At 38.5% G+C, this 144,179-nt stretch overlaps 3 protein-coding genes across 3 annotated transcripts; 2 read left to right on the forward strand and 1 right to left on the reverse strand.

Moving 5' to 3' along the window:
• The first annotated feature begins 3,181 nt into the window (after nt 1-3,181).
• Nucleotides 3,182-73,638, forward strand: LOC139719949 (DNA repair protein RAD50-like). The gene is made up of 42 exons (XM_071631328.1): nt 3,182-3,270; nt 6,565-6,739; nt 10,794-10,877; nt 12,501-12,602; nt 14,689-14,751; nt 16,142-16,183; nt 20,950-21,023; nt 26,199-26,258; nt 27,630-27,675; nt 28,301-28,369; nt 29,546-29,635; nt 30,125-30,185; nt 31,066-31,143; nt 32,313-32,389; nt 33,647-33,748; nt 34,390-34,563; nt 35,083-35,187; nt 36,646-36,747; nt 37,905-38,017; nt 38,546-38,644; nt 39,055-39,141; nt 39,636-39,728; nt 42,160-42,285; nt 42,966-43,101; nt 43,877-43,990; nt 45,685-45,777; nt 46,498-46,645; nt 48,294-48,351; nt 49,256-49,457; nt 50,629-50,658; nt 51,423-51,503; nt 52,006-52,064; nt 52,775-52,922; nt 54,321-54,494; nt 62,240-62,365; nt 62,766-62,818; nt 63,367-63,452; nt 65,122-65,198; nt 67,664-67,726; nt 71,407-71,540; nt 72,298-72,426; nt 73,163-73,638. The coding sequence occupies exons 2-42, from the start codon at nt 6,611-6,613 to the stop codon at nt 73,218-73,220; spliced, it is 3,945 nt and encodes a 1,314-aa protein (XP_071487429.1). The 5' UTR covers nt 3,182-3,270; nt 6,565-6,610; the 3' UTR covers nt 73,221-73,638.
• Nucleotides 73,639-77,430: 3,792 nt separating this feature from the next.
• On the reverse strand, nt 77,431-114,054 carry LOC139719931 (syntaxin-binding protein 4-like). Its single transcript, XM_071631314.1, is given in 23 exon segments — nt 77,431-77,853; nt 78,593-78,650; nt 83,462-83,607; nt 85,073-85,116; nt 85,755-85,880; nt 87,294-87,482; nt 88,104-88,169; nt 88,973-89,080; nt 89,736-89,878; nt 91,315-91,411; nt 92,251-92,453; nt 93,435-93,533; nt 94,013-94,518; nt 96,182-96,288; nt 97,929-98,058; nt 100,434-100,539; nt 101,306-101,415; nt 102,383-102,457; nt 103,336-103,405; nt 104,414-104,512; nt 106,619-106,710; nt 107,637-107,681; nt 114,021-114,054. Coding segments are annotated over 22 exon segments (2,712 nt in total). The 5' UTR covers nt 107,675-107,681; nt 114,021-114,054; the 3' UTR covers nt 77,431-77,753.
• Nucleotides 114,055-141,773: 27,719 nt separating this feature from the next.
• LOC139719948 (neuromedin-U receptor 2-like) lies at nt 141,774-143,099 on the forward strand. Its single transcript, XM_071631326.1, has one exon. The coding sequence runs from the start codon at nt 141,774-141,776 to the stop codon at nt 143,022-143,024; it is 1,251 nt and encodes a 416-aa protein (XP_071487427.1). The 3' UTR covers nt 143,025-143,099.
• Nucleotides 143,100-144,179: the final 1,080 nt, after the last annotated feature.

Here is a 144,179-nt window from a genome sequence, read left to right on the forward strand (position 1 = left end):
AATAATAAATGTACTTGCTAAACATGCTAATCATGTTCTTAATGTGTATGTCTAAAATGACGCAATGAATTAAATGATTACTTACTGGGTGAAAAGCTTTTTAATGTCTCCCAAGCCTGTGCTGGATTTTTTTTTTCCTGTTTATGTTTTTGCATAATATTTTTTCGTTAATTTTCTTACATCTCCTGCTTTGTTGTTTGTATAATCTCCTCTATTGACCAATAAACTTACTATCTTTTTCTTTCCAAGTCATTTTCTAAAGCTTATATTGTTATCTCATGACTGTATGATTATAACCATGAGTTCATTCAAGGTGAAAAATCACGCATTGGTTTCTCGGTCGTTTGCTTCTTTTGGGAGGCATGGGATGTTTAGGCCGAGTTTACATCAACAATATTATATTCCCATAAATTTACACACTGCATCATCAGTCTAAGCTGGAACAATCTTCACAGCTTGCCAACTTTTGAAGATCATGTTTGAACTTGTTCATATCAATTTTGCTTATATTTCGATATTCTTCACCTTGAGCATGTTGAGGATCAGATTTCACTTTCCATAATGTATAAATCGTTGTGTGAGTACTCACACCTGTATTTAATACACCAAAATAACTTTATATTCCTGTTGTCATTATCGTTCCAATGAATATGATCTATCAAAGTAGCTAATTTGTTTGTAGTTCTTTCGGTTCACTTGTATATATATATCTGCTTCCATAATACGCATTACTCATGCTGGTATAAGTACGCATTATTCATGCAGTATATTTAGCGCTAACAGAGTAATCTACCAATTTTTAAAGCATTATCGCAATTAACGCCACTCATAGTTATGACTATGATGGCAGCTTCAAAGTTGTCAACAAAATGAATTTAATTTTTATACTAATCACACACTTCTGTTCAACTTGGCCTTCGGTTGCTTTACATCTATCGACAAAATGTATAGGCTTTGATCTGGTAAGGCATTATTTGATACAAGTGTAACTCCAAATTGAGATAATTGCGTGATGAGCCTACACATTGTGCACTCGATAACATTTCGGTGTTTATGCTAAAATCAAACCTGCGATATTCCCACCGTATCGTCACAGACCATTTTTTTTTAAAAATCAAACATAGGGCCTACTGATGCCCCGCTTCCAAGCCTGAGTTCATGAGGAGGTTGGAAAGAAATTACCTCCCTGGAGAAAAACAATATCATGACTTTTAACCTAAAAAGGCCCCCCCCCCCCCCTTAAAGGTTTTTCTGCCGTCACTTCCGAACTGCGGAAAAAAAAAAAAAAAAAACGCGCTTTAGCCGTCCATGACTTCGAGCCCAGAATCTCGCGCACATGTTGATAAAAGTTATTGCGCCAGTGGCATTTTACAGTCGTGCGCGCGTGGAACAATTATATTTCCCTCATATTTGTAACACATGAACTGGCATGGAAAGATATATAGGAACATGCATTTTCACTTTTCAAATATTACTCATTTACTTTGCTTAATTTACATGCTTTCCTGTTATATGCTTGAATGAAGAGGAATGCAAAAATCAAATCAAATCAACTCAAATAAGATCTAATCCAATAATATCAAATCAAATCAAATCAAATCAAATCAAATCGAATCAAAATTATTAATTGCCTTGTTGTGTTCGTAAATTTGTTATTCATTTAAAGGGACTGTAAAGTAGGCCCTACTGGTTGAGGTGAAGGATTCAGGTTTATAACATTTTTTTTTTTTTTTGGGGGGGGGGGGGGGTTGTGAGATAATGAGAAACTCTTATGAAGTATGAAAGAGAATTTAATTTCAAGAAGTTTATTTGATGAAAATTGGTCTTGAAATGGCTGAGATATCCTAAAAAGTGATCCCAATAAAACTGACAGGCCACGACTTCTATTAGGATCTCTTTGTTTTACATTGTTTTTAGATATCTCAGTCATTTCAAAACCTATTTTCATCAAATAAACTTTTGATTATGCTCTAACATTTCATAGAGTGGTTCCTAAATATCTCGCAAAACGTTACAAGCTGAATCCTCACCTCAACCAGTACTGCACAGTCCCTTTAAATCATGTATTATCCATGCCTGTTAGTGCTCATTGTCAAGGGCAGATGGTCAAAATCAAAGTATGTAGGCTTACACTATTTTGTTTGTCTTTGCTTATACTCAAAATAAAGAGACCATACGTGAGAAATTACAAAGACGATAAGTACAAAAGAATTTATTTGAGTGGAGCCCAGTTCACAATGAAGGCCTACAATTTCAGACCTTTAATTCTTGTAATAGATTGTCTGTTTGTTTTTAAACAAAGGAAAAATTCCATGGCTTGCATGAGGTCTACATGACCATTTAAGGCCCAAATACCAATTCCTTGCATGAATTTCATAATCAATGAATTAATAACGATAAAGCTTGACTCATTAGTCGAGATCGTGGTAGTCGGGTTGACTAATCCACCCTCTCATATTATGCCCCCCCCCCCCCCCCAAATAAAATAAAAAAACATAGCCCGCCATGATTAATGATTCACGTAGTTTTGACATTACACATAGTGACTATAGGTCAGAAGTGTGAGATTACTTTTAGAACTATACTAGTAATAATGTTTATTTGATTCTAAGTGTTTGTTTTTTAATTTGCTTCGGTGTGCAATTTTCAAAGGTACACATCATCGAATCATCCTAAGCTCAAGATACAAATCAAATTCATGTAGCCCTACACTGTACTACTATACTCTGACGGCGCAGCACATGTTGCTTCGTCTTTTGTCAGAAAAGTTACCCCATGCAGGGAGGTGTAGACCATAGGAAGAGACCTGCCCCATGCGTATCATGCTCACTAATCCACGATTTGTTGTACGGTGTTCTGGGGAATCCCCGACGCGAGTGTGCAGCGCGGAACGATTACACTGCAGACTACAATGTACGTGTTGTGCGGTATGTGCAGTGTGTGGTGCACGTACGTTGAGGGCACTAGAGGTCAGTTGTTGAGGGCAGGTCAAGGCACGTTGCCGCGCGAAACAAATCGGGTTTGCATGCACGTTGCGTCAATCAACACGCAGGGCCGAGCAGGTAGCCATATGTATGTGTCGGTGTACGTGTGTCCGTACGATCGACAGCACATCACCAGTACACGGCCGGGGTTCGGGGGTATCGATATATTGACGACGATGCCTGCTGCTTTCGGTCACTAAATTTGAAGCCCCAGATCAACAAAGCCCCTGATTTAGCCACTGACTTCTGCGCGGGTATATCTTACATTGCCCATTTCGATTGTCACGTAAGTTATCACAAACACCAGTACGCTGATACTGTAGTAGATCTATACAACACCCACACAACGACAAGGTGGCCTGTACTTTATTGAAAGAAGAAGAAGAAGAAACATCATGTAATTTATTCTGTAGCTGGCTATAAGTATAGACACTATCTGTCAGTATGTAAATTTATTCACCTATCTATCTTGATCTTGTCGGGCCTCTGGGCTTTGCCTTTGGAATGACAAATGGTCTCGTTAACGTGCGATGCAGATGATGTGCCCTTTGGCTTTTTTAAGGTTTATAATTAGACTTCTAAATGGTAAAATGTGAGGATTCAGCATCAATACTCTGATACCAGTTTTAGTGCGGCAATTTGAAGAAGAGGCCACCTGGCCACATTTTGTTACTTTGCCTTTGGCTTCTCTTGACCCTTGTGTTTGTGGAGTGTGGGTCTCTCTATCCATTCCCAGATCAGATGGATTCTTTGTCGACTTTGATATAGTGATACTTCGTTGAAATCAAACCATGCAAACTATTTGCATTCTCTTGTCTAGAAATGACCACATAGAACTCTCTAGTTGTTGATGGTATCAAACATGAATGATTATTTGAGTTTATTATGTATGTGTACAGAGACTCCAACTCTCCCGCTTTCAACAGGAGATCTCCCACCGAAAGCCAGCCCATTTTTGCAAAATCTCCTGTTCTCCTGCTTGAGATTTAATTTCTCCCGCCCTGTGGCTCTGTGTCTCCCGCTTGAAATGATTTCTTACTGAGTGTCATCTTCTTCTTCTTTGTTCGAATTCCTCCAGTCAGGAGAACTGCTAAAGTTGCAGAGTGAGGTCAAGAATGAATATAGTCACAAGGTCACAGGATAACAACAGGCTAACAACAGGATAACAGTAATAGAACTACATAGCTTTACGTTTGTTATGTATGTCGAAAAGAAAGCTCAGAGATGCGTTATGAAACAGAGAGGGGTTTTTCTAGTCAGAGAGGGAGATAGTGGAGTTGCAGCAGGATCCAAGAAGAGTGAGTCTGGTGAAGCATTCGGGTGGTGTTGCAGTTTTGGTGAGGTGTGTTTTCCATCGCTTTGGCCACTTGGTGAGGAAGCTGTCTCTAAGGGATTTGCTACAGTGAGCATTTGCCCACCAGGTGGGTCACTGTTTCATTAGTGTAGCCACAAAGGCATCCTGGGCTTGTTTTCCTTCTTAATATGGTGTGAAGGCGAGAGTTGGTTGGGTATACCCCGCTGAGCAGTTGGACTTTGATTGGTATTACAGGTCGGAGATGTGAGGGAATGAGATTGTGTTCATGACTCAGGACAGTAGAGAGTAGGTGTAGTGATGGCTTTGTGCTGACTGCCTTCCTGGTGATGTCTGTGCGGTGCTCTTCTACGGCACCTCTCACCATTGATTTCCAGGTGTGTGGAGGAGGTGGTGAAGTGATCGTACATTGAAAAATAAGCATGAGATGACACGAGAGAGAGCACATGAAACCCTCGAGCGGGACTCCAGCCACCGAGGAACTTCGTGCTTTGTGCTTGTGATGTACGCCTTGCGCACATCGAAGTTGGATCATGATCGATCTCCCGTTTGCTAGGGGTTTCAGGCGGGAGAATCTCAAGATCAGAAGGTGCTTGGGGTTGGAGTCTCAGTGTGTAGACTGCTGAGTCTGGGATACTGTCTGACTGTTAAACTGCGACCAGCTCAAACGAAGGAGCGCCTCGGGGTTACTGTCTGACCTGCTGTAACGTTAGTGCTGGACCTTCGGGGACGATGCTGTTCATACGGCTTGCGGGCCTGCAATAGATTGCCAAACAATTGCCGAGTTTCCCTCACATAAAAATTGTAGACAGTCCTCATATCTCAGCTGGTCCTGAAAACATTGAATGCCATAAAGTCAATGTTCCTCTGCTTGTCTTTTGGAACTCTGTCCTTGACATTCACCAATTCCTGTCTCAAGGTGATGTGAGGCGTGAAGAAGGTGCTGGTGATGTCATGCTTCTGGTATGATCTCTTGATTTTGTCCGAGAGACGATACTACCTGTAGGCTGTACAGGACATGGTACGCCCTGATGGTTATATTTTCTGTTTCTGTACTGGTACACCGCATGATTGATTTACTTGCCTTCTTGCTAGGCTGTGTCGACTTAAATTGAAAACTCCCAGTCAGGATCAGGATACTCGTATCTGGCCAGTCGAGGCGTTTTTCTGAATTTGATCCATGTCTATTTTCTCTTTTTGTTACCTTCGAAGGACAATGAACTGTCATGTCTTCTGTGGAAAAGAGTCCTTCGAGGATGCTGGCAAGTTTATGAACTAGGCGATGATGTCATTGAAAGTTTAGTGGCTGGTCAATGTTATCAAACTTAGTTTGTTTCCTGTAATACGAAGCAGAGAGGGTACCATGTAGATGCCTCAACATGGCCATGGGCTTCCACATCTAAGAATGCAAGTTTTTTTTGTCTTCACACATTTCTTTTGTGGAGGAAATGTGTGTGTCTAAGGAGTGACGTTTTTGAAGAAGGAAGTACTTTCTTCTTCCTGGAGGATGACAAATCGATGTATCATCTACATAACAGAACCATGCACGTGGCTTAATACGTCCTGTGTATGGACCTAGAGCTGTCATCTCAAACTCTTGCATAGTGTATGTTTGCAACTAATTGGCTGTGGGAGAAACTGGTGACGCTGGTGTAGCACACCAATGTTGTTCAATTTAACATATTTTCTCATTTCTGGCAAAATGAAAGAGCACTTGACTTGCCCTTTTCAGACAGGACCTGGGAAGAATATTTTCCACCAAACAAATGTACATAATTAATATGCCAGTGACTAGTAAGTGGAGAAAAGGAATGTGTAGTTGTTATATATTTCTTTTAGCAATCCTCTGCTTCTATGGCATTGTTCTGCAGTGATACCACAAACTGTTTTCCTCTGAACTCATCCAGCAATGGCTTCACTGAAACTTATAACTTTTGAATGGATCATCCAGTTTCCTCAAACTTTCACTGATGTGTTCTACCAGTATTGCTGCAGTCATTCAATCCACACAAGTTGAGTGCACATGTTCTTGACCTGTTGGGGACGAGTCCCATGTATACTTGGGCTAGCATCTATAGACTGTTGGAATGTGCGTGTACTGGTATAGCAAAATCAGCCCGTCCTCAATTGGTTAAGTGCATTCTGATTATGACCAAGTCCAGATGTCACACAGCTAGTACTCTCTCTTAATTTCAGCGTATCCATAAATACAAACAGGACCAGTCTAGTGTAAAGTCGTACAGATTTAATTTCCCTTCCTCCATATAGGTATTGTATCATCTAGGAAAAGGTACCACCCACACAGCCCATCAAAATGGCTTCCGTGGAGAAAATGAGCATCCAAGGAATCCGCAGCTTTGGACCAGAAGACTCGGACAAACAGGTCATCCAGTTCTTCCACCCCCTCACACTTATCGTGGGTCAGAATGGAGCAGGAAAAACGGTTAGTAGAATTGTGCACAGATACATTGTACAGTACTCTCCGCATAATCGGGTAGGCTCGAGCAGAGCGTTTCTTACCCGATTAAGCAGAGTACCCGATTAACAGAAGAACACGTCTCATTCACAGTTGACACACACAATGTGTATGTACATGCATTGTACGCTGCACCAAACACCTACACTGAATGCTTAACACGCGTGCTTGCACGGCACATTATGCATCAGAGTCACGAGCAGTAATATACTCTCGTTTTATGGACAAATATATCTTCAGAAAACTTTGTTGTTTGACTGTAGACTCCTCGCTAACACAAAGGCGTTTTCTGAAATGAGCATGTCTCTTTGCATGCACTAGTCACGTAGAACGTCGGGTTACTTTTCGAGAAGTGACTGGGGAAAAGCAAAATTACGGAGCTCTGCTGCATGGCCTGATTTTCGTTGCAAACTTCTCGTATTGTGAATGTTTTGTGGAACAAGGAAGGGGCGCGGGTGTGTTCAACTCCTGTCGGTCTATGATGCAATTGTGAGTGCCAGCTACATGTGTAAAGTTCATTTACGTGTGGCAATATGTCGGTACTGGTACATTGTATTTTCATGTGTAAATCACTCCCCAAATGATCGGTCTTCATTGCAAATTAAGCAGAGAATGCGATTAGCCGTGAAAATTTTAACATTCATGATTTCTTAAAGTGCTATACAATTGTATCTGCTATAAAATGTGGGTAGAAATTAAATTAGAAGAAAATTATTTACCCATTTATGCGGAGAGGCAACCCGATTATCAGGTAATTTTAATGTGCATTGGAACTGATTTTGACATTACTACCCAATTAAAAGGAGTACCCGTTTAAGCGATACCCAATTACGCGGAGAGTGCTGTATTACTAATTTTAGCTAAGATGGGAACTCGTACAGCTTGCAGTTGATGATTATTATGATGGCACTGGCGGGATGCTTCAAACCTATACACACGCACTCCAAGAACAACTAAAGATCACTTTTGGGCAAGCAAATTAAGTGGGCACTAGGCACTTGCCCAAATGCCCTTTTGCAATTTTCACAATTTTACTTTATACAATGTATGATGAATGCAAAATATTGGGCATGATGTGGTGTTCAGCAAGATGAAGTTGAGTTTAATAACAGAGCATCCCATCTTTCACCTCATAAAATTTTGTACAGTTAAACTTGTGACCATACTATTTTTATACCATCACACTCCTCTGTACAGGAGTATTTTATACATGCCCGGTAATTGTAGCAACCATGCACAAGTGTACATCACTCCGTAGGCTTTATATCAAAGCATCAAGTTTTCAACAAATTTACAGAAGCCTTGCCCGAAGAAAGGGTTGTTTTTGCAATATGGACATGACTTGGGCAGCACCTGTTGAATGTCCAAGATATAAAATCAATAATGAATGTTTACTGATTTGTGCAATGGAACCGGACTGACAAAGACTCAGTTCGGCCTGTGTTGTATATTCAATATTGAGTAGAGAGAGTCTCACATTACACTTTGAGCAAAATATTGCATCAGCTCACTTATCCCCATTCATTGTATGAATGATATTTGCAGGAAATGAATATCACTGGGTATTGTCAGCAAGGAATGATCTCATTTCAACTGCCAATAATTATGCCAATAGCATACAGGGTATTACTTTCCTGATCTTTTAGCAACATTTACTATTCCATGAATATCTTGTTAAAACACTGTACCTGGTACTATTATATTTTGCAATGTACATGTGCTGAGATATGTGTAAATACTTGTAGAGTTTAGTGTTACAGTTAGTTTGTTTAAATGCACCAGATTAGGTTTAAGTTTTACAGCAAAATATCAGTGCAACATTCTTAACATTCAACTACACATGTGTACAATTATAACTGTCTTTTTTTAATGTCCTACAATAGTGAACTTTTGCCATCATGTTGTATTAGATATCCTTTTTATTCAAGTGAACTTAACCATACAGTGGCATGGCATATTAAGTTCTGGAGAAGGGTGTTTTGAATGGATGGTGTTTAAGAGTCATACCAATTATAAGCAGCCACCCAAATTTGAGATTATACCTGAAATACCCTGCAAGTTTAAAGGGATCGTACAGTTCTGGTTGAGACCTAATTTCAGGTTTCTAACATTTTTAGGTGAGATAATGAGAAATCTCATATGAAATATGAAAGAGCATGCAATTTTATGAGGAACTCAATGTTTATTTGATAAAAAATGGTTTTGAAATAGCTGAGATATCCAAAAAAGAATGATTCTAATAAAGTGTGGGACCCACACTTTGTAACGATCGCTTTGTTTTACTTTGTTTTTGGATGTTTCAGTTATTCCAAACCCGATTTTCATCAAATAAACTTTGAATTCCTCTTAAAATGGTATGCTCTGTGCTATATCATAAGTGTTTTCTTGGTATCTTGCAAAAATTCGAAAGCCTATTTCTCATCTCAACCAAAACTGTACTATCCCTTTAAAAGACACTTTATGTTGAAAAAAGTACAAAATCTGGTTGTCTCTGGATTAGAAATAGATCTGATTGTACCATTGTTAAAGGTCATGTTTACCTTTTGGAGCAGTGATTTTAAAGATGTTCAAGATATATCACATTTGATGCATATGGATGTGCAGACTGTCAGTTGTATCACAAAACATCCTACCATATGAAATTTTTGCAATAAAGCCCAAAATATAAGGAGATATCACTATTTTTCTCATTAAACCATAACTGTAGACGGTTTAGTCTGGAAACATTTTTATTACAAATCTTGCGTCGCGAACTCCTCCCACAGTTTTTGATCAATTTTTATGAAATTAGGTACAGATGTTCATCTGAATATGTTAATGTGCAAGACACATATTTCCGCAGTAGCAAAAAGTGCGTTGCCATGGTAACGGCATGTTATTGGTAAAATATAGGGCAAAATGCTTCATGGCAAAACTGCTTCATCAGTGTTCTTCCAATTCTCATGGAATTCATATTGAATGTTTGTCTTAGGATATAGGTCAGCATGACACATTTCTTGACAGTGACAAAAAGTATGTTGCCATGGTAACAGCTCACATATTATGAGCCAAAATGATGGAAAATTTTGTGTTGCAAACTACTTCCTCAGTTTTTGCCTAATTTCCATGAAACTTGGTACAGATGTGTGCCTTTGGTTGTAGATGTGCAAGACGCATTTTTTGACAGTACCCGAAAGTACGTTGCCATGGTAACGGCATATGAATGGCAGAAGATCAAGGAAAGATCTTGCGGATTTAACTACTTCCTCAGTTTTTTGACCAAAGCTTATGAAATGTGGCACACACCTTGATCTTGGTGGGAAGATGTGGAAGACATATTTTTCGGACGTGTCGGAAGCTGCGTTGCCATGGTAACGGCATATAAATGGCAGAAGATCAAGGAAAGATCTTGCGGATTTAACTACTTCCTCTGTATTTGACTGAAGCTCATGAAATGTGGCACACACATTGGTCTTGGTGGGAAGATGTGCAAGACATATTTTTTGGACATGTCAGAAGCTGCGTTGCCATGGTAACGGCATATTAATGGTGGAAGATCAAGGAAAGATCTTGTGGATTGAACTACTTCCTCAGTTTTTGACAAAAGCTTATGAAATGTGGCACACACAATAGCCTTGGTGGGAAGATGTGCAAGACATATTTTTTGGACGTGTCGGAAGCTGCGTTCCCATGGTAACGGCATTTAAATGGCAGAAGATCAAGGAAAGATCATTCCTTGGGTAAGACTGTCGTCTTATTATAACAATTGTTCACATTTTGTATATTTAGCAATGCTTAACATCGATTATACTGGTTCAAATTTTTACATCAATCCGTGTTGGTTGTTTCTATCTCTAACTTATTTAAACTAAAGTTAGAACTATTTTGAAGCACTAATGCTGGGTTTTTGTTTCATCTGCAAATGGTAAATTATATGTGTGAAGCATGCAGAGATAGATTCTGTGGTTTTAAGTTTCATTGTTATTAGTATCACTAGTTAGTTTGTCTTTCTGTTTCTCATGTTTTTCTTTTTTATTTACAGACTATCATCGAGTGTCTCAAATACATCTGCTCAGGGGATTTCCCACCAGGCAGCAAGGGTGCTGCCTTCATTCATGACCCCAAAGTAAGCATTCCCTTCACTGTGTCATTCATTCATTTGCTATTAGTACACCGCACCAGGCCACAGAAATTTGTTTTCCTTTGACTTGAGGGCTGATATGTGCAGATGCATGATGCTCAGTACAGCTGATCTAATAAGTTCCACAAGGAAGTCCCTGGGCTCTGCACAATCCAGTTTTGTAATTACGTGACCTTTTGTATGAAACTAGTGTGCTGCAAAAATGACTGTACTGTAAAAGTGGAAATTTTTGCTGTGTTGAATTTTTCGCGCAACCAAAAACTAGTGAGAAAAAAAAAACATCCTTATAACTAATATTTTTGCTTGACATATGTTCCAGTGGTTAATGTCTTGATTCTGTGGAATTAAAAACATTAAAGTTTTCTTCCCCAGCTGAGCGTGAAAAATTAGTTACATGAAAATATCCACTTTTACAGTATCTTTAATAGTCCTGCTGTTTGAGGTTGCATGTTAATTTTTGTAAAATTTTCTGGAAATTATCTGGAATGTTCATTTGAAAATTGAGGTTCCATTTGAAATTCATTTGTTTTGAATATAACCCACAGTGCTTTGGATATGTTACCCCAGCAAGCCTATTCAATGAAATTGCATTATTTCCATGACATATTCTTTGAAATTATGTGGAATATTTTCTTCGAGTTTGAGGCTCACTGCATGATTGTTTAAATTTTCTCAGAAGATATCAGAAATTCCTTGAATAGAGTTTGGAATTGTTCAAGGATGACTTTGGCAGTTTAATTGCATGTATTGCAATTTTGGCAGATTATAATTACAGTTATATTGGGAATCTCAGTGAAAATTCAGGCATCATAGAATTTCTCTCTTTAACATTGCTATTAGTGTTTATAAATGTTCATGTAGATAAAGAAAAGTACTGTTAACACTTATTTGTATTGAAATACCCTATTTCTGTAATCCCTTGTAAAGACTTTCAACCCTGTGAAGGAATAAATTCTAGAGTAAGACATCAACCTTGAAAAACTACCAAGGTAATTGACCAATAGTGGTTGGTTTAGAAGATGAAGGAAGCAAGGAAGGTAGTTTCAACAGTTAACATGAACTCATCTTGAACTCTCAAAAGGTGCGGTCAGACTGGCAAAGATGGAGAAGTTAAAGATTGCGAAGTCTTCGCAATCTTTTGTCATGCGGTCACACTGGCAACCAAACTTCTCGATCTTTGATTGAGAAGTTTGTGTCATTGGTGGGCACGCGCAAGAAAGAAGAAAGAGCGCGCCTTCTGATGGCTAGTGATTGTGATGTACATGTAACAATGCACGCCTGTACATGACAAAGGCCTTGCGCTTCGGAGACACTGCCCGCAAGCAGGTGGTGGACTGGTCACATGACAAAGATTGCGAAGTTTCAGTTTCTCGCAGTCACACCTGCAAAAGATCGAGAAGTTTGGAGGGGGTGGGGGAAAATCCCTAGTTGATGTGGGTAGTTTCGCGAGAAGTTTCGCGTGAGTTTGCGGTCACACTGGCAAAACTTCAAGATCTTAAAGATCACGATCTCAAACTTCGAGATCTTTCTCCAGTCCGACCGCACCTACTGATTTGAAAAGTCTAGCCTTGTTGACTTTCTGTAACATCATTTCTTTTCATACCTAAGGTTGCCCATGAAACAGAGGTCAAAGCACAGGTCAAGCTGCGTTTCATGGACAAGGCGGGAAAAGATGTTGTGGTGACAAGAAATCTTGTGGCAACTCAGAAGGTTTGTTTGAAACCCCCATGATTTTTTTTTTCTTGGGGGGGGGGGATAATTTTAAAGCACGATGAAATGTTTCAACGTCGCCTTTCATGCCTTTTGAGCTGCATTCTGTCTCTTATTATTTAAATGGACCGTACAGTACTGGTTGAGGTGAGGATTCAGGATTATGATATTTTACAGTGGGATAATGAGAAACCCCTTATGGATTATAAGAATTCATCGTTTATTTGATGAAAATTGGCCTTGAAATGGCTGAGATACCAAAAAAAGTGTTCCTAATAAAATTGATAGGCCACCACTTTTATTTGGATCTCTTTGTTTTACCTTGTTTTTGTATATCTCAGTCGTTTAAAAACCAATTTTCATCAAATAAACTTTTGATTCCCCTTGAAATTATATGCTCTTTAACATTTCATAGAGTGGTTTCTAAATATCTCGCAAACCGTTACAAGCTGAATCCTCACCTCAACCAGTGCTGTATAGTCCCTTTAACACTGACACTGTATTGTCTGGCTGTAACGACATTTTGATATTTGGAAAGAAAACTCTCAGTCCCCAGGACTTTGTTGTAATGAGAGTCGCCTGTAGTTCTTTTTTATGCCTTTCGTAGTTTCATGAGAAATTGGTGCGAGAGTTCAACCTTTTCAAAAGTTGCAGTATCCTTTTGCCTCTGTTGTTGAAGAGTCATAAACTGCCTTCCATTTAAAGCAAAGAAACTGCTTTTGTATGACAAAACTTTTTCATCAAATATAACAATGCCTCTTTGGGACATGGGATTTCAGTTTCAGAACTTCCTCAATGTACTTAATATTAATGAAAGCATTTCAGTAGGTATATTAAAAAGGAGCCCTGTATTCAGAGCTCACTTGATTTATACTGAATTGTCTTTATCATAGACAGAGATTACCATCAGAGAGTTAAATGTATGTGTCAGAGAAAATGCCTATTCCTTCTGAAGTATCTGCAAACTTCAGCGTGTGCTTATGGATGAAATATCAGTGCTGTCCAGCACAGGCCTAACACTTTTTGGCAACCCAGAGATTGACAAGTAAATAACAACACTGATTTTGATTGCATTTTGATTATGAAAAGCATGTATCATATCTTGAAACACTTGAATTTGATTTGAAATCCAACAATACTTAACTGTTATATTATCAATGCAATAATGTAGATATGTTTGATTTTTTAATTAAGTTATTGTAAGACCTCACTGACTGTCAAATGATGTCAACTGCAGTTAGTTCAACACACTTTGGTATTTCTGTAGGTGCCTCATAGTCTCAAACATCAACTCTCATTAGAGATAGTGTGGTACACTGTATACATGTGCAGACCCTTTTGCAACTGTAGTCCCTTCCACAAGATGTGCCCTCACTGCATTGAATGTTGTTGTTGTTTTAAAGAAAGAAAGAAGAGAAAATTGGGGCCCTATACATGTACAAATAATTTGCCCCGGACAATACTACCATAAAACAAACATTATAAATTTTAGAGATATTAAACAAAAATATCAAATATAACATGTCTCCACGAGGGAGTACGTATCGCCCACCTGTGACAAAGTCAACACCTCTTCCAGCTCAGTATGCTACTGTACTTCTTTTGTCGTTAGAGGGCATTGCCGTTGATATTCTGGGAAGCAAAATAGGCAGATGGTCTGGAAACCAGACTAATGAGAGATCTGCTTTGGGTACCAGTATTCCAGAGAAATTCTTTTGAAATTTTGTTGGTTGCTTTATAATACAATGCACATAGAGGTCAACCCCCAAGTTACACATTACTGAAGTGAACTTGTAAAATTTAGATATTATTAGCATACCAAATATCTTGTGTAAATCCCGACCCACATCACTACTTCAACCTCTATCACATACAAATGTACACTATAGCAACTTACAATAACACTACAAGATCCTAAATTTGTATTAGCAGTGATTGAAATACAGAACTGTAGAATGAATTATCGTTCTATATTATAACTGCAACATCAATAAACCCTTGAAAATTGACATTGTAATTGTTACCATTTAAGCAATCTGTAATTTGTGATACATGTATCTTTTTTTTTTTTTGCTTGTCTCTGCAGAGAAAAAAGATAGAGTTCAAGTCCCTTGAAGCAACCATTCTGAGAGAAGACAACTTTGGAGAGGTCTGATGAGTATTGTTGGGGGAATTTCTCCTCAAACATGTGGATTTAGTAAACAAAGAATGCAGAAATGTAGAGAATCAAACAATCCATTCAAAAGTTTGCTATTTTTACCACAATAGTGCAATAACAAAGGAAATACCGATCAATAGGTGTATCCTGTCACCATAACTTTCAATTTTTCTAGCAGAATGTAAAAGGTCATGACTTCTATACCTCTATCAGAATTGAGGATTAGTAGTATAACCCTTAACCCGTTGAGGACAAGTCCTGAGTATACTCGGGCAAGTGTCTTGGGAAATACTCGTTGTAGCGATATTAGCCCGTCCTCAACAGGTTAACATACTATGCCAGTAATAAGTCAAGAGAATGTGTCCTTTTCATTCAAAAAAGAATAGGCATTTGTGGAATTCTTTTTATACACTGTATTTTCTTTTTACTGTTATTCTGATGTGACATCACATATTGCTGTAGATTTCGTATCCAGAGATAACAGCAAATATATTGAACTGTTGAAAACTTCATTTAATCATAAAATTCATAGTCTTGAATGGCCTGTCCAAATTTCATCAAATTTATCTGATGTATTCTATTGATTTTATTATTTATTTATTATTGTTTGTTTGTTTTTTCCTCTTGGAAAATCTGCATATGATTTATTTAGAGTAGATTGCCCTCAAGGCATCCCAGTCATTAGTGAATTTGTTTGTGTGAAGGTCTAAATTACTTTTGACTAAGCTGCATGTCATAGAAGATAACCATTGGCTGCTCTGCCCCGTGACTTTTTGACATTCCCTTGTGATGCCATTCACACAGATGTGATTAATTGTAACTACAGTGGATGATAATGTTGTCCAGATCTCTCCATGGCTTTCTCAGTGGCTGTGCATCAGAATTTTCAATATTTTCTGCTTTTGCAGGTTGCAAGTAACATACCTGCAGTCATGAGATGTTTTTCCCTTCCTTTTTTATTCTGTTGTAAATGTGCAAAGGAAATATTTCTTTCTTTTTTTTTTTTTGCAGCAGTAAGGCTTTGAAATTTTCCATTGCCCAAGGTGGTACTTCCCCCAATTCTGGAATGAAATATTAGGATAAAGTGGGATGTGCCTGCTTGTACTTTAGAATGTGCCTTACAATGGGAGGGACAGAAAGGGAATATATAAACTTTTGAAGAATGTTTTAGTTTTGATATATTATTGGAATGCTGTGCCAATCTCCTTTCCATTATTTTCTTCTTTAATTCAAATTGGAAGAACTTTTTGTAGGACCTTTAAAAATTTAGAAATTGATCATTTTATGTGGTATGATACTTTTCATACCATACAGCATAAATAGAAAATATGTGTAGAAAACAGAGAGCTAACGTTTTTGACTTTTTCATGTTTTATTACAGAAGCACAGTATCAGTTCCAGATGTGCAGAAATTGATCGAGAAGTAAGTACATATCTAAGTTTGTGCTTGAAATGAACAAGCAAGGACAGTACAGCTTGTTCAGTGACTTTTGGCTGCATTCGGCAGACCGATGGTTGTTCTGAATAAGATGTCTTTGAAGTTATCATCCCTAATGTCTATGAGATGGGCTGAAGGGGTTGCCCTTTGCACTGACCACTTTATGGGTGGTCCCATTTCTTTATTTATTTTTATAACATGGACTGGCAGGGTGTAAAGATACATAGCTTGCTGGCAGTAGCTGTTTCATTTTTCTCTCATTAGCTGTCCAAAATATTTGGGTCAGTCAGCAGTGCATCTGTCTCCCAATCCATATAGTCAAGGCGCTAATTCCTGTAAGGGGCTTAATTAAGGAGTTCGTTCAACCCACCCCGCAGAAAAGGTTTGACCAGACAGGGTGGTAGATGGGACCTCCATGAACATCCCCAGGTAGTATGTGGTTCCAAATTGTGGTATCAGTAGAATTTTACAGGCCACTTTTCATCATTATTTGTTGGAAGAAACGTGAAAGTTTATGCGCACGCTAAGACTACTACACGCACCAATAGCACTGCTACAGCCGCCAGTGCTAGTGGTGCGTGTAGTAGTCTTAGCAAACGCAGACTTTTTCTTCGACAAACAAGGGTTTTTGCCTGCAAACTAACCTTTCATGCCAAGCTGGGGTCGGTGTAGTGTAGTTTCTAGCCGTTTTTATTTCGTCTTTATTTCTCCGAGTTGAAGCAAGCCGAGTGAGAGCGCATACCCAGTGATTGCGACACCCAAACCGTTTTTTTGTCGCAATCACTGGGTATGTGCCCTCACTCGGCTTAGCGCAATACAGCGGGCTTCTGCACAATACACAAACTGCAACTCAGAGAAATCAAGACGAAATAAAAACGGCCAGAAATTAGACTAGGGTCGGTGACGCTTGTCACTATTGGGGCACTGAAAATGACAAAATTATCACAGTTTTTACATTTATTTCATGACGAATTCATCAAAACTCCATAAAACTATATATGTACATGTTGCTAGAGATGTCAGCAATACACTGGGATACATTGTAATATTGTGCATGGTTACCATGGTAACCGGATGCCTACAGGTGATTGGTAACCCCCAAAATGCCTCCTACTGCTGCAAACTTCGATATTTTTTATTTCATTTTATAGATGCAATAAAAAAAAACATTTTTATTGATTATCGTTAAAAAAAGTTTTCTCTCGTTGCCATGGCAAGCAGTATTATCCAGTCAGGATTCAGCTGTCAATAACTTAAAAACTAAAGCCCATAATTTCAAAATTTCAAATTTGTAAACAAAGGCATAATAAACGGCCATTGAAAGAAAGATATCATTTTCGAATAGTAAAATACATGAAAAAGTTGCATCCGTCGTACTTTCAACACAAATTTGACTTCAAAGTATAGGCAAATGTAGTTTTTAGTAATGTATGGACACAAATTTCCCTTAAAAGTACAGGTGAATACAGAGAGCAAAGCCAATTATATTCTAATGTTAGCTCTTTTGAGTATTTACAGAGCGATGGTTATTCGAAACAATCCTGGAAAAGAGCAGAGGAAAGCAATTGATTGTTCATGTTCTCAAAGGAAGTTTATTGAAGAATGCAGATAAATTCCTTTCTAAAGAAGGAATATACAAGTACGCTGTATTATCCATCAAAGAATTAAGCGTACTTTTGTGTTTGTTAGCTATTGTATAAAAAAAAAATAGAATAAAATGAAAAATCATGATATGTTAATTTGTATCAAAACGTGCAGTAATAAATTAATGCTAAGGAGAGAATGAGGGAAAAATCTTGGGCGTCCTTTCCCTTTTATCCAGGCTAATTTTATAGTGTTGAGGTAGGTACTTTAAGATCCGATCTACAATGGGTGATGTGCACGAAAGGCAAAAGAAACAAATCTGTCTAGATTCCATATGTTTTTTTTTTTGTTTTGTTTTTGTTTTGTTTTGTTTTGTTTGTTTTTTGCAGGGGGGGTTACCAATCACCTGTAGGCATCCCGTTACCATGGTAACCATGCACAATATTATACCTTACAATGTATCCCTTTGTATTGCTGACATCTCTAGCAACATGTACATATATAGTTTTATGGAGTTTTGATGAATTCTTCATGAAATAAATGTAAAAACTGTGATAATTTTGTCATTTTCAGTGCCCCAATAGTGACAAGCGTCAACGACCCTAGTCTAATTTCTAGCCGTTTTTATTCCGTCTTTATTTCTCTGAGTTGCAGCTTGTGTATTGTGCAGAAGCCCGCTGTATTGCGCTAAGCCGAGTGAGGGCGCATACCCAGTGATTGCGACAAAAACGGTTCGGGCGTCGCAGTCACTGGGTATGCGCTCTCACTCGTCTTGCTTCAACTCGGAGAAATAAAGACGAAATAAAAACGGCTAGAAACTACACTACATCGACCCCAGCTTGGCATGAAAAGTTAGTTTGCAGGCAAAAACCATTGTTTGTCGAAGAAAAAGTCTGCGTTTGCTAAAACTACTACACGCACCACTGGCACTGGCGGCTGTAGCAGTGCCAGTGGTGCGTGTAGTAGTCTTAGCGCGTGCAGACTCTTTTCATGCCTCCGCCACGAAGTGGTGCCGGAGGCATTATGTTTTCGGGTTGTCCGTCCGTCCGTCCTTCCGTCCGTAATGAATTTTGTGGACAGCGTAACTAAAAAACCTTTTGAGGTATCCTAATGAAACTTGGCATGTATGTGTATTAGGGGGTGAAGTTGTGCCTATCAACTTTTGGGTGCACATGCTCAAGGTCAAAAGGTCAAGGTCAAATACATAAAATTTCACTATTTTCACCATATCTATGCAATGCCTGAAGATATTTTCTTAACCCTAATCAGGCTGGGCTTTTTTGGCTATGCTATATGGGGGGGGGGGGGGGATTCCGCCCCCCTTCAGATCTCGCCTATGGAACGCGCGATCGCGCCGAAAATGGGCACACGCGACGCCCGCGATGTATTCTATCAAAGTGTATTGTTGCTTTCTCCGAAAAATTTTTCTTATATTTCATATTAATTAATTATTGTAATTTATGCATAAAATCAGTTTTGGGCTCTAAATCACTTATTAATGCTCCAATTAAGCTAATTTCTTTTTTAAAATGTTTCTTGTATCATTCTTCTGAGACAAAGGATAAAAAAAAATCTGTATCGAATTTAATTTCTTATGTATTTTATTGTTTTGAATTTCTTATGTATTTCTTTGTTTTTTGACCTTTTGTTTTTGTTTGTTTTTTGGCCAAAATTTGTCACAGACATTTTTTTAAGCATTATTATGCTAAAATAAATTAATTTCATCCATTGCAAGTGAAGATATGAATTTTTATGTGAATTAATTGAAAAAACACAATTTGCATTGGATTTGTACACAAAATCACGTTTTGGAGCAATTTTGGGGTTGACAAATTTTTTTCGAACGGGCGTCGCGTCAAAACGGTACGCGCTGGCGCAACAATTTGGGTCTCAAAAGTTGTGCGATACTTGAAAGAAAAAAGTCATGAAACATCGCGGCGGGAGCTTATTGCATTGCGAAGATATCCCCCCCCCCCCCCCAGCCTGATTAGGGTTAAAACTTAATGTATACATGTATTACCCAATTAAGATTCTCTGGTGAAAGTTTGGGGTCATGAGGTCAAAGGTCAAAAGGTCAAGTAACAATATCAAAACTTCACTTTTTGCTCCCTAACTTGGAAATTGTTCAAGGTATCTTCATGGAACATAGTATATATACATGAACTGACTAGCAGTGATTATCTAGAGAATTTAGGGTTCATGGGGTCAAAGGTCAAGGGCAACACTTCAACATTTTACTATTTCCCTCATATTTATGCAATGCCAGCAGGATTATTATTTTTTTTTTTTAACACTTGGTGTATGCATGTATAACCTAAAAGAGATTCTCTGGAAACTTTTTTTTTTTTGCCTCAAAGGTCAAAAGGTTAAAGATCAAGGGAAAGTGCTGAACTAACTCTTTCTCCATATCTCAGAAGTGGCTCAAGTTATCTTGAAACTTTCTACATATTTATGCATGTTCTGCCTGACAGTGATTATCCTATGAATTTTAGAGTCAAAGGCCAGATGAAAATTGTAACAATGTACTTTTCAATACAGAAATTGCACTTTTTCTCCATACCTTGAAAATTACTCAATGCATAAACTTATGAATGGGCAAAGTCATGTTAAAGTCCTTATATCCCCAAATACATGCTCTCCTATTCATCCAATTAAACCTAGGTCAAGGAAGGTGAACATTCAACACATTTGTGACAAACATGTCATTTTAATATTTTGCCAATTTTGTGAAAATATGTCGGGACCGGCACTCATCCGAATAAGCGAATTGGCCGGATATGGGAGACACAATATTAATGTATATAGCTGCCGTCCAAGCTGCCGTCCCAGTGCACTGGCAGCTACGTAGGTAGCGTACCTCGCAACGGTGGTGATGACTGCTTACTTTTACGATGATATTGTGGTGTGAATTTATGTTCGTTCTGTCGGGAATATTGTAGGTAAATCATGTGAGTTTTGTAGAAATTTTTATTGAGTTTAAAGTCACTTTTTTTTCTCAATTTTTGAAAGGAAAAAAAAGTCCTTCACTGCGTGAATGCGTCCGGATAATAGAGATTTCCGGATAAAAGGAGGCTGGATAATCGAGGTCGAACTGTAGGATTTTGCCATGATCATCATCATCATTGTTTTAAATGATATCTGATTGTCTTTGTCTTTGTGATCTATAGATGGTAGAGTGCCTGGGAGTGTCCAAGCCTGTCCTCAACAATGTCATCTTCTGCCATCAGGAGGATGCAAACTGGTAAGAGCGTAGTCACCATAGCAACCAGAATGCTGTATTATCTATTTATTTATTTATTTATGTATTTGCTTATTTATTTATTTATTTTTTTATTTATTTATTTATTTATGTACTTACTTGTTTATTTATTTATTTATTTATTTATTTATTTATTTATTTATTATTTCTTTTTTTATTATTAGTTGGGGGGAGAGTCTTTGGAACAGAGTATTACAATTAAAAGAATAATAATAATCACATCCTTAACGTTTGTAGCATTATTCATTTCATCCAGTTTTTGTAACACTTCTCTTTCTTCATTCATCTGATTTTCACCTGACATGGTTTAGAGATGCACCTGATAGATTAGATTATTCTGCTACGGTTATATTGAGTTCATTATGACTTTCATTATTCCTTAAGTGTATAATGTCTGTTTCATTGGAATACATTGCAATTGTCTTTATCATCATTGTCATTCAATTATCACCAGTATTGTTCCGCCTCTGTTCTTCTCCTCTTCACTGTCATTCTTTTTCTCTCCTTCCCTCTCTTATCTATCCTCCTCCAACTCCCATTGATTATTATGTTTAAGTGCCTCCTCCTCCTCCTCCTCCTCCTCCTCATCCTTCTCCCTCCTCCTCCTCCTCCTACTCCTCCCCCTCCTCCTCCTCCTCCTACTCCTCCCCCTCCTCCTCCTCCTCCTCCTCCTCCTCCTCCTCCTCCTCCTCTTCCTCCTCCTCCTCCTCCTCCTCCTCCTCACACCAACCTCCATGTCTACTCCCTCTGTTGTAAGTCTCATTCTATGTAACAGATACAATTCTTCTTTCTCTTTCTTCTCCTTCTCTTTATTCTGCTACCCAAGTGTACATTTTTATCTACATGTGTAGTGCATGCCAAACAAACCAAATGTGACACCAGTGTACATTTGTGCTGTGTACAGATGCTTATACACCAAACACAAAACATCCTGTATTAGCTCAGCATAATGTTTTGTTGCCCTTTAAGAAAATTGGATTACTATTAACATGGAATAGATATATTATGAGAAGAAATTAATGAAGAGATCTATTTGATGAGACATGAGGAGAGACTGCTGGAACTTGTCTGAAAGAAAGTACAGTGCTCACCCGTTCATCGGGAACCGCTTTTAATAGCGGGAACCCCGTTTAAGTGCAACAAAACCTGATGCAACAAAATTTTTACGTGTTATTTCCACCGCTTTATCGGAACCATGAACCGCTTTATCGGGAAAAATCTGGCTGAAATCTTGCTGAAACACTTCCATTGTCCGTGTATTAATGTATAAAAATAATTAAGTTAATTCTTAGACAAAATTGCATGGATTTAATTTCCTTACCAGAAGGATTATTTTCTCACCAGTTCCCAATAGATTATGTCGACTGCAGTCTAAACATTTGCCACTAACCGTCATCTTATCGGGCGTCTACTCGTGCACTTTCACTAATCAAGTCCACTGATCTCACCAGCTGGCCAGCTGCAGACGTACAGTTGTAGCTATCTGAGAGACTGAGCTCTCTTCCCTCTTAGCCCTCCTGCCAACTTATGTGTGACTGTGTGTGCCCCACAAATGCGCCACACCGTGTGCGTGCCAATACATGCAGTGCACTGTGCGAAACTTCAGCTTTGAGATTACATCAATTGCCCCTTTCCCAGGGCCCCATCCATGCAATCTACAAGGGTGCGTAGGCAGATTCCTTTCAGCCTGGCCAGGTGGCTGGCATGCTTGTTAGGTGTCAGATTGTCAGTTTCCCTCATTATCATCGGGTTTTGTTTTTTGTTTTTCTTATTCTTTATCCACATGGCTGCTAGCAAGTGGTTTGTTGTTTAATCATCGCAGTGTTTTTGTTTTTCTTATTCTTTATCCACACGGCTGCTAGCAAGTGGTTTGTTGTTTAATCATTGCAGGGTTTTTATTTTTCTCTGTCATTCATGGGATCGGGCCAGGGCGAGGGATATCAAATAAGAAAGTCTGCTCAAGCCAAGTTGCCTCTTGCACCATCCCATCAAAGTGTCATTATGATCACTAATGATTTTTTTTTTAAGTCGCAAAGTCGGGTTGCGTCTTATACACGGGTACGTCTATACACGGAACTTTATATGTATTTTCAACTCTAAAAATACAAAAAAGGGTTATTTTGTGGATCATATGAATGGATCACAGGTTTGTTCCGATAATGCATTTGCCAAAAATCATAAGACTGCCGTGTCCTTTCTTATCGGCGTTATGGGTCTGCGGGTGGTAGCGTGCATGTATTTGTTGCTGTGGTTATCGTCGGGTTTGATAACTGTGCATGGTTTAATGTAATGCCCACATACTGGGCTTCTTCTTGTGAGATTTGCACGGGCCAATAGCGGCCATGGCTTAAGCGGGAGTACCGCTTAAACAGGAGAAAAACTTGTCTCCCGACCCCTTGCGATTAAGCGGTGAGCCCTGTACCTTTGATATGAAAAGAAGGACTGGAATTATTAGCCATTTATCATGGGTTTTTTTTTTAGTACAGTTGAACCTCTCGTATCCGGACAAATCGGGACTGGGGCTCATCCGGATAAGGGATTTGGCCGGATACGGGAGACTCAATGCTGTATACATGTACACATACACATGTACTGATGTAGCCCATTGTAGTACCACATGACATTGTATAGTAATGTGTATACTGCAACCTTTTCATTGTTACACTCAGTAACAGACCCCAAAATAGAGGTTTGTGTTTGCAAGAATGAAATCATTTTTTTAAAATAAATTCTTGGGATGATTTACCTAAATAATTATTAAGAAATGTATCAAGTAGATCTTGAAAATAAACAGTATGAGTCGACGAAACTACGCTTCAAAATTTTGAGTGTTCAATATCATTCGCTGCTCAGCCAATGACTCGAAACAATGCTTGTCTATCTAGTCATATCCACGGCTGTGTATGGACCTATATGTGGCAATGCGATATGAGAGGACTCGAGCGCATAATCTGTCCATGTTCTTGTGATGATTTGGGGATGTCTGGGGATGTTAAAATGTCTGAAGGTAAGCAATTTGGAAGGAAATTTGATGTAATGTATGTTAATCATGTTGGAGGTAATATGTAATTTATGTGTGTTTGTGTAGGAGTTCTCAAGGAGTTGGGAATCCCCCTTTCCTCCCGTAATTATTAAAAAAAAAAGAAAAAAAATCACGGCGAGATTGCGTCTGTATAATAGAGAGATCCGGATAAAGGGTGCCCGGATAAGAGAGGTTCAACTGTATTTAAAAAAAATGGGTGTCTGGAAAATGAAAAAGAGGTATCACTTTGTCAACAAATGAAAATTTAAGGAAAGACAACAAACATTGATTATGAATATGATGTGTCAAAATGAGTCATGTAATTAGTCAAGTTTTTAGATGAGCAACAAGGGTAATTAGATTCAAGATACAGTTGTATTTCCCTTGTAGGTATGAATTTGAAAACTAACGAATATAGATGGAAAAATGAGATGCAACTTATGTTGGCCACATTGAGGTGATTGGGAGATGTACAATGTATAACCTTGTGCAGCAAGAACTAAAAGTCTTGAAATTAGGGGCAACAGGGAAGTTAAACATTAAAAGTGGCTGGTTACCCTACAAGAGGATATTGTTTGTACAGTGCATGTGAGAAAATAAACCAGGCGGTAGAGATCATACTGGTTGTGTAATATGGCAGTAGCCAAAGGCTGATTCACATGGCTTTATGAACAATTGTGGTTTTTATGACTTCGAAAGTGCTACCATGTGAAAGTGTGAAAGTGTCATTTGCATATATTGAGCTTTTGAAATTGATTTCAATAGCAGTGTAGAGAAACCATAGCCTTGCCAAGGCACCATAAATAGACCTGGGAATTGGATATGTTTGATCGGTCATGTTGATGTTAAAAAAAATTATTTATGACGAACAGATGTGGCAACAGTATATTAACTTGTTTGTTTGTTTCTTTGAGGGATCAATATATATTTGAAAGGCATAATCTGTGTGGTTCTTGGCAAGGTAACTGATACCTTGAATTACTCTGCCTCATGTATAGCCATGATACTACTTTCTTCTTCTTTTTTTTTGTTTACCCTGTATTTTTTCAGAATCATACTGCTACACATATTAGAAAGGGCAACCTAATCAAATTTCCTCTTTAAAATGGAAAATGAATTTCTCATATCCCTGCTGAACTGTCAATTTTTGCTCTAAAATGCACATGTGTTTAAGTAGAAATGTGTGAAATAACAACTGTACTAATAGTAAAAACACAATTTTAGTTTGGTAACAACAAAAATGCAAAATATTAGCCATAAAGGTTTGCCGGAAGTATTACAGTTGTAATCATACCTGATCATGATTGCTGCATATTTTTTTTATAATCAATTGATCAATCATTGATAGTCAAATTTGGCCACAGCAGTATCCACTGAATGATCTTCCCTGCTAGAATGAATTGCGTGGAGCTTATTGGAAAATACCATTGCTAGGGTATGATCAATCATCACTTGACGTTCTGCCTACCCACTACAAAACACGAAGGGTTCTTTCTTTTACACTTTGATCTCAGACTGCTCCAAAACAACTCATTGTTTCGGCAAATTTTGTCAGCCAGCCAAGTTTCTTTGTAAGAGCCTTTTCATATATACATGTATTGCAGGCAAATTCCAAATGGTGAAAGATGATTTTTGAGCCTTTCTGAGAACTACATGTACACATTGTATGTTTTGGCTTTAACAGGAGAGTGCATATCACCCCAAAGGAGGCCTGAAAACCACATTCCTGTGGCTTTCAGCTGTGTCCTTTGTATCATGACATTTACCATTCATTCCTGGTGTTTCACATGGTATAGTTTTGAAAAACAAATCTAACTTTTGTGTCCTTTGTTGTCCAGCCATGATTTGTTTCAGTTTCAGCATGTTTGAAAGCCTGTAAGTTGATCAGTCTATAACTAATTGACACACTAAATAGAAGATTTAGCTTCCTGGTTCTTTCTCAAATTGGCAAGAGTTTGTGAGATTTTTATTGAGTCTGTGCAGATTTAAAGAATGTAACCACTTCCCTCTAATCCTTTTCCCATGTAAGATATTCAGTGAAATTCAGAGGTGCCAATTTAATGATCACCCTTATTAAAGAATGTAACATTTTTCTTCTTTATTTTTCTGCTTCCACATTATGTTCCTTTTGATAGGCCTCTAAGTGATGGTAAGACACTGAAGACTAAGTTTGATGAGATATTCGCTGCCACAAGGTAAGTACATGTAGTGCCATCTCATTATAAGCGTGGCAGAAATGGAGTCTGCTGCATCTGTTGACACCAAATTTGCGATGCAGGCGCGCATTTACCAAGTTACGCATAAATATGTACATGTATGCAGCCATGACATTTTCAAATTTCATGAAAGCATTATATTTTCTTATATTTGATTAAAATCAATTAATGATATAGCTTTATGCTCAAAAATTTTTATCAAAAAACCCCCCAAAAGTCTAAAAACAAAGAAATAGACAAATAATTAAAAAATATTAAAAGTACTTTATAAGAATCTGTAAGGATGGTACAATTTGTTTCACTCACATACTGTAAAAGTGGAAATTTTCGCGGTGTTGAAATTTTCGCGCATTTCGCGCAACTAGAAAGAACGGCAAAAATAAAAGCACGCAAATATTTTTGCTTGCCATAATGTTCCTGTGCGTGATGTATTGATTCCGCGGAATTATAAACACGAGAAACCCTTCTCACCTTGCCAAGCGCGAAAAATTAGTCGTGCGAAAATATCGACTTTTACCATATGTTGAAGGAAACCCAACTGATATAAACACCATTTTTTTTTTAATGTAGTGTTAATAAATAGTCTGATTTCATGCATACATTATGCCCAAATTAGCATAAAGTAGCATAAATGACGATTTTTTTTTGTAAATCAACTCTCACAGTTCTGTAGATTATGATGCAGGCAATGTATGTGCTGACTTTTCAGCATGATTACGCGGTCGATGGTTGAGATCGGGGGGGGGGGGGGCCTTCACTTGATGTCATTAAATCTAGTTGATAAAAGAGATTTTGATAATTAGAGAACAATGTAGGAAAGATTGCTAATTTTTAAATCTTTGATGCTACAGGCAATGCTTGCTTTTTCCCCCCTTTTTTTATTCCTCACCTGAACCAAAGAAAGCAAATGCTTTGAGTAATATATTTAGTGAGTGTATTTTCAAGTTTGCTTGTAAATGGCAGATACAGGGGTGGACCTCTTTGGGGTAGTACAAATTTGGAGGCCAGTTTTCACATTAATCTTATTTTTGAAAATGCATGGTAACATTTTCAGCAGAATTGGTAGGTATTATTACCAGTGTTGAAAGAATATACAAAATGGACACCGTGCTGCCCCCTGGAGGTTCCTCAAATCCCCCCCCCCCCAAAAAAAAAAAAAAAAAAAAAAAGTTGTCATGTTCTTTTTGAGAAATAGTTTGAATGGGTGAATGAGTGGAAGGTGAACTTGTGAATGTCAAATGAGCAAGAGACCCACAGGGCTTTTGTGAGTCAGAAGAGAACTCTTCATTATTTGACCTTTTACTAAAAAATAAATAAGGAAATAAATAGATAAATCATTTTTTTTTCCAGATACATCAAGGCTCTGGAGGCTATAAGAAAGCTGAGGGCAGGACAGGTAAATATCTCACATCTTTTATTAGTGCTTATTACATTGAAATGGAGAAATAAACTCATAGATGCATGAATATAATAGTTTTTTCCGTTTACTCTTCCTGTATATGCATGTGTCTTTCGTTTTGAAATTCATACAGCTGGGTAGTTATTGATCCATCCAAGAAGTAAAGAAACCATACATTTGCAGATTATAATTGCTATGGAGATCATGCTAACAAATTATCATTTATCATTGTGCTATCAGAATTTCATTACTAAAGTCTTTCTAATATGTATTCTTTAATGAAGCAGGAAATATTATTCACTAAATTATTGATAAACATTGATAAAGCAATTCTTGATCACTACATTTACAACATTTCCTGAAAAAAAAAGCAGATTCTTTGTTGTGTTTAATATGTAATTCATTTGCTGTTTGACAAGAAGAATGATTATACATCTATTTGCTGGTTTGTTTCACTGTAGCTGACAAACTGCAGTGTATATATTATACATAAATTTTGAATGAATAAGTATGTGTTATACAGTGAACTTGTCATGTGTACATTTGTAAAATATCATTAACATTAATTTCTACTTTATTAATTTTTTTTTTGTTTAACTTACTCCTCCCCCTTTTATTTCAGGCTGGGGATATTAGAGAATATGCGATAGAAACCAGAAACCTCAAAGAATGGAAAGAAAAAGCCAAGCAGGTAAAAGATGTCATCTTATCAAACTTAACATCAACTACTGTACACTATATTAAAACATAAATGTGTTTAAAAGTCACTAGTATGTACCAGAGTATCAGTTTGTTTCAATAATTTATGAAGAAAGGAAAAAATTCAATTAGTCAGTTACGTCTGGCAAGTTCTAACTTCTGTGGAATTGTTGGATTCACACCTCCCTGCAGTACTAACGGCAAACCTCACAGATATTCATAGGTGGGACTGTGCTGAAAGTGATGACATGGCATAGTTAAAACATTTGTGCATGTGTTCTAGTCAGTAAAGTGACAAGATGGGTCAGTCCCAGTCAACAACCCTGACTATAGCAATGACATTACTAGAACAAACGGGTGATTGAACGAACAAATAAAGGTCCCAATATGCTTGATAGCAATATTGCAAGAAGGTGAGTATTTCATCATGTGTTCAACATATTGATGGTGCAATGTTGTGGTCTTTATTAGGCAGAAATTCTTTACCCACCCACCTTAACCCGTCAAGGACAATTCCCAAGTGTATACTCGGGCAAGTGTCTATGGGAAATGCATGTTGTAGCAAAATCAGCCCATCCTCAATGGGTTAGAGTGTATGCATTAGAGGGCTATGAATCTATGAATTGTACATGTAGTTTGGCTATGTTCAGCTCTTTCGATAGACATGATCCAATGCAGACCATGGATACCATTTCAATTTCATTTATCTTGTATGATGACTGTTATTAGTTTTAATAAAGGTTAAGTGTCCTATGCCCATAATAGTTGATACTCGCAGACTAAAGCTGTTCATAATGGTACATCTGTAACTTCTGTGAAAAAAAACAACAACTACAGCAATTATCTGGTGTGAGTTTCTTCAATTTGTCTCCCTCTACAAATTAAATTTGTTAAGATGGCAACTGCTGATCTGTAAATTAACAAACATAACAGAAAAAAAAAGGAACTGGTGGTAGTGTCGCTGCCCGGAAAGCAGTAGATGGCAGGTTTGAGTCCCACTGGTTCCTTTTTTCAGACATGTTTGTTAATTTACAGGTCAGCAGTTGCGATCTTAACAAATTTAATTTGTAGATCGAAGAGGGAGACAAATTAAAGAAACCCACACCTAAACCTTCACACCTCTGAAATAGTATCTTTCTTTCAACAACAATTATCTTTGCCACTTCAGCTCTCGCAAGACCTGGATGAAAAGAAGACAAGATTAGCAGCAGATGAGGCATCTGTGAGAAAGATTGAAGAAAAGCTGGAACCAGTAGAGGTAGGTCATTTCAAACTTCACCGTGGCTTTCCTCTTTTCTTCGACTAATCATTTATTAGGGTAATAAGAATCCATTGCCTCTACAGTCAGAATGAGTTTAATGAATCTCGATATATCTTTTTCTTTACATCCAATCATGATTTCAATGAATTTCACAATTTTCACAATGTATTCTTTCTCTGATAGTATACATATGAATGACAAATAGTGAACTACAAACAGTATTTTATTTCTGCCAATATTATCCTTTCATTTTACTGTATTAATATCCGCACCTTTGTTTGCCATTTTGATCGTAATAATGCTCTGATATTTTTGTAGAACACAGTTCAACACAGAGTAGGTTCTCAAGATGCTTTACAGAGGATGTACAGAGGGGAGAATCGCAACATTTTTTTTGACCTGATTAGAAAAGAAAGATGCATGAATGTTGTCACAGCAACCACTGGTCTCAGTGTAATATTGTTGGGTTGATTTGTCTATGTGCAGGCACAGTATGAAGAGCTTGTCAAGAAGACACACAACATCACCAAGTTGGCCAATGAAGTTGGTAAGTTTATCCTTGTGCCAGCATAACTCCATCATATGTACAATGTAAAAGACAGTGTGTATTTGGAGTCACAGATTGTTTGAGATGATGTGGGTTTTTTTCCCAAGAGAGGTGAATGAGGTTGTAAGGTTAAGCAATCAGAAACATTAAATCTTTACCCCTTTTTCTCCCCTGGGAACCAGTGGCATGCACCTAGAATCACCACAATCTTTATATCACATAATATGATTTTCTGTTTGTGTTCAATGCCCGCTTGTATTCAAATAAATAAATAATAATGATAATAATGTACCAGTATTCACTTCAGAGAAGAGTGGTGGTACAAAGCTTCAAGGTGATAAAGAGCATATCATGGGAGTAAATGTACAATAGGGATGATTGAACAATGCAGTATATATTGAAAAAGAAAAATTCTCAACAGTGACAACATACTATCACCTTTATAAGTAAATGTCACGCAATGAGCAGTGGACCAATCAGATCACAAGAATTATGTACATGCTTGTAGGTGTCGTATTTAAACTTACTCTTTCTTCCTCCTGTGTCTGTCGATATGCCTGTCTTTCTCCTTTTTTTTTTTTTCTCTCCCTGTGTAGACACCATGCTGTATGTATGCCTCTCTCTATCATTCCCACTCACTGTTTTCATGCTTCGGCCACGAAGTGTCGGTGCAGGCATTATGTTTTTGGCTCATCCACTGCCTGTCTGTCAGTAATCATTCTTATGGATGACAGAAATTAAGAACCATGTGAGGTACACGTACATACATCCAAATGAAACTGGCGTATGTTTTCTTTTTTTTTTTGCGTTGAATGTCTCTGGTACTCTCTTTAATTTCTGCATATCTGGCTCGCTTCCTGTTTCCGTGGCAACATTTCAGCCAAGCTCCAGGGGCAGAAAGACCAGTTGGTACGAAGCATGCAGAGCATAGAGAACAAACTGGAGAACATCTTCCAAGGTGAGGTGGCTTGCAGAGAGTAAATTGTACCTTGGGGGCCTCTTACGTATTAACCCATTGAGTCCCATGGTGGTTGCACTTCAGAAGTTTAGATATGTCACCCTGCATCACATAACCACCAAAAATCGCCAGGAATACATTTTTAGTTACGGGTAATATCATTCCCCCTGCTTTCTGGAAGAGGTACTTCAAGCACTCCTTCATTATGCTAGAAAAGTGCAAATAATGTTGAGTTTTCTTTATGTTTTTGTCGAGCCCACCGGAGGTGTGGGAAGACTAAGAGATCGCCTGCGGCATCTGTCCGTCCATCGTCCGTCCGTCGTCCGTTCGCCCGTCGTCTGTCGGTAATGTTACAAAAACTTAAATAACTCTCTACTGAGTATTTCAATTTCAATCAAACTTGGAGGGAAGAGTGGTTATGCAAAGTTACACATTTTACCAAACATGAAGGGCACCTCAAGGTCAAAGGTTACAGGCAGAGGTCAATGAACTCGAGCCCAATGTTAAGTTTTTAGGGCACGTTTTGTTTATGGCTCGTAACTTTTGATGTATCTGTCTGTTTGTGACCAAACTTAGATGGTAGATGTACCATGGGAAGTTGAAGGTTACCGCAAGGTCAAAGGTCACAGACAGGGGTCAACAAACTTTTAGGGCCCGATTTTAAGTTTTTATGGCGTGTTTTGATAATGGCTCATAACTTTTGATCCCTTTGTCCGTTTGTGACCAAACTTGGATGGTAGATGTCCCTTGGGGAGGTGAAGGTCATCACAAGGTCAAAGGTCACAGACAGGGGTCAACAAACTTTTAGGGCCCAATGTTTACTTTTTGTGGCACGTTTCGATTGTGGCTCATAACTTTTGATCCCTATGTCCGTTTGTGACCAAACTTGGATGGTTAATGTCCCTTGTGGAGTTGAAGATCAAAGGTCATAGGCGGGTCAATGAACTTCTGGGAGTTAGAAAAATAATAATTTCTTGTACGCGAATGGGCAAGACATAATTTGGCGCTTGCCTTGTTTTTTATATTGTTGTCCAAAGTGATATCATGAAGTGGAGGGGTCTCCATATCCAGTGATGACGGCACCGAATTTTAAAAGTTCATAACTTCTGAATCAATTGTCTGATTTTTTTCTTTCATTGTGTGTGTGTGATTCCTATGAATTATATCAGGGTCAGTTGAAGACTTGAAGCAGATCCATGCAGACCACCAGAGGCAAGTGAAGGAGAAGGAGCGTTCCTTACAAGAGGTACAGAGCCTAATTGGTTTCATAATGTCTAATGAATTATGCAATTTCATCTCAAAAGTGATCAAGGCTATTGTACAAAGTTGTAGATCCACATCTTCAAAAAACAACAACAAAGTATCAGAGACAAATGGCTTGATTTGTGACTTTAATACCCTGAAATCAAGTGTAGAGAAAGATAGTACATTTCTTACATCAACACTCTACACACACATTTTAAGCACTGCTTGCTGCACCCAAGCTGAGATTATCCAAACTCCATCCAACTTTTTTCTCATTCATGTTTGATTTCATTTCATTATTACTTGTATTTGGTTATCCAAAGAAGTACTCGAGTAGTCATGATATTTATTTCCTCACAATGTGGTTACTATATTAATTAATTTGGGTACTGCTATGACTACACAGTGCTTCACTTCTTGCCTTCTGTGTGTTTACATACTTGTCAATGCCTACATCTACCTGTTATTTGAGGATGGATGTATAATCATCATGATAACATATATGTGTATGTGTTATAATCACACCTTACAACAAATTCTGCTACTGACTACGGGATATATTTGCCCAGATTTTGCCTGTTTGTGCAAACTAAACTCCAGATACTCAAAAATGTAATCAGTGGGAACAGGAATCCAAAAACAAGACAAGATGAAACAAAACAGTGACTAACCTAAATCTACCAATTTTATGTGTATTGCTATTATGAAACAGTGCACTCCCATTACAACGAACACGGTTATAACGAAATTTCGTAACAACAAAGTCTTTTCTGAGCACCACTGACAAAAAAAAGAGAAAGAAATGTGCTCCGTTATAACGAACTGAGGATCGCTTTCGAAAATACGTAGCAGAACAAGCATTTGTAACGTCTCCGCATGGGCGAATGCGTCACATCACTCTGCGTTCGCTTGTTGTGTCACGCACAGTTTCCAAGTTGAACTTGCATTAATACAATAATCTGAAATTGAATAACTATTTGTTCTATTGTTCACATAGCTTTCCAGTGTATGACGAGTATTCAACAAACAGAATATCATATATACTTGGCTTCCTTGTTTTCGTTATATATTGTATTTGTTCGGTTATAACAAAATTTAGTCATAACAAAGAAAACTGCCGGTCCCGAGCATTTCGTTATAACGGGAGTGCACTGTACCAAACTTCATTGCTGTATTCCGACAATCATTTCCAGCATTTATTCTCAGTGTAATCTTGACTGATACGTAGCAACTCGTACATTTCTCTTCCTTTTGTCAGTGTGAAAGGAAGAAACAGAGAACACAGATGTTTGCCCAGACAAAGACCAATGAGAGGTCCAAGCTATTGGTCAGCGAGGGTGTACTGAAGCAAGAAGCAAAGGTTAGAATGACCTCTTGATTGCTACTATTTTTATCCACTGGTTATTATGCGAGATTGTCCTATGGGGTCCAACAAAGGCTATTTTTTATTATTATAATTTTTTTTACTTGGCTGTGGTTTGTGTGTTTATTTTAATTTGGCTATGGTTTGTGTGTTTGTTTTAATGTATCAAGCCTCATAATCATAAGTCTTGAACGGCATGAATATAAGGGCTTATGTCAGTGTATCAATGCACAATTTAATGAAATGTGTGTTATATTTTCATAGAATTTGATAATACACTCTATCTAAAGTGGAGACTGACAATTTGCTCTGTAATGTGTGTTTCAAATGCATGTGTTGCAAATGCTGACTGCTTTCTTTATGATATTATCCTTTGGTGTGACAAAATTTGCAGAACTTTAGGAATTCAATGAATCATACATTGTCTTTTTGAATAATGTATTTCAAACTGACATTTTTTAAGCTGCACTGACACAAATTTTCAGTGCTGAATATACACCTCAAATCTTATGTCTTAACCTGTTGTTGAGGACGAGTCCCGAGTATACTTGGGCAAGCGTCTTTGGGAAATGTGTGTTGTAGCAAAATCAACAAACCATCCTCAACGGGTAAAACATTGCAATCCATTTTACTTACAGCAACATCAAGAAACCATCACAAAGCGAGACCGTTACATCCAGGTGCTTGCATCCAAGCTCCTTCTGGGTGGCTACAGCAGGGCTGGAGAGATCACTGCCACCAGAGCCGGCGAGTTCATGGAGGAGGTGAACCGCTGGACAGAGATCCAGAGAGGGGAGGCAGAGCAGATCAAGGTAGGAATGTTGTCATGGTAACAAGAAACTTGCTGCATCATCAGGGATGATAAGTTCAGAATTATTATGATATTGGCGGTGAAGTTATAATGATACCATGTGGTGATTGTAGTGATGATAATAATGGACATACACATAATGTTGTTGATGACAATAAGAGATGAATGTTAATGACATAAAATTCCTGTTCCTGTTAGAACATTTCATTACTATCATTGTTATAATTATGCTCCTCTTCTTCTTCTTCCTATTATTTTTATTTTTATTATCATTTTTTTGTGGTTGTTGTTGTTGTTTTTGTTGTTGTTACCAGTATTAGTAGGTAGTAGTAATAGTAGTAGTAGTAGCAGCAGCAGTAGTAATTGTAACTATTGTCATAGTCATTATTAATCATTATTAGTATAGTCATGAGCAGCAGGAAACGAAAGTCAAAAAGGAAAGTGAGAAGATTTATACCACATACAAGGATGACCAATCAGGCTAAGATTGTGTTTTTCTGTGTTTGCACTTGACGTTCAGTGGCAGTATGAGGAAAAAGAGCAGACAGTGGAAAAGCAATGCCAGGATTTGAGAGACACCAACACACGCCTTGAGACCACCATCAAGAGCAAGCAGAATACCATAGTGGGTACCGCCCGTTGTGTGCTTGTTACCATTGGAACCACATTGTGCAGTCATTTTGAGCACCATCATTCTTAGCCCTGTTACCAATGGTAGCGCAGATTGTTTGAATTGTTGTGGATACTCCTGGTCTCATACTAGATTTTCGAGGCACCATGTACTCATAATAATTGTGTGTGCAACACAGCCTGTCTTTGACCAGGTACCGGTGGCACCACAAATACTTTAAAGGGTTTGTATAGTTTTGATTGAGACCTAACTTAAAGGGACATTCCAGACGATTTTCATAATTTCACATCGTGTAGTACATAAATCGACAACTCCATGTATTGGTTTGTGGAATTCATTGCGGTTCTTGAGCAGAGAAACAATACTTTGAAAAATCTTAAACAAATTACACTGAACAAGGATGATGACATAGGAGGTTCACATATTTCAGAAATGTAGCAGTGTAATTTCATTACAATACCGCTTGCTTGTGAGTTCACCTGTGGTATAATCTATGCATGCCTTCTTCTTTTGTTCTGCTTCCTTGAGCCCCAACTCTGCATTCTTATGGTGACTCTGCCATGTCATCATCCTTGTTCATTGCAATATGTGTTAGATTTTGAAAATGTTCTTATTCTTCATCCCAATTATCACAAATTCTGAAACTCTGTCCTCAGTATAACTAAATTATAGTTGATGGGGCCCAGCTTTTATTGGGATGGCTTTGTTTTACTTTGTTTTTGGATGTCTCAGCCATTCCAAAACTGATTTTCATCTAATAAAACTTTGAATTCAATGTCATGCTCTGTATTATTTCATAAGTGGTTTCTTGGTATCTTGCAAAAAGTTAATAGCTCAATCTTCACCTCCACTAATACTATACCATCCCTTTAAATTGCTGGGCGCACAACTGGTCTAGTTCCAGGTCTTAGAGCCACCATGTACCCTTAAGAATGAACTGTTTCCATATCAAATGTTTCTTTTCCTACAGATTAAAAAAGGAAAGCAATTAATTTGTCTCTTCCCTCCCATGGAGTTCATTAGGCAGGAATTTGTTTACCTGTTGCTTGGTAGGGCAAGCTTTGTGGTTGTTAAGAGCAACTTTGTGAACAAAACCCTCATAAGATTTGATTACATCGTATGATTCCAAAACAGATGATGTAATTGTCTAATTCTATTCTATGTACAACATTGTCCTGTCTTTGGCTAGGTACATTGTACCAATGGCACCATACATATCGTTAGTCACCAAGTACCATTTGCGGCAAATGCCAGTGGTACCATATGTATGATTTGTGCAATCTGTGTAGAAAAATTGTATGAAGTATTTGACTGCTAGAGGGTCAGAAATGATTTTACTGATGCATAATGTATTCTACGAAATGGTATTCATGCAATTCATGCATGTCTTGTACACAGACAGAGTAACATCGGCAATTTTCATTCCTTCAACCCTTCCATTCCAAATGACAGGGAGAGAATTCCGCAAAACTTCGCTACATCAAAGCGGAGCTCGGCACCATGGATGCCAGTTCGCAGAGGATGAAGGAGCTTGAAGGGGATCAAAAGAGGGCGGTATGTCATGAGAAAATATGACAGTTTGGGGCTTCTTTTGTTTTTGTTTTTTGTTTTTTTTGTTTTTTGTTTTTTTAGCCCCGCCCAAATAATTGATAGGAGCATCATGGTTTGTTATGATGTAGGAAAATCTCTTCAGTAGATTTCAGGATTGCAACTTGACTTACATATGCCATACATGGTCAAGAGTCAAAAGTCAAAAGTTAATACAAAATGTTCGTCTCCAGCTGTGAATTCAGTTTAAAATGCCCAAAGGAAAAACATAATGATGTATTGCAAGTTTTGAGGATATGGAAATATGAAAATTAAAAAGAAAAATCAATCAATAGTCTTTGTACATTAGTTTTGCAGTGGTGAGACCTATTTTTCATATCATTTCAAAGACTGCATGGTGAATCATGTACTTTTTGTATTTATAAGACAGTTATATCTGCCTTTTCTGCCAAATTAGTATAAGAAAAAAAAGGTTCATTATGCATACTAACAATTCGTTTTTAATTCTGTTATTTCTTTGATTTATGATTACTGTGGTACACTGTTACTCCGTACGCAAATTAACATGACTGAGTGACCAAAAATGTCTTTAATGGATGTTAAACATTGTCAAGCAGTGCATACATGTAGTTTTCATTTCAGGAGAAGAAATTTTTTTTTAAAGATTTGAAGAAAAAATAGAAGTATATTTCATACACAAATGGGTGATTAAAGATATTGGTCCGAATTCACGAAGGTGGTACAAATGAAACCATCGTTTAAACCATGGACAAAAACCATGGAATATTTCATTAAGAAATCAGTCATTTCGTCGATGAAATAATTATTTTGTAACATAATGACAACATTTTGTAACTAAATGAACATTTCGTCCATGAAATTATAATTTAGATAACGAAACGGTCATTTTGTCTGACCAATTTCGTAACGAAATATTCAGTGCAACACTTGGTGCTCCATGGTTTTTGTCCGTGGTTTAAACCATGGTTTCATTTGTACCACCTTCTTGAATTCGGGCCATTATGTCTGCAGAGATTTGCACATAAGGATTCTTAGGGCGTGAGTAACTAAAAACCACCACGTCACATCCTAAACAAAATTGTTATCTCCTCCATTTTTGTTCTCTATTCTGGAAGTAATTATTTGGTCTACCTCACATGCAGGAGAGTGAGTTGCAGCAGCTGGAAAGGAGTATGGATGAGGTTGAAGTAAGGAGAGAGATTGACTCACTGGCCAGGGATACTAGTCAGCTGGAGAAGAGAAAGAGTGAACTCACGTGAGTTGCAAAGAAATGTCTTGTAGCCATTTTCCCCCAAGTTGAAAATGTAGGATTTAATCCATAGTGTGCTGCTTGTACCAGTGTATACATACCACAGTAGATCCCACGTTTGAAGATGTTTTGTAGTTTGTGTTCAAAAGAAAATTTTCTTATGTTACTTCGTCAAATGGGATAATGCTTACTGGTATTTTTTGTTTAATCACTGTGATTCTATGTAGCAAATTTGGCCACCCATGATAAGGTGTTGTGAGTCTAGCTTTGGGGAATGGATTAATACAATGATTTCAGGTGCTTCTCCATCTCAAATTTATCAACCGTGAAACCGTCCCACAAGTCCAGATATGGCTTTTGTGATGGTTTCAGGAATATCTGTGACAACTGGCCAAGATTTAGAAAACACACCAGCAAATTCACTCGGCAGGCAAAGCACTTAAAGTGACTTACACTAAGACTAACCAGTTCAAGATCCATGAGGATTGCCATCTTAACACTATCTGATACTATCTTGTTTTCTCCTATGATTAGCAATGAGCTTACAACAATCTCATCCCAGTCACAAGCCAGGGTGAAGATGGAGATGCTGCAGAAAGACAAGAATGCCAAGGAGGATCAAATCAGAAGAGTGTAAGTTTGCTCCTGCTTTGACACCACTTTTTTAACCCTACACCAATTCCTTCCCATCACCCCATCCCCATGTCTCCTACTGGACCTACACTACCCCACCCCTGTGATTTCCCATACGATTGAACTTCCACTTCACTCCCTAAGAGCTAGGTGCAACCAGGTAAAGTTGTCCGTCTCAAGTACACACATGAAAAATGGGTGAGAGAGCTGACCACTCATGGTCTGCCCCAGGTGACTAGCAACAGTCAGCAAATGGTGTCAACCAAACACATAGTGCCCTGTGAGAAGAAAAACCTGTGTTCCTTGTTTCAGTTGATATTAACGAATTTTAGATCTCAATATCATGTTCTTGGACTGAGTTTATGAGCTCTGAACCCTTTTTATTCTTATCATGCGTTTCTCTCTTTCAGGAGAAACAAACGAGAAGATGACATGCTTCATCTCCTTGGCCACTTCCCCTCAGAGAATGTACGAGGCAAGCTGCGTGACTACTTGATGTAAGTTAGCCAAGACCGAATTCCTTCTTCTAGCTGTGACATGATATGCATAAGAATATTTTAATACCAAAATGTTATTTTGATTTGTCTGTGGGGGAAAATTTGATCTTATGCCGTGCAGTAGCCTTGATTGCCTTTTAAGACAGTCATTATGTTACGTGATGAAATCAGTTGTTGTTTCTTTACCAGATAAAAAAGGTATCAAATTAGATATTTGTGTACAATGTCATAATTGATTATGTTCTTCTTCTTCTTCTTTCAGTAAAGGGTCCTGGGATTCGGAGATAGAATTATGTTGGATGGGATGTCTACTTGAGAGCTCATGTTCTTTTATGAATCTGCAAAAGGCATATTATAGTCAAGTGATTAATTTTCTGTTTTACCACCTTAAAGTTTCCTCAGTAAAAAGAGCTATTTGTCAGAGGGAGACATGATAATGCAATGAACTTCAAACTTCTTACCTGTTACCTTCCACCATCTTTCATGTTTTGCAGTCAAAAGTCAGAGGAAGTGAAGAGCTGTGCTAATAAGTTACATGGGGCCAAAGTACAACTGGGTGCCAAGGAAGCAAGTAGAGACTCTCTAAGGTGAGATTTAGGACAGCTATGAGGGTAGCTCAGTCGTTAGAATGCCTTCTTTGCCATCAAGCAGACCCTGGTTTTGAGGTCCACCAAGACCAACTAAACCGGTCCTGTGTGCAAGTGTAACTTGTTCCTTACAGGAACTGGTATATCAGATTCCAAAAATGTAAATGAGGCTATGCGCATTTGTGATCTGAATTCATATTTATTTGTGTTCTGCTGCCCAGAAAATGACTTTGATTGAAAGACTAGAGTTTCTTCTATTAATATCTATTATCTTTCTGTTTCATAACTGCATGTATTTTGTTCAATTTACTTTTTTATGCCTCCGCCACAAAGTGGTGCCGGAGGCATTATGTTTTCGGTTGTCCGTCTGTCCATCCGTCCGCCCGTCCGCCCGTCCGCCCGTCCGTCCATCCGTCCGTCCGTCCGTCCGTCCGTAATGAATTTTGTGGACAGATTAACTATCAAAGCCTTTTGAGGTATCCTAATGAAACTTGGCATGTATGTGTATTAGGGGGTGACTATCAACTTTTGGGTGCACATGCTCAAGGTCAAAGGTCAAAAGGTCAAGGTCAAATACATAAAATCTTACTATTTCCACCATATCAACGCAATGCCTAAAAATATTTTCTTGAAACTTAGTGTATACATGTATTACCCAATTAAGATTCTCTTGGGAAAGTTGGGTCATGAGGTCAAAGGTCAAAGGTCAAAAGTTCAAGTGAAAATATTAAAACTTTACCTTTTTCTCTGTACCTTGGAAATTGTTCAAGATATCTTCATGGAACATAGTATATATACATGTACTGACTGGCAGTGATTATCTAGAGAATTAAGATTTCATGGGGTCAAAGGTCAGGGGTGAAAGCTCAATGGCAACACTTCAAAATTTTACTATATCCCTCATGTTTATGCAATGCCAGCAGGATTTTTTTTTTACACTTGGTGTATGCATGTATAACCTAATAGAGATTCTCTAGAAAGTTTTTTTTTCTTTTGTTTTTGCCTCAAAGGTCAAAAGGTCAAAGATCATCAAGTGAAAGTGCTGAACTAATTTTTTCCTCCATATCTTGGAAGTGGCTCAAGTTATCTTGAACGTACTACATTATGCCATATTTATGCATGTTTTGCCTGACAGTGATTATCTTATGAATTTTAGGGTCAAAGGCCAGGTGAAAATGATAACAATCTACCATTCAATACAGAAACTGCACTTTTTCTCCATACCTAGAATATTGCTCAATGCATAAACATATGAATGGGTCAAAGTCAAGTTAAAGTCCTTAAATCCCAAATACATGCTCTCCTATTCATCCAATTAAACCTAGGTCAAGGAAGGTGAACATTTAACACATTTGTGACAAACTTGACATATTAATATTTTGCCAATTTTGTGAAAATGTAATCACACATTGTCCACATGTACTATCTAGACCTATTAGGAGAATCATGCATTATGGCGGAGGCATACCAGTCGCCATAGCGACATTTCTAGTTTCCAACCTAGTAGTAAGTGCACTTGCTACTAGGGACCGGCAGTTTTCTTTCGTTATATCAAAATTTCATTATAACTGAATAAATAAACAACAAAAATGCATAGAGTGTATAATGTTGCGGTCTGATTTTTTACTTTGTTGTAACCGGAATTTCAATTTATCAGTGTTCATTATAACGGGAGTGCACTGTATGTTCATGTCGCAAAACTGGTAATTCTCTTGGTTTGAAGCGATAAAGGTTAAAGGACAAGTTCACCTTCATAAACATAAGGATTGAGAGAATGTAGCAATATTAGTAGAACACATCATTGAAAGTTTGAGGAAAATCAGACAATCCGTTCAAAAGTTATGAATTTTTGAAGTTTTTGTGCAGTACCCGCTGGATGAGAAGACTACTGCTATGTATGAATAACTTAGATGTCACATGCGTACAACAATATAAGGAAAATATAAAGAGAATTTCACAAAATTCCATCTTTTGAAAAAAGTACACATTCCCCTGACTCCTTACCGACACATGTTATGGGTAATATTATTCCCCCTGCCTTTAGAAAGAGGCAAGTCAAGTGCTCTTTTATTATGCGAAAAAAGTGAAAATATGTTGAATTTCCTTTTACATTTTCTTTATACTGTTGTACGCATATGACTCACAAGCTGTCGTAGTCTCCTCATCCAGCGGTTCCAACACAAAAATTTTAAAAATTCATAACTTTTGCATCGATTGTCCAATTTTCCTCAAACTTTCACTGATGTGTTCTACTAATATTGTTGCATTTTCTCAATCCTTATGTTTATGAAGGTGAACTTGTCCTTTAATACCAAGAAGCCAGCCCGTTATCTCAGCATTGTAAATCAGGTTGTAAACTTTGTAATCAAGTTGTTAAGTCTGTAGGCATCATGCAAGTGCTCTGTACTGACCCCTTTTGTCCGTCGTCTAGGAACCAACTGAGGAAAAAAGAGGATGAACTCCGAGAGAACAAGGAGAAGCTGATGTCAGCGTGTGGAAGCCAAGACATTGATGAGACTTTGGAGGAGCTGCAGCAATCAATCAACAACCTCCAGAAGTGAGCAACATTGTTTTCCTCACATATGTTTTTTTTTTCTACTATTGAGCAACAAAATTGTCATCCCTTATAATGTTTTGCTCACAAAGAGCTCTGAAAGTTTTGTTTGTACTGCACAGAAATGAAAGAAATTATAGACATGAAATAATTCTTGGTATCTACACATGTTCACAAAGAAGTAAATGTACAATGTATTACACTCAGTCGTGTTTTCAAATTCTGTCATCTGAATTAGACTATGGCATCCCCACACACTTTGCTGCTGTCCTTACTAACAAAGCTTCATAAAAACTTCCATTTTAGGGCTGATTTTTAAAGACGACGTGATATCTGTCACATCAAATTGTTCTCCTTTCATTCTCTATGTAAAAACAACAACAACAAATGGAACTAGAGAGGGACAGTGTATTTGTATGTTTGTATGCATCGATCTATGCTGAACAAGAAATGTGTTATGATGCAAAATATTCCAGCATAGTTTTGTATTGCAACCATCATTCAAGCATGAAATTTGATATGTGCAAATATCTTGGACATTTGATATCCATATTAATAGCTTACGCTGTTATGAGTAGCATATAGAGACCTGAAAGTCATCTTACTCCACTAATTGCAACAAAAGAAAAGGAATTTCAGAAAGATTAACACTATTTTCCCTAAAATCGGTTGCCTTGACACAGTGAGCGAGGCGCACTGACAGGCAGCACTCACTTGTTCCAGCGTTACATTGATTCCTTGAAGAGATCAGAAGCTCTGTGTCCTCTCTGTCACCGTGGCTTTGATTCGGGGGAAGAAGTTCAGGAACTTGTTCAAGAAGTGAGTTATTAAATATCCCTCGGTACCTCATCTGTGGGATGTTGTTATTATTTTGTCTTCACGGCTGCCTTGCTTTTGTTCTTTAGTTTTGTTTTGTTTTTGAGCTTACTAGATGGATGTGATATAGTTTGGAATCACTCTTCTTGTGTTGGAAAAACGTGTTCAACTCCTTGTGTCGTATCCACTAGTCCACCAAGCTTCTGCCCAACAACCACTGCTGGTTCTAATCCTTTTAAGGATGTGAAAGATGCCTGTCAGGTTACCAGGAGGTCAAACGGTTGCGATAAAAACAACTTATGCAAGATTTGATTAATTTGAATAGGCAGAATGCTGTAGTCTTGCTTGTAGACTGTTCCAGCCTCTCTTTTTTTCTTCTTCTTTTTTGAAGGGGGGGGGGGGGAGGTCAACTAAATGAATTCTGTCCTATTGTACTTGTTAAATGCATAATTTTATGTACAACTCCTGCAAGACAAAGCTCATACAACTTTTGTGAAAGTTCACTGTTAACGACCAGAAGTACCCACTACTGATTACCAACCATACATCAACAAAAGGAGACATACTTTTCTCTGTCTTTCATATGCTTGATAGAATGGATGGTATATCGATACTGCTCACATTGTGTATCTGTATACTGTTTCCATGAACACATTTATTTTCTTTCCCTTTTTTTTTCATTTAATATGTTTACTCTGTCTTGCACCTTTTATGAGTGAGTGACATGCTTGTGGTAGTTACTATTAAAGCCCAAAATTCATGATCTTGTTTGATGCAGCTTCAAGACAAGCTTCGACTGGCACCCAGTAAGATGAAGGAAAAGGAGCGTACCATTGACAAGCAGAGGAACAAGTACCAACACCTTATAGGCCTGAAACCAATCAAGCAAACCGTGAGTATTCAATACTTTAGGACTAGCAGCATCCAGTATTATGACTAATCCTATCACAGCTAAGATAAGACAGTCATAGTAGCACTGGTGTTCTTTGGCAGTGGTCGTGACAGAATTAACCTCATATGTGACCGTGCACCTCAAAACGAACATAAAGTCGCACACACTGATTTTGCGTGAGGACTGAAAATGAGTGAAATGGGTCAACCTAGCCGAACTTGACTTTTTCATATTTTCTGAAAGAGCGGGTCTTCTTTTAAATCAAGCTAAAATTTGGTATCATAAAACGGGCAGGAAAGTGTGTTTTTTTAGCAGTTTATCTTAAACATTTTTGGTAGGTGTGTCTTTAGAATCCCTTTTTCATTTCTGAAAAAACCTTGTCCACACTCTTCATTTTCAACTCTAATAACTTTTGAATGGATAGTGCTACTGCTTTGAAAGTGGGCATTAGTTATGGACAGAATGTCTCAATGAGGCATGCTTGATTTCAGTTTAATCTGATAATCTCTTCGTTGTTGTTACTCTGGTGGTTTACTTCCTGTTTTTTGTCCCATTCATCGCACAGCCAGCATGGTTTGGTAACGATTAAGTGCTTGAATAGACACTCTACTTCAGAGCCTCTTTTCTCAGTTCACACTTTTCCTGAGTTTGTGCTTTCTTTTTAATATTTAGATAGGTTAGGAGAGTCCATTTGATTTGAGTTATACATCATTTTAAAGCTAAAAGTCTGCTCTTTCAGAATATGGTCTTAACTGAAAATTCATGTCTGGCGACTTTTTGTTTGTTTTGAGGAGTCACGTATAGCCAGACACTACTGTTAAACAGTCATAGCTAAGAAAATTACAATGAGTGTGAAAATTTGACCCAAAAAATAAGAAGTTTAATGTTTATTTTAAAAAATAAGGCTTGGAGAACTTTCAAACTCATTCTTTTATTTTCTATTCAGAAACCATTTTACTATTGTTCTTTGAAACGACCTATTGTGTATTGTGTTTAATTGCTTGAATATCTGAATATCAATGCAATTTTTTTTAATCCAATGTTTACCTGGTAGTCAAGCTTTCTTCCCTTTTGTGTGGTATGTACAATAGGTCTGTAGGAAATAAACCACAGACTGTGGATCATGTGTCATGAAAGACGCATGAGAATGTGGGGAAAAAATGCTGAAATCATGTGCTTTAAAGGAAATGTCATCAGACTTTCTTGGTGATAGGTGACATATACATGTACTTTGATATTGCATTCAGGAGTTGTTTCGTGGCTACATTCCCTGCACAGTCTCCCTGTTTGTTTTATTTTTCTATTCAAGTTTGAGTCAAGAATCGTGGTTAAGATGGGCATAATCACAGTCATAGTTTAGATACACTGACATCTAGGATGACAACGGTACTGTAATTGTTAAGATCAGTACATTTAGGAGGACGATGGCTAACATAGACGTGATTTGCAGCAAACAATGACAGTCATGGTAATAAGTAGTGTGATAATAATAATGTTAATAATCTGAGTGACAGAAAGTAATATAATTATTATTTTAAAATTGCTATTGTCTCTATATGTATTGTTATTTGTATTATATCAATGTTAAGGGCAATACTTTGATGCTGATTCAGTATCAACAATTATAGAATATTATGAACTTTTGCAAGTCATTTTTTATTTATGTCATAATACTGATTTTGATTATGCTACAGGCAACAAAGTTGTCACAAGAAATTCCGGACTTGAATACCCAACTGGCATCGGTGAACGCTGAAATTGAGAAACTCAGGAGGACTATTGAAGAGGTAAGGAGAGACATCCTCCATATTACAGTGAAGTAGAGAAAAGGTCCATTACATTATTAACATTTTTCATTAAGTTTGATGAGATACTATATTGTCATCGAAATAATTATTATCTAATTTACAAAATTAAGTTCTTTATAATGATAGGAAATCATCACAGCTTCACGGTAGTTTTTCTCTATTAAAAGAAAAATGATGGCAATGTCGCATTATTCATTAAATTGTGGTCACAACCTGGTTTTAATTTTCTAACTGCATTTTTCTGACAAATCTGGGCAGAGACAGTACTTATCCACAGATGAGGACATACAAAAATGCATAACACATATAATATTCCGAAAACAGGTCCGAAGAACATATTTCTCTGAAGAAAAATTTAAATAATCTTAGTGAAACCTTGTGTACACACAGAATAGAGAGATGCTCAGCACCTACATTGTAAGTAACACAGACCAACCAGTTTGTTTTTGCTCTCCATACTTCCACAGGTCATAACTTCTTATTTTCTGTGACTTTTCTGACATTTTCAGTGAGATACTTCTCTGATTTTTCTGTTTTCATATTAAGTAACATGATGAGGATAGACTGTCCCTTTAACCCATTGAGGACAAGTCCCAAGTATACTTGGGCAAAGGTCTGTGGGAAATGCGTGTAGTAGCAGAATCAGCCCATCTTCAACTGGGTACAGAATTAGTGTGTTGCATGTTTGCTTCTCTATAGGGTGAGGAAGATTTGGCAATCCTTCAGACGGACGAGGCGATGGCCAGAGATGTGCAGCCAGACATCCAGGTGCTGGAGAAGACTCTCAGTGAGCTGCGGGATCTGGAGAGGAAGATTGGGGAGCAGTCCAAACACCTGTCTGGCTCGGGTCAAAATTCATTTCTTCAACTCATTGGCCCGAATTCACGAAGGCAGTACAATTTTTGTGAATTCGGGCCATTGAGTCCTGACAGAATCTATTACTTTCATTCCAGCCTGTTTTTATTCTTGCATTATTGTTGCTTTCACCTGTAGAATTTTCAAATGTCTCATATTTGCTAAATTCATTCTTGATCTGTGAAACTGGTATCATACTTAACCCTAATCAGGCTGGGCTTTTTTGGCTATGCTATATCTGGGGGGGCGGATTCCGCCCCCCCTTCAGATCTCGCCTATGGAAAGCGTGATCGCGCCGAAAATCTGCACACGTGACGCCCGCGACGTATACTATCAAAATGTATGGTTGCTTTCTCCGAAAATTTTTCCTTATATTTTATATTAATTAATTATTGTAATTTATGCATAAAATCAGTTTTGAGCTCTAAATCACTTATTAATGTTCTAATTAAGCTAATTTCTTTTTAAAAATGTTTCTTGTATCATTCTCCTGAGACATAGGATTAAAAAAAATTTGTATCGAAATTAATTTCTTATGTATTTGATTGTTTTTTGAATTTCTTATGTATTTCCTTGTTTTTTTCGACCTTTTGTTTTTGTTTGTTTTTTGGCCAAAATTTTTCACAGACATTTTTCGAAGCTTTATTATGCTAAAATAAATTAATTTCGTCCATTCTAAGTCAAGATATGAATTTTTATGTGAATTAATTGAAAAAAACACAATTTGCATTGGATTTGTACACAAAATCATGTTTTGGAGCAATTTTGGGGTTGACAAAATTTTTTTCGAACGGGCATCGCGTCAAAACGGTACGCGCGGGCGCAACAATTTTGGTCTCAAAAGTTGCGCGATACTTGAAAGAAAAAAGTCATGAAACATCGCTGCAGGAGCTTATCGCGCTGCGAAGATATTGCACGAAACGTCAAGGGGGGGGGGCGGATTCCCCCCCCCCCCCCTGCTTGATTAGGGTTAAAGCTGATCAAATTTGTTTCTGTCATTTGTAAATTTTGGTAAATTTCATCCTGATTTTTATTCAGATTTACGCTTAATCAGGGTCATCTGATCTTTCTCAAACCAGAAATGTATTAGAGATATGCACTGAAATTCTGAGGTGCTAAATTAATGTTGACATAATGATAAATCTCTTTAGCAAAGTTTTTGTTGTTGTTTTTTTCTTGTTCCTTTTGAAGAATTGAAGATGAATAGTGAAAATTAGAAGTTAAACAAAATACAGCACCAAACCATGAAAGTAATTGATGGTTTCTTATGTTGGACTTACTATATTACTGCTATGTGGGACTTGCTGTCTGTTAAAGTTTATTCCCTCTTCATTCGAAGCTTTATGTATTTTTCTTGCAAATAGGCAGTATTCAGAACATATCGGCTTGTGCTTGGTTGTGCATCTGAGCAAAATATGCGAAGTTTGCAAGACATTGACTGAGTAGAGCATGCTAATGTGGCATACAAAGAGTTTAATACTTCAGAGCCTCCTATTGTATGTCTTGAGATTTTTGCTGCTTGCTCTAAGGCTACACTCCATTCCTGCTACAATGTACACCTCCAGCTTCTGTTGCAATTTCCAAATGTGAATATAAGTAGCTGGGGTTTCATGTGAATCTTGAAATTTCTTCACTCCCAGATGCCACTAGAACACTGCAGCAGGTGAAATCTGAGATGGACGATGTTGAGATCAAATTGTAAGTGAAATAACTCACACTAGGTTGCATTTGTCATTTTATATTTATTCAAAATGTAATCTATATTTACATCAAAATGTGATATATTGCTACTTTTCCCACATGTAACCAGAGGAGACCGAGTTCAGTGACTTTCCTTGTGTGTGTGTGTGTGTGTGTGTGTGTGTGTGTGTGTGTGTGTGTGTGCACTAACAAATGCGTAGATAATGTTTTTTCAATATGCAAGGCTTCATAAAGATGTGCACCAATACCAATAAATGATTTTATTTTGTTTGATTTGCTTTCATTCCTGAAACGTATCATTTTGAGCCTCAACATTAGTGCCTATATTAGTTCCACAGTCCCAGGTGATTTGATGTATAATGTGGTGTAATTGTTGGGTTTTTTTTCACTGATTGGTACAGATTATGTGAAAAGTGTTGAAGTTTCGCAGTGTTGAAATTTTCGCGCACTTCGTGCAACCAGAAAGTAGCACAAAACTAAAAGCATGCAAACATTTTGCTTGATGTATGTTCCAGTAGTTAATGTCTTGATTCTCGGAATTAAAAACACGCATTATTGTCCGGCCAATTGCGAAAAAATTAGTCGCTCGAAAATATCCACTTTTTTACGGTATCTGGAAACTGTCGTCAATACTTAGAGATTGATAGGCAATTCCCTTTAAAAATCCTTATTGTGTCGCCATGGCTGTCTTGTTGGACTGAGGAACATTGCCATCCCTGAGTGTGCTTCATAATCTTCATCCAGTCTTTGTTGTTTAAGAGTTTGGACAAATTTATACTGACAGCTGACAAAAACTAAGTAATTCTTGCCTTGTGAACTCTTACGTGTGCCTACTATTGTTCTGATTTGCGATCACTCTGGATAAGGGAAACTGAATGCAAAATGATAAATTTCTGACCAGGAACACACTGAAGCACACCCTAAACACCAAGCAGCGGCAGCGCCAAGAACATGTGGACAGCGTAAACCTGATGAGGGTGAACATCAACAGCATCACCAGCGAGGTGCTCCGCCTCTCGGCCAAGCTCCAGAAACGGGAGAAGCTGGAGGGAGAGGCCACCGAGCTCAGCTCCACCAACATCACCTTCAAGAGGGAGATTGAGGTGAGGGATGCAAGGGGATGCGGTTGCTGTGGCAACTCAAAGAGTGTTGTAGTATTAGAAGTTTCAGCTTTGGGGAGACTTCCTAATACTGGGGAATATTGCCTGAAGAAGGCAAAGTGAGTAAGTGGAACTTCACAGTCAAAACATTGAAAATTTATGGGGCAGCAGTGATTGCAGAAAGTAGGTTATTGAAACATAGCAAGTGATTTTCATTGTCAAATTAAGAAGTACACGCGCATATCCCCTGTTTAGAGTTTATGTATGTAGTTTACGACCTCCTCTTGGTGCATTATTGGACAGTCACAGTAAGGCCCATACAATGCCAGTACAATGTTTTTATGTCATCCCATGGTGTGTGTGTGTTATGTTTGTTATTACATTTGAACATGAATAATGATATGTGACCCGCTACAACAAAAGGATCCGAAAGTCGGGGAAGGACAATTTTTTAATTTTTCGTTGCTAGGGGTGGAGTCTAGCTGCAGCGCTAAATCCAAATCTTCAGACACGTATCTATTACATTGAAAGTCGGAAAATCATGGCCCAGAAAAACGCTGATTTCTTGCCTTTCCTTTTATCATTTAGCTTCGAAATTTCGGCAGATGATAGACAAAACATTAGACTACAAATTATGCACAAAAACAGAAATCCGATTGTTTTGACAAATTTTGATGATATGACTTCAAACTCGGTTTTCTCGGCTCAGCCGTCAGCGACTTTAGGAACTTTTGTTGTAGTGGGTCACATATTATCTTAAAGTTAGATGTATTTTGAAAATGAAAAATTCATAAGATATAAGATACATGTATGAATTCTACCACAAGACTGATTTCTTTTTTCAAGTTAACAAAATATCAGTGAATAGGAGATTAAAGTGATTGCACTTTGTCATACATTCTCTTCACAAAAACAAGAAGACAAGAGAACCTGTACTAAAACATGATCACTCACTGACTTGCAAAATGATGATTGTTGATATCATTTAGAGAGTTTGGAACGCTATGAAAAAGTGATGCTTTGGGTTGATCATGATGCTATAGGTTATTTTGATCGTGAAGAAATTACCAAAATAAGGCATTGACTTTGTCAGTGAAAATATCTTTCATTCCTTAAATTGTTAACTTCGAATTCTTTCTTTCTTTCTTTTTTATGTCGTTTTATGCAATAACAGGATGCGAGAGAAGAACAGAGGCCAATTCAGGTAAACCAAGATCCCTCCTCGATGAAGTATCTTTACACTTTGTCAAGAGCTGCCAAGTCTCCCTGATTCTGCAGGAGTCTCCCTGAAAATGTCAAAATCTGTTCATGTCTGAATAAGAGAATATTAAAATCTCCCTGATTTTGGAATTATTTTCACTCATTGAAATGCATGTAACACACAGATATCTCCCTGACTGCTGTGTGGAATCTCCCTGATTTGGATGTGGGAATGTGGGCAGACCTTTATGTCAGTCAAAAGTTTTACACACTTTTATAATTGTATTGTCTCGAAAGCAGGTCCAAGAATTCATTGAATCTTATTTCTATCTACACCTTTCTGGTACTATCATCTTTCATTCTCTGAGAACTCTCTTGAGTGAGTGTAAAATTTGTGCCTTTTATAGACAGGCATTTCAAAAATGATATTCTGTGATATATATTCTGCGATATGTGCCTGACAGGTATCTTACAGGTGTGGAAGAAAAATGACAGAAAAAAAGGGGAGAACTATTTTATAATACATTCTAGGATGGCAGTGTAGGATGGTAAAACTTGCCCCAGATCACCTAACTGCAGTTTGCTCACTGATGTAGCTCAAAAGAATTACCAAAGTGCTCCTTTCTTCAGCTGTAGCAAGTGATCTGATCATAATTTTGGTATGAGCAATATGCCAATTAATGATGAATGCAATCTATATTTTACGAGGGTCATTTCTTTAATGAGCAATATGTTGATTGAGAATGAATACAATCCATATTTACCCAGGACAAGTTGAAAAGCTTGGATCAGGAGAAAAGGGCAATCATCAAGAAGAAAGAAGAGGAAATCAAGGTCGTTTTGGAACAGGTAAGCAGCGAGGCGTCCAAATTGAACACATATCCAACATGTTTTTTCTTTCTGTACCATAGCGTCTGCTTCAACTTGTATTTATGCCGCATTCTCTGACTTTTATTCTGTGATTCTTCTATTCCCCAGTGTTTTTTTTTCTCCTCTTTATAAAGTTGCCCACTTGTCTTGATAGCCATTCATGCATAAATATTTCTTTTTCCAGTGATATCTCACAAAAAAAAAATGAAGGTATTACTTTCAGATGTTGTACAATTTGTGTGTTTGTGTGTATGTGCGTGTTATATTGAATTAACCCGTTGAGGACGGACTGATTTTGCTACAACATGCATTTCCCATAGACACTTGCTCGAGTTTACACGGGACTCATCCTCAACGGGTTTATATACATGTACCTAGGCTTTGTTACAAGTGGATTAAATATTGTTCAAAGCCAAACTGTCATTTAAGAATGAAAAAAGGAAGACGAGTTTAATTATCAATCTTTATATTTTCTTCACAGATTGACAAAGTGAACTCCCAGCTGCGAGACATTCGCATTTGTACCAGGAACATTGCAAGGTACGTATGGTTGTAAGTCTCCTTTTTTCATCATCTTTGTAAGAGGTCATTTCAAGGAAGCCGGTCAACATTACCATGTGCATCGCAGCATAGCCTCCTTCTTTCCTCTCGAAAACTAACATAGCTATTGGGTTATGTAACAGAATATAGAAGGAAAAGGTTTGAATATAGTGACATAGATGATGATATAATGTGAAGTACTGTGAGCATAATTGCTTGATATAACCTCAATTCAATCATGTTAAACTCAAAGCATTCATTAAATGCAGAAAAGCAAGTATCAGGATCAAGTTAATGGTTTTGTTTTCCTATCTTTTGGTCTGTTTTGTAATAATAAAGTGAATGTTTTTTGAAAAATCTATTTATGGTATTTTTGAAAAAGCTAAAGGCTTGAAATGGACGAAAACGTCTTTTACAACATATTAAAATTTCTTCATTTTGTTACTGACCGTAAGACAAAAACCCTACATAAAAGCAGCCTTGTCAGACAATACTGCGAGAGTGGTAGGAAATGGAGAGAATACTCAGATACTCCACAACACGTTGTACTAATGTACATTGTGTACGTGAGGGATATTGTAAAACATTTTCCTCAGTCTTAACCCATTTTGTATGAGATTCTCAGATACCCATAGACTATGTGCCGAGCTCACTAGATTCTGATATACAAGTTTCGTGATTTCAAGTGACATGCTCTCTCTTTCCATCAGCTATGAGACGGAAGGAAAAGGAGAACAGCTTCAACAAGTTCAAGAGAAACTTGTAGACCTAGCTCAAAACCTGGAGCAACTGGGCAAAGAATTAAAGGATCTTCAGACCAACATTGACCAGCTCAAAGATGACATCAGTAACCAAAGGGTATGACCTTTAACCTCTGTGCATACTGTAAATGAGGAATAATGATGTGGACATTCTTGTAGACTTTAAATAATCTGTAGCAACCCTGCCTTTGAGATATCATGATAGCCACTAGTTCTCTCTTCTGCAAACTTATCTAAAAGCAGCATTTTACTGAAATATGAAATGCAATCATTCGAAATCATTGTTATAGTGCAATGTACATCATGTCTCCTTTGAATTACACCATTATGATTTGAAGAGGTCAACTATTAGAACTTAAAGCTGTAGGAATCAGAGGTGTACACAAAATATTTGAATCAGGTCTGTAACAGATGATATGGTAACTGCAGGCCTCCCTCTACTAACAGAAGTCATCATTACAACATTTTTATGTGAGTACAAGACTATAACCCTTTTGTGTGAAGGACAAAACTTACTTGATTTTACTTTCATGCAGAAAGAGGGAAATTTACTACAGGATTAGTGTATGTACAGGACTACAGAAGATTTGTGAGGTGATGGCATTATGACCCCCATGAATTCGCATATTTTCTTGTGACTAATAATATTGTGTTTCTCTATTTATACATTTGAAACTGAAAAATTTCATGATTTGCTTTTTTTAGGTCAAATTGTGATAAAACCTGCTACATTGTGTTTTGGTTTCTCTTTTTTTCCTTTCCGCCAACATGAAAATGATTTACTTGAAAATAATGTAGAATTGCTGTATATTTTGGAATGGATGCATTTCCGGATCTATTGCTGTACTCCATGATTGCAAATTTTACCCCCAAAAAGGAAGGACTGAATAAAGATAAGCTTGCTTGATATACAATGTATGTAGTCCCACAGCAAACTACATAAGGGTTTCTTTGGACTGACTGGTTAACTCCTGATGTGCCATGGTGTAAGCCCCCTGTGTGCCACATTATTCTGAGACACTAACGTAGTCATGCTTTGAGATAACATTCTCTTTTTCAAGTCTGTGTAACTTTTATAGATTTCTGTTCAGCTGGACAAATAGTGAGTAAAGTTGTGGAGAAAATACCAAGCTTTGGTTTGATGTATAATTTTATGACAAATCTATGACTGTTTTTCTTTCACATTAGCAGTTGCTACATTACTGTTAAAAGCATGACTTTTGCACACAAAACAGTGACAAAAACTTACAATTTACACGCATATCCAGTACAGAATACTGCTTAATAGTCAATTACCACATAAAATGCAAGCTATATGAGAGAGGAATGGAATCAGGAGAAACACTTTAATTGTACTGTGGCATTTTGCAATTTATCGATTAGTTTGGGCGGGTTTGTGCGTTTGAGCAGAATATGCAAAGTTGGCACACCGTCGACTGAGCCCGACGTGCGAACATGGCACATAAAGAGTTAAGATTTCCCACTTCTCCCTCAGGTGAAGGAGATTGAGCTGGAGGACAACATGCAGCTCTTTGTGTATCGTCAGGACGTGGAGAAGAAGGCTACGGAGATGAGACAACTCCAAGAGAGACTAGGTGGATACAACCAGGTCACTATCGAGAGGGAGAAGACTCTTCTGGAGGATAAAAAGACACAGCTAAACAGAGAGGTACAAATCTTAAAGGAAGTGAGAAACTTTGATTTAAAAGGAAACCAAAAACCAAAGAGAAATGTGGATTGTGAGTGAAAGCAGCAACATTAGTAGAACACATTATAGAAAGTTTGAGAAAAATCGGACAATCAGTGCAAAAGTTATGAATTCTTATGCCTCCGCCAACGAAGGGGCCGGAGGCATTATGTTTTCGGGTCGTCCGTCCGTCCGTACGTGTGTCCGTATGTCCGTACGTCCGTCCGTCCCGTTTTGTTTTTGTCGATATCTCAAGAACCGTGAGGTGGTTTTGCATCAAACTTGGTATGAGGGTATATCCTGGGGGGATAATACTTTGTTTGGATTTTAGGGTCACGGGGTCAAAGGTCAAAGGTCACAGGTTATTTTGTGAAAAAAAGGTTGAAATTTCATGTTTTTCTCCATATCTCGCAAATGGTTCAAGGTATCTTCATGGAACTTAGTATATATGCATGTACCGATGGGCAGTGATTATCTAGGGAAGTTGGGGGTCATGGGTCAAAGGTCAAGGTAAACTCCTCAAAATATCACTACTTTCCTTATATTTATGCAATGCCTGAAGGATTTTTTTTTAACTTGATGTATGCATGTATAACCTAATATATATTCTGTGGGAAGTTTCTTGTCAAAGGTCAAAAGGTCAAAGGTCAAGTGAAAGTGCTAAATTGCACTTCTTCCTCCATATCTCAAAAGTAACTCAAGGTATTATCATGAAAGTTACATATTTATGCATGTTCTACCTAACAGTGATTCTCTTTGGAACTGTGGGGTCAAAGGTCAAAGGCCAGGTTTAGATAGTACTATTTTACCATTTGATACTGAAATTATACTTTTTCTCAATACCATGAAAATTACTCAATGCATAAACTTATAAAAGGGGCAAAAGTCAAGTAAAAATCATCAGTTCCCCCAAATACCTGCACTCTGACGTTTTAATCATTCATCCAATTGAACCTAGTTCTAGGAAAGTGAACATTCAGCACATTTGTGGCAAACCTGTCATTTTAATATTTTGCCAATTGTGTGAAACTGTCATCACACATTGTCAAGACATTGTACTATAGACCTATTAGGAGAACCATGCATTATGGCGGAGGCATACACCAGTCGCCGTAGCGACATTTCTAGTTTAAGTTTTGGTGTTTGAACTACTGGAATAGGAGTCTACTTGAGCTTATGACATCATGTGTGGACAATAATATAAAGAAAATATAAAGAAAAGATAAAGAAAATTCAACATGCTTTCACTGTCCGTGCATAATGAAAGAGCACTTGACTAACCGCTTTCAAAAAGCAGGGGAGAATAATAACTACCCTCAACATATAGTCCGTATCAAGTTGATGGAATGTGTAATTTCTCTGTGGATTTCTCTTTATATTTTCTTTATATTGCTGTCCACATATGATGTCATGAACTCTAGTAGTCTCCTTATCCATGTAGTACGGTCTGCTATGTCGAAATATTGGATCCCGTGAGATTTTCGTGCCAAAATTGATTTTTTTAGCTAACTTGGTCAATTTGGGGGTGCTGATTCCAAAAAACTTTGGTTCCATTTTTTTCGACCACGTCTTCAGCCGCCATTTTGAATTTCAAAATGGCCGCCATAGCAAACTGTATTTTGACCCAGATCTCATAATGTGCGCATCATGGAAGGTTCAAATTTGATGCAAAAAGCATGTTTATAACGTCAGACATTGTGATACACCATTTCCTGATATTGTAGATTGTTTTCCCCGCCGAACGAGTTCGAGCAGGGGACTATGAAACGGGCTCCGTACGTGTGTGTGTCCGTGTGTCCGTGTATCCGTCTGTCCGTCCGTGCGTCCGTGTGTGATCAAAATGTTCAAAATGCTACTCCTTCGCCATTTCTAACCCGATTTTGATTCTGTTTGCTTTATATGATAGCACTACATGGGAGCTTTGAAACTTCTATACAGAATTTCAGTTGTGACCTTTGACCTTGACCTTTGACCTATATTGTACATTTTGCTTCAAAATGCTACTCCTTCGCTATTTCTAACCCGATTTTGATTCCGTTTGCTTTATATCATGGCACTAGGTGAGGGCTTCAAAACTTCTACACAGAATTTTGACCTTTGACTTCTTTGACCTTTGACCTTGATTTTTGACCTATATTGTACATTGCCTACAAAATGCTACTCCTTCGCCATTTCTAACCCGATTTTGATTCCGTTTGCTTTATGTGATGGCACTAGGTGAGGGCTTCAAAACTTCTACACAGAATTTTGACCTTTGACCTTTGACCTTGATTTTTGACCTATATTGTACATTTTGCTACAAAATGCTACTCCTTCGCCATTTTTAACCCGATTTCAATTCCGTTTGCTTTAAGTGATGGCACTAGGTGAGGGCTTCAAAACTTCTACACAGAATTTTGACCTTTGACTTCTTTGACCTTTGACCTTGATTTTTGACCTTGATTTTTGACCTGTATTGTACATTTTGCTACCAAATGCTACTCCTTCGCCATTTCTAACCCGATTTCGATTCCGTTTCCTTTATGTGATGGCACTAGGTGAGGGTTTAAAACTTCTACACAGAATTTTGACCTTTGACTTCTTTGACCTTGATTTTTGACCTATATTTTACATTTTGCTACAAAATGCTACTCCTTCGCCATTTGTTACCCGATTTCAATTCCGTTTGCTTTAAGTGATGGCACTAAGTGAGGGCTTCAAAATTTCTACACAGAATTTTGACCTTTGACTTCTTTGACCTTTGACCTTGATTTTTGACCTGTATTGTACATTTTGCTACCAAATGCTACTCCTTCGCCATTTCTAACCCGATTTCGATTCCGTTTGCTTTATGTGATGGCACTAGGTGAGGGCTTCAAAACTTCTACACAGAATTTTGACCTTTGACTTCTTTGACCTTTGACCTTGATTTTTTTTACCTATATTGTACATTGGCTACAAAATGCTACTCCTTCGCCATTTCTAACCCGATTTCGATTCCGTTTGCTTTATGTGATGGCACTAGGTGAGGGCTTCAAAACTTCTACATAGAATTTTGACCCTTGACTTCTTTCACCTTTGACCTTGGTCTTTTTACCTATATTGTACATTTTGCTACTAAATGCTACTTCCGGCGGGGACATATTTTACGCACCGCGTAATTTCTACTTTTCCTTGTTACCTGTATCTCAGGTTGTAAGCATTATGGAAAGTATAAATTTGGGCCAAAAAGAATGCTTATGATGTAAGATATGCTAATATATACATATTTGTTTTAAATGATGGATAATTTTGGTTGGCGGCCATCTTGAAATTCAAAATGGCCACCATAGCAAATGTAATTGGGCCTGTATCTCATATTGTACGCATTGTGTAAGGTTCTAACTTGGGGCAAAGAGCATGCGTTTGCTATCATACATTCTGAAACATCTTTATCTGAAATGATGGTCCATTTTGATATCATAGGTGGCCATCTTGAAATTCAAAATGGCCGCCATACCAGAATGTATATTTTGACCCGCATTTCATGCTGTAAACAATACAGAAAGTTCACATTTCGGGCATAATCGGGCTCATGATGTTGAACATTCAGATGTACTTTGATCCCCTCCCTAGAATTGCAGATCATTTTTGAGGCTGCCATTTTATCACTCAAAATGGCTGCTTTTCAGCTAATATCTGTGGTCGACAAGCAACTTTTAGGCATATCAATGTTTATGGTGGTGTACATTGTACATTATTTTACAAACACAGACACACACACATAATCATAATTATACATTCTGTAATAATGGATTATTCGCATTGGCTGCCACTCATGAAATTCAAGATGATTTCGACCCATATCTGGTACTGTAAGATCTTTACCCTGCAAACTCAAGCATGCTGGAGCACTTTCATGTAGGACCTATGTGTAAGTCAATCACTTCAATAAATAGTGTTATCATTGCATAGGAGGGACTGCTTCCTGTAGGTACACTGCCATGTTGAAATGCAAAATGGCTGCCATGGTAAACATTCCTTTAAGAGCATTGCATTTGGGTAAAACTTGTGAATGGGAAATCATGTGATTCTGGTGTCAAAGCAAATGACTTTCAAAAGTGCCTCAATAACTGTGTCTGGGTGACTAAATGCCCCCATTTAGACGATTTGGTTGTAGAGTTTAAATAAACAATATTAGCCGTGTACTAGAAAATTTATTGGAAATTTACTTTAGTTAATGTCTTCTAGGCTCATTCCCTGCACGTGTTCTTAAAGTCACAGCACTCGTATATAGGGCTGTACACGGGGAGAATTGGTTCTAAATTCTTCCAGAAACAATGACTTTTGCATTTCTTGTCATTATTATGAACATGATAATGAATTATGTGGCTACCGTTGGTGTAGGAAGCTCAAAGCATTTAATTGCACAGTTTATGTATATCCGCTGGAAATAACTACAATGTACCATATTAAATTCCCCTGAATAGTAGAGGCACAAATTAGGTTTTGAAGGTTTACAAGGTTTGTTCTCTGGATGTGTTGTATCAAGACTCTACGAAAGCAAAGCGGGAGATTGTCCAGGTTGAAGTCATCCACGCCCAACTTCTGGAAGGCATGGACTGTGTCATTGGACATTCTGCATGATTCAAGGCTTAGAGAATTCTTGATCCATCTACTCTTTGAGACATCCTCAAATTTTCAACTTCATCCTGTGCCATGAAAGGCATGACCAAGCAGACCTTTGTTTTTCGCAACAATTTGCAGAACATAATCTGTCAACATTGTCAATTGTACTTAATCATCTCCCCTTTTCCAGTGATGGAGCAGACAACATGCGATGCAGTATTAAAAGTAAAGCAAAGATCCATTAGGAGAATGAAAATGTCAGTGTCTATACGTAATAATCATCAATATCTCTGAAATTCCCTGTTGCTCTTGAAGTAGCATTTAATACATGCAACGGAATGAGGATATCTGCTTCCTCATTGTGACGGGTGACAGCTCCCATGGCATCTTTGATGAACCTTTTGTTTCTTTTTTCCCCGTTCTGTGTCAGATGGAATTGACTGATCAGTATTTCAACTTTCAGGCTGATTATTTGGCTCAGTTTTGTGGGTTAAGGCATGGGTATGAAAAATGAACCTTTGTTAGTCAGAATGAGGAGAAGGCCATAAATTGTGAGATGAAGAGTGATTGTGGAATTACTTGATAGAACAGTAGAACTTATAACTTCCGATAATTGTATCCTTCCGTAATGACTGGATAATGACAGGTCTATCAGACTGTTGTACCGGTAGAAGTGTTATAAGAAGGTAGTGGTCTTCTTAAGCTTAGTGACTTTTTATCCAATCTTACATGGTGTATTTCAATTGCAAGAGCTGAATGACTGGCCTTTCTCATATTATCCCAGACAGATTTTTTTTTTTAATTCTTTCAGATACAAATTCTTAGTACAGAACATGAAAACATCCATTTTCATCTCTTTCTAGAATATCCTCCTTGAATGTTTCCGATACCTGATTGCCAAACACCACGTTCATCAGTTTCAATGCAGTGATAATTTTTGAGATTACCCTCGTGTGATGGAGTTCCAAATTGTTGAGGAATTCTGATGCATCCAAAGTGCCACAGAACTGAGCTATTATTGCTCCTTGGTAGTTTTAGAGTCATTGGCGGTACAGCAGTAAGCATCTTGGAAGTCTTGATAATTGAGGATGACCCACACAAGGGCAATCAGGAAAAACCTACTCATTGGCATTCCTTATTCATTCTGTGTTATTCCAGAAATACATCCAGCAATTATGAGCTCCCTGATGAGTTGTTTTATTTTGTGGTCCACAAACAAGCTTGTGGATGGGATGCCTGGTAGGGTGACGATGGCATTTCTTGACATTGCGAGACTTTTCCGTGTTTGTCTTCATTCTCTCAAGGCAGCATCAAGTTTTTGAAGATCACCTTTAATCGTATCAATGCTTACTTTTGTACAAATATTTAATAACTGGGATTGAATGTAACTATTGACGAGGTTCCACGACACCAAATAATGTTTTGCCTGAGAGGCAAAAACAAATCACGTGTAAGCGAATCACATACCCGCTTGGCGCTATTATGGGACGTGGGATGTAACGCTTACACGCTTGCCCACACTTATGGGAAATGGCATGGGACCCCTCCCCTCTCCCCCCCCCCCCCCCCCCCCCCACACACACAGTTTTTGCCCCTCAGGATGGCTTGATGATGTCATTGGAACCTCGTCCTTACAGTCTGAATTTATGGCGGCCATTTTGAATTAAGAGATGGCTGTCGTTTGTGCGTGACCTGAAAGTGAATTCGGTCTAACTAAGACAATTTTGGCAAATTTATCTAGGGCGCTTACCACAGTATCATATGTTTTTCTATGGCCACCATCTTGAATTTCAAGATGGTGGCCTATCTAATGATCGACAATAGGAAACAGCTGTATTGGAACATTGGACACCACTAGCATGTCTATTACTGAGAATTTGATGCTCCTACAATAATTGCAACATGAGATATGGGTAAAAACGCTATGGCGGCCATTTTGAATTTCAAGATGGCAGCCTATAAATTGTATCAAAACAAGCCACAATAACAGAAAATGATATATCACAGTGGCTGACATCACAACCATGCATTTTGCGCCAAATTTGAAGCTTCTACAATGCTTACTGCATGAGATATGGTTCAAAATACTGTTTGCTATGGCGGCCATTTTGAAATTCAAGATGGCAGCCTACAAATTGTATCAAAACAATCCACAATATCAGAAAAAGATATACCAGAGTGTCTGACATCACAACCATGCACTTTGCACCAAATTTGAAGCTTCTATAATACTCACTTAATGAGATATGGATAAAATTACAGTTTACTATGGCGGCCATTTTGGAATTCTAAATGGCGGCTGAAGACGTGGTCGGAAAAAATGGAACCAAACTTTTTTGGATTCAGCACCCCCAAATTGACAAAGTTAGCCAAAAAAATCAATTTTGGCACAAAAATCTCACGGGATTACATAGTAGCCTCTACTAATGGGTTCAAACACCAAAACTTATAAAAATTCATAACTTTTGCATCGATTCTAATGGTTTATTGTACTGGTGTCTTTCATGTGGCATAATGCTTAACATGTGATACAATCAAGTTTTACCCCTTCAGAATATGTAATGCACATGATTGCCCTTTGAAAATTATTGAAACACCATAGCTTCCCTCACGTGTGTGTGTTGATTGGTGGGTTGGTCATTGCTGTGTATTAAAAAATAGATATTTCTTTATTGGTTGATACTGTATGTGACCCGCTCCAACGAAAGGATCCGAAAGTAGAGGGGGATCGATTTCTGAAATTGACATGACATTATTTCCTTACTCTTCCGCTCTACACTTATGTAATTTCATACATAACTCGACTCATAAACTTACTCGGTTGCGGAGATATTGATGATTTATATGAGACCATGTCGAGTGGTGTAGGAAATCAGCATTTTGAGAAAACTGCCTTCAAAGTTTCCTTTCCTGCTCAATCGTGATCACGGGGAGGTAAAACGTTCGATTCCAACATTATGCCAAAAACAGAAATTCTATGATTTTGACCGATTTTCGGATCCTTTTGTCGTGGCTGGTCACATATATCATATCGATATCACTCAGCAATCTTTATCTTCTATAGTAATGTGGAATTCTTTTCCTCCCTATGCTTTGTACACTTTGTGTGTGCTGGTAAACATTTCATATTGCCATTGCAGAAGAACCTGCTGCATGGACGCTGCGCTGAGCTGAAGAAGGAGGTTCAGAAACAAGATAGGGAGCTACAGCAGGACATCTATCGCAATGCTGAGACCAACTACAACAACATGATGATCAAGTGTCGGGTGAGTGGGCTCGTCTTTTGGTAGAGAAAACAGCAGTACAGGAGCAGAATTTGTAATTTAATATATTTGTGTTAGTACATGAAGGTGTTTTGCATGGCAAGATGGTGCAATCCATTCCATTGTTTGCGATCTTTTGATGTTACTTTCAGAATGACAGCATACGCATGGTAGCCCACCAAAAAATGTTTTGTTTTGATGATCTTCACACTCTGACCAAAACATACGTAGGCTGGTTTTACTTTCTCTCTTGCTCTCTAAAATTTCTCTGATATTTTTCTGTTATTGTATAATAAATGTGTTCTCTCTCTATAGATAGTGAATATTCTGTAACAGTGAGTGAAAACAATGTTTTGATGATGTTTTTGTGGAGTCTTGTTTTTGTGCTTTTTCCACAATGCAGACTACCGAGATTGCAAACAAAGACTTAGAGAAATACTACAATGCTATGAACAGGTAAGAATTGCTTATAATTAATGCACAAGAAATGTACAAGAAATTTTAAATCTGTCTGCTACAGCAGAGGAGCCATTATGCAAGTAATATCCCATTTATGGACATGTGGGCACCTGCTATAGTGATTAAAGAATAGAGAGAAAATGCATACACTGTAGACCATGTACACGTGCAGTTCCCCAAAACTCATCAAACATCAAAATGATTCTCTCCCCAAATTATTCTCACATACCGTATCCAAGTTTGTATTGCTTCATGATTCCTGAGGAATTTTGTTGTTTTGAATCAAGTTTTGGACTTCCTTTTTATAAGGACAGAGAGTTCCAGAATTTTAGCTCCTTTTGCATTACTGTAACAGCTGTTATATTCGCCAGGGTTTAATTTTTGTGAATTTCACAAATCATTGATATGCCACAAATCTAACAACACACAGAAATATCGAGAAGAGACAAAGCCTCATGCATGTGAAAATTTCTGGTTTTACAGCAGTCGCATTAAACACACAACTTCAGAATAAAAGTCAAAATATTTCTTTGTTTGCGCCACAGTGCCATCAACACCTATCACAGCCAGAAGATGGCTGAGATCAACAAAATCATCCGAGATTATTGGCGTGTGACATACAAGGGCAGTGGTGAGTAATACACGTAGCAGCTATTTCTTCTCTTTGCACAGTTTCTAAGGCCTGATACTAGGTATGCAGATGCGTTTTGTGAAAAGCATTTTCTGCTTCATTTCAGACTTAAAGCTTTGGGCGCAAAGATATTGATACTAATTTTCCTTTTATTTGTTTGAGGTGTTTTGCATGGCAGGGTAGGTGTATATTTAGAGTTTGTATGTTCCTTTTGCAACCCTGAAAAGTAGAATCCTTTTGGAAGGTGATATATTGTAGAGGTATTAAGTAATTCAGATCTTTCTTCAGAATAATAACAACTGGAAACTTCTTCATGATGGAGGGGGATACAGTGCTATAGATTTCCAGTGAATTTTATTCAGACCTCAAATAAAAATTGCAACCATTATTCTCAGTACAAAAGGGAAATATATTCTCAACTTACATGGGGTTGGTCTTTCGTTTCTTTTCCTTTTTTTTTATTCTGAAGTGTACACACATGTAAACCGTAAGATTTTATTTACAATGTTGGGAGACATTACGCTGTATTCTTCAACCATGCAAAATTCTGTGATGCTTGCAAAAGGGATATACATTGTATATGTGACCGTGAAGTCTTACAAAGAGCTGATTAGCAGTTTGAAGAGGCCATTCCAACTCTCTTCCTGTTTAGCCGTAGAACCATCCTCATGCACTCATAGTCTCTCTTCCTTCTTACTGTACCTCTCACTGAATTAGCCATTTTTTAGTGATTCCCCAACATTTTCTTTTCACTGATATACTGACAAATGCAATCACAATATGCAAACTTTCATTTCTGTCATTCATGTTTGTTCTCAATGTTTGTCTGAAAAGAAATTATCTGTAACTATGGGTATTGCCTAAATTTATTTTTGTTCCATTTTGTCAAAAACACCTCATTTGCAGCTTTCCTGGTTCTTGTGTTTGCTAATTTATCAGGTTAATTTGGTGACATGTATGTATGCACAATCTGGCCATCAATATCCAAAGTAATCATACAAGAGAAAGGTAGATATCTACCCTGGATTGTTCTTCTTGAAATGCACTGTATAATCCTGTAGTCATTTTGGCTTGTTGTAGACAACTTACATATTGAGCGTATGACTGTTGTCTATCATTTTAGCCCTCAATAGTATTTGAAGTCAAAGCAATTGCATGTTGGTTATACCCTTTGTCCCCCCCCCCCCCCCAAAAAAAAAAAAAAAAAAAAATTATAATGGGACCCTCCACAATGGTAACTTTAGAAATAGTGAATCAATCCAAATGCAATTTCAGGGTGTAAAACTATTACTTATTACCCACATCTTACTGAAAATCCCATCCAATTTGCTTCAGTGGTCAAAGAGAACTGAGGAATTTTGTAGAGCATGTCAGGAATCCCTTCCCTCCAAGTTCTGTCCATTGTGTTCACACACTAATGTGCAGTTCCAAGAGCATCCAAGTGCTGAACTTTGAAGAATCACATCCACAACATGCTTCACAACAATTCGCATTTACTTGTGACCACGTAACCAAACTAAATTGGGTGTTTTGCAAAATATGATAGGTGAGATGTTATATTTTTATACCCTGAAATAGTATTCAGACAGTTAAATCATATTGGAAATTATCAATGCAAAAATCTGATTGTAATTTTTTGAGGGACAAACTGTATTCCAATCTCTCACAGACATTGACTACATTGAGATTTGTGCTGATGATGAGACTGGTGCAGCCTCCACTACCAGAAGGACTTACAACTACAGAGTGAGCAAGCAATTTGTTTTCCTATTTTGTCCATCATTTTGTTGGCAGTGTATACTTTCCTGTAAGTTTTTGTGTCTGATCTCCTCAGTGAACACACACTTGTCATCTTCCTTCATGTGGTCAAAACTCATTCACCATGTCCCCAGTTCCCACCAGATATAATCCACCAGTGTATTCTCCTCTCATGCTCCTGGACTCTGGAACAATCTTCAGCCCAAACAGCTGACATCCATAGAATTGTTTTAAAATGACCCAGTGTGACTTGTTAATTACATTTTTAATGATAAATCAACTTTCTTTTTCAATATTCATAGGAACATATGAAGAGTTTGATCGCAAATGAGTTTCGAACTGCATTCTTTTCAATTTGAGATATTTGCAATTAAACCTGTTAAAGGTGTAATTTACCATTTGCAGATGAAACAAAAACCCAGCATGAGAGCTTTGAAATAGTTCTCTAATGTGAGTGAGGGATAGAAACAACCAATGTAGACATTTGAATCCGTATAATCAATGTTAAGTATTGTTAAATACACAAAATGTGAACAATAGTTTAAATAAAAATGTTCCCAGACTAAACCATCTACAGTTATGGTTTATTCAGAAAAATACTGATATTTCCTTATATTTCAGGCTTTATTGCGAGAATTTTAAATGATAGGATGTGTTGTGATACAACAGACCTACACATATGCATCAAGTGTGATACAACTGTATCTGGAAAAATTTAAAAATCCACTGCTCCCAAAGGTAAACAGGACCTTTAATTATATTAATGATAAATCAACATTCTTTCTAATATTTATAGGAACATATGAAGAGTTTGAACATAAAGCGAGTGAACTTCATTCCTTTCAATTTTAGATATAATGCAAATAAAACTGCTAAAGAAAGCAATATGAGAATATTGTACATTTATAATTATAACTTCCAGAATAGCCTGTTTCATGCAACAAGAAAGTTGTCATTGGAAGGGAGGTTTTTTGGGGTTTTTATGCCTCCGCCACGAAGTGGTGCCGGAGGCATTATGTTTTCGGGTTGTCCGTCCGTCCGTACGTCCGTACGTCTGTACGTACGTCCGTCCGCTTTCGTTTACGCGATAACTTGAGTAATATTTACTGGAATTTTACCAAACTTGGTCCAAGTATGAAGTATGATGGGGCAATTATTTGATTAGATTTGGGGTGAAATCGGTTAAAGGTCAAAGGTCAAGGTCAAATCATGAAATTATATCCGTCTATGTGATAACTTCGGACTGGATGGAGCAAATTTCACCAAACTTTGTTGGAGGATGATATATGATGGAACAATTACTTGATTAGGTTTTCAGTGAAATCGGACAGAGGTCAAAGGTCAAAGATCAAGGTCATATCCTAAAATTTGTCTGTTTACGTGATAACTCAAAACTGGATGAAGCAGCTTTCTTCAAACCTGGTCCAAGGATGATGTATGATGGAACAATTAGTTGAGTAGATTTTAGTGACATTGGCAAGAGGTCAAAGGTCAGAAGGTTAAGGTCAAATGCTACAAATGTTGCAATTTCCCCCATATCTATGCAATGCCCTAGGTATTTTCTTGAAACTTGGTGTGGACATGTACTACTGCGTAAAGATTCTCCAGAGAGAGTTTCATGTCACAAGGTCAAAGGTCAAAAGGTCAAAGGTTATATGAAAATGTTGCAATATCACTTCTCGCAAATGGTTCAATGTATCTTCGTGGAACTTGGTACATACGCATGTACTGACTGGCAGGGATTATCTAGGGAATTTAGGGGTCATGGGTCAATAGTCAGGGGTCAAAGGTCAAGGTCAACTCCTCAAAATGTTACTATTTCCCTCATATACTAGTATATGCAATGCTTTCATTATTAGTTTCAAAACTTAATACATACATTACCTAATGGAGATTCTCCAGGAAATTTCGAGCCAGAAGATCAAAGGTCAAAGGTTAAGGGTCAAAGGCCAGGTTTCAATGCCCCCCCCCCCCCCCCCAAAAAAAAAAAAAAAAAAAAAAAATATATATTTTGTACTGTCATTACACTCTTTCTTCATACCTTGGAAATTACTCAATGTATAAACTTATAAAAAGGTCCGTCAGAATTCAAGTAAAAATTCTCAATTCCCCAAATATGTGTACCTGCACTCTTAGAAAATTATAACAAACCCACAAGACATTTCTGACAAACCTGTCATTTCAATATTTTGCCAGTTATGTGAAACTCATGGATCACACATTGTGAAGACATTGTACTATACGCCTATTGGGAGAATCATGCATTATGGCGGAGGCATCAGTCGCCATAGGGACATTTCTAGTTTTTGGGGTTTTTTTTTCTCCATCTGATGATGGACTTATTTTAGAATGTTTGAAAATGGGACATACCCCATTTGGCGATCAATGCTGCACGCATTCAAATGTTGCTGTTTATATGAACAAAAGTTGACTTTCTTATCACTACTCTGCAGGTTGTCATGGTGAAGGGTAATACAGCCCTTGACATGAGGGGACGGTGTAGTGCAGGTCAAAAGGTGAGAGGTCATCGAAGTGTAGGTCATTCTGTGAAAGTTTCCCCTTTGTTTTAATTGCTTGATGCGTGGGAAGAGTACAGTGTATGTTTGTTAATGTCTCCACTTTATAATGTGATTGACTTTTGTGCATTACAAACACACAAACAAATCTTTTGGTGAATTGGTTGAATGATTGAATTCCCACAAATTGACACAATGCTATACAATTACATACCATGATGGTGTGAGGAATGATCAGTTCATGGAATATCACAGAAGCAGATGGGAAAAGAAGGGAAAAGAAGAAAAAATAAAGTGTGATGTGCTACATGTTCCATATGATGTTAATGTAACAAAAATAGAAGGAAATGTTTTTAAAACAAGAGACCCGCGGGTCTAGCGCTCACCTGAGTATCGCAAGTTCACCTTTCACGCAGTCACTAATCTAAATTATTCACAGCTCTACCAAAATTTGACCAGGCGTTCTCAAGTAGAAGATGAAAATGTACAATAAGGGCCCAAATGTTTTAAGATTCCTTAATTTGGGGGGATGGGGGCCCCCTGGGGCACTCTGGGTGGGGCATGGTGCCCATTTTTAGCTCACCTGAGCCAAAGGCTCAAGTGAGCTATTGCGATCGCCCTTCGTCCGGCGTCCGTCGTGCGTCGTCCGTCGTCCGTCGTCCGTCGTCCGTCGTCCGTCGTGCGTCGTGCGTAAACTTTTTACATTTTCATCTTCTTCTTGAAAACCCCATGACCGATTTTCATCAAACTTGGCAGGTAGCATCCCTAGGGGGTTAGGAACTCAATTTGTTAAAATGGGCACCATGCCCCACCCAGGGGGCCCCCAGGGGGCCCAAACCCCCCAAAATTAAGGAATCTGTAAAAATCTTCTTCTCTAGAACCAGAAGTGATAGAGCGAAGTTAATACTATGAGTTAGTACATTGATGACTGTAGTTTCAAGTTTGTTCATGGCAGAATCAGGGGTGCCCCCCTTGGGACCCAGGGGAGGGGGGTGGGGAAGGGTTCTAATGGGGCCTAAATTGTACATTTTCATCTTCTTCTTGAGAACTCCATGACCCATTTTCACCAAACTTGGCAGGTAGCATCCCTAGGGGGTTAGGAACTCCATTTATTAAAATGGGCACCATGACCCACCCAGGGGGCCCCCAGGGGGCCCAAACCCCCCAAAATTAAGGAATCCGCAAAAACCTTCTTCTCTAGAACCAGAAGTGATAGAGCTAGGTTAATACTATGAGTTAGCACATTGATGACTGTAGTTTCAAGTTTGTTCATGGCAGAATCAGGGGTGCCCCCCTTGGGACCCAGGGGGGGGGGGGGGGGGGGGGGTGGGGGTGAGGAGGGGTCCTAATGGGGCCTAAATTGTACATTTTTATCTTCTTCTTGAGAACCCCATGACCCATTTTCCCCAAACTTGGCAGGTAGCATTCCTAGGGGGTTAGGATCTCAATTTGTTAAAATGGGCACCATGCCCCGCCCAGGGGGCCCCCAGGGGGCCCAAACCCCCCAAATGAAGGAATCTTTAAAAATCTTCTCTAGAATCAGAAGTTATAGAGCTGAGATAATACTATGAGTGAGTACATTAATGACTGTAGTTTCAAGTTTGTTCATAGGAGATCCAGGGGTGCCCCTCTTGGGGGTAGGGGGAGGGGGGTGGTTGGAAGGGTCCAAATGGGGGCCTGAATTGTACATTTTCATCTTCTTCCTGAAAACCTCATGATGGATTTTTGTCAAACTTGGCAGGTAGCATCCCTAGGTGGTCAGGATCTCAATTTATCAAACTGGGCACCATGCCCCACCCAGAGGGCCCCAAGGGGCCCCAATTCCCCCAAATTAAGGAATCTTGAAAAAATTGGGCCCTTATTGTACATTTTCATCTTCCACTTGAGAATGCCTCGTCAAATTTTGGTAGAGCTGTGAATAATCTAGATAAGTGACTGCGTGAAAGGTGAACTTGCGATACTCAGGTGAGCGCTAGACCCGCGGGTCTCTTGTTATAAATTGAGATCCTGACCCACTAGGGATGCTACCTGCCAAGTTTGACGAAAATACATCATGAGGTTTTCAAGAAGAAGATTAAAATGTACAATTCAGGCCCCCATTTGGACCTTCCCAACCAACCCCCCCCCCCCCCCTTGCCCCCAAGAGGGGCTCCCCTGGATCTCCTATGAACAAACTTAACTACAGTCATTAATGTACTCACTCATAGTGTCATCTTAGCTCTATAACTTCTGATTCTAGAGAAGATTTTTAAAGATTCCTTCATTTTGGGGGTTTGGGCCCCCCTGGGGGCCCCCTGGGTGGGGCATGGTGTCCATTTTAACAAATTGAGATCCTAACCCCCTAGGGATGCCACCTGCCAAGTTTGGTGAAAATGGGTCATGGGGTTCTCAAGAAGAAGATAAAAATGTACAATTTAGGCCCCATTAGGACCCTTCCTCACCCCCCCCCCCCCTCCCCTGGGTCCCAAGGGGGGCACCCCTCTACCAAAATTTGACCAGGCGTTCTCAAGTAGAAGATGAAAATGTACAATAAGGGCCCAAATGTTTTAAGATTCCTTAATTTGGGGGGATGGGGGCCCCTGGGGCACTCTGGGTGGGGCATGGTGCCCATTTTTATAAATTGAGATCCTGACCCACTAGGGATGCTACCTGCCAAGTTTGACGAAAATACATCATGAGGTTTTCAAGAAGAAGATTAAAATGTACAATTCAGGCCCCCATTTGGACCTTCCCAACCAACCCCCCCCCCCCCCCCTTGCCCCCAAGAGGGGCTCCCCTGGATCTCCTATGAACAAACTTAACTACAGTCATTAATGTACTCACTCATAGTGTCATCTTAGCTCTATAACTTCTGATTCTAGAGAAGATTTTTAAAGATTCCTTCATTTTGGGGGTTTGGGCCCCCCTGGGGGCCCCCTGGGTGGGGCATGGTGCCCATTTTAAAATAATGAGTTCCTAACCCCTAGGGATGCTACCTGCCAAGTTTGGTGAAAATGGGTCATGGGGTTCTCAAGAAGAAGATGAAAATGTACAATTTAGGCCCCATTAGAACCCCTCCCCACCCCCGTCCCCGGGGTCCCAAGGGGGGCACCCCTGATTCTGCCGTGAACAAACTTGAAACTACAGTCATCAATGTACTAACTCATAGTATTAGCTTAGCTCTATCACTTCTGGTTCTAGAGAAGAAGATTTTTACAGATTCCCTAATTTTGGGGGGTTTGGGCCCCCCTGGGGGCCCCCTGGGTGGGGCATGGTGCCCATTTTAACAAATTGAGTTTCTAACCCCCTATTGATGCTACCTGCCAAGTTTGATGAAAATCTGTCTTGGGGTTTTCAAGAAGAAGATGAAAATGTAAAAAGTTTACGCACGACGCACGACGGACGACGCACGACGCACGACGGACGCCGGACGAAGGGCGATCGCAATAGCTCACTTGAGCCTTTGGCTCAGGTGAGCTAAAAAGAGAAGTGTCAGTAGTACATATTGCTTTTCCTGAACACATTTCCCTCAGTATACTCGGGACTAGTCTTCAAGAGGTTAATTACACGTACCTATGTATCCATTTCCCTTAAATCTATCTGTGTCTATTTATGTCTCCATAACTCTATTCTCCTTTCTTATGCATTCACCATCCCTGGACCTGTTTGTCTATACCAACCCATTATTTCATTGGTTCCAGGTCCTGGCCTCACTCCTAATCCGTCTGGCCCTGGCAGAGACCTTCTGTCTGAGCTGTGGGGTCCTGGCGCTGGACGAACCCACGACAAACCTTGATAGGGACAACATTGAGAGTCTTGCCCGTGCCCTTGTTGAGTATGTGACCCTTCTCTTGTTTCTTTGCTAGCCTTCACTCATTGAATGTACCAACATGCTTGCCATTGTACGGAATATAGATATTGTTTTGATTTTCTGATAATATCAATTAGTACAAAGATAAGAAATTGAATGAGTACATGTAGATAGATAGCCATAGAAATTAATAATTAAATATAAGAGGTATTTAAAGGACATTAATCATTGTTACCTTGAGTTGTAAAGTGCACTCTCATTGTAACAAAGTCATCGCAAAATCGAAGTTTTGTTATAACCAGACAGTAAAGTATAGAAAGATATGAAAAAACATTCGTTGTAATGAGAATTTTGTTATAAGTGTTTTCATCATAACAGGGGTGCACTGTACATGTATTACAAAATCCACAGCTAGGATGTCAACATGTATTTAGTAAAGTATAGGTGAGATTCTGAAAGAAGAGTGGTTTGGTTTTAACATGATGTACAACCCCATAAAGTTTTATGTTCCCAAGTAGCTGAAACAGAGGAGTCAACAATTATAAATAGAGATTAAACCATCAGACTGCAGACTGAAAAAAATAAAGACATTCACTCAATTTTATGTTACCAAAATTCAGGTTTGAATATGAAGATTACTCATTCAAGAAATACTAAGAGTTGAAAAATTAATGTTGACCCAAAATATGTATTCTACAGTTGGCAGTTGTGTGGTAGTTTAGAGTATGTTAAAAAATGAAAAGATCTTTGATACCAAATGTGTCCGATTTACCTCCTCAAGGATCCTGAAGAGTCGAGAGTCACAGCGACACTTTCAGCTGCTCATCATCACCCACGACGAGGACTTCGTTGAGATGCTCGGACATTCAGACTACACTGATCACTTCTATCGAGTGACGAAGAGCGACGAGTGAGTACTTCTGTAAAATTTCATGACTGGGTGTGGTGTTATCTTACATAGCCTTTATTTTGGGCTGTACAGCTTTGTAGCTTAATTTGACAAATTAGAAGCTGAAAATCACATGATATGCCTAGCCAACAACAACAAAAAAGGTACATTGTACAATGGAAATTTCTTGATTTTTTGAAGCCTTATTCAAACTGAAAGAATGATACCTAGTTTGACTGAATCCAATAAGTTGTACCAAGCTCAGAGATAAAAAAAAAATTCTGTCTTTGTCTGTAAAACAATGCAATAACACCTGTCATTTTACAGTGTTGACAGCCACATTATTGGCAACAGGTAGAACAAAAATGCATGTGTACAGTCTACTTTTCTGGCTACTATGTACAGTCTCAGTCATTGACCAAGTTTCTTTTAGATAGAGCAGCCATTTTGAGGTTAGACCAGTCATGCAAACTTGTCCCTCATTCTGTTTTCATTTCTGTCGCATGTTTGAAGCACGGAGATGAAACTTGAAAATCGCCAGAGAGCTACAGTGTAAGCATCAATTCTGTGTATGTACTGGCTCTTTGTGCTGTGTGCTCTGTGCAAGTGAGTCCATCAGGCTGGCAGCTCATGTTCTGCTTTATCTGCCATCTCTGTGTTGTTAATTTTTGTTGATTTTTGTTGTTGATTAATCTGTTATGTGTGTGTCATTTTTTTTTTTTTTTTTTGTTATCTTTCTCTCTCTCTGTCTTTGTAGGTACAAATCAAGAGTGACCAAGTATGACATAGCAACACTTCAGGCCACCCAGCAGTAACCTGACATCTAATATCAACTCTCATTCAGTGAAGTTCAGCGGTACCCTGAAGGTATCCTTGTGATTAAAAAGTTCAGAGGCAGAGGTTTAAGAATCACATCATGAAATGACAGAAGACACAGCAGTTAACAACCTACCTGCACAGATTATTTGTGCATCATTTATGGGAATTTAGTGACATGTCCCAGACTCTTGTCCTGTCTTTATATCGTTACATACACATACATTGCACATAAAAAGCGCTGAAGGCCTGAAGATTACCCCCACCCCAAAAAAAAAGTATCAGCTAACATAAGATTTATCAAAATATTAGGGTCAGCTGTAATCATTACATTTGAGGTTAAGTGTGATGAAAGTTATGAAACTGTTCTTTGTAAGACTCACTTGATTAAAATATTTGTCAATTTTGAAGACCATTCACAGTGGTCAATTACAATCTGTAGCAAAGTGGATTTGTAATTCTGCGCAAGTGTCATTCCAGTCTGTGCACTGTCAAAGTACCCGTTTGCCTTCATTGTTATCACTTTAGGTTTCTTTGTATTTGCAAGAGAAGAAGGAAATATACTCTAATGAGGTGAATGACGTACTGTAGAGTTGCTGAAGTGAATTGCATTTGTTCATTTCAAGTGATATTGATACATGTATGTACAAGTCGTGTAAATACAAGGATACACATGTTATTGGTCTGTAAGTGATCTTCTCTAACATATAAGTGTATAATGCTTGAATACCATGTAGTTGGAAAAAAAAAATACAGCTTTCAAAGTGGTCTCGATGTATTGCGCAGTAGTGTTCAGCATAACGTCTTCCATACTTAACCCTTTGAGGACGAGTCCCGAGTATACTCGGGCAGGCGTCTATGGGAAATGTGTGTTGTAGCAAAATCAAACCTTCCTCAACGGGTTAATATACATGTATGCTTGATATTTCTCAAGTTAATAAAGAGAGAATGTTATCATTCAGTATAACTGAATGGTATAAGAATACTTCAAAACCAATGACTGCTTCCACATCTCTGAGATAGGGAGTCTGTCTGTTCTGTTGAAATAAAATCATATTTCTTGTCATTTTTTACATAAAGTGGTAAATGCAAAATTGACAATGTGACAAGTGCATAGCAAGAACTCTTGATCAGGATGCGTGAAACACATGAATTGATTAAGCGACATTTGAGTCGCAATTGCTAACCTTGGTCAATTTTTGCATAGATGTTCCTGATGCCGGTTTCTGTTTTAAGTGATTTCATTGAATAATTTTCCAAACCCCATTTTTTCCTCTTGTATTGTTTAAACAGACTAGAGCATGGGCTCTGCATTGCTTTCATCTATTCGTCTCGCCAACAATAACATGTCATATCCACGTGCTCATATTTATCATACCAAAATAGAGTAAGACTTTATTTGACATCTCAATGTAGTTACAGTTATGATGCAATAAACGTGATGATACTGTACATTCACAGGTGTTGGTGATAAGATTTTATAGCTTAAAGCTGGACAAAGTAGCAGGAAAACCATTTACCGCCATGTGCCATATTATTGACTTACATGTACAATACATTGTAAGTACAGTGCACTCCCGTTATAACGAACACAGTTATAAAAAATTCTGGTTACAATGAAACAGAAATTCAGGTGGCAACATTATCCTTTCTATGTTTTTTTTTTATTGTTTATTCGTTCAGTTCTAACAAAATTTTGATATAACGAAAGAAAATAACAGGAGTCCACTGTATTAAATGAACAATTCTAAAGAATGTTGGGTTTGTAATCACAAGTTATCTCTAGTTTTAATAAAGAAGTGTGTGAACCTTTTGATAGCACCTTGTAAATCCGGGTTTGGAACACAATAAGATTTCTGTTAAATTCAAACTTTGGGGAAATATAATTATGACAAGATGTTTGTAACGGCGCAGTTCTTTCATGCTGAGAGTCGACTGTTCTGCAAAGTTTTGTTTGAAAAAGACATTTTCTGTGCTGCAAAATTAAAGTTTTTCCCTTCCCTGTAAACAAAGTACTGTAACATTATAAACCAGGATAATGAAGCTGTACACATGCAGAGTATTAATTACCTGTTTACCCTCATTTGACATATCCAGATGTTTATGGAGCCATATTGTAACTGCTGATCTTAAATCAGTTCTACAATTGGTTAACATTGCAAAAGAAAGCAAATGTAAAGCATGTCTTAAAGGACAAGTTCACCTTCATAAACATAAAGATTGAGAGAATGTAGCAATATTATTAGAACACATCATTGAAAGTTTGAGGAAAATCGGACAATCCGTTCAAAAGTTATGAATTTTTGAAGTTTTTGTGCAGCAACCGCTGGATGAGAAGACTACTGCAGTGTGTGAATAACTTAGATGTCACATGCGTACAACAATAAGGAAAATATAAAGAGAATTTCACAAAATTTCATCTTATGAAAAAAGTTCACATTCCCCCGACTCGTTACCGACAAATGTTATGGGTAATATTATTCCCCCTGCCTCTAGAAAGAGCCCAGTCAAGTGCTCTTTTATTATGTGAAAATATGTTGAATTTTCTTTATATTTTCTTTATACTGTTGTACGCATATGACTCACAAGCTGTAGTAGTCTCCTCATCCAGCGGTTCCAACACAAAAATTTTAAAAATTCATAACTTTTGCATCGATTGTCCAATTTTCCTCAAACTTTCACTGATGTGTTCTACTAACATTGTTGCATTCTCTCAATCCTTATGTTTATGAAGGTGAACTTGTCCTTTAATAACAATGATACCTATCATACAGTTGTACTTCTATTTCTAGAAGCTTGTATTCTACGTGTATTCACACAGGTGACTCACATTATAAAGAAGTCCTCGGGACTGGCATTTTTCATAAATTTTGCTATGTCAAAATTTTGTTATAGCTGAACAGTAAAATGCTTAAAGACATTTGATACCTTTGAAACATGTATTTTTACTTTGTTGTAATGAGAAGTTCATTATAACGGGAATGCACAGTAGGAGCCTAAACAAGAGCAAATTTCAATCAATGCTCACAGAAAGGTTTTCTTTATTTTATGTATCCTTTTTTTTAAGATTTCACTTCAGACATATTTTATTTGATGTCCACCATAAAAGCATTTTTCTTTCTATATTTTATAGAAACACCTACAGTGTATACATTACATTCAAAATAATTGTATAAATGAATGTATGTCAATTGCTGCTTAAGTGTACAGTCAGCCTCATATTAGTTTTACCTGCATGGACGACAGATAGTGTCTTCCAGTAAAAATACTACAGAAAACTGAGCATTACCGGTAATTAAAAACGTAAACACTCATCCGATGGAGCCAAATATTTACAGAGTATTCATGCTACACCGTACATGTCATTGACTTTGCTCATTCAGTTTGTGGAACTTTGCTGCTTGTTAAATAAAAATGTGCATCAAAACCAGAAGTAGGTTTGTCTTGTTTACTGAGTAATTAATTGTACATTCCTTAATCTTTATATGTCATTTGTATCAGGTACGCCTGTTCAGGTGAAAACTTGAGACATTTTTCTTTTTCAACATGGGATCAATCGTAAAGGTTGGAGCAAATGTATCAGATTGAATAGTGACAGGCTAATTGACTGATCAGGGGCCAGATGTGATAGTTGCATAAAAGTTACAATTATGCAACGGGCCCCAGATGTTGGGAGCAATATACATGTAGGCACCTATGACAACAGATCAAAGGTTGGAGAATAAATGAACAATGACTGATATTCTGGTTTGGACCTGGTCCACTGAAATTTCCTTGGGTGTATCGGGAATAAAACATGAACAGAAAATGAAAAGGAACTATAAAATTATTTTGTTCACCATATCGGGTATCTCGCTATTTTAGACTTCCTCACAATGAGGTTCTGGATTCAGAGGGAAAAGCTTTGTTACAATGCTTTACAGTTTTTAGGTTGAAATGGTTTGTCGTCTGATGAAAAGCAAGTACAAATGTAGGTACAAAACACTGTAGTGTTCACCCTATAAGATTTACACATAATGGAGACTGTGATCTACGTAAAAGACTTAAAACTGATACATGATGCTTGAGAGAGACGAGCATGACAATGATGCTACACACTCACACCAAAATTAATACAATTACATTCAGCACACTTGATAAAAAGATGCACACTTATCATCCCCTTTTTCAAGACAACACTCCTTAACTGCATGTTACACAATACATTTACAGTGTAAAACTAAAGGCCTGAAAGTCCTTGTCTCTTATAAAATGTACTGGTTGACATATACCCATACACAACACTGTCAAGCAAGGTGTTACACACAAGGTGTAAGAAATTTGAACTGTCTGAAAGAATGGCTCTATTCACCAGTCGCAGTTAATCAAGTCTTGATCAACGAGAAAACGACACATCCCAAACGTAGTACTGATATGAGGATCAACACAGAATACAATAACAAGAGAAAAATGGGTTTGTTGATGCTTCAAATTTATATGTGGTGAATCTTCACTGTGGAAGAACAGCTGCCACCTCTCTATCATAAAGTATGTCACGTTCTGGTCTCAGGCAGGTCATCTCTTTCCTGGATGGAAGGGAGGTGGTTGACGCCGGAAGACGGGTGGATCCATGTTGTGCTCTGGGTCAAGTGACTGAAATTAAAATTGCATAACATTATGATTCATAATGCCATCTTCCAAAGAGTTCACTGTCACTACCAACACCATTATAAGTATTTTTATTGTGATCAAGCAAAATCATTGTCACCATTATCATCATCATCACAATCTTTGTCACTGTCTTCGTTAAAATCATTTTCATTTATCAACATCATCATCACCATTGTCTATTATGTGATTTTACAAGCAATCTGAATCACAACATGCAAGCATTGATAGCGTATCTACATCATATGAACCTCATTTAACAAGCAGATATTTGCTATATGTATGAAGACCCTATGCTTGGAGGCTTTAGTCTCCATTTCAGCCTGTCTGTCTTTTTATTGTCAGACAACTTTAAAATGTTCCAACCAGTACCAGAGTTTTTTCACGGAATAAAGATTTGAGCTAAAACACATTCATGATATCCACATGTGGAAAATTATTTGAGATAAGAAAGTTAGTTAAAAGGATAACAGGCAACAACTTTCCTTATAGCATGCAGCGGGTACTGCGTAATCATTCAAATTCATGAAATTCTTCGGTTAAGATGTTTTCATTGCAACTGATGGACAAATTGTTTACGTCGATGTATGGCAATTTGTCCATCAGTTGCAAGACAACAACTTTCATCTTCAAACTGTTTCAAGAGGTAACTTTTGTATGAGATATCACAGTGCACTTATGTCAATCATTAAAATTTTACCCTGAGGAATATGATTTGACTTACTTCAAAAAGTATTTTGTTCCATCTGAGGTATAGGCCTCTTCCCAGCCATTTGGTAGAGCTGTAATGAAACAAAATATTCATGGTGAATAATACAGAAAGTGTACAGTGCACTCCAGTTATAACAAACACGACTATAACGAAATTCCGGTCACAACAAAGTATTTAGGCTGTATCATTATCCGCTCTATGTTTTTTATTGTTTGTATGTTTGGTTATAACAAAATTTCGATATAATGAAAGAAAACTGCCGGTCCCAAGGACTTCGTTATAACGAGAGCCCGCTGTACAAATGTACAGATATTGTATATGAACGATTGATGCATTTTATAATGTCCATCCTTAAATGTTCTATAGCGCATAGCAGCGGCCAATAGAGTTACTAGCTAGTTAGTAGTCCACTTCCTGGACTGTATTCGTAGTGTGCCCGCGCGTACGTACGGAAGTACGTTGATGGTGTCTGTACGTCGAGTGTCGCAATCAGCGGTTGAGCGCGTTGGGTGGGTGCAGTATGTGCATGCGTGTGTTAATGTGGGGAATGCAGCTATTAAATCGTCTGGAGCAAGTGGTCGCAAGCCATGTGCCAGGCATGTGGGACGGCTGCGAGAATTGCCATCTCTCTCGCTCTGCATTCACGCCCGCATGCTCAAAGTAAATGTGATCGAGGGCACGCATGCGAAAAAAAAGTGAAATAAAATGTAAAAAAAATTTGTGCAGATCCCCCACCCCCGTAACACTGTATGTGAACACGGGTTGGCTGGTTAGTTGAAAGTGTTCCTCAAAGTGCCCTTTTTGTTCCTCAAAGTGCCCTTTTTGTTCCTCAAAGTGCCCTTTTTGATTTTTGTTCCTCAAAGTGCCCTTTTTGTTCCTCAAAGTGCCCTTTTTGTTCCTCAAAGTGCCCTTTTCGTTCCTCAAAGTGCCCTTTTTGTTCCCCAAAGTGCCCTTTTCGTTCCTCAAAGTGCCCTTTTTGTTCCTCAAAGTGCCCTTTTTGTTCCTCAAAGTGCCCTTTTTGTTCCTCAAAGTGCCCTTTTTTTTTTCTTAAAAACTGCCCCTTAGGAAAAAGTGTGCCCCCTTTACAGGAAAAAAGGGGCACCTTCAAAGAAAAATTAGGGCACATTTAGTTGATCCTCCAAAAGGTGGAGGGGCACTGTGTACCCCTGCCCCCCCCCCCCCCCCCCCCCCCCCCCCCGAGAGCTGCCCCTGTGCTCCTTCCAGGCCCTTTTTGTACTTTCAGTTGCCCTGGTGCAAAATCGGTCCCATTCTCCTAAAAAGGGGCATATTCCAGAAAAGAGGGCACATTTTGATGGTGCCCCAAAAAGTATAGGGGGCGGGGGTATGTGCCCCCTGCCCCTGTTTTTGTAAATCCGAATATTCTAACGTTGATTATTCCGAAGCGGTATTAAAACCAGGGCCCTTTCTAAAAAGATTTATTACAATGCAACTCAAAAAATCAAATGCAGGTGATATCAAATCACACGCAACTTTTGCATTTAAACGCAATTGCGTTGCTGAAAAGACTTGCGTTTGATAATCACTTGAAACTAGAAAACAATTGTTACGAACCTGAAACTCAATTGCGTTTAAACGCAACTTTAAAAATCAAATGCAAGTCCATCAAATCACACGCAACGATGTATTTAAACGCAAGAGCGATGCAGAGAAGACTTGCGGTTTTTGTACGAAACTAGAAACTGCGTTTAAATAAATCTCTATACATCTACGGAAATGACGGAAGTGCGTTATTGTTGAAAAGACTTGCATTATTTTTTTCATTTCGTATAAGCAAAATTAAAAATTAAACGCAACTCTGAAAATCAAATGCAAGTCCATCAAAACACATGGCATGCTGAAAAGACTTGCGTTTGATAATCACACGAAACTAGAAAATTGTAGGAAACTTAAACTCAATTGCGTTTAAACGCAACACTAAAAATCAAATGCAAGTCCATCAAATCGCACGGAACGCTGAAAGACTTGCGTTTGATAATCATACGAAACCAGAAAATTGTAGGGAATTTTTTTTTAACTCAATTGCGTTTAAACGCAACTCTAAAAATCAAACGCAAGTCCATCATATCACACGTAACGCTGTACACTGTATTTAAACGCAAGTGCGTTGCAGAGAAGACTTGCGGTTTTTGTACGAAACTATAAGAAACTGTGTTTAAACGCATCTCTAAACATCTACGGAAGTGTATTATTGTTTAAAAGACTTACATTATTTTTTATTTCGTAAACAAAATTACAAATTAAATGCAACTGTATGCAAATTGTAGGGAACTTTTTTTTTTAAACTCGCGTTTAAACGCAACTCTGAAAATCAAATGCAAGTCCGTCAAAACACATGGCACGCTGAAAAGACTTGCGTTTGATAATCACACGAAACTAGAAAATTGTAGGAAACTTAAACTCAATTGCGTTTAAACGCAACACTAAAAATCAAATGCAAGTCCATCAAATCACACGGAACGCTGAAAGACTTGCGTTTGATAATCACACGATACTAGAAAATTGAAGGAACTTTTTTTTTAACTCAATTGCAGTTAAACGCAACTCTAAAAATCAAATGCAAGTCCATCAAATCACGTAACGGTGTATTCAAACGTAAGAGCGTTGCAGAGAAGACTTGCGGTGTTTGTACGAAACTATAAGAAATTGCGTTTAAACGCATCTCTAAACATCTACGGAAGTGTGTTATTGTTATAAGACTTATCGTAAGCAAAATTAAAAATCAAACGCAATTCTGAAAATCAAATACAAGTCCATCAAATCACACGGAACGCTGAAAAGACTTGCGTTTGATAATAACACAAAACTAGAAAATTGTATGAAATTTAAACTCAATTGCGTTTAAACGCAACTCTAAAAATCAAATGCAAATCTGTTTTTAAAACGCAAGAGCGTTGCAGAAAAGACTTGCTGTTCTTGTCCGAAACTAGAAACTGCGTTTAAACGCATAAAAATGTACGGAAGTGCGTTATTGTTGAAAAGGCTCGCATTATTTTTTATTTCGTAACGGAACTTTCACCGTGACCGAACTTAGTCTGCACTTGCAGAGGAAAGACATTGCAACATTTACACGTTTCAAACTACCGAAACGCATGCTGCTTCACAAAATGTCAATGAAAAAAAAAAATGATAACGAATTATTGTTAAAGTTCGCTATGCCGAAGTTTTAAATCTCAGTCCAAAGTTAAATTAGTCCGACAATGGTAAGAGGTTTGTTTTTACGGAGGTTATAGTAGTCCGAAAGATGTCGTTTTCGGATGAACAAACTTTTCTTCTTCTTATTTCAGACAGGCCCGCGCCGTACAGAGCGGTAGTTATAATGTTGCGAATCGGAGCAGAACAAATATGGCGACTTAGGGAAGAAAAATCACACATATTTCAACTCAGTCAGCACTGAAAAATAATCTCGACAGAATCATGCGAAATCACACGCATATCTTCCCAGCAACGCACTTGAATTTAAATCGCAAAGTTTAATTCAATTTTGGGGAATTTGCCTTTGATATTTCAAATTAAGTTTAAAAGGTTAAGTGTCTAGAAACGGGCCTAGGTTTCCGATCCCGCTCTCTCAAAATCTCTCTAGAGATTTGGGAATTGTGCGTTGTCGTCGTTACTAACCAAGGCAAGATTTATGCATGAACTAAAACATTGTTGCTCATGTCAGTAGGCATGTTTTGGCGGCAAAAGGAGTAAGATATATGGGTAGCGATCTGCATCGTGATCCAAATCTTACTCTGTACAGAGGAAATTAATTTTCATTTATAAGTCGACAAAATGTCGACTTACGCGTAAGTCGACGTGTTTTGCTCAGTCCCGATTATGTCGACTTACGCGAGGTTGACTGTATATATATTATGTATTTGGGGGGGGGGGGGGGGTTGTTGTTAGAATATGAAAAAAAAACCAACATAAAATTCTTGCAACGTCGCAAAAATCACCCTTTAAAAAAACACCCAACATGCCCTTTTCAATGTGGCCTTGGTGCCCCTCTGACTGACCTAAGTGCCCTTTCATGGCTGGCCTCTTGGAAAAAGTGCCCTTTTCTAAATGGCCTTGCCCCTCCAAAATCCTATTTCAAGGCCTGTTCTATAATCTTACTCTCACAGTTTAGTTACTACACATAAAAGAAGGATGATCAGCAAGGGCCCAATTTTGGGAAAATTACAGCTAAGGTCATTTTGTGAAATCTTAGCCATGTTTGTATATAGTTGTACTCTGACAGATAACCGAGTTATGTGATTATAAATACTAAATATTTCAAGTCTTGGGTCAGTTTCATTTCTCACCAGCTTGTAGGTCATTTTGCTTGACTTCATAGAGCACTTACATCCCTTCAACATTTAGTCGCTTGCATTCCTTTCACAGAATTAGTTTACAGTGTTTGTACTGACTTAGTGTTTCACAGGGTTAAAAAGTGTCACATTTTCTTAATACCGCATTAGAGTACGAAATGATGAAAGACATACAACACCCACAGACATAGAAACACAGTGATACGGGAAAAAAAAATGGACGATTCATAGTGTACAACTAATTTCAGAAGTTTTCCTACAATTTGCGACATATACAGGGAAACAGTTACGTTGTACATCAAGCTCACTTGCAAATGAGGTACCACTTTTAATGAGGTGGATTTGGCAGTCCCAATTTTCCATAATTGTATTTACAGTAGATGGTCTCTGTTTCAGTATGTTTACAACAAGGCACCAGTTACATCAAGGTAAATTCAGCAGTCCCAGCAACATTATGCTTTTATCAGGGTTTCACTGTACACTGCAAGATGCACAGGTGTCTCAATTTACCACAGTCAGCCAATCCTACAACCCAATGAGGCTAAAAAGGCCAAGGGTGACTCCTACTTACGCTCTGACTCCATGAGTGCCTTGACCGCTTTGACAATGTCTTTAGCCTCTGACGCCAGGTTGATTGGTCCTTTGTGCCTGGCCAGGTAACCAGGGGGTCGGAAGCCGTTAGTCCCCCTCCTTGCACTCTCACCCTTCTGGCGATTACTGTGAGCAAGATATTCATGGAAAAGGCTGTTGGTGCAGTCTGTCCACTGGCATACATGCACTATCATGGCAAGGTCATTTCCATAGTTCTGTAGATTAAACCCTACAAACCATAATACATGCATTTGCAGAGGACCTAAAATACTTGCAACATACCCGGTAGCTTTCTTGTTGAACTGTACCTATTGTATTTGTGGCAAAATTCCCATCATTTGCCCCCCCCCCCCTTCCCATTTTATCATTATTATTCTTTTCTTCTTTTTTTATGAAGAGATTGCAGTTAAATCTCAACCCAACCCAATTAACACCATTGATGCAATGCATGAAGCTCAAATAAAGACAATATTTCATTTGATACCTGGCTTAAAGATAATAAAAAGTTTTGGTACCTCAAAAGTGTCCTTGAATTTCCTTGTCTTAGTTTGTGTTTCAGGTTAAAGTACCTTTCATATAACTAACACTGTGAGACTTACTCGCCCCAAAGTGCTCTCATGTCTTAGTAATCATGCAATTAACTGCGACCAGCAGTCCCATACGCATAGCGTAATCGGGCTTCGCATTGTAGCATTCAGGATCATGACAGATTTAGTATCGCGGGGTAAATGTCAACTTAAAATCCCATAAATTCTTCAATTTGAAGACTTACCAATTAAGTTGAAGTATTGAAAACAGGATTCGGGCAACGTTTGGTTCCGCCTATAGTCCCTTTCTGTTCGAATTGATGACTGAATGTGACTCGGTCGACAGGACCTTAGGAGAGCTACATACAGTACACTGAATACTACAGCCAGTGCATGCGAACACATCACATGCACACAAATTTCAAATCCATGAACGGATAAGATGTTTGTGTGCGCATGCGCTGGCCATGGTATCCAGTGTATGTACTAGTAGCTCTCCCAAGGTCCTCTCGACCGAGTCACATTCAGTCATCAATTCGAACAGAAAGGGGCCATTGGCAGAACCAAACGTTGTTCGAAGCCTGTTTTCAATACTTCAACTTAATTGGTAAGTCTTCAAATCGAAGAAATTTTTGGATTTTAAGTTGACATTTACCCGCGATACTAATTCTGTCATGATCCTGAATGCTACAATGCGAAGCCCCCATTACGCTATGCGTATGGGGCTGCTGGTCGCAGTTAGCTATGCGTACAATGGGCTGCACGCTGCTGGTCGCAGTCAGTGGTTTCGTACAATATTTATCGACGCTGTACAGCGTTGGCTCTGGTACGAAACCATTATTGCACGATTACTAAGACATGAGAGCACTTTGGGGCGAGTAATTCTCACAGACAACGTACTTTAACCTGAAACACAAACCAAGACAAGGAAATTCAGGGAAGCTTTTGAGGTACCAGAACTTTTTATTATCTTTAACAACAATTAGTCAGCTCTTTAGTGTATCATGGTCTGGCAAACGTTAAGCACATAGTTTGGTTGCTAGATTCTCATTATATCAGCTTACCTCAGTGTTCCACTTGGACTATCTGTGAGATGTTCATGAACCATCTGATAGAAAGAAAATATAGACACCATATGAGACATTGAGACTAATATAGCATCACATTGTTCTGGTGCTAGGTATGCATATGGCAATGCAACCTAAATCACATTAGAAAGTTGGGAGCATCCAGCTGTCACTAATAGTTAAAGAAGAAATGGTGAAGTTGCAAATTACAATCATCGAACATGTGGAAAATGTATCCACACATTCACTTCTGTGTTGGAGTTTAACCAGACATGGAGGAAATTACATTTCATTCTCTATATTTATGACCTCAATAATTTCTTACCTTAAGCACTCAAAGAAATTTAAAAGGCAGACATAAAGAAATAGTTCATACTAATTTTTTTAATAATGGCTTTCGCTATGGGAGTGAGTGAATGAAGCTAGCCTTTAAACACACTGAAGACTAGTCCCGAGTATACTTGGGCAAGTGTCTATGGGAAATGCATGTTAAAGCAAAAACGGGTAAATACACTGACACATTGATTAGAGAACAACAACAACAACAACAGAATACAGAAGGGGGTGGGGGGGGGGATCCAGAAAAATAACATCTTGGATGAGTTGCTTTGACTGACAGATCTTAAAACATTCCCCCAGCTCATCAGCCAGTTCTTCATGAGACTGTTAGTGAACTTACTTCAGCAAAGTTCAGCAGCTTGTCCGTGGCCACTTCATACGTCCTCTTCCCTGCCTCCGTCTTTCTCAGCTCACTACCAAGGACTGCTAGACGCTTCTGCAGCTCAGACACCTCTGGGCCTGACGTCTTTTAGACAACAAAGTGAACAGATGATAAGGATGAAGATTTTTTTTTTAGCAGTGTTGGGATCCTTGGGATTACAACACGGGATGATTGGGAAGGGTTGGGGGTTTGGGGGTTGGGTGGTTGGGGGTTGGGTGGTTGGGGGTTGGGGGTTGGGGGTTGGGTGTTGGGGGTTGGGGGTTTGGTGGTTGGGGGTTAGATGGTTGGGGGTTGGGTGGTTGGGGGTTGGTGGTTGGGGGTTGGGTGGTTGGGGGTTGGGTGGTTGGGGGTTGGGTGGTTGGGGGTTTGGTGGTTGGGGTTGGGGGTTTGGTGGTTGGGGTTTGTTGGTTGGGGATTGGGTGGTTGGGGGTTTGGTGGTTGGGGTTTGGGGGTTGGGGTTTGGTGGTTGGGGGTTGGGGTTTGGTGGTTGGGGTTTGGTGGTTGGGGATTGGGTGGTTGGGGGTTTGGTGGTTGGGGGTTGGGGGTTGGGGGTTGGGTGGTTGGGGTTTGGCAGTTGGGGATTGGGTGGTTGGGGATTGGGTGGTTGGGGGTTTGGTGGTTAGGGGTTGGGGGTTTGGTGGTTGGGGGTTGGGTGTTTGGGGGTTGGGTGGTTGGGGGTTGAGTGGTTGGGGGTTGGGTGGTTGGGGCTTTGGTGGTTGGGGCTTTGGTGGATGGGGCTTTGGTGGTTGGGGGGTTGGGTTTGAGGGTGAGGTGGTTTGGGGTAGAATTGATGTGTGTTTTCACTTTTCATATTGAGAAATCCTGAAGGGTTTATGATGATACAAGTGAATAGCAAATGCAAACAACCACACAGATGTTGGGAGATATGCTAATATTACAAGTGCAACTTGAGGGCGCTTAATTGCATACTTCAAATCTGTCACCTACATACATACCTACATGACTCCTCATCATTTCGTATTTCAATGTTAAACGTCAGCCTGGATCAAAACACTCAATCATCCATGAGATCAAAACTTTGTTGATAAATTGAAATACAGATACTTCAACCTCTGTGTTTTTACACAGACATTAAGGAATATATACCGTCAAAAAAAAATACAAAACACACAGCCTAAGGATAGCTTAATGTCCATTGCCTGAGGCAGCACAAGTTTTACATTGCCTTGTTAAACTGGAGGTTCTTTGACATTATGTAACAGAAATGTGTATTTTACATTGCATTCTCCTTAATATTCAAAGTACTGTAAGTCCATCCAAAGTGACACCTTACTGATCACTAAAATGATAAAGAATGACACAGACATAACCAATACACTTGTAGGCCTATCATGCTTATGTCTCTATCACTGCCAATGACATGGCTGTAAACCAGATTAGAATACTGAACACATGATTAGATCCTAATAGTAGCATGGTCCACTTTCAACTGGGGTCAGGAGGGAGTTCATACTGGCTGGGGTTAACATGTCATACCGGTGGTTGGGGTGACTGGCGGGGCGGGGTCCTCTTGATCTTGGTCCTGAGTCGACTGAGCTCCTCTTCCAGCATGACCACCACTTCCTCATAGTCCAGCTCCATGCTGCGGGCCTCCTGCTGGGCCACCTCGGCCAGGTGGACCCGGGACTTGAGGGCCCGGCTCTCCTGGATGGCTGACTGTGCTTGCTGGGAGGGAGGCAGAAACAACGGGAGAGAGAAACTTAACACCTTACTCTGACTAGTGCAACTTTAAACACCACCTCTAATGCACTACACCCACGAATGCCAACGTTGTATACCAGCACTGTGGTATTCTGAGGGCTGAAAAGGCATTTCTTTTTTTTTTTTTTGGGGGGGGGGGGGGTGGGAACAGAAATTTCTTACCTTTTTTTTGCCATAGATATGTGTAGTAATATAACTTGGGATTAAAAGCACATTCAATGCACTGCAAATGCACTACATGTACACTTGTGCACTACTGAGGCTCTGCACTAATGCACTGCAAATTCACTACACTGATGGTCTGCACATTCAGTGCACAGATACACTGCAAGTTCACTACAATTAGAATGCCTTCGCCTCCTGTACTCTCACTATAGAAGACACAAGGTTGCAAATCTATCAAGCTACTATGCCCTTTATGTGAACGTATATGAGAGGATTGCATAAAATTTGACAAGATATTCAGATAATTCAGTGATGTCCATGATTAAGACCAGGTGGTAAACCACCCGTAAGATGCCATGCTACATTCATGATATACTGTACACTATCAACACAGCAATAACTTCTGAAAAATACACTCACCTTCCTAATCCTCTGCAGTTCTTCTTCCACAGCATTTAATGAGTGATCTTTTTCCAACAAGAGAAGCTGAAGAATGGACAACAATGATAAGAAGACTTACTTTTCTGTCTTTATATATTTGTATGCAATGCCTGTTTCTCATTTCTAGATGAATAGTATACAAATAATGAATGTTTATGAGTGCAACGGACAGAATATTTCATGAGGTGAAAGATGAATGATCCATTCATCTTTCACTGAATGAAATATTCTGTCCATTGTACAACTGAAAAACATTTATTATTTGTTTTATATAACGCCTAACATAGATTCTTGTGATTTGATGTTTTATTAATTAAGAAACAAGAGAGAATCTGAGATCGAGAGAGTGCTCACTGAGCGCTTTACACAAGCGCGCTGTCACATACACACACTGCAAACGCAAGTATTTTACATGTGTAGTGTACCAGGCTCTCAGCGTGTGCAATGGAGCAAATCGTATGAATCCAAAATTGCATGGTAGATAGAGCACAGATGATGACGTCATAGTGAAATGGGCCAGATGATAAATGTGAAACAACCAATCAAATGACAAGGATCTCTTCAGGCATGATATGAATATGTAATAGAGATGAATATGTAACCATGCCAAAACAAGGGTGTTTTTTATGATAAATTTTTTTTTCCCCCAACATTTGATTTGAACTGTATGCTATTAAAGTGTGTGCAATTTTCCCACATTTAAAAGAGAATCTGATTTTTGCCTTGGTAATAAGTTTTTTCAGTGTGCAGCAGTATGTCCTGGAAATATCTGCAGAGGTTGCCAGCCCTCTATGTATGTGTAAAATGTGCAAGAGTCCCAAAATGACTGGTTTGTATTCTGCCCTCACCCTGAGTCTCTCAGTCTCTTGCCGAGCGTCATCCCTCTCCCTACTCAGTCTCTCAACCTCCAGAATTGGTAGGATGGTGGTCGCAGGTATCGGAGGGGGAGTTGGTACCTGGAGCAAGGAAAGAGAAGAGAGAGATATACAGATATATGTTTATATTCCATATGATCCTCTATATATATATGTGTATACTTGACCTCCCTTCTGCCTTCTTACCTGACATTTCAGAATCCCATAATGCATGGTAACTCATTCAAAACATCCTAACACTGAAATTTCTCAAACAGGCTGTCTCACACACACACACACACACAAAAAAAAACTCATATCATAGCATTCACAAAAATCTGACAACAGGGTAGAATGACACAAAGATCCGACATTTAGAATGTCATGAGGGATTGCACATGTAAATATCATTTGAATTCTATGTTTTCTAATGTTAGACATAAAAAAGGAACATGAACTCTCATTATGCACTGATCAACTTCATTTCATTTCATTTTTCCATTTCTTCACTCTATTTCCCCCATTATCTTGTTCATTTCATTCTTCCTTTCATATTCTATTTCACATCACTTACGTATAATGTATGTACAATTTTTATTTCGTTTTCATTTCATTTCATTTGATTCATTTCATTTCATCAGCAACAGGAGCATATTGAAATGATGAACCTGGGATTCCTTTTGGGGCGGATCATTTTAATTCCATTTCAATTCAGTTCACTTCATTTTCAATTTCATTTCATCATTGACAGGAAGACTCTCAAATGACAAACCTGGGGTTGGAATGGGGGCGGCTCGGCAAAGTCTGTGACGTCGTAGCTGCTGTGGGTCACTGATGCCGAACCCACCTTGGTATCGTTGAGCTGCATCTTGAACAGTTGCTTGGCAACAGCAACAAACTCTGGAGGGGGGAGGTTACAGGTTGCATAGAAGCTGGATGGTTATTGGGTGCGCTATGAGCAATTACCTGACAGCATGATATGGTAATAACTCTTTAGTGTATCTACAATACTCACAGGTATAGTTACGTATTACTATCAAATGAATATCATACACTTCACATCTTACCCAGCATAAACCTAAAAAGTATCTTTCACAATGGCCACTCTGTGAAGTCCGCATATCATGTTATTTGCGCTACTTAGTTCTTCATTCATTGCCAATGTGCAACAAAAGAGACATCTTTGTTTTTGCAGAATTACTATGCACAAATGACATGTTAACACTCGTGTCCTTTAGTATTTTCTGGTCATTTGTTTTCAAAGTACATAAAAATGGCACAGAAATGAATGCTCTGCAAGAATTTAGAAAAATACACAGTCACATGTAAGGCACAAATTACATTCTGAACACAATACACAACTCTCTAATTATAATCTAATACTTGACTACAGTTGTATGTATGAACGTTTGCAAATTTCCTCTTTACTTCTGTTGATGTTATACATGTAGTATTATCAAAGGATTGAAATATTGTATACTCACAAGCTCTGACACACACAAAAACAAAAACAAGAAAAAAAGAAGTAAATTCTGCTCCTGACCTAAAGATTTTACACTTCATGACATCCAATTCCATTCACTTTATAATAATGCTGGGTGTTAAAGATAATATAAAGTTTTGGTACCTCAAAATTTTCCCTGAATTTCCTTGTCTTAGTTTGTGTTTCAGGTTAAAGTACCTTTCATATAACTAACACTGTGAGACTTACTCGCCCCAAAGTGCTCTCATGTCTTAGTAATCGTGCAATTAACTGCGACCAGCAGCCCCATACGCATAGCGTAATGGGGCTGCGCATTGTAGCATTCAGGATCACGACAGACGTAGTATCGCGGGTAAATATCAACTTAAAATCCCATAAATTCTTCAATTTGAAGACTCACCAGTTAAGTTGAAGTATTGAAAACAGGCTTCGGGCAACGTTTGGTTCTGCCAATAGTCCCTTTCTGTTCGAATTGATGACTGAATGTGACTCGGTCGAGAGGACCTTGGGAGAGCTACACTGAATTGACGGTCAGCGCAATTTTCAAATCCATGAACGGATAAGATGTCTGTGTGCGCATGCGCTAGCCGTCGATTCAGTGCATGATTACTAAGACATGAGAGCACTTTGGGCAAGTAAGTCTCACAGTATTAGTTATATGAAAGGTACTTTAACCTGAAACACAAACTAAGACAAGGAAATTCAGGGAAACTTTTGAGGTACCAAAACTTGATAATATTATCTTTAAACACCTAATCCCATTGCCTTCTCATCTTCTTCATATTAGTAAATGGTGCTTCCTATCATAATTAGATTTCGGCATGACATTGTGACTGTGGCAGTAGATTCTCACCTCCATAAGGGACCATGCCGTCCTGGTCGATACTCAGCCTCCGCTCCAACTCCCGATTCTGCTCAGCTGTTGGGTGGACTCCAAGGTACTCTAGGGCCTGGTGAGAAGCAAAACAGAGAAGGGAAGACAAACAGTGCCAGTAAATGCGTGTGTACACGTATGCAACTATTCGCATGAAACACACAAAAAATGTATCAAACAATAACAACAATTGGCAGATATCATGCTGTCCAACAGGCTCTACATCAAATTTGCATTTATCAGTAGTGGTATCATTTTCTTTTGTCAAGAACAATATCTATGTTTTCATTTAACCTATTGAAGACTAGCCCTGAGTACACTCTGGCAGATGTCTATGGGAAACATGTATTTCAGCCTTGTTGGGTTAACATATGCATTTCGCTTTATCATGCACCTCAGAAACACAAGTCACTTTGACTGTATTTTACTCACTGGCAGCAATGCAGAGAGTACGAATTCATAATCAAATTCTTGAGAAATACCAGCAGATTCTGGACATCAATGAAAAGACATCCAAGGCAGCTTGATACATTACATGCATTCAGAATGACATTCATTGTGCCTGCCTCTAAGAAGAAACTGAGCAGATTTTTGTGGGCTAGTTTGTGACTGATTCTACAAGCGAATACTGTCTTTCAGCACTGCAGGTACAACAGATTTATTGGTATTTAAATCATATCTAAATGTATTCATACATTGTGATGTAACTTCACATAGACATTGCATACTTCTACAATGCCTGGCCTCCTTATGGGAACTGCAGCCATATTGAACAAGGAAAAAAAGAAAGAAAAAAAGATGACTAGAAAATTATGATATCATTAAGATAATTGAACAACTGGATATTGCAACATTATCAATTCTCTTCGATTTTTACAAAGAAGATCTGAAGCCAAATTCTGGATCTGTCCTTACCACTTGCAGCTTGTCAATACGGAGTCTGATCTGGGGGTCAATGGACAGCCGCCTGCCCCTAGGGTGGGGCGAGGGGCTGTGGGTGGGGGAGCTGTACTGGGAGGAGCTGATGGGGGGATTGGTGTAGTGGCTGATGTTGTATGGGGGTAGGACTGGGGAGGGGTCGCCTCCAGGGATGGGTACAGACTGCCTGCCTGGAAGACCTGGGTTGGGAGAAGAGGGATCAAGGTTAGTGGTAGACCAGTACTGTATAAGCCATATATTTAGTCACTCTAATTTTCTAGAATTGGGACTTTCCCATAATTTCATGAGAGATTAGATTCGCAATCATGGAGTACAGTAAGAAACGGAGAAATATTTGCGTGTATGTAACATTCACGTTGGGATCAGAGATATTTTTGTGGGTTGTTAAATTTGCAAAATTCATGAAAATAAGAACAGTGCAAAATATATGGCTTACAGTGAGCTGTTTGCACTTGGAAATGCAGTACACACTGGTAACTTTGTGACTTTTCATAGAATGTTTCATTAGCAGGAAACGACACCAAGATGATAATACCGTGGGTGTTAAACAAACCAGTAGCCTCATGATTCCCTGAAATATGGCCATCATTATTTCTCACTTGAATACAAATATCTGCATACCCTATATATTATATAATATTCTATCATTTCATCATCCCCCAGCTAATATCTTGCACTCAGTGTGTTGGTACATATAGCTTTCAAGTTGTAGAATACACATTAGAAATAATGTACAGTCATACAGGGTGCCATGCACATATCATAGATACGTATACAACAATCTTCTATTCATTGACAATTTAGTGATTTTTTTTTTTTTTTTTTAAGCCACTGTTTCATTCCTTCACAGTCATTTCACTTCAACACAACACAATTTTAAAAGCAAGTGGTAGTTAATAGAGTTAACATAAGGTAAAATTGTTTTCATCCATGGGAGAAAATGTGGTGGAAATTATAACAGGTTTTGGCAAAGGTCATTAAAAATTCCTTCATCTTGAATAATCTCAGATTTTTCTTGCCTTCTCATTTTTGGTAGCTTGTTTGTGCTCATTACACTGTGGGCACATGTGTTTTTGTGAATGCTGGGATTGGTACATAAAAATGTATGATGTAAATGCATGATGCCTGGAAAGGGGTTGACAGCAGTTGCCACTACTCACCATTCACTGCACCTCCTTCTGGAGTCGATGTCATCTTTGGTTCCATGTACACACCCCCCTGGAGATGGGGTGGGAGGGCGGACAGTGGGGCCATCTTGGCTGGACCATCATCTACAGGAACATGGGAGGTACGTAGACAAAAGAAAAGATGACAAGAATATATTTCGCATGAAACATGCACTTAGTGTAACATACGCTCATTGATATGCATCTTCGCTTGACTGAGCGTAACTTGTGAGAGATGTAGTGGATGACTACTGCATACTTAAACCGTTGAGGACGAAGTCCCGAGTATACTCGGGCAAGTGTCTATGGGAAATGCGTGTTGTAGCAAAATCAGCCCGTCCTCAATGGGTTAAGCTGTTATTTTCATGTACAGATATTTTTGTGAATGAGGAGGTCACAGACATTTTCACGAGATGTTGTTTTTGCGAATTGACTCCGATGCTAACGTAAATGCATTATTACCCTAGCGCATGGCGACACTTTAGCATGTCGTTAAAATTCGCGATCCAATCGTGATTTGCAAAATTCACATTTAATTTAAACCCTCGCAGAAATAACAGCTTGCACAGTACAATGCTAGTTTGGCTTTCAATATCTACCTTGAGGGAATGGGTTGATCTCAACCTGATGAGTGGAGGGACTCTGTGCAGGCTGACCCACAGCTGGGGACCTCCTTTCTGGCAAAACCCCTCCACCCATAGCGGAGGATTCCGATGAGTGCGTTGTGGACATTGCCTGCTGTGGGATGTTGGACTGCGATGCAGGGGGGTAGCTCATCAAGTGAGGGGAATTATTGAGAGCGTCAAATCCCCTGCTGCCCCTGGCATGGGATGCGGAGTGGGGCAAGGGGAGTGTGGATGACTGAAGAACCCGCGACCTCTGATTGGTTGGAATCTGTGGGAGCGTTCTACTGAGTTGCAGGGAGGGGTGATGATGGTAAGGCTGAGGGGATGACTGGGGCGAGCTGACCGACTGGCTTGTTCCAGAGGGGTGTGAGCTGGGGGTAAAGTTTCTGTCTTTGGAGACTGGAGTTCTGGTGCAAGGAATGTAGGAGATGGTCACTGAATTCAAGTCAGGTCTGAAAGAGAAAAATGAAAATGGAAAGCAAATAGCAAAAGATAATAATGGGACACTTTTATACTTCATACATTATGTAACAAAACATTTCATCACATTCAATAATAGACTTGCATCACTTAAAAAACTATCAAAGTTCATAAACTGTTTATTGATATTCACTTACAACCCAGTATTTCTAAATACCATAGCAAAGTATATGTATAATTAGTGCATGCATTTTCCTACTCTTCACCACAAAAACAGTCAAAACTATCGCCATAATTTTCAGTTCACTGAATTTTTATTGAAATGATACTTAGAAGTTTTATATGTGGCTCTAACCAAAATCAAGTGCACTGTGAAAAGGATTGTTTTTTGTTTTTTTTTTTTTTTCCACTAAGCATCAGTTTCAGACCTTAACAAACCAGGGTACAAAGACAGGCTGTATTTGAAGAATTTGAATGCAAAAACCGTCCAATAAATGCTATTTCCACATTTTATATGGTCATCATTAAATACAGAAAAAAAAAATCAAATTTTTTAAAGATACCACACTTCTTACATCCCAAAAACTATTTTTGAAGATATTGTTAGAATCATTACATATACAGGGGAAACTCGGTATAACGAACACTGCTATAACGAGATATCGGTTATTACGAGGAAATTTTCCCGGTCCCAAACTTCCTTCCACACAAGTCTATGTAAAATGTTACTCTTATAGCGAGATCAGCTATAACGAAATAACTGCTATAACGAGATAAATTTTGTGATTTCCAAACAAAGAAAAACATAGCCGATCAAACCTGTTATAGCGAGGTGAAGCAAAATGTCTTCGGGTAAAGCTTTACTTCGCCTGTGCTATCATGTTCCGAGATTGTAAAGCTCGATGCGCCAAAAACTGTCTTGTACACACATATTTTCTTCAGTTCACTCTACAGCTAGCTAGCACCGCATGTTGTATGTGTATGTGTGTGTGTGCGTGCACTAATATCACATGCAGAAAATGTGGTGGGCCAGACGGCCATATACATGACATCATCATGACGTTTAGCAAGTGTGAGGCAATCTGATGCGGTGATTGGTTTTCTACATAGGGAATTCCCCATCTTCACACACACGCAGTCATAATGTACATACAGAATGCGTCACACACACACACAGCATTGTGCAGACCATATTCAAGCTTTCCACACACAACACACACCCATACCATAACCACATACCAATCCACAGACGATCTTCACACAATCGCAAGCTATATAGATTTACAAATTCAAACATCTACAATTAATAAGAAAAACATTCTTGATATCGGATTTCAGTGGCAAAAAAACATCTTCTTACCCATAAAGGTGAGTAATTACCTCACACACATTACCAAGTTATCAGGATTGATTGAAAGATGATGGGTAGTCCCACATGTGCAAATTAATGTCTTTATATTGTGCTTTCTTTTATGCCTACTGATATAACGAAATATCGGCTATAACGAGGAAAACGACTCGGTCCCGACCATCTCGTTATATCGAGTTTCCACTGTACCTTAATAATTTACCTTGTTTTTCAGCACCTTAAATCATAGATATCTAAAGTTGATGTCTAAAATTGAATACAATTTGTACATTGGCTTTCACATTTAAACTCTTTATTTTTTCTACTCTCATGTCTGCACACTTTACCTGAGGCTGAATTTGTTGACAACAGCCAAGGCCTCCTCAAGGCTGACTCCAATCAAGGTTTGGTCGTTAATGGCAACCAGCTGATCCCCCGCCCTCACTCGGCCATCCTTCAGACAAAATAGAGGTTCAGAAATCATCGCACCAGAATGACAGAATGCTTGCTCTAATGGTTCAAGTAAACATTAGCAGACCTAACATACAAAACAAAGGACATTGGATAATGCATATCCACATTAAACCGAAAAACAAGAAAAGTGTAGCTCTTAAAAAATACCAACCAACGTGTAGAGGTTCACATAATATGCAGACATGCTGAAACACCATTGACAACAGATAATAACTGATGCAATTTAAAGTATTTTGGGAACTATACTCACTTGGGGCAGTGCAGTGTATGAATAATAGTGGTATTATAGTAGTAGTTCTAAAGCACCTCATAGTGGTTTATTCAGAAATCATTGAATTAATAGCAGAGATTACCCACTGCTCCTAATTACCTCCGCCAAGGGGGAGGTTATGTTTTCATTACCGTTGGTTTGTTCATTAGTTAGTTCGTTAGTTAGTTCGTTTGTCCGCGTGCAAAATAACTCAAAAAGTAGTTAAAGGGATAGTACAGTATTGGTGGAGATGAAAATTGGGCTTTTAAATTTTTGCAAGATACCAAGAAAACACTTATGATTTAGTACAGAGCATACCATTTTAAGAGGAATTCAAAGTTTATTTGATGAAAATCGGGTTTGGAATGACTGAAACATCCAAAAACAAAGTAAAACAAAACGATCGTAATAAAGTGTGGGTCCCACGCTTTATTAGAATTACTCTTTTTTGGATATCTCAGCCATTCCAAAACCAATTTTCATCAAATAAACGTTGAATTCCTCATAGAATTACATGCTCTTTCATATTTCATAAGAGGTTTCTCATTATCTCACCAAAAAAGTTAGAAACCTTAAATTAGGTCTCAACCAAGACTATATTATCCCTCTAACGGATTGGGATGAAACTAGCAGGAAAGCTTGAGAATGAAGTAGCAATTTATGGTTAACTTTTGGTAGTGATCCGAGAATTTTGGGGGAATTTATGAAGGATTTTTGATGTTTTGGCAGGTAGGGTCAATGACCTTGGGAGTTCAGGCTGCGCGTATTTGAGGTTTGCCTGCGCGCACTAAAGTGCGTGCTCTAGTTTCTGCTGGGGCGAGGCGCGCCGTGCAGCTGAGGGTTTATGACGTAGCAAAGGCTTCTATATTGGGAAATCGGGCGACTTGTGATCAGCACCGATGCTGTGTGTACGTACGATATCTCTATGGAAGAACAAGATCAGTGGTGGAAATAAGCTGCATGCTTGGCGGAGATCTGCGCTCTCAGAGTGCTTTTCTAGTTCCTATTGTGCCATATTGGTATTCCTGTTGGACTATTATATACACCAAATATTTTGCAAGGTTTTTATTTTTGCTGCACCTGAGTGGGCCTGTTAATGTACAACTGTTACTGCAATTGGGTTATTACTTTGGAGGGATTATTGAATGCTGAGGGCAAGTTAAAGTAAGTGCCGGAGCACTATTAAAACAGAGTTAATTTTGCACATATTAGTCAAATCATAAAATTCACAAAGATGAAACAACTGCAAAATATATGGCACATTCCATATCATAACAAAGCCACATCATCTGTGGCAGTTGTTGTACACTGTTAACTTCCAGTATACACAGGGCATGTGGACAATGCACTAATACCATTCTGTAACTCACCAGGTAGCAGTCGCCTCCTGCCAGGACCTGGTCTATGTAGATACCAGGTCCCTCCTGCCTGTTGGTCCCACCGATCAGGTCCAGGCCTAGTCCAACCACTTTGCTGACAACAATCTGCAAAACTTGTTTCCTACAATGGGTGAGATTATAGAGTGAGTAAACAATGAGTGCATATTCCTGCATCCTGAAACCCCATACTGTAAAAGTGGTTTCTTTCGCGGTGGTTTTATTTTCGCGCTTTTCGCGCTTTGAGGTTGAACCATGAATTTAACATCACGCAAAAATGTTTTGAAAAGTCGCGCGAAATTAACCACGCAAGGAAATGTTTTGAACTCGCCGCTTGTTACAACGCTATTGCGCACATGCACACACAAAGATTCCGCATGTTATAAAGTACAGTCAAACCTGTCTATAGCGGCCACCCAAGGGATACGGAAAAAGTGGCCGTTATAGACAGGTGGCCGCTATAGACAGGTGATCCAACTTTGTGTGCATTGCCTACATGTACATGTATCATCGTTGTATACATCTATACTTACAATTGTACATGTACATGTATGTGTGTACGTATGCACACGTGTGTATCATGCATAGAACAATGCCGGTGTTTATGAAATTGTCGCACAGTAGTATACATGTAGCATGTGCACAGTCATGAAGAAAGCTTAACACTAGTGCATTATTGTGACTGAATAAGTGATGAATGCAGCGGTAGCGATCACTGAACGCTGCCCAGGAATGACTGGCACGGCTAAAAAGCAGAAAAACACGCTGAATTATCGGCTCGGCTATGGCTCCATTGGGTTTTTGGCCGCTATAGACAGGTTAAAATCTACCGCGGGAAACAAAATTTGTGGCTGCTGGCAGCGTTAGACAGGTGGCCGCTATACACAGGGTCTTTAACGTGGCTTTTCTCTCAGGGGGATTTTTCAGTGGCCGCTGTAGACAGGTGGCCGCTATAGAGAGGTGGCCGCTAAGGCAGGTTTGACTGTACTTGAGAGATGGGATTTCAGGTAAGCCTGCATTTGATTTTAATTTCTATTTAATAAATAAAAGAAAAACTGGATTATAGTTTTGGTTTTCATGTGCAAAATAAAACAGTTTTTGCCAACTGTGAATTCACAGATTATGCCGACCGCGAATTTAAACACACGCGAAAAAGTTGGCATCGATGGAAACCACGAAAGTATCTGTACGCGAAAGAAACCACTTTTACAGTACTCACTTTAAATACTGTAAGACCAGAAACATTTTAGGATGAATTGGAGCAGAAGACCTTTTTTCGTGGCATGAAATTTTCAGGAACTGCCGACCGTGAAAAAAAAAGAAGAAAATACAAGTAATGCAGTAGATAAAATATATGTGACCCGCTACAACAAAATGGTCCTAAAGTCGCGCACGGTCAAAGCCGTGAAAATCGAGTTTGAAGTTAGAGCATCAAAATTGGTCAAAACTTACGATTTTCTGAATTTGACATATTATTAGAGTCTGACATGTCTTCTATCATCTGTCGAAATTTTGAGGCAAAATGATGAAAGGAAAGACCAAAAAATAGCGTTTTTCTGGGCCATTTTTTTGGCGTTTCAACGAAGCGGAAACTGGTTCGAACATTTGGATTGAGCGCCACACGTAGGCTCCGCCCCTAACAACGACCAGAGTGATCTCATTGGTCAGTTTGCTGCTTGCCACTAACCGAAGCGTGAAGCTCGCACACTGCCCAGTCGACTGGTGCGTGCGTGCGGGTTGCGCTATGCCTAGCCGCTTCTCCTGACATCCTGGTCACTGATTGGTCGGTGAGGAGACCGCCGACGCTGTGTTTGAATGAGCATTTCGGGGGTTGCTAGAGCTTAACTTCTATTGTCCGGAGGTGAATACTGACTTGCATGTCTCTTGATTGTGATTGCGTCGCAAGGAGAACTTTTAGGGCGCTTTTCTCGAAACAGTGATTTCCCAGACGTCTTGACATGCTCTCTTTTAAACATCGATATCTCCGCAGCCGATTATTTCTATAAGACGTGTTATATATCAATTTAAAGCAGAAAGATTAGGGAATTGTGTCATGCAATTTTCAAATAATCGACCTCTCCCGACTTTAGGATCATTTTGTTGTAGCGGGTCACATATATCTACTTCTCAGTATTCTAATGCTTTTATGATTATTGATTTGAAATATCATGTGAGTATTTGTTAAGATGCCTACTAAACACAATTTTGTGTTAAATTTGGATTTGTCCAGTTGCAATCATATTTGATTGTGCACTGGGTCTAACTGTTACAACAACGGTGCCAGTAAACTTACTTACTATTCATTCAAGATGATGACTCGTGAATAGCTTAGATAAGTGTGAGTTTTGATAGAAATTTTATAAAGAAAACTGATTTTGAGTAGGGAAACATTTTACAATGACCTTGAAATAAAAAGTGTGACGTTTAGAACTAGTGATCCTAACTTTGTAGTGAGAATGTCAAAGCTGCAGCTGCACCTCCCATCACACCTACACGTACCTTCGTCCGTCAATGTCCGAGTGGTCAGTGGCTGCAGATGTTGATGACTCCACGCTGGACGTTGGGGACGTGGCTTGGGAGCCCTCCCTGGACGATAGACCAGGATCTGCATCAAGGTCCAGGAACAAATATTTGAACCACATATATGATTCATTCAACAAAGAACTGGATTCAACATTCAACAAAGTTATAACTGGATTTCCACAATCCCAGCAAGATATGTTTTCCATATCCATGGAAATATGGGCTTGAAAATAGCAGATTAGCCTTTATAGTTTGGGGCAGTAAAAATATAGTAGAACTAATTGTTGCTGTTTTTTTCTCTGGCTGTCAGTTAGTTTTTTTTTTTTTTTTTTTGCAGTCATATTATGAAAAAGCATGGATAGAACTAGAAATTATAGTCAAAATAGGAAAGTATAATTCTGGGGGAGAAAAAATAAATCATCTGAAATTGTTCTCACATGCTCAACATTCAAATAAAGGTAATTTGTATTGAAAATTTCTGAAAGTGGAAGTTGCTTGAGTCACAACAGAAAAAAAAAAGATAACCTTATTGACCTTAGCCAATCAAATATGTGAGCTTTCTTGCTGTGTGTCTTTTTATTTTTCAGTGCTCTCGCTGTAAACATGTTCATTTCTCTCCTGTACCTATGAATGTCCATGGGTTAAATTCACTTTTAGCAACATCTGACCTTGGTAATGAGACTTAGTGTACAAGAGGAAACATGAAGATGAATTGTAGAGACAATAACAATACCAACCTAGTCAGCTTTTATCAAGAGTGCACAGAAAAGAAAATAATGCTGCCAGGAGATAACATCCTACTAAAAGCAAAGGCATACAAGGGGTATGACGTCGTCATGGTAACTCACATAGCAACCTGTGTGTACTTGATCCCCCGGATGTTGATGATGGACTGTTGGAGGAACCTAAGCCTGACCTTCTGGCCAGCTGGTTCTCCAGCAGCAGCTTGAAGCGTCTCCTGAGATAAAAGTCATCACAAAAATCATGGTATTATCCTGCCACCACATTATTGGAGCCCCCTTGGTGTATAAAATAAGTCATTTACATAGACATTATATTTCTCAAGAGAAGAAGTCGATGATAGCATGAAATTCATTACAGCAATTTTCTCTCTAACAGGTCACAGTATCAAGATTGACAGTGTCTTCTAAACTCTGATGCCATGACTTCACTTTTACGGAGTTCACTCAAGTGAAATGGAACATTTTATTTAGATTTGACATTAAGATAATGCAATGGGAAGATGATAGAGTAAAATCAACTTCAGCAAATATGGCTGTTTCCATATTAGTGAAGAAAGGAGCTTGATGGTTATTATGAAACCATACATATTATGGTCTTACCTTGTGACCTAAACTGGATAGTGGAATGTTTTCAAAGATTCTTGTGTCATATGACATTTATTTTTGTTGTTAATATTTCCTTGCCAATGCCCAACTGAACAAACATAAAACAAAATAAAATCAGACTCAGAATTGTGAAAGTATCCCTCTCGTAATATTTCTGTTTAGATTTCAAAGTGATAGTCTATGGTAGAGATCTACACATACCTGTTTTCCATGATGTGATGCTACTCCACGAAGCCCTGCTATATCATTCAACTAGGGTCAAGTTGCAAATGATGTTGGTGATGAAGTTAACATTACAAAAACAAAAGCTGTACAGTCTGACAATTTGATCTTTACTAATTAATTTGATCTGTACCATACACCCCTAGACAGCAATAAAGCGATTCAAACATAATTTGAGAGAAATACATTGCAGGAATAAACTCTAAAAAACATGTTTCAAAATCAACATATTTGAGAAATATAGGAACAAATTAAACATGGCGTGATAAAAATTTGTCTGGGTTTAGGTGGGTTTCAACAGAAGTGTGTAATTGTCTGTATCCATTTACAGTGAATCCACAGGGATAAACTTACAATGTGAACGGTCCTCTTGCAATAACCAAGGTCACATGATTTGAGGCTGATGCGCTCCTGAGCAGCTGAACAGCCCTGAGCAAAATATAAACATGAGAAAATAACATCAACAAGCTGCATATGCTCTTAAACCTGAAAGGCCTTTTCCTTCTCTTACATGTATAATACAGTACTTGTTAAGCACAGCTTGAAATATGCTTTGTGCATTAATCAGCACATTCGCTAATGCACTTCATTTGCCATGATTGGTACAAATGTCCTGGAATTACTGATGATTGATTCTTCAGCTCTCTATTGTAGCAAAATCACCTCTACATGTTTGTTACTTCAGGATCGGTGGCACAGGGTGGTTACATCTCCTGTAACTGTCAAGCTTGCACAGGAAAATCATGAAATGTCTGTGAAATAGCATGGCCAGTAACAGCTACATGTAAGGACAGGAAAGTTTTCATTGTAGAAGTTGAATTGGCATCTACTTGTACAATATACAAACACTTCTCAAATCACACGTCAAACAGCCTCTAAACCCTGAAGTGAGAATTAGAATATATGTGAACTCTTCCTTGCATTTTTCACCTCCAGTCATTTTTTCAATGGACCGGTTTGTATATGAAAATTAGATTTATGGTCAGTTCTTGAGTGACTGAACATCACCAAATGACCTACCTCACTGTTATTATTGCATAAAAGTCAGTGGAGTCTATTTTGCATACATTAGACACTACTGTGGCTTTATGGCCTTAGGACAAATTCTTTTGGGAGAGGTCAAGATCTTCAGAAGGGGGAAAGAGTGTGAATAAGATTTGCATTCTTAATCAAGAATGTCAGTAGAATCCTCCAGTTCAAATGAGTAGACTGTACAAACTCACTGTGAGTGAGAACCAAAGGCACAAGTCACTATGGGCTGTGCAAACACATACAGTATAACTGCCAATGCCATTCAGTTTATTTACCTTTCATTGGATACCTTCTGCAGACTCTCTTTGTTGACACTGAGAAGTTGGTCTCCATCATGGAGTCGACCTGAATTGATTGTAATAAAAAGGAATGGTTTCATGTTAAAAAAATAATAATAATAATAATGATAATAATAGCAATTATGATGATGATGATGATTATGATGATGGTGCTAAACATTCATCATCACCATCAGCATCATCACTGTTATACTTTGGGCTATTATCTACCAATAGATACAATCAAACATTGTAGCTACATAATTATGGATATGAGAGCAAATTTGCTCTACTGCACATTACTTTAACTTCTTTGCTCTTTTTGTTAATGTTGTTGCCAGGGAAATGTGGAAGTTATTTCATATGTGGAATATATTCCTTACTGTTTTTTGACATGTTTTCATACGTAGGTCTGGACAAAATACATAACATTTAGTTGCTGCCTAAAGGATGAAAATGTGACATGCAGAAAGGCTCATAAAATTAACATACTGTAACACAGGAGTGGACAAGTTCAAGTTTGATATTAAAAAATACGAAAGGGGACCACTTGATTTCACGTAGTCATCAAACAAAAGAATTCATATAATGCCACTTTAAAAGAATAAATGTCCTTTGCCACACGATTCAGAGGAGTCGGGTATTCAAATACTCTTCCACATTTCTGCCAAAGATGTGCTAAGAACATGTTTGGTGACATTAATTTTCCTTCATAATAGAGGGACTTGATTTTCCCATGAAAATCAAACACATAAATTATCTAAACTTTCCTTCTTTTTCTTTTATACACACATGTATACACAAACAAACACAAACTTGTGTAGGTCCCAAAATTGAGATGTTATGATGATTTCTGACACTCCTGAAATTGTAACTTTTTCCTCATTATGATAATTTCTTTGACAATTCTGCTGATATACTGCTTTGATTACATTGTACATACAATGTAGCCTCCAGGAAAAATGATTTTCTCTACGAAATAAAAGCTCATTGAAGCATTTTCATTGAATGCATAGCATTTTTAGCAAAAAATATTTTCCTGACTTGACCTTTCAAGTAACAAGTTTACACTCACCACTCTCAGCTGCCAATCCACCTGGAATGACTCTCTTCACAAAGATCCCGTAGTCATTATCACCCAAATCTTCACTGTTTCCTCCAACAATCTTAATCCCTACAGCGTTGAAAGCACACAACAGATTTACAAAACAAGTTTAAGAACAAAAATGTCACATGCACATTTTACATTTTATTAGCATCAGCATCAGAAAATAATGAACATAGCACCTTTCCTCCTTATATTGTAAAAAATCATACAAAATACAAATGATCATGACTTTGCAACATTATTTAAAGATAAAATGTACAAATACAATGAAACTCCACATCTTTATTGAGTGTGGCCATAGATATTGAAAACAAGAAAATTATTGGAATGTTTGCTAAAGTGAGTGACTAGTCATGATAAGCATGCTCCACTAAAGGGTCAAGTTTTTATCTCTTACATTCCATGAGACAGAGAACCACTATCTCTGCAACAAAGTTGAACACAAAACAGTTTCTACTCACAAAAGGAATTGCAACACAAAAATACCACGTTTCCTTTATTCGCTTGGTATCTTTTGAGTTAAAAAATTATGCCTACAGTAGTAAAGTGAAACATCGGATCAATGAAGACACAGAGGACTGACACATTCTAGTTTTCATGTTACAAAATCATATAAAACTCGATGAAATTATTTGCAGCATGCTTGCAAACCTAAACCCATATTTGCCATGAAATGCAAAGAATAATTTTCAAACTCAAATTTCACTAGCAATTTCAGCTGATGAACAATATGTGACCCGCTACAACAAAAGGATCCTAAAGTCGCTGACGGGCGAGCCAAGCATGGCCCAGCAAAATGCTATTTTCAGGCCTTTCCTTTGATCATTTAGCTTGGAAATTTCGGCAGATGATAGAAAATACATTAGACTACAAAATTATGTAAAAACAGATATCCGAACATTTTGACAGATTTTAGTGAACTGACTTCAAACTCGATTTTCTCGGCTCACCCGTCAGCGACCTTAGGATCCTTTTGTTGTAGCGGGTCACTTCAAATAGTATCCCATACACTTCTGTGAAAGGAAACTGCTAAACAAAAGTTAGTTTGTGTAGCAGTGGTGTGAAAATGCATGGCAATTGCGATGCCATACCAGGAAAATTATTCCTTGAAATGCCACCATACCCTTTGACGAGTAGAGGAGATTATGTGTGACAAAGTGATTGACAAGCTGTACATAAAACACACAATATTATTTCTTGCTCTCATTCAATCTGACAGGAAATCATGTGTACATATGAGGAAGCGTGGAATTGACAATTTATTGCTCTGTCTGTCTACAATCTGCTTCCCACAAGTTGCACTAATATGTGTGTATATGGGTAATTCCGTGAAGTTGGGGCACAAAGTGTTACATTTTAGCATAACTCAATACTAATTATGCTATACATATATTCTTTATAGGCTTTACATATGTATTGAGACCATACATTTTCCTGGAAATTTTGTGCCATTCAGACTAGATTTTGATGAAGTTATTTTAAAAAAATGTAACGGTGTCCTGTAGCATCGTGACGTGTCCATGTAGCATCGTGATAGTTAAAATCTGGTCCTAAAAGACAAATTAATGCAATTAACTTGACCAAAATTTGATATAATATGCATAATTACTAGATTAGTCAGACAGCTAAATATCTTAACTCTATTTTCCACAGTTTTACTTTTACAAGAAAATTACACAATGTGTCACTATGCTACATGGTGTCCACCAAATGTAACAAAAAAGGACACCGCGTAGCATCGTGATACATTTTGTAATTTTCTTTTAAAATTAAAACTGTGTACAGGAAATTTGAGATATTTAGCTATCTGACTAATCTAGTAAATATGCATATTGCATCAAATTTTGGTCAAGCTAATTGCCATAATTTGTCTCTTAGGACCAAATGTTAAAATTTCACGATGCTACATGGACACGTCATGATGCTACAGGACACCGTTACATATTGTTTAATAACTTCATCAAAATTGAGTCTGAATGGCACAAAATTTCCAGGAAAATGTGTGGCCTCAATGCAAATGTAAAGCCTACAAACAATAAATGTATAGCATAATTAATATTGAGTTATGCTGAATTGTATTTTTCAAATATCACGATGCTACATGGACACTGCCCCAACTTCATGGAATTACCCATATGTAAGTGAGCTTTATCATGCACCTCACACACTTACCCAGTCCAGTCTTGCAGTTACTGAAGTGAATAGTGTCTGTCTCTTCAAAGTGTTGAGGACTGTGAGCTGGGGAGGTAGAACTCTCCAAAGCACTGTAATATTGGCACAATGTCATGAAACATTTTAAATGAATTAATTCATAAAATCAATCAATCAATTAATCAATGAGTTATCACATCCATACAAATGATGAAATAAATCAATCAATTGTTCAAACAATCACTAGATAGGAAATCAAACTATTATGTCCATAAAAATGATAAACATTTACCAAGCAATCAATTGTTAAATCAACCACTAAATAGGTAAATGAATATATGAAGAAAAAACCCTAAAAATACACAAAAAGCTAAAGAAGATAACCAATTACAATTGTATAATATCCATATTATGACAATCAGGCAATGTCGAACAGAGATGCTAGACAGTTAAAAAAAAAAAAAAAAAAAAAAAACTTTTCTCAAAAAAAAAAAAAATGAGCACAAGAATTACAGAAATATCTTGCACTCCATTTCACACCATCAATGTAATAGCATAAAATGTTTTACCACCATATAAACTGAAACTGGGAGTTATCATATGATTCTTATGGCAAATATTGCAGGGGCATACATGTAATATTCCACAACTTGGCAGGTGGTGGAATTGGCAATTGTAACAGCAAATATCATACTTTTTGCATACCCTCTCAGTGTATGGGTGCACATGTGCACATATGTATTTTTCTAGTGGGCTTGGCATCTGATCCATAGGCAGCTGCTGCCTATACTGTATCTGTAACATGTACAATTGTATGTTGCATGTACAAACATTGTGAATCACTTCCATTTCATACAATGTACTTTGTAACTTGATGGCAATATTTGGCTGGTTGTTCTTTATTCAATCTTTTATTCAGTTTTTATTTTTTGACTTGTGAAATCTGTGAACATAAAATCCTCACAAAAGATTCGCCATCTACCACAGTTAGATTTGGGACAAGGATTCAAAGCAAAAGCCAAGAATATCTCACACTTACCTTATTTCAGCATCCGTCAGAGTCACTGCTTCTGACATTGCAGACCTGCTATACACACAGAAGAAATAATGACATTTTCATTTCCACACTTTAATACAAGACATTATGCCCACTATGTACATCATACAGCTGTACCTGAAAATGGTATAATTCATTACACACTGAGACCGGAATTGTGTCTGTGGTCATCAATCATGAGGCGAAAAGGACATTGATAACTGAAGCTGCAAAAAGAAAATCATGCCTGATTGGATATAGCTGGTTTGTTAAAGACAGAAAAATCTGTTTGTCCGGAGGAGTTTTTTATAATTTTTTGACATTTACGGCTTATTTTTTTTAATCCTCCGTGATTCCGTGATAAGCCAGACGCAGTCTCCGCGGAACATACATGTATCCCGACAAGATACAAAAACCAATCTTTCATTCAAGTTAGTTGTAGACCTGTTGGAATGTAGGGTAAAACCCCCAGTATTCAGTCATTTAAGCTTTTCTGCAATAGTTTTTAAACTAAAATAATACATACATACATCATATCTACGGCAATGTATGTGAAATATATCAAATTTCATTAATCTCAATAAAATATTTTCATTTTGTAAAATATCTCACAGAATTGCACAAAATCCAAAAATATATCACCTTGAAAATCCTCCAGAATACGGTCACCGCAACCAGTATTCAGTCACGCAATGTGCGCGATCAAAGTCAATGCGTGTTCACGCTGGGATCACGGCAGCTGAAAAATGCGCTGCGCACTAGAAAACTACCTTGTTAGCGCAAACTTGCATCAGGGACGTGGTGGTGCCCGATGGTGACCGAATACTGGGGAATCGGCACTTGCATTCAACCCTTGTACATTGAGTCACTGCATCAGCACGTACGGGAATTTGGTTTTCTTTTGCGTTTTTGACGATACCATCACACTCCGAGCTTTCGATAAGCGAAAAATCCAGCAAGAGAACGGCATATTTCTCGATTTTTAGCACTTTTTCGGCGACCGGTACTCCTAAAACTGGGCTTACACCGCACGCGCTTTGGGACAGTCGCGCCCATTCTGCACTTTTGACAGTGAAATTTGGGATTTTGGATGGATTTTTGGAGGGGACTGAGGGACTTTCCTGTTGTGAATGAGTGTGCCAGTATGTGAATTGATGTGATTTGCGTGTGTTGTGACTGTAGAACTTACTGGCTGGTGATGCAGATTAGTGATAAGTGACCGAATTCTGGTACTGTAGGTGACCGAATACTGGTACTCTTACCCTACCCAGAAAATCCATTATGAAGGCATGCAATAGTTTTAACCTAGTTACACTGTCACTGCACTGCCACTGGATTAGCGCCAGACTCTATAAAATCCAACATTAAATTGGAAGGTGCTAGACTGCTAGTAACCCCGTCGCGGGGCGCTGTAACACAGTAACAGCGCCCCGAAGCAACCCATACAATTTTAGGAAGCACTCAAATGCACTGCAACACGTAAACAACTCACCGCTCAAAAGGACACTTGGATTCGCAACGAAAAGCCACATGATATAAAACCATTATTGTTGAACAATAGAAACGACTATGTATTTCTCACCATTACCTCCGAAAACAAGATAAATAGTCATCTTTGAGACCGTCTAGTCGAGATACTGTCCGTTCGCCGTTTTGAACGTATCACGCAAATATACTGATCTGCGCATGCGCAAATGAATATTCATATTTTACGTCATCTGCCATATGTACAATGTTGCTCGTATTTGGTTCTCGGTCTCATTTAATAAAGGACACTTGTTCGTACCAATACGATAGGTATCACGGAGTTCAAAGATGCTCTAAGTGAAGTAAAGGAGGATGCAAAAAGAATTAAGTTCAAAGTGGAGCAAATAGAAATTATCAAGAACGCAGTGAAACAGAATGACACCTTCCTAATGTTGCCAACTGAGTTTGGCAAGAGTGCTTGCTTTGGTTTCATCACCAAATCTTGGAAGTTGGATAAAGCAGGGCTGCACACTAACCCATTTTTTTTTTTTTTTTCTGCCGGTCCAACCTGTCTCTGTCGGATCAGTAAATATCCATTTTTCCTCCCCATTTTTGTACTGGTCGGAACAGAAAATTTACTGGTCAACAACAACCTGAAAAAGCATTAACTGGCTTGCAAATTTATTTTCATGTTTTTGTCGACAATAATATTACCTCCCCCCCCCCAAAAAAAAAAAAAAAAAATACATTTTGCAAATAAACATATTGTAAACTCAAGTGCCTTGTTTACGGATCATTTTCTTGAGACGGAACAAAAAGGAATCATTTGTGAATTGATTTGTTGATACGAAAAGGAAGTAAAAAAAAAGAAAAAAAGAAGGGACTGAAATGCGGTTTTTAACTTTCCTCCGAAAATTTCTTCCCGTATCTTGGCGTTCTTGAAAGTACACTGCAGGGTCGAATTTGTAATGCTTTGTACTCCTATCTCTTCTTCGTGTATAGAACCATTTTAAAAGAATTGAATGTTTGTGAATCAAAGTGTTAAATGATTATGAACAAAATCAGATTGTATCAAATGCGTTTGTGACTTTTTGTCAACATCGGCGCACGTAGAGTAACACGCGTTACTTAAGTTCTGCGCTTTTCACATTTTTGGTGCTCAGCTGGATTGTAATGATTATATGAATTATTTTTGCTGTATAGTATTTTCTGATGCACGTGCCAGAAGGGGTTCTTTATTTTTCTCCCGATAATCTTTTCGCATTTGTGCATGCGCTCTTGAAAGGTATATACGGCAGCATACGGCATCAGGGTCAAATTCACGATTCTTTTTGCGCTTATTTCTAACTCAAATATCAGCGGGATTGTGACGATTTCATGAACTTTACTTCGGATCACTGTACGGATGTAATCTGTTGTGATGAACACACCAGAATTGTTGACAATGCACCCTTTATTTTGCTCCGGTAATCTTTTCGCATTTCGTAAATGCGTCCTCTCGGATTAGAAGAAATGATACGGCCGAATTCATGATTCTTTTTTGCACCTCTTGTTCTCCTCAAACTTCAACGGGATTGTGATGATTTCATGAATCATTTCGGCTGTAATTTTTATAATGCACGCGCCAAAAGAGGTTTAAAATGTGTCTTATTTTTCTCCCGAATTTGTGCATGCGGTATGCGTTTTTGAAAGATACACAGCATGCAGGGCCAAATTCACGATCCTTTTTGCGCCTATTGTTTCCTCAAATTTCAACGGGATTGCCATGATTTCATGGATTATTATTCGGCTATAATCTTAATGATTCACGTGCCAAGAGGGGTTGAAAATGTGTTCTTTATTTTTCCCCGATAAAATCTTCGAATTTCGTAAATGCGTTCTTGAAAGATCATAACACGGCCGAATTCATGATCCTGTTTGCGCCTATCAATTTAATATCAGCGGGATTGTGACGATTTCATGAATTCCTACGGCTGTAATCTTTTACTTTGCACACACCAAAAGGGGTTGAAAATGTGTCCTTTTATACTTTTTACCGATATTCTCTCCCACATTTCGTAAATGCGCGTCCTCTCGGATTAGAAGGTATTCACGGCCGAATTTATGATTCGTTTTGCGCCTATATTGTCTCCTCAAACTTTAACGGCATCGCGGTGATTTTATGAATTATTATTTCGGCTCTAATCTTTTGTGATGCACACACCAGAAGGGTTGAAAAAACATTCTTTATTTTTCTCCCGAAAATCTCTTCGGAATTATTCATGCGTTTTTTGAAAGACAGTATTCAGGGCCGAATTCGATATCCTTCTTGCGCCTATCGTTTCCTCAAATTTCAACGGGATTGCCATGATTTGATATTCGGCTGTAATCTTTATGATGCACCACCAGAAGGGGTTGAAAATGTGTCTTTTATTTTTCCCCCAATAATCTCTTCGCACTATTCGAATATCACGATTTTTTTTGCGCCTATTTCTATACCTCAGATATCAGCAGGATTGCGATGATTTCGTGAATTCTTTCGGCTGTAATCTGTTGTGATACACGCACAAGGAGGATTGAAAGTACATAGTTTTTTTTTCCCGATAATTTCTTCGCATTTGTGCATGCGTTTTTGATAACCAACATGGCATGCAGGACCGAATTCAAGATCCTTTTCGCGCCTACTGTTTCCGAAAATTTCAACGGGACTGCGATGATTTTATGATTTTTTATTTTTTATTTTTTTTCTCGTCACATTTTGTGCATGCGTTCTTGAAAGGTAAACAACAGGACAAATTTCGTTATCCCTTTTGTGCCTATCTTCATTATGAGACCATTCTGAAGGAATGAAATGAAAACAAACGCAATCAGATCTTTATACTGCTGTAATTTTTTCAATTTTTCTAAAAATCTGCACAAGTAAACTCGTTCTATCATGTCATCTGCCACGCTGCTGCAAAGCCGGGATCGGATCATGGGTTAAAAAAAGGCATGAGTGAAATGACCACAGAAATGCGTGCGCCTCTACGAATACATACTCCTTGTCTGATGGCATGACCGCCGATCGCAAGCAAACGAACGATGTAAACGCGTTTGGGAATACCGGCATGCATTTCAGCAGTATTGTACATACACGTATGTATAAGGCTTAAAAGGGTATTGATCAAGCAAGACAACATTAAAAAAAAAAAAGCCATGGGGAGCAATGGAATACAATCCCAATGACCATGTGGATGGATCTGAAAGGGTTAATTTCTAGTTTTTCATTAACCAATCCATTATGCCTTTAAGATGAAAGCCAATCTAAAATTTTATCAATTTCACGACAATGATTAAAAAAAATGCAGCAGAACAGTGCAAGAATGATAAAAATCGGATAAAAAATAAGGAAGTTATGACATTTGAAATTTCAAAAATTTTCAGAAGACACTTCTTGTCCCATTGCTATGAATGAATGAATGAATGAAAATGAATGAATACTCAAGAGTCAATTTTATTTATCTGTATGTCACAGTACATAGAAATTTAGCTTCCAGTTCTTCCAACTTGTTACACACAATAATTATGAAACACACGCACGCGGACACACACACACACATACACACAATCAAACAGAAAGTGACAAGCCTGACAGAAAAAGAAAGACAGGAAGGATCTCCTCTCATGCGATAGAAGTCTTGGGGGGGGGGGGGGAAGGTCTCTCAATAAATAATCAAACAATTCTCAACTATTGGAAATAAACAAAACATGTATGTAACAGAAGTGTATTCAATTCAAATCACAGTAGAAAATGAACATGAAGCAAAAATGAATATGAGTCCCCAAGAAGCAGAGCTTGTGAGTGGAGCCCATTGTGAATGTACAACATTTAATAAAACTATAATGTACAGTGTGAAAGGAAACTTGATCTACATAGATGAGACATCTGGGGCATTTCCTCTGCAGACTGGGGAAAAAAATAAAAAACAAAACAAAACATACCCTCTATCATGAAAATCACCTATTATTTTCTTAATCCTTCACATCTCCAGATGTTCATTATGTGTGCACTTCCTTTATTGCAAATAAATAATGAACCACACATTCGAAATGCGCTTTAAAAACGAAATAAATAAGTGCCGGTAGGCCCGATAGTCAATCATCGCCCAGCATGCATTCTATTTGTTACGTCTCATGAATATTCATTTCAGTTCTCAGCGAGCCGTCCGGTTTTTTTCCACACGCATACATTGCGTATTACAGTATGTGCTACGTTTTATCCATATTAGCGCATGCGCTGTGTAAGTCATACTACAATACGAAATGCGGTAGGACTATAAAAACCTCGGATAAACTCTTTCACAGGGCTCTCAAAACAGATCGTATTGTAAATCGACCTCGCCTGCCGTGATTGTAAGTATCTTATCTAAGAGTAAGGCCACTAATTTCGGTATAAAACCCTCTATTTTGGTCTCTGGTCACGTAAATGCTTAGCCATATCAGGTGCTTCCGTGACAGGATAGGTTTGCTGTGCGACCCCTTTACGGTACGTATTTGTCCGTATGGGGTCGCTGCTGCGGTTAGACTGCTAGGTGTTACTGTTAGTACGTATCTGCTCATATTATCATACGACTATACGGTCTGTAGACTGGAGTATTAGGGTAGTCCAGTCTAGACGAGGATGCAGATTTCAAATTCACACACAAGAAGGAAATCATGTAACGGGTTATATAACAAAGTTACAGGTTCTATACTGCAGACAGTCTATGGGCCTACATGTAACGTTAGATTCTACACAGAGCCTACACATATTTTCAACGTATGGGACTATCCAAACTGACTTTCTATCAGTTCACCTGAAATATAGCTAGTCACGCTACAAATTTCAGCTAAAACATGTATAAAACCAGTCGGCAGCCTATATCGTACAATTATATCAATGGTTTTTCGGAGGTTACTTACTTGTTTTCTTGACTCTTCTAAAAGAATAAATAGCCGTTTCTAACAGTAAACAAAATGACGCGAAGCGAAGAGAAAACACTGAAAAAGAAAACTTACGCCCTCTATCGTCCCAACAGTTAACAAGGAAAAGTAGAAATTACGCGGTGCGTAATATAATGTCCCCGCCACAAGTAGCATTTTGTAGCAAAATGTACAATATAGGTCAAAAATCAAGGTCAAAGGTCAAAGAAGTCAAGGGTCAAAATTCTGTGTAGAAGTTTGAAGCGCTCACCTAGTGCCATCACATAAAGCAAATGGAATCGAAATCGGGTTAGAAATGGCGAAGGAGTAGCATTTTGTAGCAAAATGTACAACAAAATGTAGGTCAAAAATTAAGGTCAAAGGTCAAATTAGTCAAAGGTCAAAATTCTATGTAGAAGTTTTGAAGCCCTCACCTAGTGCCATCACATAAAGCAAACAGAATCGAAATCGGGTAAGAAATGGCGAAGGAGTAGCATTTTGTAGCAAAATGTACAATACGGGGTACAGGTCAAAAATCAAGGTCAAAGGTCAAAGAAATCAAAGGTCAAAATTCTGTGTAGAAGTTTTGAAGCCCTCACCTAGTGCCATCACATAAAGCAAACAGAATCGAAATCGGGTTAGAAATGGCGAAGGAGTAGCATTTTGTAGCCAATGTACAATATGGGTCAAAAATCAAGGTAAAAGGTCAAAGAAGTCAAAGGTCAAAATTCTGTGTAGAAGTTTTGAAGCCCTCACCTAGTGCCATCACATAAAGCAAACGGAATCGAAATTGGGTAAGAAATGGTGAAGGAGTAGCATTTTGTAGCAAAATGTACAATACAGGTCAAAAATCAAGGTCAAAGGTCAAAGAAGTCAAAGGTCAAAATTCTGTGTACAAGTTTTGAAGCCCTCACCTAGTGCCATCACATAAAGCAAATGGAATCGAAATCGGGTTAGAAATGGCGAAGGAGTAGCATTTTGTAGCAAAATGTACAATATAGGTCAAAGGTCAAGGTCAAAGGTCACGACTGAAATTCTGTGTAGAAGTTTCAAAGCTCCCATGTAGTGCTATCATATAAAGCAAACAGAATCAAAATTGGTTCATAAATGACAGAGAAGTAACAAATTGAAGATTTTGATCACACACGGACGCACACACGGACGGACACACGGACGGACACACGGACACACGGACACACACACGTACGGAGCCCGTTTCATAGTCCCCTGCTCGAACTCGTTCGGCGGGGACAATATTGGTTGGCGAGGGAGCCGATATCGAAGAGACCTCCTAAGAAGTCTATGATATTAATATAATACTGTATATTTTGCTTGGTCCGGACCTTTGCTGGCTTGTATACCTACTTACTTATTCATGCACTTGTTTGATTTGTGTGGATTGACTTTTGTCAATCTCCTAACAGTGATATTTGAATTATTGCAACGAGTAAAAGTAGGACTACAATCAGAATGCTCGGGGTAACAATATCATTCAGTGGGTGTGCATGGGTCGTTCCTTGATGAATAAGACTTAGTACTAGTATTGTGTGAACACAACAGATTATTATGTAATGCTTTAACAAATTTACCCAGATTTTTTTAATGATATGTGAACAAATATCAAGCAGCAAGTTAGGTACGGAGACGGATGACAAGAATGAAATAATCCTGTGAATGAGCTTTTTAATGCCCCCCCCCCCCCCTACTTCTAGGTTTGAACTGCATATAAATAGAAAAGAAGGATGAGCCTGGTTATGGAGAATTCGAAATAATAACGCGACGCCGGACAAGATCACAACGACATTATGTGAATGGGTATTTAGTAGGCCTATACTACAAGTATTACTAACTATAATACTACTACATGTATTATTATCATCATCATCATTATCATTACTATCATGGTTATTTTTATTAACATTATTGCCATCATCATCATATCAAAATTATCATCATTGGCACCATTAACAGCAGCGGATCCAGGGGGAGGCGCAACGGGCGCCCCGCCCCCCCCCCCCCTTTATTTGATGCTAAAACAAAAGAAATAAAAAGAAAAAAATGAGATGAAACCCGGAAGTAGCGCCAGAAAATATTGTTTGCGTCCCCCCCCCCCCCCACCCCCCTTTACGGAATTTCAGGATCCGCCCCTGATTAATAATTGAAAAGAGTTTGTTCGCAAAAACCGATAAGTCCATTTTTGGAGATTTTGAAGTACGGTCTCTGTCATAAAGTACAAAATAATACCTTTTAAATGATATATTGGTCACTACATATAATGGTGCATTTTTGAAATTATGGTAAAAAAAAGCACAAATTTTCTTATTATTCTCTTTATTTTTCTTAACCTTTAATCGCAAATATCTCCATTTGGCAAATATGGACTTATCGGTTTTGCGAACAAACTCTTCATATTATTAGCAGGAGGCCTTCTATATTCAATAGTCCATTTTGATGCCAATCATTGATGTCTTAAAGTCCATCACTCGTCTTTCTAAAGATCAGTCGTTGAGTCATCTCAGTTGAGTCATCTCAGTCGTTGAGTCATCATTGTCACCTTAAGTGAGTTGGCTCAGTCGGTGGCGCGTCTGCCTCACGATCCTAAGGACCCGGGTTCGAACTCGAGTCTGGACTGAGCAATGTTGTGTGCAATCATTCCATCCCCTCTGGCAAGAGGGGACGGTATATATACATGATTACACATGACGGTTTGATCCGAGGGACTCTGTCCCTCGGATAGGACATACAATGGAGGTCCCGTGTGTGAGAGAGTCACAACTCATGCACGTAAAAGATCCCCCTTCATTCATTTATCGCAAAGAGTATATGGGGTGTTTAACCCGGTGAAGTGGTCCCGCCTCACATCCATAGTGATATCTATACTCTCAGCTGCTGTCTGACCGAGGGTCTCAAAATAAGGAGGCATTTGTAGCTGCTTTTAAAACATGTTGAATCTGTGTATATCAACTTGGCGATTTATGGCACATGACCTTTAGTTTATGCATCTCTGACATTTAACATCTCTAAAACAGGTGACCTGTTTGCCTTGAATTTATTCATCAACGTTGATACTACAATAACACTCCATTATCATCCATGAATGTCTTGACTCATTCAAATTAAATAATTTGACATCAGTCTCCTTAGGGTGAATTTTGCCATGATAAGTGGATAAAAGCCGCAAACGAATGAAAATACACTCACGCGAATAAACAAACAGGCACTTAAAGCAACACAATGACATTCAGTTAATGTAAAAAGCATAACACGGACATAACTGTACAGTAGATCCCAACATGAGTGAGAGCGGGGGTTTCCGATTGTATACCATGCCCCCGATGTAGCTTGCAGCTATTATTTCATATTGATTTACAACACAAAATCTCTCCCTCTCCCATTCTCTCCCTCTTCCTCTCTCTCTCTCTCTCTCTCTCTCTCTCTCTCTCTCTCTATTCCACTACTTTCCTTTCTACTAATTCTTTCTATCTCTTTCAATATCAGATGCACCAGTCAGGGGAAGAAAGCCAATAGAATATTGATTTGGGGTACATTAAACCATTAGCAACCACACAGACTTCTTGACTCCTGAGTGTCTAAGAGTAGTTGCCGTGGGCGAGTGAAAGGAAATTCCGCCAATGCCAGTGTAACATAATAAAGTATCAAAAGCAAACGGAAAAAAATAAAGCACTTGATTTTGATATCAACTTACACTCATTGCCCATATTGAGTGTGTAACCTACAGCGCTTTTCTACGCGGTGGAAGAGTCTGGAGTCAGAACATCGTTTTGAAGACTGCACTGCACATTGAGGGACTTTGTAGATGTATAGGATTTTTTTTTATGACCCCCCCCCCCCTCTCTCTCTCTCTCTCTCATCCTTTAAACATGAAATATAGGTATCAATATATCACATGGGCACATTATTTTGTCATAGTTATATTACCAATAATATTATATATTCATTATAGGCCTACATTTAATTACAATTATTTTAGTGATAAGATTACCCCTGTGTGAGAAATGTCCAAGTGTTTAATAATGATTTTCAGTGCAAGGACTTTTTCTACTCAGGATTCCTCTGACCAGGTCGACGGTATGCTGGAACTCAGTACTTTGGGTCTTTTTGTTTTCAAAAGAAAATATCTAAATCGATTTCGGGCTTTTTCATTTACAAGTTATAAATCAACGGAATGCCCCAAGAAACTGCGGATATTGCCAATTCCCCGAAGGCCTCCTAGAAATATGACTGTCGACAAGCGGGAACGAATTTTGATGAAAAATCTGGCTGAAACTAGGATATTTCGTCCTTTGAACACCATGCCCGTGTCATGAGGACTTTAGGCCTATTGTAATGCCTTCGAAGTCAATGATCTTTAATATCTCGACCCAACGATATATGCCTTCGTTCAGTTGGAAAAGGCATATGTCGCATAATGTGTATGTGAGATTTGCATGGACAACGCCCCGCGGCGGCAAGTCCACAGTCGTTCTCTGACGAGACAGATGACATGTTTGTTTGTTTTTTACTATGATAATGCTTGTGGTTATGAAGTTGATCATTATGAATGAACACTGAATCGGAACTGAATTAATACGTGCAAGAAAATGAAAACTGAATTATTGATGATCTATTTTGCCTAAACAGACCCTTACTGTCTTTTCTTCTTCAAATATAAGTCAGAATGATAACGTTTGTAGTAATGATAATCCAACATTCTCAGCAACGTCGTTTTCATACAGTTATAAATATCACATATATTTCTGTTCATAATATTTTCTTTTATTATTTAATGTTGCATTAATTTTATGAAACTATTTATTAACCTGTCATAAAATAAATGATAGGCTGTAATTGTATTTTGTTGGGAAAATACAAAATGAAATGAAATGAGTAATCATGATTATCATCATCAGGACTAACTTATACCAGCTTCCTACAGTAATTTTCCATATGCTTGTGATTCTATCTTTTTCTCGTTTTCCCCATTTTTCCTTCATCATCAACACTAAGTCACATTAGATATCTAGGGCCCAAGTAAACGAAACCATGAACGGTTATTGCAAGCTTTACAAAACAGTCACTTGAACCATGGTCATCAAGCTCATGACGTAAATGAGAAAAATAATGCTGATGAAAATAAACGTTTTCGAAAGATTAAGAAAGTACCAGTGACAAACACTTACAACACACTTAAACTATCTTATTAACTTTAAGTATGCCAAGACGTTAATATCTAACGAACATATTCCATATTTGTCACTCAAGTCACAATCTGTGATTAGCGTCATGACTTTTCTGGAATTATATCAACGGAAAAGAAATGACCTTAGATATAAAGCCATCTGTCTGGTGGTTTGTGCTTCCTAACGCTAATACTGCTTCTTCTTACATAGTAACCTGATGATTGAAATGATTCCAAATTCAAACTTGATTTTTTTTTTCGACCGTCGTCCCCCACGAACATGAAAGTGTTCTGTGTTTATGTTTCCCCACTTCAATCTAAATCAATGTGTAGTTTTATCAAGTGTATTGGCCCATAGTTTTCTATCAGTGTTAAAACCTATTTGAATCAAGTCAGACGTTATCTTTTTTTTAATCATTAAAAGAATTATTGTCATGCGGATAGGAGGCGCTGTGGTCTAAAACTCTGGTACTAAAATTTGATTCGGAGGCCCCGAGTTCGAGTCCATGCCTTAGTGCTTTAAAAGTCTTTGGACAAGACGTTTCTATATAATGCTCACGATGCCATTCACCATATACCTGGTGTATGAATGGTTACGGCAATGCTAACATGGCTGTAGGGTAATCATAATGACGAGGTATCTGGAAGAATTGTGGTAACACTGAGCAGGCTACCCTGAGTAAATAAAACCATATAATAAGAATAATGATAATAATAATGATAATAATAATGATGATAATAATAATGATGATAATAATAATCATCATCATCATCATCACCATCATCATTATCATTATTATTATCATTCGCCGAGATTTCCTTTGCTCTGAATTATCAATATCATGTGAAATATTATTTATCGCCATTGGGTTATTCTCAATCTGGAAGAATTCTATTTCAGCGATTGTAGGCCTATATCAATGAGAAAATATTTGATATACAATGTCTTTTTTTAAAGAAGGTATTCCAACTTTAGAAGGCTACTGTTTCATAATTGTCACCTACGGAGAGCGCAATGGTGGATGTGATCGAGGAAAGGAGAACTCTTCTTCTTTCCATCGGTACTTAATTGTGTTGACAAATATCATGCATGACTGATCACATGAACTTTAAAGACAACAATGACATGTTGCACTTTTTCCAAGTTCGACTGTTATCACGAAGGAACATCGAATGTTTTATTGCTAGGGATGAGATCTGTCGATGAATAGCAGTGGCCAAATAATCAGGCCAGCCTGCACAACTGCATGCAGGTTTGTATTTAGAGTTTCCTCTAACCTTTGTCTTGAATATGAAGCGAGAATGGATTGTGTGGGTTGCAAGGCCTTCGTGGGAGTGACCAAGTTATCGGACAGATGGCCATGTTGAAGGATATAAATATATGATTTAATATCAAAGGTTAGCAAAATTGTTAGAGGAAACCCCTTCACACAAACCTCTCTTCCAAGCTGACCTGTTCAATTTGACAGCTTTCATTGACAGATCTTATCCATTTCATGAGACATGTTCCTTCATGATAAAACCCAAACTTGGAAAAGTGCAATTTGTTATTGTTTCTTCATTAAAAGGTAATGAGCTCAGTCACGCATGACATTTGTCAACACAACGAGGCACCGATGTAAAGACGAGAATTCCCTTTCTTCATACTCAACATTGTGCTCGCTAAAGTTGACAATTATGATATAGTAGCAGGGGTATTGCGAGGGAGCGTAGCGACCGAAGCGAGCGAGGGGGTGTGGGGGTGTGGGAGGAGGTATCCCCCCCCCCCCCCCTGCACACCGGAACGCTTCTTTCTTTGGGAGGGGGGGGGGGGGGCAAAATCTCGACGAGGGCACATTCATGTGACGGTGTGAGATCCTCGGCGAGGAAGCGAAGCGACCGAGCGGGGGAAGGGGAGGGGGTGTGGGAGGGGGGATACCCCTTCCGACGGTATATAGGGACTTTTGGTAAAAACGGAGTACAAAAGTCGCGTTTATAGAGCATTTAAAAGCAAATTTCTAGGGAATTAAACAGTGGAAAGAATCATTGCGAATAACAATGATTATAACATTATGAGACGGTGTGAGATCCTCGGCGAGGGAGCGAAGCAACCAAGCAGGGGAGGGTTTGGGAGGGGAATACCCCTTCCCGCGGTAGGGACTTTTTGTAAAACCCGAGTTTAAAAGTCGTGTTTATAGAGCATTTGAATCAAATTTCTAGGGAATTAAACATGGTAGAAAAAAATCACTGCGAAGGACTATGATCATAACTTATGCAAACTATTCATTTTACTGTAAGTATGGACAGAGCGAGAGAGCCACTCTCACTTTGCCATTCGTCTGAAATGTATTCATTAAAAGCTAAAACGTAATCACATTGTTCGAGCAATAAAAAATATTCTAATATTACTAGAAAGCATATATACAGAAGGAAAGGAAAAATGTAGGGTTAACTAAAATTATGTTCCTGGGGGCACACTCGAGGACACGAGGCTACCATCTTGATATATACTACACTAAATTTACTCATAAGTAAATATTAGTGTGTAGATATAATAATGTATGTTGTCAGTGTATTATATTTTGCATTTTCAGTTATGAAATTGACAACTTTTAGACAAGAAAAGTGCCTTGTTCATTTTGGTCTTAAGATAGGTGATTAATTATTTGATGTAGGCCTATGTTTGTGGGTTCTTTCTTTTTTTTTTCTTAACTTGGCAGCCCAAGGAGGGGGTTTAAACCCCCTAACCCCCCTCCCCTCCCTGTAGATCCGCCACTGAGTAGCCCTCTAAATTCGGATTATCTTTATATATATACGCACTTATAGGTCTATATACAATATCGATATCAATCAATATCAACTTTTTGGTAGCATGATCAAACCTTCTGCCACTTGTCGCTACCAACCTATCAGTATATCGCCATGCCCTGGCGAGGCTGACATTTTAGAAATATTCATGACATTAATCACAGATTATTATTTGAGTGGCAAATATGAAATCTATTCGTTAAATATTAATGGAGATAGGACACTGAGAGTTCTTTTTAATGAGTAGCTTTCTCAGAACTCGTTATCATTTAAATTCGTCGGTGGATGTGAACCGACAGATGGTCTCGTGCATGTAGGAGAAGTATAGAGTGTGAATGTATTCGTGGTCTGTTCATAAGATCTGTCACTTGCTTTTAAGAAGTTCGCTGAGATTTTTTGCTATAAAAATTAACTAAACGAAGGATACTCGCAGCATAGATCAATGCAGATTGAGAGAAAATGCTGTCTAATGCTGTTCATACACTGTATGAGCATTGTGTATACTTAGATACATATAATCACGCACGCACACACAACACACACACACACACACACACACACACACACACACGCACACACACACACACACACACACAATCATTATACATGATCGACGGAATTATTACGATGCATGCTTGTTCTTGTTATTGACATCAAGACATACTCATCAGAGCACAAACACGTCATTTCTATTGTTTAACATAATAACGCCGATAATATCATTAAAGCCGACACTATTATCATTATCACCGTCATCATCAGCATACTAAAAACGTCTTCAATATCAATACTGAGCTTGTTATATCATTCAAAGAGTCTTTCAACAATTATTACTAAGTGGCTTATCTGACATGGTGGAAAATCGGAAATCACACAAGCCTTGAATGAGGTTTTTCACCCTATAGCTAATTAACTACAGAGTTGACGATACAATGCGCGAGTGCCATGTCCAATTAGTATGCCTTTCTGAATTTAAAGGGATCGTACAGTTTTGGTTGAGACTTAACCTCGGGGTTTCTAACATTTTGGGGTGAGATTATATGAAACCTCTTATGAAATATGAAAGAGCATGTAATTCTACAAAGAATTCAATGTTTATTTGATTAGAATTGCTTTTGAAATGGCTGAGATACCTAAAACAGAGCAATTTTAATAAAATGTAGGACCCAGCTTTTACTACGATCGCCTCACTTTACTTTATTTTTGGATGTCTCAGCCATTCCAAATCGGATTTTCATCAAATAAACTTTTAAATTCCTCTTAGAAAGGTACGCTCTGTGCTATTTTACAAACGGTTTCTTGATATCTCGTAAAAAGTTAAAAGCCCAATTCTCACCTCTACCAGTACTGTACTATCCCTTTAACTTCTCGAGAAAGTTTTCGCGCGCACATGACGATGCTGCTTGTCTGTCTGATCACTTTGTATACGTGTCTATTCTAGGTGCGAATGGGTCTTCTCGACCAGAACCAGTTGTCATTATCTAAATTGCCAAGTTATTCACGCCCATTTGTAAATTTAAGAAAGATTCGGCGGAGGACACTTTGGGTAGTGAAGAAGATGAACGATTCGTCATTCACGTATGACATGGGGTTTCGAAGACGGGGGGAAGTAGAGGAGGCTGTGAATGGATGTGGATTGTATTATTAAACACGCAAAACAAAATCTTCCATTAGCTGTTACAAAATAAGCCTCTTCAATTCATTTGTGCATGTCTACTTTGTACCATATTTCACATTCATTCAATCATTCGTTTATACAGTTATTCGTGCATACATCAGTTTACATTGTATTTTCTATTACACTTTATGACTTGTATTTCTTACAAAATTGTTAAAACCATATACATCAATCACTCTGTTAGTAGTGTGTAATTATTTTTGTTCAATGTACCTTATCGTGGATTATGTTACTTTTTTTAATGAAAATAAAGTTTACTTGAACAAAAAAAAACACACTCTCTGTTTGGGGCCATTTTTTAAATTCATTGTCAAGCAAATGATGTGTGAAGGCACTTGCATGTTTGGGTGTTTGTTTGGTTTCGTTTTTGTAACACTTATTAACATCATTCCAGCCTGAAATATCGTCTCGTATTTTGCTTCACAAATTTCTTGTAGCAATCTTGTCTTGATAACGGCTTCCTAACGAACGGGTCAAAATTTGACGTCAGATTATGGCGAGGCATCCAACTATAGCGATTAAATCAAAATAAGCATTGATTAAGTTTTAGCCTCGTAACTTCTGTTTGACACCCACGGAAAATAATCACGAAGCTCTTTCTCCCAGGAAATAACAATATAGCACATGATAAATGACGTCATTCATAGCACATGATACTTTTTATGTGTGTGTGTGTAGGTGTGTGTGTGTGTGTGTGTGTGTGTGTGTGTGTGTGTGTGTGTGTGTGTGTGCGTGTGTGAGAGAGAGGGTATTGCCTTTATTTGAGAGGGTGTATTATAGGTATAGCTATATGTGTGTGTTGTGCGTGCGTTCCTATCGTTCCGTTTTCCGTTTTTCTGTTTCCTTTAACAACGGAACTTGCTGGCACCTTCACCGCTTTTGGAGTTGATGGTCTTGTCGTTGCGAGAGGTGACGGACCGTGAAGTACGTTTTAATGCGCCTTGCGGTCATATCCTACGATTGATTACCCATCAACTCTAATTATGTGATGGAAGATAACTCCCTCTGGAGACGAGAAGAGGAGAGGACGAACCATTTAACGTCTTACTGCACTATAGATATCACTGATGGCCAATGGTTCCTTACTTATACCATTATATAACTAGTTAAAGCAAAAACGATTTTACTTTAATTTCCCCGCAGAGGTTTACGGACGGACGAGCAAGAGATGAACCGAAACTTTCGGGGATGCTCTGGAGCCCACCCCGCTTTCGCTCAATCAGATTGGATTATGATTGTCTGTCGATCGTTTTTGAGGGCATGTGAAACGTGAGACATGTGATAAGCTCCATAGACCAAGCGGCAGACTTTGTTTTACGTCAATTTCACTGACCTCTTAGCGATCAATGTTGTCTCAAAACACACTGTTAAACAACTATTATAATTCTTACTTCATACAACTGTATAAGTCACTCTCTATTGTCTGTTCTCACTTTTCAATTCAATTCGATTCAGTTCATCTATTTTCATTCTCATTTTTCTTCCAACAAAACATAACACAGAATAAATCAGGAATTATATCATAAGCATAGAATGAGCGAAACGAAAATTAACAAATCGAGATATTATACATAAATATCGGCAAAATACCAATTCATGTTTGGAGGGGAAAAGAGAACTGAGAGGTCCACTTAAAAGCATTGCATGTGTATTATGAACCACATTCTTTAAAAAAGTTAAGTTTTAGGGAAACACTTTTAATTCTCATGTCATGCTAGATCATTTAAGCGATCACGGTACTCACGGAGAGATTACTGACTTAAAAATGTTTGAATGGAATTTCATAAGTGACATTTGAGAAATGATAAGAGAGTTGTAGAAGTTTGGATTTCAGCATGAATGCAGGAAGTCATTGTTACCTATTCAGTCAAGCGACTAAAACGAGGCTGTCAAAAATGCTTTAAATAACCCTTGTAAAATAGATAATCTTGTTAATTTTCAACGTGTCGTCAACTAACAGGCCATTCTTTCTTGCATATTTGTTTGACATTTTGCACCCGTTAGACTACTACTTCTACAGCTGCTACACAAGCACAGCATATACGCACACGCACACACACTTTTTGTTTTCCAATAAACACACAATAAAAAAGAAACACACACACACACACACACACACACACACACACACACACACACACTATACGCACATCGGCTCTCTTATAGACCAGGAGCTGGCTGCTGGTCAATTTACCCCATCAAGCCCAAAAGGTTTGACCCCTCAAAGTTACTGGGGCCACCCCCCTCATTACAAAACTGGGCGTCAGCCTGATACCTGAGGGCGGTGTCGTTCCCCAGGGACCCCCCCCCCAAAAAAAAAAAAAAAAATGGCCCCCGGCGGGTGTAATTTACCCCATGGAGCCCATGGACCAAACCTGGTCTAAAAGAATGGCCTAGGGGTGTACATAATAAAAATATAAAAACTGACAAAATATCTGGTCGGGAAAGGGTTTGCCAGACCGTCCCCCCCTGGGCCCCCCCTGGCGGGTGTAATTTACCCCACGCAGCCCATGCACCAAACTTGGTCCAATGAAAGTACTATGGGTGTACATAATGAAAATATAAAAACTGACACGATATCTGGTTGGGAAAGGGGTTGCCAGATCCCCTCACCCCCCCCCCCCCCTCCCCCCACCACCGCCCATTACGCCCCTTCGTGGGTTTAATTTAGCCAAAAGCACCCATGGATCAAATTTGGCTGGGGGAAAGTAGGCCCCACTACGGTTGTGCAAAAAATAAAGATAAAAGCTGACAAAATATCTCACTTACAAAGAGTAATCAAACATATCCCCTACCTTTGCTACCCCCCCCCCCCCCCCCCCATTTTTTAGTGTGAAGGGCCTGTACGGTTTGGAGAGGTATGAATGAGCGTGTCATAAAAAGTAATAAATGGAACTTCTTGAATTAAGATGAAGTTATGACAACAGAAGCATTGTGTGTGTACATATAACCACATGCCCCATCCCATGTACTCCCTCCCCCAAAAGAATGGAGTTATCGATATCTACACTAGAAACATAGACAGTGCAGACCTTTGCCAAGCAGCTCATTTCCACCCATCCACACATGCTAAAAACTGCCAAATTTCCCATATAAAAGCCTTTTGCTTTTAAATGCCATCAACTTCCAGCTGTGTGGTAGTGCATTATACCTTGAGCACATGCCTTTACCTTTAGTGCGCATGTATGCAAACCTCAAATTCATGCAGCTTGAACTCCCAATTCCATTGATCTCATCTGCCATAAGATAAAAATCATCAAAATTTCATATAAAGATTCCCGGATCACTACCAAAATTTATATTTATCATCTGTTTTTAAAATGCAATTGTGTTATTATCATCTTTTCATACAAGTTTCATCCAAATGTGTTCTCAACCTTTCAAATTGTTTTGCATACAAACAATAATGCAGACAATACTATATAGGCCTATAAGTAACATAAAATCTCAAGTGGCAGAAATAATTACAACTGTATCCAACATCCTACAGTTCAACTGTGTTACCATGCATGTGGAGCAAGCTCATGTACAACAGTACAAGAAACTGTATACCTGTGATAAAAAATTGTACATGCAGTGGGTGCATAGGCCATAGTGTGGTTAATTGCATGCATATATTTGTATGTTGTATACATTTTACTTGTTGCATGCAATTATACATTTCGAAGATCGGCAACACGTGTATCATCAGTCTGCAAACAATAAAAAGGTGGTGTTTTCCTGACCTTGGTAAGTGAACTGGGCTTTCCTATTGTAGGTACTATACTGGTAGGCCCCTATGACAGTAGTACATGTATTTCATCACTGGATGACAATTGGTGTCAGTAATAGAGCAAACAAAGAAAGGTCAAGAGTCTAGATCTTGGACTAGATCTAAGTCTCAAATATGCTATGATATGGCTAGATATCTAACGTTAGACCTATATTTCCTATACATGCTATAGCTTGTAGAGTACCTAGTACTATTTGGCGAAGCCAAATGAACTGGAACAGGGGATGGATTATCAGCGAGATGTAGTGTATCATGAGTCATAACTGAGAAACCAATAAATAGAACATCAATGTTCTCAGCCTATATAGGTTTAAGTGTCAAAGGTGTGCATTGCTTTAAATTTGCATAGAACACTTAAACCCTGAATTTGTTAAAGTCACTGCACTTCCTATCATTCATAGCTAGAGTCAAAAAGGCAGAATTATACTACATTTCAATTTCTCTATCTAATAGACAACTTTGACTTTAGGATTAGAAATAGCCTTATTAATAGCTATATGTATCATAAGTGTTGAAGATGCAGATGTTCCAGTGAATGAATACTTGCAGAATTGGGTATGAAGATTAGGCAAATAATCTGAAACTCTCTTTAGATATTGCAAAAGAAATAACAAACAGCCTGATTAAAGTAGCAAATATTGTGATACCGATGTCTTAACAAGCTACAGTACATGCAGCATGTCTACCATGCCAGAAACATGGACAGAGAGCCTTAAGATTGAAGAGCTGTGACCAAATGAAGCCTCAAATTGCTTAAATTGCAAATCAAAACCATTGGTAGTAAGATAATATTTTAAATACCTGCAAAAATATAGGAATCTGTACCAAAGGTCATTCACTTACACCTCTGTTAGAGCCAAAGCTATAATTGTGCATTGCTACAGTATTTATGCTCAACTCTGAGTTTGTTTACACTGATGTATGAGGCAAAAGTACACATAAGCTTGTTTTCACTTCAGTTGTTTGTTTTCCATACCTTGTGCAGCTCTCATAGTTTACAGGTACATACCTTTGTTGGTTGTCAATGAGTCTGCACTCTACTCCATGCACCACACTGGCACTGCAGCCTCTCCTGGGAGAGGCTACAACACAAGGACAGTTTGTTATTTCTTTTGCTATATTTAAAGAGAGTTTCAGATTATTTGCCTAATCTTCATACCCAATTCTGCAAGTATTCATTCACTGGAACATCTGCATCTTCAACACTTATGATACATATAGCTATTAATAAGGCTATTTCTAATCCTAAAGTCAAAGTTGTCTATTAGATAGAGAAATTGAAATGTAGTATAATTCTGCCTTTTTGACTCTAGCTATGAATGATAGGAAGTGCAGTGACTTTAACAAATTCAGGGTTTAAGTGTTCTATGCAAATTCAATGCACACCTTTGACACTTAAACCTATATAGGCTGAGAACATTGATGTTCTATTTATTGGTTTCTCAGTTATGACTCATGATACACTACATCTCGCTGATAATCCATCCCCTGTTCCAGTTCATTTGGTGTCGCCAAATAGTACTAGGTACTCTACAAGCTATAGCATGTATAGGAAATATAGGTCTAACGTTAGATATCTAGCCATATCATAGCATATTTGAGACTTAGATCTAGTCCAAGATCTAGACTCTTGACCTTTCTTTGTTTGCTCTATTACTGACACCAATTGTCATCCAGTGATGAAATACATGTACTACTGTCATAGGGGCCTACCAGTATAGTACCTACAATAGGAAAGCCCAGTTCACTTACCAAGGTCAGGAAAACACCGCCTTTTTATTGTTTGCAGACTGATGATACACGTGTTGCCGATCTTCGAAATATATAATTGCATGCAACAAGTAAAATGTATACAACATACAAATATATGCATGCAATTAACCACACTATGGCCTATGCACCCACTGCATGTACAATTTTTTATCACAGGTATACAGTTTCTTGTACTGTTGTACATGAGCTTGCTCCACATGCATGGTAACACAGTTGAACTGTAGGATGTTGGATACAGTTGTAATTATTTCTGCCACTTGAGGTTTTATGTTACTTATAGGCCTAGTATTGTCTGCATTATTGTTTGTATGCAAAACAATTTGAAAGGTTGAGAACACATTTGGATGAAACTTGTATGAAAAGATGATAACACAATTACATTTTAAAAACAGATGATAAATATAAATTTTGGTAGTGATCCGGGAATCTTTATGAAATTTTGATGATTTTTATCTTATGGCAGATGAGATCAATGGAATTGGGAGTTCAAGCTGCATGAATTTGAGGTTTGCATACATGCGCACTAAAGGTAAAGGCATGTGCTCAAGGTATAATGCACTACCACACAGCTGGAAGTTGATGGCATTTAAAAGCAAAAGGCTTTTATATGGGAAATTTGGCAGTTTTTAGCATGTGTGGATGGGTGGAAATGAGCTGCTTGGCAAAGGTCTGCACTGTCTGAGTATGTTTCTAGTGTAGATATCGATAACTCCATTCTTTTGGGGGAGGGAGTGGGATGGGGCATGTGGATATATGTACACACACAATGCTTCTGTTGTCATAACTTCATCTTAATTCAAGAAGTTCCATTTATTACTTTTTATGACACGCTCATTCATACCTCTCCAAACCGAATAGGCCCTTCACACTAAAAAATGGGGGGGGGGGTGGTGAGTTAGGAAAGGTAGGGGATATGTTTGATTACTCTTTGTAAGTGAGATATTTTGTCAGCTTTTATCTTTATTTTTTGCACACCCATAGTGGGGCCTACTTTCCCCCAGCCAAATTTGATCCATGGGTGCTGTTGGCTAAATTAAACCCACGAAGGGGTGTAATGGGCAGTGGTGGGGGGGGGGGGGGGTGAGGGGATCTGGCAACGCCTTTCCCAACCAGATATCATGTCAGTTTTTATATTTTCATTATGTACACCCATAGTACTTTCATTGGACCAAGTTTGGTGCATGGGCTGCGTGGGGTAAATTACACCCGCCAGGGGGGGCCCAGGGGGGGGGGGGGGGGGGAAGGTCTGGCAACCCCTTTCCCGACCAGCTATTTTGTCAGTTTTTATATTTCTATTATGTACACCCCTAGGCCATTCTTTCAGACCAGGTTTGGTCCATGGGCTCCATGGGGTAAATTACACCCGCCGGGGGCCATTTTTTTTTTTTTTTTTTTTTTTTTTTGGGGGGGGGGGTCCCTGGGGGACGACCCCGCCCTCAGGTATCAGGCTGACGCCCAGTTTTGTAATGAGGGGGGTGGCCCCAGTAACTTTCAGGGGTCAAACCTTTTGGGCTTGATGGGGTAAATTGACCAGCAGCCAGCTCCTGGTCTATTACTGTTATCATGATGATGAAACTTTGGACCTATCCGTTAGAATGACTGCACACACCAAAATTCCGGAAATGTTGCCTAATGAGCTGAAACCTCAGGAATATGAGAGGGTGCGGGGGGGGGGGGGGGGTCTACCGGTAAAACAAACACAATAATAATCAACTATACCAGAAAAAACGCGGCAAACCTCGTAAATTCTTTTTTTTTCTCAATATTTCAGAATATTACAAAGTGTGCTTGGGTTAATTGATCACTCCCAGAGAAGTTCGTCTGGACCTGGACGATGCGGGCAGATTTTCTATTTCTGCCCTGTTAGCGTGGCAAAATTTACGAGGCAGTTCCATCGAGGATTGGGGAGGATTTATATCCATTTCAAAGCGGGTCGCTACTTTGTAAAGAAATTAGCGGAAGTGTAGATTACATATCTCCCGATTATATAGATGCCCTTTTAAAGTGGAATCTCCCAAAGCTCGTGTGATTGTACACTCGGCCGTAGTCATGATATTATGCTATAGTGCATTTTTGTCAAATTTATTTTTGTTGCGTCATCTTTTGACAAGTAAGGATTCTCGCTTCACAAGGCTGGTGATTCATCGCATAACCACTCATCGTAATTAACTGTAATGAAAAAAAGAGATATCTGCAAGGTGTACCTATACCATTACTTAGTCCTTTTTAATGATGCTTTACGTATCACCAGCAGTGATAACGGGGCCGTGTTTCAGAGAAAGAAAACTCACAGTCAGATCTATTGTGGTTATTGCAGACATGTTAAAATTGGGTTTTGTAATACCCACCCCGGAGCTGCCATTTTTTTTTTCAAATTCTAGTGAGGTCTTGTGATAGAGAAGCCAGATAGCCATCCATTTGATTCCGGATAATAATTGTGTCTTTCCTTTCAGGGGGATTTGATCCTTGTTGGACATTAGAAAAAAAAACCCCGATCTAAATTCAATCCAACTATATAAAAGAAAGAGCTAGATCAAACAGGTGGAAACATCATTTCTCATTGGCACTAATCACATTATGAGGTAATTATTTTATCGGCACACAAGCTTCAAGTGCCCTCCACACATTCAGTCTACTGGGATTTTCGTAGAGCGTGATTACCATCAGCGCAGGGAGGTGGCACCTCCCTGATCAGCGGCATTTTAGAATGAAATTTGAGAACCGGACTGTTTGCCACATTATTCTATCACGCTGAATCAAATAAATCCATGCAGGATAATTTGTAGATCTCTTGCAATAAAAACAACTCTACGCAAAGGTCATTGCTTTGAGCAGATATGTAGCACCAGCTTCTAGAAGTGATAAGATCCATCACTGGATATATCATGCTGAAACAATTCAGTCTATAGTGGATATGACGCATGTCTAGCAATCAGGAGGTCGTGGGTGCGAGTACAGCGTATGTAACTATTTTCATCATGGATATGTATTAACTCTACATTTTCATCATGGCTACCCTTCACATACTGAACAATCGGTCTTTATTTTCGTCGATGAGAGGCAATTTTTCAATCAGTTGCAATAAAACCAACAACTCGACGCAAGAAGCATTAATTCGAAGAAATTAATTTTCGCGAACTGGAGCCGACGGCCTTTTTCGCGGCATTAAATTTTCGTGAGTTGCCTCTAACATTCAATGCAAATAGCGTAATAGACAAGAATTTTCGCGTGCATTTTAATTCTATATTTTGTTTTCCCCTGCTATCTTTGCAGCAGAATTTGTATTGTTACGAATCTAGGACGTCCCTACCTTTTCCTCGGGCCGGCCATCTTTTCAAGCAATGCTTACAATGGCGGCCCTCTGCCAACGCTTCTTAACTACAATTGTTTTTGTAATCCCTGCTGCATAGACATGCATGCTGTATCATTAATTTCCTATTATATCGTTGTTCTCTCTTGCTATGCAAGTCAAACGACTCTGTTCTAAATTTACTTTTCATATTTCCCCACATGTTCATGATTATGTAACTTATGTATATTGATTTGCAGAAAATAAAGTATCTGTTAAACAAACAAATTTCGCGAATCTCAGCTCTCGCGAAATTCGCGAAATTGAAATGCACGCGAACATTCCTCGTTTTACAGAGTACTCCACTGTGAACGCACGAACATTCCTTAAACGAAGTCATTTCGTCGACACACGATCATGGTGATTAAATGCCGAGTTCGAAAATACGTTTGCATGAGAAACTATATACAGCCTTGTAGAGCAGGCGCGCCGGAAGCAGTTTTGGATTGGGGGGGCAAACATTGGAGGGGGCTCAAGATTAGACCATGCATATGTTACACAATACACACACACACACACACACACACACACACACACGCACACACATCTAATATATATATATATATATATATATATATATATATATGTAAAGTGGCGTACGGTGGGTCGAAACATGGGGGGAACCATAAAGTAATTTTGACGGTCTGTATGCCTGTGCGTGTGTGCGTGAGCAATAATGGGACTACAATACATTACGGAATGTGATACATTCAACAACGCAGTCATTGAGGAACATTGTAAGTTTTCCTTACATGGATTATGGAATGACGGTGTGAAACGATCGACAAATTAGATACTGTCAGCAACATAAGGTGAATGGCATAACAATAAAATGCGAGCGAGCGAAGCGAGCGAGCTTGAAAATTTTGATATTCTACAGTTCCAAAACTGGAGTTTTAATTGTAGCTACATATTTCGCTTTGAAATAAATGGGGGCGCATCGGGCGCAACTGCTGGCAATTATTGGCAGCAACGTTAGGAGAATGGCATAACGATTCAATGCGAGCGAGCGAAGCGAGCAAGCTTGAAAATTTTGACATTCTACAGTCCCAAAACTGGGGTTTGTAGCTTTATCTTTCACTTTGGAAATAAATGGGGCGGCGCATCGGGCGCAACTGCTGGCAATTACTGGCAGCAACATTAGGAGAATGGCATAACGATTCAATGCGAGCGAGCAAAGCGAGCGAGCTTGAGAATTTTGACATTTTACAGTCCAAAAACTCCCGTTTGTAGTTATATCTTTCGCTTTGGAAATTAAGGGGGGGGGGGCATCGGACGCAACTGCTGGCAATTACTGGCAGCAACATTAGGAGAGTGGCATAACGATTCAATGCGAGCGAGCGAAGCGAGCGAGCTTGAAAATTTTGACATTTTACAGTCCCAAAACTCCCGTTTGTAGCTATATTTATCTTTCGCTTTAGAAATTAAGGGGTGGGGGCATCGGGCGCAACTACTGGCAATTACTGTCAGCAACATTAGGAGAATGGCATAACGATTCAATGCGAGCGAGCGAAGCGAGCGATCTTGAAAATTCTGACATCCTAGAGTCCAACAACTGCCGTCGTAGCTATGTTTTTCGCTTCACACCGGGCTCAACTGCTGGATGCGAGCGAGCGAAGCAAGCGAGCTTGAAAATTTTGACATTTTACAGTCCAAAAGCTGCCGTTTGTAGCCATATTTTTTCCCTTTTATTCATATACATATTTATTTTATTTTCTTTGTTTATTCATTTATTTTTGTTATCATTATTATTTTTTTTTTGGGGGGGGGGCTTTTTGGGGGGGCAAAAATGCGTTTTGCCCCCCCACTTTTTGGATTGGGGGGGCGGCCGCCCCCCCTGCCCCCCCACTTCCGGCGCCTATGAGTGCTATTAAGACACATCTTGAAACGACATGCTTGTAAAGTGAGGATAACATGCTTTCGCATGAGGTAACCTATGTTGACGCACGGTGCTCTATTATTTCTTCCTTGTTTGTATTCGAGTTGCGACAGTGAAATCATCGAATCGAATTAACAAAATCCTATATACCAATCCTTCCATGAAAGGAGGGTGTAGGCGATGCCTGTGTACGGCCTTTTACATCGAAAACTATTTTTTTTATCAACGGTAGAATGAATGCATTTTGGGATGAACATCAGTGTTTTCGTTTCAACCCTTAAAGTGTATTGTTAGATGACAAGCCTGACTTTCATTCTCGCTTCATATCAGAATATAATAGTTCGATAATGAACGTATTGGCTATCTAATCATTCTTGTTGCTGAGCTCAGCGTCATAAATGTATCATTTCAATACAAATTCACCAGCCAGTACACATTATTGTTAATCTTAGTATTAGCGGTACGGATAATGAAGAAGTAAACCCACCAGCGTGTATGTCAAATTTGCCGCCAGTTTAAAACGAGGAGTTAATGTAATACGACGTTTCCTGATCCCCATTTTATATTCTATCCAAGTGACAGAGATTTCGTCGCTTACTATAGAGGGGACGATATGAGTACTCACAACATTGTTCAGTTGGATTGGGAAATTGAACTCGGGTCATTCGTATCTTGGGTATAGACGCACTATTGACTGAGCCAAGTCACCCCACTGCACTACACTTTGCAAGGCTCTATTCAACTTTATGGGACGCCGATTTACATCATTCACTAATAAATCATTGGCGTTATCATAGCCTCTCGCATACTCACAGTGAAATGTTTTGAATAACTGTAACAAAGCAAGTTATATAAAAAGTGGGTCCAATGTTGTAAAAGTGTACATCCAAAGTTTACGAATTTAAAGGTATTATTTACCATTTGCAGATTAAAAAAAAAACAGCTTTAGTTCTTCAAAATTGTTTTGAAATGTGAGTTAGGGATAGAAACAACAATGTAAAAATGGTAATCAGGATAATCAATGTTGAGTATTTTGCTAAATATTGAAAAAATGTGAACAATAGTTATCATGATAATAATTGTTTCTAGAATGAAACGTTTACCGTTATGGTTTATTGGTATATGTAACCAATGTTTTCTCGAAGTATTTTCATTTCGTATACTCGGATGGTTATTTTCTGTTTTATTCTTGTTCGAATCAATGGAGTATTATAAATACACTCGGTAAACATTTGGTACATAAACCTGTATGTAACATTACATGTAAATCCATACCCATAATTGAGCCCCTGTACATATAGTATACAATATAGTGTTTTCATTATAACACTTTGCCTTTTCTTTGATATCATTTGTCTGTATTCCGTAGGGCTTTACATTTTACAAGCAGTGATTCTTAGTAGTCCCCTCCACATTTGTGGCAATATATAAAAAAATGCCACTATATTTTGTTTATATTCTACTCTGTATTCATAGACCTATATCATAATTTCAATTATGTGGAATATGAATAAATTAAGAAAAAATAGCGATATGTCCTTATATTTTAGGCTTTATTGCAGAATTTGTATATATGGTAGGATGTTTTGTGATACAACTGCCCTACACATATGCATCAAATGTGATAACTCAAGCATTTCTTAAATCGCTTCTCCCATGGGTTAACAGTACCTTTAACAATGTCGTTCTTACCTCTAGTGTAGGGTCATTTATCATGAGCATCGTCTACAAAGAACACGCATTACAGTAACATTGTATGCACCCGTGGAAATCGAAACAAAATTCTATGAGGTCAGGAAGCTTCGCATTACATAACTTCCTTATTCTCACTTTGGGGCAGATTTAACATAAGAACAGGATGGGCTACCCTGCGAAATATATAATGAGCTCTTGGTTATCCGTATGTTATAGCTTGCTTAATTCTGTGTACAAAGTTCACTGGGGAATTTGTATAGGGGCGATATGTTGCTGTGCTCATCAACAAGAACAATTAAATAGCCAATACGACAATTTTCTGCTACGTTGAGGAGAGCTGCGAGTTTGCTACATATCCTTAAAATGTCCTCCTCGTTTATGATTATGCCCTGCCTCCTATTGTCATCCCACGAGACCGACACCCACAAGTCATACAGCATACGAGTTCGACATTAAAACACGTCCATGAGTCATACACGTGTCATACAGCTCACGAGTCATACAGCCCATGAGTTCGACACTAGGCAAATAAAGCCCACGAGTTCGACAGATATAACACGGGGCTTAATGTCTCGGTCTCGTGGAATTTGTTACCTTAGTGTCGAACTCATGGGTTGTATGACTTGTGAGCTGATATAACTCGTGGGCTGTATGACTCATATGGGTGTCGCTCTCGTGATGTGCACCCCTCCTATTGACCCCCTTGGAAATTTAAGCTATTGCTATTCTTTTGTTCTCCTCGAACTATCCTCAAAATTCAAGCCTCAAACGGTATCGAACGCAAATATGTATATATGGTATGAATCGATAATTGTGCCATCGATGATGATATAGCACGATCGAGGTATCGCGTTATCGAGATCTTACTAACGCCACGGATTCTATAAGCACACGTTATAAGGGGATGGTATGGCTTTGGTTTCAGGTTTCTAACTCTTTTGGGTGAGATAATGAGAAACATTTTTGTAAATATGAAAGAGCATGTAATTCCGAAAGGAATATATTATATTCAATGATTATCTGATGAAAATTGGTACTGAAAAGCTGAGATACCAAACAAGCGATAGGCCTACTACTTAGTAAATGGTGGGACCCACGTTTTCTTAGGATATGTTTGTTTTGCATTGTTTTTTTTTTGTAATATCTCAATCATTTTAAACCGATTTTCATCAAAGAAAGTTTTAGTTCCTCTTAAAATGGTATGCTCTGTAACATTTCATAAGTGGTTTCTCAGTATCTTGATAAAAGTTTAAAGTTCAATCCTCATCCTAACCAATGCTATACCGTATGTCCCCCCCCCCTCAAAAAAAAAAAAAAAAAATACAACGGTACTCTCCGCAATGATTACTTTAAAAATAATGAATCAATCCAAATACAATTTCAGGGTATGAAACTATAACTCATTGCCCACATCTTACAGAAAACCCCATCCGATTTGCTTCAGTGGTCAAAGAGAAATGAGGGATATTTTGTAGAACATGTCAGGAATCTCTTCCCTTCAAGTTCTGTCTATTATGTTCACACATTAATATGCAATTTCAAGAACATCCAAGTGCTAAACTTCAAAGAATCAGACTCGTGACATGCTTTACAACAATCCTCATTTCTCTGTGACCGCTTAACCAAATTGAATGGGGTTTTCTGCAAAATAGAGCTAAGATGTTACATTCTAAGACCCTGAAGTAGCATTTAGATGGTTTATTCATATTGGGTGTTATGAATGCAAAAATCTGATTGTAATTTTTTGGGACATATTGTACTATCCCTTTAACGGTAGGATCGACAGGATTTCGAGGGTCGAATTGGTAACTAATATACTAAAACTGTGTTACTAATTAGCCCCATCACCCTGTGTAATTATGTTCTTATATTTGCAGCAGAATGATCAGTATGTAAGAACAGCAAACATTGCTTTGTTTAACATTCCCTCGGGTAATACTTGACATCCTAAACAACAGTGATTAGCATGTTAAAATTTTACCCTCTTTTTTATAATTTTTATTGCTATCTCTCATGCCTGTGGCAAGAAAAGCTTTTTAGACTTCCTCATTCCTCTTATCTATAAAGGAAGATTTTCTTTTTCTTTCTCTTGCTGTCACACTTGCGACGACCGGACATGTTCAATCATTCATTTCTAATTGGATCGGGGAGGACCAGCTAATAGGACGAAATGAATTGTTCATCCCATATTTCATCGAATCACATGAATCTCTTTGATTGCTCTATGTACAAAGGTCGGTCAGTGACAGGTCTGGAAGAATGTGGGTCGGAAGAGCATCGGCTCGAAAATTGCCGACACGAGCCTGCATCAGCCAGGACATTGAACGGCATGCTGCAAATTTTTTACCGGTTATGATTATGACGAAGTGGAAGCGATGTTCATCGAAAACAAATGAGGTAGATTAAAACGGCAATGTGTGTGTGTGTGTGTGTGTGTGTGTGTGTGTGTGAACGTGCGTGTGTGTGTCTGAATATGTGTGTGTGTGTGTGTGTGTGTGTGTGTTTGTGTGTGTGGTTTTATTGTACAACACCTATTTTTCGAGACTTGAACAGAGAAAGCATTCCTTTGAGAGGTAAAATTCTTAAACAATCATTCATTACCATGATTACGACAAAGTAAAAAAAAAAACTTACAGATTATCTCTGGCAGCACAATATCAACAGGAGTGTGTGCAGTGTCAATTCAATTTAATTCAACTTCATTATTCTATCTCTCATAACGGGTTATATTAGCGAGCTTTAGACCTAGACCTTTAGACAACACTGATATTAGGAAAAAAAAAGATATAAAAAAGACTGCACGAAACAGCTGTTGCCATTGTCGAACCCGGGAGGCTTCGTACGTTGTTTTAGTGTTCTCGTCACAGATCTGAAACTCGCTATTGTAAATTGTATGAAAACAAAATTTATTGTCAATTGTGAATACACAAACAAAAGGATATACACTATATATATCTACCCACGATTTGTATGGTCATAATGGGTACTAGTAATTGGTCAATATCGAAATTGCGGTTCGGGTTTACAAAATATCAGGGAATGACAGGATCTACATTAAAGCACGCTTGTGCGACTGTTAGCCCAATGAGCGCTGATTTGATAAACAAAACAAAACAAAACAAAACTTCAGATCAAAATCAAGGCGATAAAAACAAAACTTCAGATCAAAATCAAGGCAAGAATCTACATTGTGTAAGTTCAAAGAACTGAATAGCATACCAAAACTACTTAATTAAAGATGAAAGTAACAGATAACATGATTGTAAAACTAACATTGTTTTTGACAAGATGATTGGTTTCTGGTTGATCCCTCCTTTTTTCCCTTCTTTTCTTCGTCTTTTTGCTCCTCTCATACACCGATTGCCAATTATGGCATAGGGGTTAATTTACGAGACTGTATTTTGTACTGTCACTATACAGTCTTATGGAACTTTTTAACATCAACGCTCGACACCTGACTGGCAATGTATTACCACTGTCAAAATTTACAGAAAGAGAGAGAGAGAGAGGGAGAGACAGATAGACAGACAGACAGACAGACAGACAGACAGACAGACAGACAGACACACACGCACACACACACACACACACACACACGCACACATAGTACACTCACACAACACACACATACACACGCGCGCACACAAGTACACAAGTACACACACACTTCTTAGAAGTGCTGACCATCAACACTTTCGCGCTTCATCACCTGCACACGCACTCACAGGCACCACTCCTGTTTACCAAGTAATTGTATAAAACTGGATTTACACGCATTTTAACATGGCCCATCCGTATTAGTGTTCAAGTACTACAATAAAAAATGGTAATTTAACTCTGGCTGTCCGTCTGTTCAAGCACGGCTTATAACGGCGGCCCTCTGCATTATATGTATATATTATATATTGTACTGTGAATCAAGTCATTATTGGCCATATAAACATTTTGTATGTTATTTAACGTTTCATTTGTCTTTATATACAAAATATGACTTACTATGTAATATGTCAATAATTTTCAGAATTGTATTTGTGTAATTGAACCTGCCTTTGTTATTTTTGTATTCTGAAAGAAAATATGAAATGCAGAAAATAAAATCTTTTCAAACTTTCAAACTTTCAAACATGGAGAAATATATAGAGATAGACAAGAAATTAGAGAAGGCGCGAGAATAGAGAAAGTAAGACAAGTAACGTGTGAGTGTGTGTGTGTGCACCTGGCATGTTTGCGTGTGTGAGTGTGTATGAAAGTAGAAAGATAGGGAGGGACAGAGAGGAGGGGTGAATTTAAAAGGAGGAGGGAGGGGAGACGGGGTAAGGAACTCTCCTCCAATCTTCACTTGTTTTCCTGCCAATTCTTATTTCCTCCGCAACAGTCTTCATCTCGTTTACGCGCGCACTCCCTCTCTCTCTCTCTCTCGGTGCTGATAAAAAAGGCGCCACAACATCAAGGCGTTAAACTATCGAGCTGCAGTGTCCGAGCGAGCTGCCACCAGGAAGAAGGTATAAAAGAGCGGCTAGAGCGCCAGTAGCGTTCACTTTTTCCTCTTCTGGCTGGCAGATAGAGGAATCGCACCTGAGGAGCTGCGCTGTTTCTGGAAAACACATCAGGAGGGGGACATTCACTTTCGTTTGCCTGGATATTTGAGTCATCATCTTTTATCTAGCGAGGACGAGTCAGACTATCAAGACTTTAATTATGGTTACTTGCAACTGAGTGAAGAAACGCTATCTGGATTTGGAAAAATATAATCCCTTTACATCTCTCGATGTTAATTGGAACATTACGTATTGTCATGCTATATTCTTTGAAGCAGATTCGGACAATTTCCTTAGCTCTGTGACATTTGCCAGACGAGAACTGTCACCAGTAAACATGGTAGATGTAGAACTACTAACGTCAACACTGTGAAGAAGAGAACAATATGGGTGATATTTCAACTGTTTGTTCTCAAACGTATCGTGACTAGTGAAGCAGCACGCATAGCAGAGTACAATTTCAGCAGATGCATGTCTTATTAAGGTGGAGTGAAATTTGGTCTGGACATAGGAAACGAGGAGGTTTAATCAGCTCGCGCTCTTTTGTGTCACGATTCAGTGAACACCGAGGTGACATTGCTATCGATTACCGATATATTTATATCATCCACACCTGTCCGCAATACCGATGTCACTCGCGTCGAAGGAGTCATGCTGTTATGACGGAAATGAGCGAGCATGGTTTAGCCAAATTTGCCCTGATGCTTTTTTTTTCAGCTCGTGGAGTTGGTAATACGCATTTTCTTTTCATCTTCTTGCTTCTCCGCAGACAATTATTGCCATATCTATTACAGCAGCGTTCAGACTTTATCTGCAGACAAGGGTGATGAATATGACTTGATTATTCGTTGTGCTGTTTTCGTATGATCTGAGGGATTCAAGCTTGAGTGGAGCTCATCGCGGACTAATGATTGGAAATTAGGAGTAATTGCGGGTCGAGACATCTCTGAATGCCAATGGCAAGATCGCTTGTTGAACAAACACGCGGACGTACATTTTGCGGTAGGTATGAGGCAAGAATCCTGAGAACACGCGGCGGATAGATCAGACTCATTTTGTTTGTTTTCTCCGTTAAAGTGGTCGCGCACGGTGAACGATTCGCCATGAATTTCACATTCTGGTACGACTATGAGGTGGATCTCAATGTCACGTCGGCTAATGAGTCGTCGGAGTCGCTGAGCTCATGGAGTGCTTATTCCATCTCGATTGACTACCAAGAATGTCCGACGATTGACGTCGATGAGGCACGTCACCTGTTTGAAACAAAGTCCCCGCTCTACACCGAAGTGGATAAACTTTATCTCGAATACTTCTTACCCTTTCTATTAAGCGTGGGTGTGGTCGGAAATGCCTTGTTCCTGTACGTAGTGTTCCGCATGAAGTCGATGCGCACGGCTACAAACTCTTGCCTCGCAAGTCTTGCCATTGCGGACTTGATTTTTCTCTCGTCTGGAATCGGCGAAAAGATATGGATTTACCACCAGTCCCCCTTCGTGAACGACCGTCTGTCGTTGGGACGAATTGGTTGCATCATCATATTTGGGGTTATAGACTTGTCGTACATTGCTGGCCTGTGTATGGTAACTTTAGTTTCTCTAGAGCGATATTATGCCGTGTGTCTCACCCAGCGGGCGCGCACTAACACCCGCAAGTCCATGTTCATCGCTCTGGTGGTCGGATCTTGGATTTTGAGCATCTTGTTGGCCGCATCATTCTCCCCTGCATCAAGTTATATGTATGTTGGCTGTCTTGTGTGGCCTGATGTTGAACCATTCAAGCACCTCCCAACTTATCGGGGAACTTGTACTGCGCCACCTCATCTTGAAAACTACCCATTTTACACCAACATCCTTAAAACCTTGACATATTTCATTCTGCTGGCCGTGAACGTCTGGCTATATTATCGCATCATTGCGAGCATGACGCGCTCCGTACAGGAGACGCGCTTTGCGGGGCGCGTCGATGTCAATCTCGCCCAACGAAACAAAGTGGCGCGCATGCTCATTGTAAATGGGCTAGTCTTCTTTGTGTGTCTAATTCCCTTCGAGATATTTCTCATAGTTAGCACCGTTGGCCTTTCTACAGTTTCTCAGTATACCGTGGTGAAGGTTCGCTATTCCTCTCAAGTCATGTCGTACATCAACAGTGTAGTCAACCCGGTCATATACATCAGTATGAGCAAGCGCTACCGTGGCGCCTTTAAACACGCCATCTTCTCACCGCGCTGCATCCCGAGCTCGGCTGCGGGCCCAAAGACCAGATTACGGTCCTCCACGACCACCAATACTACTACTTCAACCATGTCAACGGGCTTGAGTGTCCGTCACAACGTAGTGGTAACTCTCGCGGAATAAGAATCTTTCATCCGACCGTTATGAGGATTAACTAATTTTTCATTTTCATATGCGAACAATATGGGCCTACATCAATATTAGCAAACGTCAAAACAATAGTAGGCCTATGTGCTCATTTCATGTAACATATGGTATCATAGAAACGTATCTTGTTTGATTAAAGACTGGAAATGAAAATTGTTTTCGTCTATAGCAGGCCCTACATTACTATTCTCACATCACTAGTCCGGTTTCTTAAATTCATTTTCTTCGCAGTGATGCATACAACTTTTTACTGATGCAATATCTTTTGATTCAGAGTGATATAACAGTATCAATCTATCGCAGAGTATGTGCTTGCATTACGAATATCTGATGGTTTATGACAAAAGTGAATCTGCATGATGCCTACTTAAAGGGATGGTACAGTATTGGTGGAGATGAGAATTGGACTTTTAACTTTTTGCAAGATACCAAAAAAAAACACTTATGAAATAGTACACAGCATACCATTTTCAGAGGATTTCAAAGTTTATTTGATGAGAATCGGGTTGGGAATGACTGAGACATCCAAAAAACAAAGTAAAATAAAGCGATCGTAATAAAGTGTGGGTCCCACACTTATTAGAATCGCTCTGTTTTGGGTATCTCAGCCATTTCAAAACCAATTTTCATCAAATAAACGTTGAATTCCTCATGGAATGACATGCTCTTTCATATTTCATAAGAGGTTTCTCATTATCTCACCAAAAAAAATGTTAGAAACCTGAAATTAGCTCTTAACCAAAACTATACGATCCCTTTAATTCTTGTCACGTGTCACTTTCTTAACCTTTAGACAAAACGTGCTTATGTCGTTTATACATTTTTCTATCTCTTTGATAATCGTTCAGATCTGCAAACGTATGCTCTTTTGTCAGCTAGGTCCTCGTAATATAAATTAATGAAGACCTCGTACAGTGTCGATAACAATGCAAGAAACTTAAGTGACTGAGCAGTTTTCTGTTAAAGGTGACCGTGTAAACGTATCGCCTGTATTTTCTTGGAGGATAGTTCCACCCCAATTTACCGTTGTTTGAGAAGAAAGAGTAAGTGAAAATTTGAGTAAATATGGATCAAAAGTTAGGAAGTTATGAAATTTCGAAGACTCGATATTTTTTTGGGGGAAAAAAACAG

Source organism: Diadema antillarum, unplaced genomic scaffold (genome assembly GCF_040938485.1).
Source record: "Diadema antillarum isolate AM-2024a unplaced genomic scaffold, OU_Dant_1.0 scf00000117, whole genome shotgun sequence".
Taxonomy (NCBI): domain Eukaryota; kingdom Metazoa; phylum Echinodermata; class Echinoidea; order Diadematoida; family Diadematidae; genus Diadema; species Diadema antillarum.

Excerpts from the sequence above, each read along its gene's own strand:
- LOC139719949 (XM_071631328.1), top strand. The coding sequence starts at position 6,611 with ATGGCTTCCGTGGAGAAAATGAGCATCCAAGGAATCCGCAGCTTTGGA. Across the intron at positions 30,186-31,065 it reads CAAGTTGGCCAATGAAGTTG|CCAAGCTCCAGGGGCAGAAA; the intron begins GTAAGTTTATCC and ends GCAACATTTCAG. Across the intron at positions 38,018-38,545 it reads AAGAGAAAGAGTGAACTCAC|CAATGAGCTTACAACAATCT; the intron begins GTGAGTTGCAAA and ends TCCTATGATTAG.
- LOC139719948 (XM_071631326.1), top strand. The coding sequence starts at position 141,774 with ATGAATTTCACATTCTGGTACGACTATGAGGTGGATCTCAATGTCACG.